This window comes from Hypanus sabinus, chromosome 12 (assembly GCF_030144855.1).
Source record: "Hypanus sabinus isolate sHypSab1 chromosome 12, sHypSab1.hap1, whole genome shotgun sequence".
Lineage (NCBI taxonomy): Eukaryota > Metazoa > Chordata > Chondrichthyes > Myliobatiformes > Dasyatidae > Hypanus > Hypanus sabinus.
Window position 1 is genome coordinate 4,565,828 of NC_082717.1, and position 124,868 is coordinate 4,690,695.

The window sequence follows — 124,868 nt, forward strand, 5'->3', positions numbered from 1 at the left end:
GGCCATAACACTTCAAGAAGCTAAAAATACTCATGGTATCTCTATAAATGGGACTATATATCAGATTTCCCTTGTTACGGATTCAGCAACAATAAGTATATAAGTGAAGCAGGTGTTTTTATAACAAACAAAACATTTATTAAACACTGAAAAACAAACCCCCAAAAGTAAACAAACAACTAACATAATCAGAAATTAGCTGCTGTGCAGCAGCTTAAACAGTTCTTAAAGGAATAAAGTGAGAACAGCCTTAAAGTAATGTTGCAAAAACAGTTCTTCAAAGTAGAACTGCAAAAGTTCAAAATGCTTACAGTCCATTAAAGGAGAGACTTTTTAGAATACTTAAATTCTCTTTCACGTCGTGTTGTTGTGGTTCCCAATCGAACTATACCTTTCTCTGGAGAACTTACGAAAATGAAAATGAAACGGCTTAAAGGCACTGACCTTTCCTTGACAAAACTGTACCCAAACCCTTTCTGCTATATTTTACAGGGATTAACATAATGACAGCCAACAAATTCCTTCTGAATGGGGATCAAACAGGGTCGAACCTGTTTCACTGTCGAAATCGACTTCCCTCGATCTTTTAGCTCCCAAACTCCGATCCTCACTCTCCACTGATTTTTAACTGGCAGTATTATAAAGAAACTGCCGGCAATGACCTTTTCAACTTTAGGCATTAAATAAAATTCCATTGTACAACCAAACTGTGTCATAATATTGGACCACGCAGTGGCATGGAGTCAAAATGGCAAATCCAGCCACGAACTGCTCCTCCTCACAGGGAGGGGTCCTCCTTTTATACCCAGTTAAAAAAAACTGTCACATGACCTCTACTGGCAGGAAAATGACATCACTCCACCATCTCAAGACCACTCCCTTAAGTCTAGTATAGCTTCAACACCACTGTCACGTGACAAGTACAAAATACCCACGGGTACGTAACACACTTTATGCAGATGATCTTTTGTTTTATATTTCAAACCCTGAAGAATCTATTCCTAATCTTCTGGAAATATGAAATGATTTTGGAAAATTTTCAGGATATAAACTTAACTTAAATAAAAGTGAATTGTTTCCAATAAATGCTCCTGTTTTCATATATAACAATATTCCATTTATAATTGATAATTCTTTTGAATATTTAGCTATTATAATTACTAAAAAATATACAGATTTTTATAAGGCTAATGTAGTTCCTTGAATGGACTTTATGAAACAATTATTTCTAGATGGAACACACTTACACCTTCTTTAACTGGTAGTATCCATGCCGTGAAAATTATGATTTTACCTTGATTTTTATATATTTTACAAAATATACTTATCTTTTTAACAAAAAAATGTTTGATCAAATTGACTATTATTTTGTCCTTTATTCGGAACAATAACAGACCAAGAATCAATAAGTATCATTTACAAAAATCTAAAAAAGATGGTGGACTCGCACTTCCCAATTTAAGTTTGTATTATTGGGTTGTAATATTCAACAATTATGTTTTTGGCTATATTGTCTCAACAAGAGCCAAAAACCAGCTTGGATTGATTTGGAATTAAAAGCTATTAAACAATTTCATTTAAACTCATTATTAGAAGCTCCATTACCTTTACAACTCTCTAAAATTCCAAATTTAATTCTCTACCCTGTTATTAAACATTCCTTATGGATTTGGTTTCAGTTTCACAAAATTTTAAACAATTTAAATTGTCTAGCTCTCTATATCGAATTTTTGTATTTAAACCTTCAAAAACGGATCCTATTTCTCTACTATGGAGAAATAAGGGCATCTGTTTTTTTGCAGATTTATTTTGTAATGGTCGATTGATGACTTTTGAAGAGTTAATTAGCAAATATTCTGTCTCTCAGACACACTTTTTGCAATATTTTCAGGTTAGAATTTTTTTTACAGAAATACTTATCTAAGTTTCCATTTATGCAAGAATCTGATCAGTTGGATACTATTTTGAATATGAATCCTTTAGTAAGAGGTTCTATTGGTATAACTTATAATTTACTTTTACTACAAAAAAATAACCTCTCACTAAAGATTAAACAAGGTTGGGAGAGAGAACTTAATATGACCTTTGTTAACGAAGATTGGTTGCGAGTTCTGAAAATGGTCAATTCTTCTTTGATACGTGCCAATCTCTTTTGCTTTTATGCTGTCATTGTGATTCCCTTGTCAGCAATGGTTGTCTTGTCCTCCCATTTTCATCTTTGGAATGTATCTTTCCTGCACCTTCTACTCAACTTTAACCAAATCCTCTCAGATGCCTCTGTAATCCCCTTTACTCCACTGTAATACTGATAGATCTGACTGTAACACACTGTAAGGTTTCACTACTAAGACCTCCTATGTAATGTTCCACTGTTAAGGTCATGGTTTCTCTGTAGCAGCAACGTCTGTGTTATTAGTAGAGATAACGGGACTTTGGAATTCAGTGGCTATCCAATGGGAGAAATGTGGCTGTGTCTTGTGATTCTGGAAGCAGTTGAGTTCATGGGATTTGCCACAGGGAGAGAGAGAGAGAGATGAGGAGAGAAGACACTAATGGAGAAATTTGGTAGGCCACCGGACAGGGTGGACTCGGAGCAGGGGTCCGAATGTTGGCGATGCTCAGAGGAGTTTGATGGTAGAAGAAGAACTGTTGAACTGCGTGAGCTCCAACTTTGTGTGCACAGACTGTTTCTGAAATTATGAAATCCTATCATTTCGCAATTCCCCCTCCCCCCACTACTTTCAAATCTCTTACTATCTTTCCTTTCGGTTAGTCCTGACGAAGGGTCTCAGCCCGAAACGTCGACGGTGCTTCTCCCTATAGATGCCGCCTGGCCTGCTGTGTTCCACCAGCCTTTTGTTAATCATATGTTGTGTACTGATTTGTCATGGGACAGATAGTGCAGCATCTATCCAAATGAAATTTCTTAAGTTTGGCCAGTCAGGGAGTTATCACCATCTCTATTAAGCCTTCTCACGTCTACTCCTGGGCTGGGCGAGGCACATGGACAGACAGACAGACAGACATACTTTATTGATTCCTCGGGAAAATGGATTTTGTTACAGCCACACCACCCAAGAATAGTGAAGAAATATAGCAATATAAAACCATAAATAATTAAATAATAAGTTAGTCATTACAAGTGGAAATAAGTCCAGCAACAGCCTATTGGCTCAAGGTGTCTGACACTCCAAGGGAAGAGTTGTGAAGTTTGATGGCCACAGGTAGGAATGACTTCCTATGATGCTCAGTGTTACATCTCGGTGGAATGAGTCTCTGGCTGAATGTACTCCTGTGCCTAACCAGTACATTATGGAGTGGATGGGAGTTATTGTCCAAGGTGGCATGCAACTTGGACAGCATCCTCTTTTCAGACACCACTGTCAGAGAGTCTACTTCCACCCCCACAACATCACTGGCCTTACGAATTAGTTTGTTGATTCTGTTGGTGTCTGCTACCCTCAGCCTGCTGCCCCAGCACACAACAGCAAACACGATAGCACTGGCCACCACAGATTCGTAGAACATCCTCAGCATCGTCTGGCGGATGTTAAAGGACCTCAGTCTCCTCAGGAAATAGAGACGGCTCTGACCCTTCTTGCAGACAGCCTCAGTGTTCTTTGACCAGTCCAGTTTATTGTCCATTCGTATCCCCAGGTATTTGTAATCCTCCACTATGTCCACACTGACCCCTTGGATGGAAACAGGGGTCACCGGTGCCTTAGCCCTCCTCAGGTCCACCACCAGCTCCTTGGTCTTTTTCACATTAAGCTGCAGGTGATTCAGCTCGCACCATGTGACAAAGTTTCCCACCTGACAGGACATGACAGGAACACTGAGCCTTAGTCAATGAAGGACAGGAACATGGAACACTGAGTCAGGACCCCTCCTTGGGTACAGGACGTAGGGCCGGGACTCATTACACAGAACACAGAGCTGAGACCCCTCCTTGGGTACAGGATGTAGGGCCGGGACTCATTACACAGAATGCTGAACACGATGAGACAGTACCCAATGCTAGGTAGCGGCGAATGGCTGGACCAACCTAGCAAAGGCATGGACACGGAGAGCAATTCCCAATGCCAGCTAGCGGCAAATGGCTGGACCTACCTATCAAAGGCATGGACATGGAGAGGAAGTTACCAACACTAGGTAGAGGCAAAATGGCTGGATCTACCTAGCAAAGGCATGGACACAAACAGACAGTTCCAAATAGGACGAGGCTCCAGACACAGGCGAGGCGAGGCAAGGCTCCAGACAAGGGAAAACAAGGTGAGGCGACGCAAGGCTCCAGGAGGAAGGTGAAGGGAAGGGATACAGACAGGACAGGATCAATCCTGCAGCCAGAGGCTGAATCCTGAAGCTATCTATGAAGCCAGTCCAAACAAGAATCAGCTGCCTCAACAGAAACTGGGGAAACCCAGAAAACCTGGATTAAGGAACATGGACCAGACCATGAACCAGAATGCGGAGTTCATGAGCCGGACCATGACAGTATCCCCGCTCTATGGGAGCCTCCTGGCAACCCAAAGTGCTTCCCAAGACTATGGGTGACACAGGTGATTGGGGGTCATTCAACAGGAGAGAGGATAGCGAGTGGTAAATGACAGTGTCTGTGTTGCTGGGTCCAAGTCTGGTTGGATTGTTCTGTCATATGGAGGGGCATTGGGAGTGGACCCAAATGCACGATGCAGACACTGAACTACCAGGAACAGGACTAGATGTGAGAAGGAAGCAAGGAAATTGGGGAAGAAAGGATGCTGGACACGACACAGGTCCTGGACGAGACAAGGATTCCAGGCCTCGGCTTGGACTTGACAAGGATAGCGGAACCAGGGCATGGAACTGGGAACTAGGAGCGTGGACTTGGACTCCGAGCCAGAGACTGGACAAGGACCCAGAACCTGGGACTAGACTCGGGCTCGGACTCCAGAACCCAGCGAGGACAAGTCATGGCTACAGGACGAGAGACTCCTGGATGGGACAAGGGAAGCCCAGCACAGGATGAGGGAATCCCAGCACTGGGCTGGGCAAAGTACTGCTGGGCTGGGCAAGGCACATGGACCAGGCGAGAACACAGCTCATTGAGGCCAAAAAGTTCTGTTTTAACTTCATCAGTCCACAGAACTTGTTTCCAAAATGCATCAGGCTTGTTTAGATGTTCTTTGCTAACTTCTAACCCTGAATTTTGTGGTGAGGATGCAGGAAGGGTTTTCTTCTGATGACTCTTCCATGAAGGTCATATTTATGCATTAAAATCTCCAACAACAACAACTCTGTTATTATTACACCTTTCCAGAATCTGTTTCTTTTTTTCTGTTCCTCAATGTCTCTGTTTCTATTTGGTGGTCTAGGTTATTGACTCCTTCCTATTAAGCATAGAAAATCTACAGCATAATACAGGCCCTTCGGCCCGCAATGCTGTGTCAAACATGTACTTAAGAAATTACCTACGGTTACCCACTGCTCTCTACCCTTCTGTGTCATTAGTACAGTGCAAAGACATAAAATTACTATGAGTTACAAAATAAGTCGTGCAGAAAGACTGAGTCTACAACCGTTTTCTACTTAAAGCAATCCTGTGCATTGGCCCCTCCATACCAGTCGGTGATGCAACCAGTTAGAATGCTCTTCGTGGTACATTCTCAGAAATTTGCGAGAGTCTGGTGACATGGTAAATTTCCCCGAGCTCCTTATGAAGTTAAGCCACAGGTGGTGTGGCAGGGGAATTGACTGTCCTTGTTCAGCAGTCACTTGCTTACTTCCCAGGATGTAAGTCACCCACGCCTGTATTCTCTTGGCATTTAGAAGAATGAGGAAGAGTGTATCTAATCTGGCCAGAGGATGTTAACTTGAGCTGCAAGTGCAAGAACAAGGGGTCACATTCTCAGGCTGAGACTGAGATGGGAAATCTGCTCACTCAGAATATGGTGAACATGTGGGAATGTGGGGGAGGTGCTGAGCAAATGCTGGAATGTGGGTGGTGGGTCATTGCTGAGGGAGAGGTTGATGGTGAGTGGGTGGTGTTGAGTATGTGCTGCATTGAGGGAAAGTCAGTGGTTAGGAGTCTTATTCTACAGAAGGACCTGCAGCTTCGGGAGGTCAGTACTGAGTGCATGATGATGTGTGTGACTGCTGGTGCTGGCACACTCAACGATTCAGAAACAGCTTCTTCCCCTCTGCCATCTGATTTCTGAATGGACATTGAACCACTGAACACTACCTCACTACTTTTTTCTTTCTATTTTTGCACTACTTATTTCATAAGAACATAGAAAACCAACAGCACGATAAAGGCCTTTTGGCCCACAAAGTTGTGCCGAACATGTCCCTACCTTAGAAATTAGTAGGCTTTCCTATAGCCACTTTACTAAGCTCCAAGTACCTTTCTAAAACCCTCTTAAAAGACCCTACCATATCCGCCTCCACCACCATTGCTGGCAGCCCATTCCACACACTCACCACTCTCTGAGTGAAAAGCTTACCCTGACATCTCCTCTGTACGTGCTCCTCAGCACCTTAAACCTGTGTCCTCTTGTGGCAACCATTTCAGCCCTGGGAAATAGCCTCTGACTATCCACACAATCAATGCCTCTTATCATCTTAGTCAGGGCACTGAGTTCATAGGTCAGTAAGTTATGCAGAGACTGACAAGGTTCTGCAGAACTTTCAAGCCACACACACGATGCTGGAGGAACTCAGCAGGGAAGCAGCATCAGGGGGTGGAAGTGAACGGTCTGACTATCCACACGATCAATGTTATGCAGAGACTCACAAGATCCACACACACGATGCTGGAGGAACTCAGCAGGGAAGCAGCATCTGGGGATGGAAGTGAACGGTCGGTGTTTCAAACTGAGACTCTTCATCAGGACTGGAGAAGAAGAGGACAGAAGCCGGAACAAACGGGAAAGGGGAGAGGGGAGAAAAGGAGCTGGCAGCTGGGGGTAGGGGAGAAGGAGAACGATGTGAAAATCTGGGAGGTGATTGGTGGAAGAGACAAAGAGCTGAACGAGATGAAATGTGATGGGAGATATTAAATGGAGGGAGGTGGGAAATAAGAGAGAGACTTGCCCATTAACAATAGTGGTGTTTAACAGAATCATAGAGAAGACATACAGGTGTGCAGAGATTGGGGGGGAGGGGAGAGGGCCATTGTGCAGCCAGAAGGGATTTGATTAGTGAGGTGTCTGATTACTACTGGTTTAAATCAGCATGTCATGGGTCGACCCTGTTCTCTGGATCGGTGACTACACTGGATGCAGATCGGTGAGTATATTTCACAATGGGAAAAGATACGAGATACCCTGAAAGTAATTATTCTTGCTGAGTACCAGCTGTGGGATGGGTGATAGGTTGTTCAGTGATTGAATTTTGCAGGAGAGGAAAATGGCCACTGGCGCAGAAGGGGAGTTGAGACCTGGCTGAGGGGACGTAAGGAAATTATTACACCAGAGGGTGATGAATCTGTGGAATTCATTGCCACAGACAGCTGCGGAGGTCAGGTTACTGGGGTGGGTATATTTAAAGCACAGCTTTATAGATCCATGATCAATCAGGACGTCAAAGGACACAGGGAGAAGCCAAGACAATGGGGCTGAGAGGGATAATAAGTCACCAGGATGGACTGGTGGAACAGACCTGATGGGCCAAATGGCCTTCTTCTGCCCCAATGTCTTATAGTCTTAGGATCTTATGGTACAGATCATTCATGGGCCTGGTGAATGGGGGGTAGGATTGGAGAGGCCCAGTGGTCTGCACTACTTATGCTGTCATGTTTCACATCAAGGTCATGAACTAACAGAGGTAAGCAGACACTGCTGAGACTGCGTTATTTTGCAAAGAAAAACTTTATTTTTCAGTTTACCAATTGCTCAATTAATACATTGATGGCAGGTCCTATCATTTACACCCAGCTAGCTTTTTTACTCAGCTCCATCACTGTTGCTGAGGGTTGACCTCCTGGCTATCCTTGATGATCAAGTTCCGATCAAGGAGGATGGTCTCTATGATTCCAGGAACTCGGTGCATTATCAAGGTTTTATCCCTGCCCACTGCACTTCCAATGCCTGGTCTGTTTGAACATCTTGCCGAAAATAGTTCTCATATTATTTGTCATAGTCAATTATTTTGTTTGGGGATCGTCACTTCTTTTGTTGTATTCTTCCGCCGCCGCCGTCTTCCTCGTGGTTTTCCCCAGCGGAAATGTTCCATCCTTTTGGCCCTTTTCAGACTGGGGTTAGCTGCTTTGCAGCCATCAACACATACCTGTGGACAAATTAAAACAAAGATCACTTTCAACTGGATTGCAGACAAGTGCAAGGTGTTGCAGTTCAGTAGGAACAACCAGGGAAGGTCTTATAGAGAGAAGAGAAGGGTGCTGCGGAGTGTAGTAGAACAGGGAATACAGGTACATATTTCATTGAAAGTAGTGTCAGATGTAGATAGGGTTGGAAAGAAAGCTTTCAGCACGTTGGCCTTCATAAATCAATATACCGAGTACAGGAAATGGAATGTTATGTTCAACTTGTATAATCTTGTATAATGAACTCCTAATCTGGAGTTTTGTAAGCAATTTTGGTTACCTACGTGCCTACAGGAAAGATGTAAGCAAGGTTGAAAGAGTACAGAGAAAATTTACAAGGATGTTGTCACGCCTGGTGGACCTGAGATAATAAGGAAAGATTAAATGGGTTAGGACAGCATTCTTCAGGATGTAGAAGATTGAAAGAAGATTTGATAGGAATTTGCTACACTATGAGTGTTATAAATTGCGTATATACAAGTAGGCTTTTTGTACTGAGGTTGGGTGGTGCTACAACCAGAGGGCATCGGTTAAGCTTGAAAAGGTGAGACATTTAAGAAGAATATGAGGTGAAATGTCTTCGCTCAGAGGGTTGTAAGAGTTTGGAAAGAAGCCACCAGCACAAGTGATGCATGCAAGCTCAATGTCAACCATTTGCAAAGTTTGGTTTGGTGCATGGATGGAAGGGGTATGGAGGCCTATGGTCCCAGTGCAAGTAGGCAAATGGTTTTGGAATGGATTAGATGGGCTAAAGAGCCTGCTTCTGTGCTGTACTTATCTATGACTCGATGAATCTCACACAGAATAGAGTATAAAAGCTACAGAGGCAATACTGTGCAGGTAAGAGATAAAATGCATGGCCATTGTACTTATCTATGACTCGATGAATCTCACACAGAATAGAGTATAAAAGCTACAGAGGCAATACTGTGCAGGTAAGAGATAAAATGCATGGCCATTGCGAAGTAGTTTGCAAGGTTAAGTGTTCATCGGATCATACAAGAGATCTGTTCAAGAATCTGAAAGCAATGGGTTAGAAGCTGTCCTTGAGTCTGCTGGGATGTGCTTTCAGGATTTTGTATCTTCTGTCCAGAGTGGGTAGGATCTTTGATGATGTTGTTTGCTTTACTGAGGCAGTGAGAAGTGTAGACAGAGACCATGGAGGGGAGGCTCAATATTCTCAGTGACTTGGCTTCCTCAGCCACCTGTGGCAAGTAATTCCACAGATTCACCACACTCTTGCTAAAGAAATTTCTCCTCATTCCTGTTCTAAATAGATGTCCCTCTATTCTGAGACTGTGCCTCTGGGCCAAGACCACCCCCCCATTATAGGAAATATCCTCTCCACATCCACTCTATCAAGGCCTTTAGGCCTCAGGAGGGATAAAACAGACTGGGGCAAGTGCAGTACTGATTCAGCGACTCTTCTTATGGTTTGGTAAGATGCATCTTCTTCTGGTGTCACAGTATGGACTAGATGGGCTGAATGGTCTGTTTCTGTGCGGTAGTGTTCTTTGGCTGTCTGCTTGTCACCTTTCTGGGGCTGTACTGCAAGCTCCCAATTACCAACAGAAACTAGAGCAGGGAGATTGCAAGAAGTATTGGCTTGTGATGGTGGAGCTTTTAACTTTCCTAACTGAGACTGGGATTGCCATAGTGCTCAAGGCTTAGTTTGGGTAGACTCTATTCAACAATGTTTCCTCAGCCAATATATCGTGGCCTTTTACTGGACAGAAGGTAAGTTTGACCTTCTCCTTGGAAATAGGTCAGGACAAGTGGGTGAGGATCAGGCTGATGATCACTGACATTTGTTGTTTTGCTGCAACCATACAGTACAATACACATAAAAATAGACTGTAAGTTACAATAGCAGATACAAAATAAATCAATAATGTCAAGAAGAGCCATTTAGTGAGGTAGTGTTCACGGGATCTTGGACCATTCAGAAATTTGATGGCAGAGATGAAGAAGCTCTTCCTAAACTGTTGGGAGTGTGTGTTTTTTATTTATTTGAAGAAACAACACAGAATGGTCCTTCTGGCTACTTGACCACACCACCCAGAAACCGCAACAATCCCAATTTAACCCTATCCTACTGACGGTACAACTATTACACTGACCAACTAACCTACCACTACGTCTTTGGACTGTGGGAGGAAATAAGAGGACCTTGAGAGAACCCAGCATTTCAGGGGGAAGATGTACAGAGACTCAGCTCCCTGCATTCCTACTTCCTTTCATAGGCCCTTTCAGCTCATGAAACACAGCAATCTGCTTCCCACCTATTTAACCCCAGTTGAATAATAGTACAATTTATAATAATCAACTAACATTCTAACCAGTACCTCTTTGGAATGTATGATGAAACCAGAGCACCTGGAGGAGACCATAACTGTCAGTGGAAGAACCTACAAACTCCTTATGGAATGGTACAGTAATTGAACTCCGAGCTCCAGAACACCCCAAAATGAAATAACTTCATGCTACTATTCTGCCTTGAATTGGGATGATGCACTTGGGCTTTGTGGAAAAAGAGGTAACCTTAACAAATGGAATCCTTGCGAGGTTCATTAGGTGGACTCTTTTTTTCTTTTACATAGCAGTCTGCTCCCCAATAAACTTTCACACCCTGACTAATGAAGAACTAATCAACTTCCACCTCAAATAACTACAACAACTTGGCTTTCTCAGCTGCCTGTGACAATGAATTCCACAGATTCACCACTCTCTGGCAAAACAAATTCCTTCTAATCTTGTAATACTGTATGGAACTGTTCCTGTCCGAGTACCTGTCCAAATGTCCTTGTATTTGAACTAATACCTCATTAAACCCTTCCTGTCCAAATGTCCTTGTGTTTGATGTAATATCTCACTGAAACCATTCCTGTCCATGCACCTGTCCTAATGTCCTTGTGTTTGACCTAATATCTCACTAAACTAATGTTGAAATACAATGTTGGAAAGTATATAGTCATGCACTTTGGTGGAAGAAATACACAGTCAGACTGTTATATAGATGGGTGGAGCATTCAAAATGCAGAGGTGTAAAGGGACTTGTGAGTCCTTGTGCAAGATACCTGAAATGTTAACCTCCAGGTTGAGTCAGTTGTGAAGAAGGCAAATGCAATATTGACATTCATTTCTAGAGGTATAGAACAAAAGAGCATGGACATGATTTTGAGGCTCTATAAGGCACTTGTGAGACCACACTTGGAGTATTGTGTGCAGTTTTGGGCTCCTTATTTTAGAAAGGATATAATGACATTGGAGAGGGTTCAGAGAAGATTCATGGTTATGATTCCAGTAATGAAAGGGTTCCCGTATGAGGAACATCTGGCAGCTTTTGAGCTGTATTTCCTGGAGTTCAGGAGAATGATGGGGGATCTAATGGAAAATTCTGAACATCCAAAGGCCTGAACAGATTAGATAAAGCAGTTATTTCACATGGTAGGTGACTCCAAGAGAAGAGAGCATGACCTCAAGATTGAAAGACTTCCTTTTAGAACTGAGATGCGGAGAAGTTACTTCATTCAGAAAGTGGTAAATCTGTAGAATATGTTGCCTTGAGCGGCTGTGGAGGCCAGGTCATTGGATATAGTTAAGGCAGAGATAGAGAGGTTCTTGATTAGCCAGGGCTTCAAAGGGTACGGGGTGTGGGGAGTGGGGATGACTGGAAGAATTAGATCAGCCCGATTGAATGGCAGAGAGGCCTCAATGGGCAGAATGCCCTACGTCTGCTCATATATCCTATGGTCTTATGGTGTAAACAGTTCCCATCCATGTAGCTGTCCAAATGTCCTTCTGTTTGACCTAATACCTCGCTAAATGGTTCCCATCAAATGTCAGAGTGTTGGAACTAGTATCATATTCTTACTCATAAGGTGTGAAAGAGAGATGAGAGTGGATATTGGACCACTGGAAAACAATGCTGGAGAGGTAGTAATGGAGAACAATGTAATAGAGGATGAACTGAATAAATATTTTGCATCAGTCTTCACGGTGTAAGACACTAACAGTATGGTAGAAATTCCAGAAATTGGGAGCATGGAATGTGTGAAGTTACTAAAACTATAGAGAAGGTTCTTGGTAAACTGAAAGGAACTAATAGATGGATAGTATAGCAAGTAGTCACACCAAGGCCTCGGGAGACAGATAAGTGGGTAACAGTCAGGAGAGGGAAGGGCAAGACTCAGATACTTGAGAGTAACTCTGTGGCTGTCCAGCCTGAACAATAATTAATTCTGTTTCAGTAATGTTGGTGGTGGGGGGTGGGGTGGCCTACCTGCGGGAAGCAACATTGGCCATGCCTCTCCACAGAGTTTGGCCCTGTGGCTCAGAAGGGTAGGGAAAGGAAGAGGATGGCAGCAGTGATAGGGGACTCCATAGTTAGGGAGTGAGACAGGCGATTCTGTGGAAACAAGAAAGAAACTAGGATGGTAGTTTGCCTCCCCGGTGCCAGGATCCGGTATGTTTCAGATTGCATCTACGATATCCTGCAGTGGGAAGGAGAACAGACAGTGGTTGTGATATATATTGGTACCAATGACATAGGTAGGAAAAGGGAGGAGATCCTGAAAACAGACTACAGGGAGTTAGGAATGAAGTTGAGAAGCAGGATCACAAAGGTAGTAATCTCAGGATTACTGCCTGTTCCACATGACAGTGAGTATAGGAGTAGAATAAAGTGGAGGATAAATGCATGGCTGAGGGATTGGAGCAGGGGGCAGGGATTGAGATTTCTGAATCATTGGGACCTCTTTTAGGGCAGGCGTGAACTGTAAAAAAAGGACGGGTTGCACTTCCATCCCAGGGGGACCAATATTGTGATGGAGAAGTTTGCAAAAGCTGTTGGAGAGGGTTTAAACTGGAATTGCTGGGGGGGGGGGGTGGGTGGGAACCGAATAGAAGAAATGGAGGAAGAGGCGGTTGGCTCACAAATAGAGAAAACTTGTAGAAAGTGCAAGAGGGAAGATAGGCAAATGATGGAGAAGGGACGTATTCAGTCCGATGGTTTGAGATATGTCGATTTCACTGCAAGGAGTATTATGAACAAAGCGGATGAGCTTAGAGCATGGATTAGTAATTGGAGCTATGATGTTGTGGCCATTACAGAGACTTGGATGGTGCAGGGGCAGGAATGGCTACTTCAAGTGCCAGGCTTTATATGTTTCAGGAAGGATAGGGAGGGAGGAAAAAGAGGTGGGGGCATGGCACTGTTGATCCGAGATAGTGTCACGGCTACACCAAAGATATAAGTCATTGAGGGGTTGTCTACTGAGTCTCTGTTGCTGGAGATTGGGAACAGGAAGAGTCAATAACTCTACTGGGTGTTTTTCATAGACCACCCAATAGTAACAGGGACATCGAGGAGCAGATAGGGAGACAGATTCTGGAAAGGTGTAATAACAGGGTTGGCATGATGGGAGATTTTAATTTCCCAAATATTGATTGGTATCTCCCCAGAGCAAGTTGTTTAGATGGTGTGCAGTTTCATAGGTATGTTCAGAAAGTTTTCTTGACACAATATCTAGATAAGCCTACAAGAGGAGAGGCTGTACTTGATTTGGTATTGGGAAATGAATTGGGTCAGGTGTCAGAGCTCTCAGTGGGAGAACATTTTAGAGATAGTGATCACATTCTATCTCCTTTACCATAGCATTGGAGAGGGGTAGGACCAGACAAGTTAGGAGAGTTTTTAAGTGGAGTAAGGGGAAATATGAGGCTACCAGGCAGAAACTTGGAACATAAATTGGAAACAGATGTTCTCAGGGAAATATACAGCAGAAATGTTGCAAACGTTCAGGGGACATTTGCATGGAGTTCTACATAGGTACTTTCCAATGAGACAGGATGGTAGAGTACAGGAACCGTGGTGTACAAAGGCTATTGTAAATCTAGTCAATAAGAAAAGACAAGCTTATAAAAGGTTCAAAAACTGGGTTATGATAGAGATTTTGAAGATTATAAGGCTAGCAAGAAGGAGATTAAGAGTGAGGTTATGAGATCCAGAAGCAGTCATGAGAAGGCCTTGGCAGACAGGATTAAGGAAAACCTCAAGGCATTCTACAAGTATGTGAATAGCAAGAGGAAAAGACATGAGAGAATAGGACCAATCAAGTGTGACAGTGGAAAAGTGTGTCTGGAACCAGAGGAGACAGCAGAGGTACTTAATGAGTACTTCGCTTCAGTATTCACTACGGAAAAGGAAATTGGTGATTGTTGGGATGATTTACAGTGGACTGAAAAACTTGAGATTATAGATATTAAGAAAAAGGATGTGCTGGAGCTTTTGGAAAGCATCAAGTTGGACAAGTCACTGGGACAGGATGAGATGTACCCCAGGCTACTGTGGGAGATGAGGGAGAAGATTGCTGAGCCTCTGGTGATGATCTTTGCATCATCAATGGGAACGGGAGAATTTCCAGAGGATTGGAGGGTTGCGGATATTGTTCCCTTATTTAAGAAATAGAGTAGGGAGAGCCCTGGAAATTATAGACCAGTGAGTCTTACTTCAGTGATTGATAAGTTGATGGAGAAGATCCTGAGAGGCAGGATTTATGAAAATTTGGAGAGGCATAATATGATTAGGAATAGTCAGCATGGCTTTTTCAAAGGCAAGTTGTGCCTTATGAGTCTGACTGAAATTTTTAAGGATGTGACTAAACACATTGATGAGGGTAGAGCAGTAAAGGTAGTGTATATAGATTTCAGCAAGGCATTTGATAAGGTACCCCATGCAAGGCTTATTGAGAAAGTAAGGAGGCATGGGATCCAAAAGGATATTGCTTTGTGGATACAGCACTGGCTTGCCCACAGCAGCCAAAGAGTGGATGCAGACAGGTCATATTCTACATGGAGGTCTGTGACCAGTGGTGTGCCTCAGAGATCTGTTCTAGGACCCCTACTCTTTGTGATTTTAACAAATGACCTGGACGAGGAAGTGAAGGGATGGGTTAGAAAGTTTGCTGATGACACAAAGGTTGGGGGTCTCATCGATTGTGCGGAGGGCTGTCAGAGGTTACAGTGGGACAATGATATGATGCAAAACTGGGCTGAGAAGTGGCAGAAGGATTTCAACCCAGATGTGTGAGGTGGTTCATTTTGGTAGGTCAAAGATGATGGCAGAATATAGCATTAATGATAAGACTCTTGGCAGTGTGGAGGATCAGAGGGATCTTGTGGTCTGACTCCATAGGACACTCAAAACTGCTATGGAGTTTTGTGGTTAAGAAGGCATACAGTGCATTGGCCTTCATCAAACATGCGATTGAGTTTAAAAGCCGAGAGGTAATGTCATAGCTATATAGGACCCTGGTCAGACCCCACTTGGGGTACTGTGCTCAATTCTGGTCGCCTCACTACAGGAAGGATGTGGAAACCATAGAAGGAGTGCTGAGGAGATTTTCAAGGATGTTGCCTGGATTGGGAAGCATGTCTTATGAGAATAGGTTGAGTTAACTCGGCCTTTTTTCCTTGTGCGGCGGAGGATGAGAGGTGACCTGACAGTGGTGTACAAGATGATGAGAGACATTGATCATGTGGAAAGTCAGAGTCTTTTTCACCGAGCTGAAATGGCTAGTATGAGAGGGAACAGCTTTAAGGTGCTTGTAAGTAGGTACAGAGGAGATGTCAGGGGTAAGTTTTTTTATGCAGAGGGTGGTGTGTGCATTAAATAGGCTGTCAGCAAGAGACTCCTGGATTGGTACATGGAGCTTAGAAAAATAGAGGGCTCTGGGTAACCGTAGATAATTTCTACAGTAAAAAGAAGTTTGGCACGCCTTTGTGGGCTGTAGGCTTTCTAAGTTTCTATGTCTGAAGATGGATAAGTCACCTGGACCAGAAGGTGTACAACTTAAGGTTCTGAAAGAGTTGGTGGAAGAGATTGTGGAGGCATGTGTAATGATCTTTCAACAATCGCTAGTTTCTAGAATGGTCCTGGAAGATTGGAAAATTCCAAATTGTTACACCATTCTTCAAAATGGTAGAGGCAGAAGAAAGATAACTACAGGCCCAGTTAGTCTGATCTCAGTGGTTGCAAAGATGATGGAGTCAATTGTTAAGGATGCGTTCTCAGCATACTTGGAGGCACATGATAAATTAGGCCATTGTCGACATGGTTTCCTCTAGGGAAAAACATTGCCTGACAAATTTGTTGGAATTCTTTGAAGAACAAACAAGGCAAAGGAGAACTGGTTGATGATGTGTCCTTGGATTTTCAGACGGCATTTGACCAGGTGACAAACATGAGGCTGATTTTCAAGTTATGAGCCTGTTATATTACAGGGAAGATTCTTGCATGGATATAGCAGTGGCTGATTGGCAGCAAGCAAAGTGTGGGACTAAAGGGAGCAAACACGAGGAAATCTGCAGATGCTGGAAATTCAAGCAACACACACAAAATGCTGCTGGAACGCAGAAGGTCAGGCAGCATCTATAAGAAGAAGTACAGTCAACATTTCAGGCTGAGACCAATTGCTTGGATGTGTCAGTTGCACAAAAAAATCTGTGGAGAAACTCAGCAGGCCAGGCAGAATCTATGTCCCTGCTTCTGAAACTGGTTAAAGTGGGTTGTACGGTAGTTCAGCGCTTTACGTGATGGAGATCACCAATTACGCTTCAATTCCCACCTCTGCCGGGAAGGAGCTTCAACGTTCTGCACGTGGCCGTGTGGGTGTTCCGGTCTCCTCCCACATTCCAAAAATGCACAGATTAGGGTTAATTTGTTGTGGGCATGCTATGGTGCTAGACAGGCTTAGACAGAGTGGACATAGAGAGGATGTCTCTTAGAACAGAGATGAGGAGGAATTTCTTTAGACAGAAGGTGGTGAATTCATTGCTATAGTAGCTATGGAGTCCAGGTCATTGGGTATATATAAAGTGGAACTTGAAAGCTTCTGGATTAGTCAGGGTTAGTTAGAGCAGGCAGAAGAATGGGGCTGGTGGGGCTAATAAAAGGCCGCACCGGGAGCACCGGACACCGTATATCACACCAGCTGACTCACAGGTGAAGTGTCGCCTCCAGGTGAGGTGACCCGACACAGACTGGGAGACCGTTGTGCTGAACACCTACACTCTGTCCGCCAGAGAAAGTTGGACCTCCCAGTGGCCACACACTTTCATTCCATGTCCCATTCCCATTCTGATATGTCTATCCATGGCCTCCTGTACCGTCAAGATGTAGCCACTCTCAGGTTGGAGGAACAACAACTTATATTCTGTCTAGGTAGCCTCCAAGCTGATGGCATGAACATTGATTTTTCTAATTTCCATTAATCCCCCTCTCCTTCTTACTGCATCCCTTATCTATCTATCTGTTTGTTTGTTTATTTATTTATTTATTTCCCATCCCTCCCCCTTTTCCCCTTTTCTCTCTCTGTCCCTCTCACAATCACATCTTGCCTGCTCTCCATCTCTCTCTGGTGCTCTCCTCCCCTATCTTTCTCCCTAGGACTCCCATCCCATAATCCATTCCCTTCACCAGCTGTGTATCCCTTTTGTCAATCAACTTTCCAGTTCTTAGCTTCACCCCTCCCCCTCTTGTCTTCTCCTATCATTTTGGATCTTCCCCGCCCCATCCCACTTTCAAATCTCTTACTATCTTTTCTTTCGGTTTGTCCTGATGAAGGGTTTTGGCCCTAAACGTCGACTGTACTTCTTCCTATAGATGCTGCCTGGCCTGCTGCATTCCACAAACATTTTGGGAATAAGGGGACCGCAACAGATTTGGAGAATGGGCAGAGAAATGGCAGATGGAATACAATGTCGGGAAGTGTTCGGGCTTGCACTTTGGTCGAAGTAATGGAAGGGTTCTGACCGAGGGTGTCAGCCCGAAAGATCGACAGCGCTTCTCCCTATAGATGCTGCCTGGCCTGCTGCGTTCAACCAGCATTTTGTGTGTGTTCCTTGAATTTCCAGCATCTGCAGATTTTCTCATGTCTGCTAATAAAAGTGTTGACTGTTTTCTAAATGGAGAGGAAATGAAAAAAACTGAGGTGCAAGGGGACTTGAAAGTCGATGTGCAGGGATCCCCAGAGGTCAATTTGCAGGTTGAGTTTGTGGTGAGGAAGGAAAATGCAATGTTTTCATTCATTTCAAGAGCACTAGAATATAAAAGCAAGGATGTAATGTTGAGATTTTAGAAAGCCTCACTTGGAGTATTGTGAGCAGTTTTCCACCCCTTATCTCAGAAAGAATAGGCTGAGACTGGAGAGGGTTCAAAGGAAGTTTGTGAAAGTGATTCCAGGTTTGAATGTCTTATTATATGAAGATGTTTGATGGCTCTGGGCATGTATTCATAACAATTCAGAAGAATGAGCGGTGATCTCATTGAAACCTATCGAATGATGAATGGCCTTGATATACTGGCTGTAGAGAGGATGTTTCCTTTGGTGAGAGAGCCTTACACAGCCTCAGATTAGAGAGGCATGATGCTGGAACAGAGGTGAGGAAGAACCTCTAACCAGAGAGTGGTTAATATGTGGAATTCTTTGCCATAGGCAGCTGTGGAGACCAAGTCTTTATGTATATTTAAAGCAGAGGTTGATAGATTCTTGACTGGTCGGGGCATGAATGGATATGGAGAGATGGCTGGAGATGGGGCTTAGAGGAAAATTGGTTCAGCCATGTTGAAATTGGTGGAGCAGAGTCAATGAGCCAAATGGCCTATTTCTGCTCCTTTGTTTGTGGTCATGTGGTCTTAGCTGTTTCTGTTTCAACTATCCTTCTGTTTGATCTAATATTGTACTCAGTGATTCCTGCCTATATATTTGTCCAGATGTCTTTGTGGTTGACCTAATATCCCAATAATTCATTCCTGCCATATACCTGTTAAACGATCCTTCTGTTTCATCCAATATTGTACTCAGTGATTCCTGCCAATATATCTGTCCAAGTGTCTTTGTGCTTGACCTCATCTCTAGCTAAACCACTGAAATGTTAAGAGAGTCATGGAACACTTTAACATGCTGGTCAATTGGGAAAATCAGAATGGCAATGTATCTCAAGAGAGTGAGTTTGTTGAATCCCCCAAGGTGGCTTTTTAAGGTGGTTTGTCATTGAGCATACTGCATTGCGTGTTATGTAATGAAATGGAAGCAATTAGGGAGGTAGAGATCACAATATGATTGAGTTCAACTTGAAATTTGATAGGGAGAAATTAAAGTCTGATGTAGCAGTATTTCAGTGGAGTAAAGGAAATTACACTGGTATGAGAGAGGACTTGGCCAAAATAAATTGGAAGGAGCTGCTGGCAGGGATGACAGCAGAGCAGCAATGGCCTGAGTTTCTGGGGAAAGTAAGGAAGGTGCAGGATAGATGTATTCCAAAGACAAATAAATATTCTGACAAAATAGTACAACGGTGTCTGACAAGGGACGTTAAACCTAATGTAGAACTGAAAAAGAAGGCATACCATAAACCAAAAATTAGTGGGATGACAGAGGATTTAGAAGCTTTTAAAAACATACAGAAAGCAACTAAGAGACTCATTAGAAGGGACAAGATGAAATATGAAAGCAAGCCAGTGAATACTATCCAGGTGGAAAGAAAAAGCTTTGGAGAATGTGCAAGAAAGTGGCCACCAAAATATAATGTTGGAAAATGCATGGTCATGGACTTTGGTAGTAGGAATAAATGTGCAGACTATTTTCTAAACGGGGAGAAATCCAAACATCTGAGACGCAAAGGGTCTTGGGAGTCCTTGTACAGAGCAACATGAAGGTTAACTTGCAGGTTGAGTTGGTGGTGAGGAAGGCAAATGCCATGTTAGAATTCATTTCAAGAGGTCTAGAATACAAGAACAGGGATGGGATGCTGAGTCTACAAGTCCAATAAGGCATTTGTGAGGCCTCACCTTGAGTATTGTGAACAGTTTTGGGTTCCTCAACTAAGAAAAGTTGTGCTGACATTGGATAGGATTCAGAGGAGGATCACAAGGATGATTCTGGGAATGAAAGGGTTACCATATGAGGAATGTTTGATGACTCTGGGTCTGCACTCGCTGGAATTTAGAAGGATGAGGGCAGGATCTCATTGAAACCTTTCAAATGTTGAAAGGCCAAAACCTGAGTAGATATGGAAAGGATATTTCCTCTGATGAGAGAGTCCAGCACAAGAGGGAACAGACTCAGAATAGAGGGGTGTCATTTAAAATAGAGATAGGGAGCAATTTCTTTAGTCAGAGGGTGGTAAATTTGTGGAATCTGCTACCACAGGCAGCTGTGGAGGCCAGGTTGTTGGGTGTATTTAAGGTGGAGATTGATTGGTTCTTGTTTGGCCATGGAATCAAAGGTTACAGAGAGAAGGCTGGGGAATAGAGTTGAGGAGCGATAAAGAAACGGGTCAGCCATGATTGAATGGTGGAGCAGACTCGATGGGTCAAATGTCCTAATTCTATTCCTATGTCTCAATGTCTTATTGTCTAAACCATTCCTGTTCATGTACCTGTCCAAATGTCCTTGTATTTTACCTAATATCTTACTAAACTGTTCCTGTTTGTGTACCTGTCCAATTATCATTGTTTGATGTAATGTCCCACTAAACCATTCCTGCCATGTACCTGTACAAATGTCAGTGCGTTTGACCGAATATTCTACTAAACCATTCTCATCCATATACCTGTCCACATGTTCCTTAAACCTACTGTTTTCCAACACTACGTATGAGGGAGAAAAACCCTTGCCTTCAATGTCCTCTTTAAAATCCTATCCTTCCCATCTTCATCCTATGTCCTCAAGTTATAGACTCATACCTTCCCCATCCTGGGGAAAAGACTGACTGGGTCCAGAGGAGACAGACGAGAATGATTTTGGGAATAAAATGGTTACTATGTGAGGAGTGTTTGATAGCATGTGAATCTAGGCCTGCTGGATTTCAGAAGAATGAGGGGCGGGAGGGGGGTCTCTTTGAAACCTTTCAAATATTGAACAGTCTAGATAGGGTGGATGTGAAGAGAAAGTTTCTAATATTGGCAGAGTCCAGGTCCAGAGGGCACAGTCTCAGAATACAAGGACATCTTTTCAGAACAGAGATAAGGGAGAATTTCTTTCGCTGGAGGGTACTGAATCTGTGGAAATTGTTCCATCAGGCAGCTGTGGAGGCAAAGTCATGGTATAGAAAGTGGAGGCTGATAGTTTCTTGATTAGTCAGGACATCAAAGGGAGAAGGAGGGAAAATGTAGTTGAGAGCAACAACAAATCAGACATGATGGAATGGCAGAGCAGGCTCGATGGGGTGAATGGCCTAATCCTGCTCCTCTATCTTATGGACTTCCTATGCCTTTGGTAACATTATAAATCTCTATAAGGTTATCCCTCAGCCACCTTTGCTCAAGGCAACATGGTTTCTTCTGCACACACCCTAGCGAAATCCCAAGCTTCCAACACACAGGTCTGGTCTTACCAATGTCCTGTACATCTGTAAAATTATGTCCCAACCTTTGTATTGAGTGCCCAGTTCAATGAGGGTAATCCTGAGAGTAAATACCAACAACACAAGAGATTCTGAGAAGCTGGGATCGAGAGCAAAACTCACAAAATGATGGAGCATCACAGCAGCTAGGCAGCATCAATGGGAATGAATAATCAGTCGATGTTTCAGGCTGCGACACTTCATGGGGACGTGAAAGGAACAGGAAAGAAATCAAACTAAGTAGGAGAACAAGCCAGAGGCTGATGGGGTGATGGGGTGATGGGGAGGGTGGGTGAAGTGGGAAGCTGGGAGGTGATAAGTGGGAAAGGTGAAGGCTGAAGAAGACATCTGATATGAGAGGAGAGTGGACCGTGGAGGAAAGTGAAGAATGGGGGAAGATCCATAGGTGAGGGGTGCACTAAAATGAAGACAATTGAAAATGAAAAGTTCAGGAGAGGATAAAAGACCTAGGGAAGGTGTGGGTCTGCAGGAACTCAGTCAGTCAGGCAACATCTATGAGAGGGAATAAAGAGTCAATGTTTGGGACCAGGGGCACACCGTGTTCTTTGCATGCAATCGTGGCCAACAGAGGCTCTGGCTTCACTGCAACATACCGTCATCTCCTCAAATACGGACAGATCGTAGCAGTTTTTTTCCATTATGCAATTCAGTATATCACTGGACGCAGCCCACAGAGTAAACAGAACAGGCAAGAGACCTCTCCATATCGACAGCCACATCATAAGCAGAAGACAGGATCAGCAGTGTCTACGAGGTTAAAAGAGAAAGCATTCGTCATTAACTCCTCCGTTCCAGTGCCCTGTGACACAGACTGTATTCCCATTGACATTAAACCAGCACCCTTACACCATCCTTCAGTGACCCCTCTCTCCCAGCACTCTGTGTCTCTGACGGTATTCCGATTGATGATAATCCAGCACCCTCACAACGTCCATCAGTAACTTCTCTGCCCCAGTGTACTGTGTCACTGATTGACATTAACTGAGCTCCCTCACACTATCTGTCAGTGACTCCTGCTAACTAGCACCCTGTGTCACTTACTGTATCCCCACTGATGTTAATCCAGCTCTCTCACTGAACCCCACTTCCAGTGCCATATCACCAAATCTCAACTTGATTAGCCTATCCTCATAAGTCATGCTCTGTAATCCAGGCAGCACCATTGTAAATCTCCTCTGCACACCCTCTAAAGCTTCCAAATCCTTCCTACAATGAGACAACTAAAGCTGAACACAATACCCCAAGTGTGACCTCACCAGGGTTTCATAGAGCTGCAACACTGCCTTGAGTTTCTTGAACTCAATCTACTGGCCAACACACCATATGCTTCTTTAACAACTCTTTTGATTCAGGCAGCTAATTTATAGAAGTGGACAACAAGATCCCTCTGTTCATCCACCCTCCCAAAAATCCAGCCGTTAACCCTCCACCATCCAAAGTCAAACACTTCCTATTTTTCTGGGTTCAACTCCATCTGTCATTGTGCAGCCCAGCTCTGCATCCTATCAAAGTTGTGTTGTAACTTACGCCAAACATCTACTCTATCCACAACACACCAACCTTCATGTCATCTGTAAATGTTTGAACACAGTTTGCAACTTTTTCAGCCCCATCATTTATAAATATCAGAAAGAGCAGGAATCCCAGAACAGATCCCTGTGGAACACGACCAGTCACCGACCTCCTGGCGAACACCACAAAAATATATGCAAGTTGGCGTTTCGATTCATATCGCCATTGTATGGCAGCTCAGAAAAGTGCTCACAATTCACAGTGAGAACATGAACTGATGGGACCCCAAAAGCAAGTCCACAGGCTGTGAAGTCAGTCCAGTACTGTGTGGTGGTGTACAGCACCAAACTGCCGCAGCTCACAATACTATTAGATATTCTACTGGATAATCTCCTTGTGAACTACCATCACTATAAATCACAGTTTGTACTTTACCTTTAAGAAACCTACTTTTGAACAGTCTAAACGAACTAGCAATTCTGCAACCTTCGCTCTCAGGAATAGAGATACGGCACCTTGGAGTAGACAACAGGAGACAGGAGAGAGAACGCGCTGGGGCTGGCTTTAAACCCTCGGGATCCTGGACTGGTTTCAAAGTTCGAAGTAAAATTTATTAACAAAGTAAGTAAATCATACACAACCTTGATCATTTTCTTGTAGGCCCCCACAGGAAAACAAATACAGTGGCAAGCATTTGGTCCATATTGACAGACAAGGAAACTCATCAAACTCAACAACAGTTTTATTGTGATGCCCTCATCCTTCTGAATTCCAGCGAGTGCAGACACAGAGTTATCAAACATTCCTGGTATGATAAGCCTTTCATTCCTGGAATCATCCTTGTGAATCTTCTCTGGACGCTCTCCAATGCCAGCATGTCTTTCCTAAGATGAGGGGCCCAAACTTGTTCACAATACTCAAGGTGAGGCCTCACCAATGCCTTATAAAGTCTCAGCATCACTCCCTTGCTCTTGTATTCTAGAGCGCTTGAAATGAATGCTAACATGGCATTTGCCTTCCTTAACTCCAACTCAATTTGCAAGCTAAACTTCAGGGTGTTTGGAACAAGGGCTTCCTGCAGCTCAGATTCCTGGATTTTCTCCCCTTTCAAAAGATAGCCTGCACATTTATTTCTACTATCAAAGTGTATGACCATACATTTTCCAACATTGTATTTCCATTGCTACTTTCTTGCCCATTCTCCTAATCTGGCTAAGTCCTTCTGCATTCCACCCGTTTCCACAACACTACCTGCTCCTCCACCATATATATTAGTAGAGATAGACCATGAAATTATAGACCAGTGAGTCTTACCTCAGTGATTGGTAAGTTGATAGAGAAGATCCTGAGAGGCAGGATTTATGAAAATTTGGAGAGGTATAATTCGATTAGGAAGAGCCAGCACGGCTTTGTCAAGGGCAGGTCGTGCCCTACGAGCCTGATTGAATTTTTTGAGGATGTAACTAAACATACTAATGAAGGAAAAGCAGTAGATGTAGTGTATATGGATTTCAGCAAGACATTAGTTAAGGTACTCCATGCAAGGCTTATTGAGAAAGTAAGTAGGCATGGGATCTAAGGGGATATTGCTCTGTGGATGGAGAACTGGCTTTCCCACAGAAGGCAACGAGTGGTTGTAGACTGGTCATATACTACACGAAAGTCAGTCACCACGGGAGTGCCTCAGGGATCTGTTCTGGGACCATTACTCTTTGTGATTTCTATAAATTACCTGGATGAGGAGGTGGAGGGATGGATTAGTAAGCTTGCTGATGACACTAAGGTTGGAGGTGTTGTGGATGGTGTGGAGGGCTGTCAGAGATAAACGTGGGACATTGATAGAATGCAAAACTGGGCTGAGAAGTGGCAGATGGAGTTCAACCCAGATAACTGTGAAGTGCTTCATTAGGTCAAATATGATGGCAGAATATAGTAATAATGGTAAGACTCTTGGCAGTGCTGAGGATCAGTGAGATCTTGGTGTCTGAGTCCATAGGCTGCTCAAAGCAGCTGTACAGTTTGTCTCAGTGGTTAAGAAGGCGTATGGTGCATTGGCCTTCATCAATCATGGATATGAATTTAGGAACTGAGAGGTAATGTTGCAGATATATAGGACCCCGGTCAGGCTCCACTTGGAGTACAGTATTGTTTTGGTCGTCACACTACAGGAAGGATGTGGAAGCCATAGAAAGGGTGCTGCTGAGATTTACAAGGATGTTGCCTGGATTGGGGAGTATGCCTTATAAGAATATATTGACTGAACTCAAGCCTTTTCTCCTTGGAGTGGAGGATGAAGGTGACCTGATAGAGGTGTATAAGGTGTTGAGAGGCATTGATCATGTGGATATTCAAAGGCTTTCTCCCAGGGCTGAACTGGAAACAATTGGACACAGGTTTAAGGTGCTGGGGAGTAGGTACAGAGGAGATTTCAGGGGTAAGTTTTTTTACTCAGAGTTGTGAGTGCATAGAATGGTCTGCTGGCAAAGGTGGTGGAGGCAGATATGATAGAATCGTTTAAGAGGCTCTTGGATAGGTACATGGAGATTAGAAAAACTAGAGGGCTATAGGTAAGCCTGGTAATTTCTAGGGTAGGGTCATGTGGGCCGAAGGGCCTGTATTGTGCTATAGGTTTTCTATATTAATTTCCCATTTGCTCCTAATTCTCTTTGATGAAAGGACACCTGGTTTCCATCAGGACTGGCAGCATAAGAACTCCGGCATTACAACCACTAGTTGCCAGATCATTGGTTTTGCCTGTGTGTTAATTAATGTTTTCCGACTGCTTAGGACTGTGTGTTCTAAGTTCTGCTCCAGTAGCAAGAATTACCTGTGAAACTCAGGCTTTTCATGTCAAGATCAGTTCTCCAAGTTTTACTCCAGTTCCAAGGTTTACCTGTGAAACCCAGCCTCACTGCATCAAGGTATGTCTTCTAAAGTTTTACTTCAGCACCGAGGGTTGCCTAAGTAACTCCGTCTCTCTGTGCTGAGAAGAGTTTTGTCTGCTGTTTCCCTTTCAACACACCGTGTCAAGATAAATTCTGCCTGTCTCCTGCCTTCCTGCTCTCCCACCTGTTAGCCATTCAAGTCTGCATCCCAACTATATATCTGTGCCTGTGTCCTGCACTTGGGCTCGCCTCGTTCAGTGCAACATAACAATCTGGCCACCATGGACACAGTGAAAATGAATATGCTGCAACAAGCCATTGCCAGCCAGGGTTCCCTACTGGGTCTGCATGACCAACTCCTCCGGGTGTCCATGGAGACCTTTGTTCCCTGTCTGCTGACGTAACAAAGACCAGGTGGACAATGTATCCATTCATTTTATTCCATCCACTCCTGGAGCCCTGTCTAACCAGCCCAGACAGCCTGTAGTGGAAACCTCCTACATGTCAGCAACACCCCTGCACATAAAACCTCATGTACCTGAACCAGAACACTACGCTGGGCACTTGGGGAAGTGCCGGGCCTTCCTTCAGGGCTCCTTGGTGTTTCAAACAGCAGTCGTCCACATACTGCACGGATAAATCAAAGAATGCTTACATCATGGGGTTGTTGCGGGTAAGTGCCTTAGCGTGGGCCACCGCTGTTTGGGGCAATCAACTGGATATTGGCTCTTCTTTTGCCACCTTTATCACAGAAATCATGAAGATCTTGGACCACCCTGTCCATGGTAAAGATGGTGCCAAGCATCTACTCACTCTCCGCCAGGGCTCGCGCAGTGTTGCAGAATATTCCATGGAGTTCCGGATGTTAGCGGTCAACTCGGGGTGGGACGATGAGTCACTCCAGGTGGTTTTTCGGAATGGTATCAGCAACATGGCGAAAGATGAGTTGGTGGCCAGAGATGACACCGATAGCCTGGATTCCTTTATCTCCCTTGTCACCACGTTGGACAATCGTCTCCGAGAACACCATAGTGAAAGAATGGGTCATTCACCACCTGTGGCCACCCCACGGCACACATTACTGCTTCCCACCAGAACAAAGCTCTCTCCACCTGCTCCTGCTGCCCCTAGAGTAGCTCCCAGCTCAGCCATTTCCACCGCTCTGGGAGAGGGACCCAAGCAGCTGGGATGGAACCTGGAACCGCCTTTCCCCCACAGAACGACTCCGGAGATTGAGAGCGGGTGAGAGTCTGTACTGCAGACGAGCTGGGCACTTCTGTGCTACTTGTCCCCTTCGGCCAAAAAGGGAAAGCCCACCAGTAGAAAGGTGGACCCTGGTGAGCCAGACAACATACCCTTCCCTTCCCCGAACCTGGATGTAGCTGCAAGCTACTTTACATTACAATCAACAGTCCCTGCATCTGTCAGCACTAGTTGACTCCGGCGCTGAGGGAAACTTTTGGATGAAAACATAGCTTCTCTGGCCGGAATTCCTTGTGAGCCAGTGAGTACCCCTCTGGAAGCCTGGGCACTGTATGGTAGACTACTGGCCAAACTCACACACTGCACACCACCCCGTCTCTCTTTCTTTCCAGGAATCATCGAGAACAGGTATGATTCAATTTAATTTCCTCTCCTCAAGCTCCTATTGGTCTTGGTTACCCCTGGTTAAACCACCATAACCCCCACATTGACTGGTCCACCGGGAAGATAGTCAGCTGGAGTTCGTTCTGTCACTCCACCTGTCTACAATCGGCCCTTTCCCCAGTAGAAGTCACCGTGACCTTTCTGCTGCTGAAACCCCCAACTTACCCAAGGTTCCAGCAGAATATCACAATCTGGGAGAAGTGTTTAGCAAACAACGGGCTCTTTCCCTGCCTCCACACCACCCTTGTGATTGCGCAATTGACCTTCTCCCTGGAGCCCCTCCACCCACCAGTCATCTGTATACCCTGTCCCAGCCAGAAAGAGACGCAGTGGAGGCTTACCTAAATGACACTCTGGCGGCTGGCATTATCCGACCCTCATCTTCCCCTGTAGGTGCAGGTTTCTTCTTTGTGGGGAAGAAAGACAGCTCACTGAGCCCTTGCATTGACTACCGTGGCCTGAAGAGCATCACCATAAAGAATAAGTATCCACTGCCCCTTATCAACTCTGCTTTCGAGCCCCTTCACAGAGCCACCATTTTCTCTCAGTTGGGCCTATGAAGTGCCTACCACCTGGTCAGGATAAGGGAGGGAGACAAGTGGGAAACAGCTTTCAACACCCCTCTTGGTCCGTTCGGTTTCACCAATTCCCCTGCCATCTTCCAAGCCTTGGTAAACGATGTCCTTAGGGACATTAGTAATTGTTTTGCTTTTGTTTATTTGGATGACATCTTAATCTTCTCCCGAAGTCTTCAGGAACACACCCACCATGTCCATCAGATGCTGCAGAGGCTTTGGGAGAACAAACTATTCGTGAAGGCTGAGAAGTGGGAGATTCATGTTCCTTCTGTCAGTTTCTTGGGGTACATCATTGAGATCGGGCAAGTGAGGGCGGATCCCGAAAAGATCCAGGCCATGATGGAGTGGCCAAAACCCACAACACTCAGCAGCTCCAGCAATTTCTGGTGTTCGCAGACTTCTATCATCACTTCATTGGGGATTACAGCTGGGAGGCAACGCCCCTTACTCGACTCACCTCTCCTCTTCACTGGACCCCCGAAGTGGACTCAGCCTTCTCGGAGCTGAAGAGGTGTTTCACCTCTGCTCCAATCCTGGTCCAACCTGACCCCTCCCACCAATTCATTGTGAAAGTCAATGCTTCCAACTCTGGGGTGGGAGTGGTCCTCTCCCAACACTCCAGCCCAGACCAAAAGCTCCATCCCTGCGCTTTCTTTTCTTGGCATCTATCCCCCGCCAAATGAAACTATGTACAACGTAGGGAACCAGGAGCTACTAGCCCTCAAACTCGCTTTGGAGGAGTGGAGGCACTGTCTGGAGGGAGCGGAACATCCATTCATTGTCTGGACAGACCATAAGAACCTCGCATACATCCAAACCGCCAAACACCTGAATTCCTGGCAAGCCCATTGGGCATTATTTTTTGGCCATTTCAGATTCACACCACCTATCGTCCAGGGTCCAAGAACAGGAAGCCCGATGCTCTCTGTCGTCAATATGACTTCGAGGAGGGCCTTCCCAACCTCAAGAACATCCTTCCACCATCCAGTGTGGTGGCTTCCCTCACCAGGGAGATCGAGTCCATAGTCAAAGAAGCCCAACAAACTCAACCTGATTCAGCCAATGGATGCCCCCCCCCCCCCAATCGCCTCTTCGTGCCTGACTCTGTTCAGTCTCAGGTTCTCCAATGGGGGCATAATTCTCGTTTCACCTGCCATCCCAGGATCAATTGAACTCTGTCCCTTCTGAAGAGACATTTCTGGTGGCCCTCCATGGACGCCGACACCTGTTCCTTCATCTCTGCCTCTTCTGTACATTCCCACGGAAAAGCTTCCCACCGACCACCTGCTGGGCTGCTTCGTCCCCTACCTGTCCTGAATTGCCCGTGGTCTCACATTGCGCTGGATTTCATTACTGGACTACCCACTTCACGAGAACACTGCTGTACTCACTGTGGTGGACCGCTTCTCCAAAGCTGTGCAGTTTGTAGCCCTTCCTAAATTCCCTGCGGCCTGTGAGACAGCCGACCTCTTTGTTCATCAAGTCTTCTGCATCCATGGAATTCCCTCTGATATTATTTCTAACCGGGGCCCTCCAATTCATCTCTCAGTTCTGGAGGTCTTTTTGTCAGGCCCTTGCAGCCTCAGTAAACCTGTCTTCCAGCTTCCATCAGCAGACTAACAGTCAAAGGGAACAAACAAACCAGGATTTGGAAGCAGCACTGCACTGCATAACTGCCAACAACCCGTCATCCTGGAGCAGCCATCTTGTTTGGGTCGAGTACGCCCACAGCACCCTGGTCAGCACCGCCACCAGAATATCTCCCTCAGAATGCTCCCTCTGTTACCAATCCCCTCTCTTTCCTGCACATGAAGATGACGTTGCTGCGCCTTCAGTTCTGGCCCATCTCCGCCGGTGCTGCAGAATCTGGAAAGATGCATGAACAGCCCTGCTCCGCTCAGCTGACTGCAACCGGAGGATTGCCGATCGCCATCAAACACCTGCACCCAATTATCGGCCTGGGCAGAAGGTTTGGCTCTTGTTAAAAGACATCCCCCTTAAGAATGAACCCAAGAAACTCACCCCTCGCTACGTGGGAACATTTGAGATTGAGAGTATCATCAAGCCCTCGGTGGTCAGACTCAAACTGACCAGATTCATGCACAGTCGTCCCACGTTCCATGTCTCCCAATTGAAACCTGTGTCTGTCAGCCCTTTGTGCCCTCCTGCTGAACTCCCTCCACCCACCCAGATCATTGACAACAACCCAGAGTACACCATCTGGCGAATACTGGATGTGCACCGCCGAGGCAGAGGCCTCCAGTACCTGGTCGAGTGGGAGGGATACGGCCTGGAGGAATGCTCCTGGATTCCAGCTCCTTCATCCTGGACCCTTCCCTCATCCATAATTTCCATCAAGACAATCCGGACAAGCCTGGTGGTTCACCTGGAGGCTCCTGTGGGGGGGGGGGGGGGGGGGGGTGGGTGGGTGCGGTTCAGTCACAGTCCCGATCGTTAATTCCCTATTTTCTCCTAATTTCCTTTGATTGTGCCATGGTTCCGACCGTTAATTTCCCATTTCCTCAGAATTGTATTTGCTGATGACACACCTGGTTTCCAGCAAGACCTACTTCATACAAACCCCGGCATTACAACCACTAGTTGCCAGTTCGTCAGTTTTGCCTGTGTGGTAATTACTGATTCCTGGCTGCTTAGGAGTGTGTGTTCTAAGTTTTGATCTAGTACTGAGAATTACCTGTGAAACTCAGTCTTTTCATTTCAAGTTCAGTTTTCTAAATTTTATTCCATTTCTGAGGTTTACCTGTGAAACCCAGCTTCTCTTCTAAAGTTGTATTTCAGCACCAAAGGTTGCCTGAGAAACTCCATCTCTCCATGCCTGCCGTTTCACTTCCAACGCTCCGTGTCAAGATAAATTCTGCCTGTCTCCTGCCTTCCTGCTCTCCCGCCTGTTTGCTGTTCTTGTCTGCATCCTAACTATATCTCCGTGCCTGTGTCCTGCACTTGGGTTTGCCTCGTTCAGTGGAACAGCCAGTTGTCGTACATTCGACAACGCCTCCAACCTCATTTGAAGTTTTCTCTTCGCCCTTGATATATCTCTGCAAATCATACCTGGTTTTCTGGTACAGGCCAGGGTCACCAGACTTAAATGCAACAGATCTAGTCTTCAGCAGATGATATTCCTCCGGGTTCATCCATAGCTTTTGATTTGGGAATGTACAGTAACACATTCTGCCAGGCAAACACTCATCCACACCAGTTTTAATGAAATCGCTAACAACTGCAGCATACTCAAAATGCTGGTGGACGCAGCAGGCCAGGCAGCACCTATAGGAAGAAGTTCAGTCGACATTTCGGGCCGACACCCCTTGTCAGGACTAAATGAAAGATTGTAAGAGATTTGAAAGTGGGGGCAGGGAGAGATCCAAAATGATAGAAGACAGGAGGGGGAGTGATGAAGCTAAGAGCTGGAAAGTTGATTGGAAAAGGGATACAGAGCTGGAGAAGAGCTGGGTGATGACAGTCATGGATATACAGAAAGTAAAGGAGGGGGCTTAGAACACAGTCCTGATGGGCACCTGAAGACTAGAATATAAAAGCCAGGACGTAATGTTGAGACTTTATAAAGCACTCTCTTGGAGTATGCGAGTAGTTTTGTGCCACTTATGAGTAAATCTGTGCCGAAACTGGAGGGGGTTCAAGGGAGTTTCATGAAAAAGATTACAGAATTGAACTGCTTGTTATATGAAGACTGATGGCTCTGGGTCAGTATTCACTGGAATTCAGAAGAATGAGATGTGACTATTGAATGGTGAAAGGTCTTGCTGGAGTCGATCGGGAGACAATGTTTCCTCTAATGTGAGACTCTAAGACCAGAGGACACAGCATCAGAACAGAAGGGCATCCTTTTAGAATGGAGATGGAGAGGAATTTCTTCAGCCAGAGAGTGTTGAATCTGTAGAATTTGTTGCCACAAGCAGTCGGGCAGGCCAAGTTTGGATGTATATCTAAGGCAGAGATTAATGGATTCTTGATTGGACAGGGCACCAAGTGATAAGGGGGTCAGGGAAGTGGGGAGGAAGGCAGGAGTTAGGGGCTGAGAGGAAAAATAGATCAGACGTGATGAAATGGCAGAGCAGACTCGATGGGCCAAATGCTATATATATCAGATATCTGCCCCTATATCTGCTGGTTTTATGGAAAAAAACGAGTAGTTGAAACAAACAACCCTTGAAGGACAGAGAAACTAAAGATGACACCAAGCATAAAACAGCTTCATTTATAGCCAGAGATAAGAAAAAATCCATTTAAATCTAGAGATAATAATAAACTAATCTGAAAATACTTATTCCATAGTACAGTAAAAATTAATCACTGAGAGAACTGTTCTTCACTTCAAGCCGAGCATATCTTTCAGAATCATACTGTGAATAGCCTCGAGAGGCATATTAAACTGTTATGCATATAAAGGCTACTCCAAAGTGCAAGCAGTTAATTAATTGTTAAACTGTAAAGAACTGGACAGTTAAACAGCCAGATCGAACATATATTTTCAGTCAGTATCATGGGGTTTTGGAAATCTACCTGGAATGATCCCAGAATCTGAAACCGTCTCGGTGAATCTGTAACTCAATAAGTACATGATGTCCTGTAACTCAGGGTAATCGACCAAAGTGGGATTAGTGTAAAGCCTCCTTCTGCATCACAATAGACAGAAAGGCGTCAATCTGTGCTGTAAATGCCAATGATGGTGCCCATTTACTCTTCTCACATGGCCCATTTGTAAAACAGAATTCAGTATGGACAAAAATGTCAAAAGCAGCAAACTTCATTTATATAGCATCTTGAACACATCCTAACATACTTGACAAGAGACATCAGCTCAGCTCATGTCAGGTCAGATTAGTTTATTGTCATTCACACCAGGGTGCAATGAAATTCCTTGTATCCATGAAGATAACAGAATGAACCAGAATCAGTATCAGGTTTAAAATCACTGGCGTATAGCATGAAACTTTTTGTTTGCAGCAGTTCTATTGGTCTATAAATCTACAAAATTATAACTAAAATCTATTATTATCCAAAGAATGTTATAAATATATAAAAAATGAAATTAAATAGTGCAAAATGAGGAAAAATCAGTAAGGTAGCCTTCACGGTTTCATTGTCTGTTCAGAAATCTGAAGGTGAAGAAGCTGTTCCTGAAGCATTGAGAGCGCAATTTTTGGCTCCTATACTTTCTTAATGGCAGCAATGAGAAATTGGCATGTTGATTACAGCAATAGGCAGATGCAACAGGAGCGTTCCCATGCAGGTCTGACAAAGAGCTTGAAAAAGCAACAAGCTTTTCGATGGGAGTCTTTGTTAGTGTACTGCACAGATGCAACAGGAATGTTGCAACAGAATGCAACAATTGCAGAAAGAGGCGGACAGGGAAGAGGTAAAAGAAGCTGAGAGAGAAGCTGTTTTTTTTTAACTGATTGCAGCAAAGAGGCTAGACTGCGCAGCCGCATGACGTAGCGTGCCAAAGGTTTAAAAAGAAAGACCACCATATACAGTGGCCATCATCAGAATGGGATGGCTTTGGCTCAATCAGGCTTCGGCGAGAACAGACAGAAGCAAGGTATGAATGGGGCACAACTGCGCAAGCGCGTGAGGCAGCGGGAGAATTTAAATAGCAAGCAGAGGCTGAGTACGAGCTTCACTCCAGGTGAGGTAAGGCCGGGTAAGTTCCTTTAGTTCATCTAATTAGCTTCGTAGTAGGTAATGGAGGCAGCAGTTAGGACAGTTGAGTGCTCCGTTTGCAGTATGTGGGAAGTCAGGGCGAGCACAACTGTACCTGATGACTACGCCTGCAAAAGGTGCATCCAACTGCAGCTCCTGACAAACTGAGTTAGGGAACTGGAGTTGGACCTGGATGAACTTTGGATCATTCGGGATGCAGAGGCAGAAATAAACAGGAGTTTCAGGGAGATAGTCACCCCTAGGAGTTAGGAGACAGGTAGTTGTGTGACTGTCAGGAGGGGGAAGGGGAACAGACAGGAAGAGCAGAGCACACCTGTGGTCGTTCCCATCAACAATCAGTATACAGTTTTGGATACTGTTGATGGGGACGACCTACCAGGGACAAGTTGCAGTAGTTGCATCTCTGGCACCGAGACTGGACCCTCAGCTCAGAAGGGGAGGAGGGAAAAGAGGAGAGCAGTAGTGATAGGGGATTTGATAGTTAGGGGGACAGATAGGATGTTCTGTGGAAGAGATTGAGAATCCCAGATGGTCTGTTGCCTCCCTGGTGCCAGGGTCCGTGATATCTCGGATCGAGTTCTCAGTATTCTCAAGAGGGAGGGTGAGCAGCCGGATGTCGTGGTCCACGTAGGGACCAATGATGTGGGTAGGAAGAGTCAGGAGGTCCTAAAAGGTGAGTTTAGGGAGCTAGGTGCCAAGTTAAAGGACAGCACCTCCAGGATAGCAATCTCAGGATTGCTACCAGTGTCATGTGCAGGAGGGTTTAGAAATAGGAGGATAGTGCAGATCAACACGTGGCTGAAGACATGGTGCAGGGGAGAGGGCTTCAGATTTATAGATAATTGGGCAGTTTTCCAGGGAAGATGGGACCTATTCCAGTGGGACGGTTTACATCTGATCTGGAGAGGGACAAATATTCTTGCAGGTAGGTCTGCTGGAGAGGCTCCAGTGAATTTAAAATACTTTTGTAGATATGAGGGGGGAGGGGAACCAGAATGTAGAAACAGATGTATGGGAGAAGGAAGAAAAAGAAGACAGTAAAGTTCTTTGTACTGTTAGAGGTAAACAGAAAGGAAGAGGTGGAGAATTTCTTAAATGCATTTATTTTAATGCTAGGAGCATTGTAAGAAAGGTGGATGAGCTTGGAGCATGGATTGATACCTGGAAATATGATGTTGTAGCTATTAGTGCAACATGGTTGCAGGAGGGGTGTGATTGGCAACCAACTATTCCTAGATTTTGTTGCTTCAGGTTTGATAGATTCAGAGGGGCAAGAGGAGGAGGTTTTGCGTTGCATGTCAGAGAAAATATTACAGCGGTGCGCTGGCAGGATAGATTAGAAGGCTCATCTAGGGAGGATAATTGGGTGGAATTGAGGAATGGGAAAGGTGTAGGAACACTTATGGTGGTGTACTATAGACCACCTAATGGGGAGAGAGAATTGGAGGAGCAAATTTGCAGAGATAGCAGATATTTGTAGTAAGCACAGGGTTGTGATTGTGGGAGATTTTATTTTTCCACACATAGACTGGGAAGCCCATACTGTAAAAGGGATGGATGGTTTGGAGTTTGTAAAATATGTGCAGGAAAGTTTTTTGCAGCAATACATAGAGGTACCAACTAGAGAAGGTGCAGTGTTGGATCTTCTGCTAGGGAATGAAATAGGTCAGGTGATGGAGGTATGTGTTGGGGAGCACTTCAGGTCCAGTGATCACAATGTCATTAGTTTCAATATAATTATGGAGAAGGATAGGACTGGACCCAGGGTTGATATTTTTGATTGGAGAAAGGCTAACTTTGATGAGATGCAAAAGGATTTAGAAGAGTGGATTGGGGCAATTTGCTTTATGGGAAGGATGTAATAGAGAAGTGGAGGTCATTTAAAGATGAAATTTTGAGGGTGCGGAATCCTTATCTTCCTGTTAGGTTGGAAGGAAAGGTTAAAAGTTTGAGTGAGCCATGGTTTTCAAGAGATATTGGAAACTTGGTTAGGAAAAAGAGAGATATCTACAATAAATATAGGCAGCATGGAGTAAATGTGGTGCTCGAGGAATATAAAGAATGTAAGAAGAATATTAAGAAAGAAATTAGAAAAGCTAAAAGATACAAGGTTGCATTGGCAAATAAGGTGAAAATAAATCCAAAGGGTTTCTACAGTTATATTAATAGCAAAAGGATAGTTTGGGATAAAATTGGTCCCTTACAGAATCAGAGTGGACAGCTATGAGTGGGGGAGATTTTGAACAATTTCTTTTCCTGGGTATTCACTAAGGAGAAGGATATTGAATTGAGTAAGGTAAGGGAAACAAGTAGGGAAGTTATGGAAACTATGATGATTAAAGAAGAGGCAGTACTGGCGCTTTTAAGTAATATAAGAGTGGATAAATCTCCGGATCCTGACAGGATATTTGCTAGGACCTTGAGGGAGGTTAGTGTAGAAATAGCAGGGGCTCTGTCAGAAATATTTCAAATGTCATTAGAAACGGGGATTGGTGTACTGCTCATTCTCACTAAATTGGATTAGTAAGTATGCAGATGATACTAAGTTAGGTGGTTTTGTGGATAATGAAGTAGGTTTTCAAAGTTTGCAGAGAGATTTAGGCCAGTTAGAAGAGTGGGCTGAGTGATGGCAGATGGAGTTTAATGCTGATAAGTGTGAGGTGCTACATTTTGGTAGGAATAATCCAAATAGGACATACATGGTAAATGGTAGGGCATTGAGGAATGCAGTAGAACAGTGTGATCTATGAATAATGGTGTATAGTTCCCTGAAGTTGGAATCTCATGTGAATAGGGTGGTGAAGAAAGCTTTTGGTATGTTGGCCTTTATAAATCAGAGCATTGAGTATAGGAGTTGGGATGTAATGTTAAAATTGTACAAGGCATTGGTAAGGCTGACTTTGGGGTATTGTGTACAGTTCTGGTCACCAAATTATAGGAAAGATGTCAACAAAATAGAGAGAGTACAGAGAAGATTTACTAGAATGTCACCTGGGTTTCAGCACCTAAGTTACAGGGAAAGATTGAACAAGTTAGGTTTTTATTCTTTGGTGCGTAGAAGGTTGAGGGGAGACTTGATCGAGGTATTTAAAATTATGAGGGGGTAGATAGAGTTGACGTGGATAGGCTTTTTCCATTGAGAGTAGGGGAGATTCAAACAAGAGGACGTGAGTTGAGACTTAGGGGCAAAAGCTTAAGGGTAACATGAGGGGGAATTTCTTAACTCAGAGAGTGGTAGCTATGTGGAATGAGCTTCCAGTAGAAGTGGTAGAGGCAGGTTCGGTATTGTCATTTAAAGCAAAATTGGGTAGGTATATGGATAGGAAAGGAATGGAGGGTTATGGGCTCAGTGCGGGTCAGTGGGATTAGGTGAGAGTAAGTGTGTGGCACGGACTAGAAGGGCCGAGATGGCCTGTTTCCATGCTGTAATTGTTATATAGGAGTGGTAAAGAGGTTATATAGGAGTGGTAAACTCCCACTGAATATTCCCCTGCAGATGAGATAAGATGTCCCAAACCCAGGCACCAGGCAGACAACACAACTTTTGGGATGCTCTATCCTCATGAAAGAGAGCTTAATCTATTCCCTTGACTATACTACCCCTAATATTCACTACATTTCTCTTCTCTCCCCTGCTTGAATGTCTCCCTGAAATACGGTGCTACAGTTAGGTTGCTCATCCTTCCTACAGCCCCCATTCTCATCCACACTGGGATCAAACATCTTGGACATTGCCTCTGCCTGTTCTCAGAACCCTTGTTGAGCCAAAGCCTTACTACTCTGCCTCAAGTCACTCTGATGATGACTGCTTGTCTAGTTAGTACCACTTTTTTATAGAGACTGGGTTTTCTCATCGAAAATCTTTACCACTCCTGTTACATCTGTGCAATACACTAACAAATGACTCCCATCAAAAAGCTTGTTGCTTTTTCAAGCTCTTTGTCAGACCTGCATGGGAATGCTCCTGTTGCATCTGCCTATTACTGTAATCAACATGCCCATTTCTCATTGCTGCCATTAAGAAAGTATAGGAGCCAAAAATTGCACACTCAGTGTTTCAGGAACAGCTTCTTCACCTTCACCAGCTGAGCTGATGTCTCTTCTGAAATACATTAGGATGTGTTCAAGATGCTACATAAATGAAGTTTGCTGCTTTTGACATTTTTGTCGATCCTGAATACCGTTTTACAGATGGACCATGTGAGCAGAGTAAATCGTCACCATCATTGACATTTACAGCACAGATTGACGCCATTCTGTCTAGAAGGAGGCTTTACACTAATCCCACTTTGGTCTGTAGCCCTGAGTTACAGGACATCATGTACTCATTGAGTTACAGATTCACTGAGACTGTTTCAGATTCTGGGATCATTTCAGGTAGATTTCCAAAACCCCATGACACTGACTGAAAATATATGTTTGATCTAGTTGTTTAACTGTCCAGTTCTTTACAGTTTAACAATTAGTTATCTGCTTGCACTTTAGAGTAGCCTTTATATGCATAACAGTTTAATATGCCTCTGGAGGCTATTCAAAGTATGATTCTACTGCGCCTATGGTCTTGTTTATTATTTATTGCAATGCCTGCACTGCTTTGTGCACTTTCTGCAGTGCTGGGTAAGTCTGTAGTCTAGTTTAGTTTTATTTCTGTGTTGTTTTTCCGTAGTTCAGTGTAGTTTTTGTACTGTTTCATGTAGCACCATGGTCCTGAAAAACACTGTCTCGTTTTTACTGTGTACTGTACCAGCAGTTATGTTCGAAATGACAATAAAAGTGACTTGACTTGAGACTTGTTCTGCTTGAAGAACAGTTTTCTGAGTGATTAATTTTTACTGTAGTATTGAATAAGTATTTTCTGGTGGAAACCAGAGTGAAGGGACTCAGGATTGGACAGATGGTAAAAAAAGCAAAAATTGCATGCTGTCAGACTGTCAGTACAGGCAGCTGGATGTTAAGAAAAATTTGCAGGCAGCAGTGCATCAGGGATGCAGAATCAGAAAGGATGGCAAATACAGTACTCAAAGTCTTATATCTCAATGCACAGGGTATAAAGAAATAAGGTGGATGATCTTGTTGCACTATTACAAAGGGTCAGGGTTGATGTTGTTGCCATCACAGAATCCTGGCTGAAAGGTGGTTGTAGTTGGACCTGAGAGTTCAAGGTTACATGTTATATCAGAGGGATAGGAAGGTAGGCAGAGAGGATGGCGTGGCTCCACTGGTAAGGAATGGCATCAAATCAGCAGAAAGTTGTGACGTAGAATTGAAAGATGTTGAAATCTTGAGAGTTGAGAAAAGAAACCGCAGGGGTAAAAGGCACCTTAAGGCAGTTATATACTGTCCTCCTAACAGTAGCTGGGATGTGAATCACAATGGAAAATAGAAAAGGCCCATCAAAAGGACAATGATATGATAGTCGTGGGAGAGTTCAACATGAAGGTTGACTGGGAAAATCAGGCTGGTAATGGATCTCAAGAGAGTGAGTTTGTTAAATGCCTATGAGATGGCTTTTTAAAGCAGTTTGTCATTATGCCTTCTGGAGGATCATATCCCTGCTCTTGTATTCTAGAATATCGGAGACCAAAGAATTGCAAATTTCCTGAAAAGATACTCATCATTCAGCCAGCACCATCATGGGTAGAAGCCACCAGCCCCCTCTGCATCCAGGACCCCTTCAAATAGAAATGTCTCAAATAAGCAGCATCTTTCATGAAATGTAGGTCATGCCCTCTTCTCACTGCTACCAACAAGGAGGAGGTAGAGGAGACATTTATAGTAATGTGGTTCTCTAAGGAACTATTTGTCTGGCCTGATGAACACGTACATTAAAACAGGCTTGATGGCATTCTTGATGCTACCGTAGGCAGTTCTGCCCAGCAGCTCCCAGAGACAGCCTTCTGCCAATGCTGCTGGACTCTGCTTCTCCTTCTCAGTTGCCTGTAGTGGCGATAGAGATCGACTGGAAAAACATAGTTAGCAGAATCAGTACAGCTGAAGTTTGAAACGCAAGTACTGAAATGTTAAACTTTCCATTGGACAGGATGATGAGGCCAAGGACCAGATGAGTAACTCACCTTCAGAGCGAGGGAGGATGTAAAAGAGGAAGCTTTGTTGTGACATTCATGTAAGTCATACAACAGGAGCAGATTATGCCATTTGTCTTATTGAGTCTGTTCCACCATTCCATCGTGGCTGTTTTATTATCCCTCTCAATCTCATTCTGCTGACTTCTTCCCATAACCTTCAATGGCCTGTCTAACCAAGAACCTATCAACCTCCACTTTAAATATACTCAATAACTTGGCCTCCACAGCTGTCTCACAGATACATCATGCTCTGGCAAAATAAATTCTTCCTCATCTCTGTTCTTAATGGAGTTCCCTCAATTCTGTGTCTGTGTGTCATAAAGGGACAGGGCTGGACCCAATTGCAGGACGCAGGCACTGAAGTACTAGGGACAGGACGGGAACAACTAAACGAGAGACAAGACATGGAGACCGTGGTGAGCGTGAGGGTCATGACGTTCAAGGTGATGCTGGGGTTCCGAGAGAGTCTTAAAGTTCAGGTGAGGAGGCTCCCGGAGTTCATGGCGAGGCAGGATCTTGGCTAGGCAAGAGGATGGGTCTTTGGGACAAGGAATGCTGGGAGGGGAGCCCCTGGGCAGGCTGCATAACTCCTGGGCAGGGTCACCTCCCAGGCAGGAACACAGGGGCTTGGGCAAGACACGGAGCACCTGGACCGGTTGCGGGGCACAACCCGTTGGGAGCAAGGGGTAGGAAAGGGTCAGAGTCCTCAGGGTGGGCCACAATAACTCCTGGTCAGGGCCACCTCCCAGGCAGGAACATGGGGGCTTGGGCAAGATGCAGAGCACCTGGGCAGGTTGCATGGCACAAACCATCAGGAGCAAGGGGTAGGAAAGGGTCAGAGTCCTCAGGGCGGGCCACAATAATTCCCCAGGGTTACCTCGCAGGCAGGAACATGGGGGCCTGGGCAAGGCACAGAGCACCTGGGAGCAAGGGGTAGGAAGTTCAGAGTCCCCCACCAGGCAACGGCAGTCCAGTGTGCTTACCCAACAAAGGCAAGAATCGGAAGGGAGTTCAGTCCAGGGTGACTATGAGACTGACTCACAGAACTTGTTGATTAACAGAGGGTACTCAAAGCCAGGACAAACACAACAAGCAGAACAAAACCAGACAAACAGGTCAGAATAAACAGAACAACCCCCCAACTAAACTCAGTCCCAGTGTCTCTTATTTTCACCTTCCAGCCGATAGGCATCAGGTGTGCCTCCTTAAGACAAGATGATCTTATTTGGGCTTAAGGCTGAAAGGAGGGGCAGTTACAAGACCCGGAGTCTGGAGTCCGTGGACCGGATCAAGACCCGGAATGCGGGCTCCGGACCAGACCATAACACTGTGCCCTCTGGTCATAGACTCTCCTACTGTAGGAAACATCCTCACTACATCCATGCTGTCTGGGCCTTTCAATATTTGATAGGTTTCAATGAGATTCTCCCTCATTCTTCTAAATTCCAGCAAATATAGGCCCATAATCAGAAAATAGTCCTCAGACATTTACCCTTTCATTCCTGGAATCATTGACATAAATCTCCTCTACATCCTCTCCAATGCCAGTACAATTTTTCAAAACTGAGGGGCCCAAACTGCTCCCAATATTCCACATGAGGCATCATCAGTGCCTTACAAAGCATTGTTTTCACACCCTTCCTTTTATCTTCTAGTCCTTGCTAAATGAATGCTGACATTGCATTTACCTTCCAACTCTTGTGTTAGTAAGAGAAGCTAACACTGGAATTGAAAGATGCATCCATCATCCACCTGTATAAGTGAGAGGGAAAGCTGGATAACTATCGGGGAATATCCTTGTTGGCCATCATAGTCAAGACGTTTGCCACGCTTCTCAAATCAGACATTGACAGGAGACTGCTATCAGAGAGCCAGTATGGAACTAGAAAGAGTGTGGGACTATCAGTGTGGTGTTTGCTGCAAGAGGAATGTCAGGAGCAAAATGCTGACCTGTTCTCCAGCTATGTCAACCTGACGAAGGCTTTCGACACTGTTTGCAGAGAGGGTCTGTGGAAGACAATGGTAAAGTATGGTTTCCCATGGAAGTTCATCACTATGGCGTCACAGTTCCATGATGGCAATCAAGCTAGAGTTCAGGGTAATGGTGAGACATCTGAGCCTTTCACGGTCTCAGACAGGGTTAAGCAGAGCTATGTCTTGATGTCAAAGATATTGTCTGGTGTTCTCTGTCATGTTGACTGATCCATTCAGAGATGGTGATGCACACATCAGCATCAGAATCTGTACTAAGCAAAGACTAAGGTTATGACAGATATCATCAGGAGGGAGATCAGTGGAGAAGGTCGAGTGGAGAATGGCATCACATAGAGAACAATCCCTATTGAAAGCCAAGATTGTGAGGGGTTTTAGCAGAAAGATGCATTCAGGTTGGATCCCGCCGTAAATAGTAGAAGTTATTGGGAATGATGAACTGGATACTGAGGTTTGTGAAACACAGAAACATAGAAAACTGACAGAAACAATACAGGCCTTTCAGCCCACAAAGCTGTGCCGAACGTCCTTATCTTAGAACTACCTAGGCTTACCCATAGCCCTCTATTTTTCTAAGCTCCATGTACCTATCCAGGTGTCTGTTAAAAGACCCTATCGCTTTCACCTCCACTACCGCTGCTGGCAACCTATTCCATGCACTCACCACTCTCTTCGTAAAAAAACTTGCCCCTGACATCTCCTCTGCACCTACTTCCAAGCACCTTAAAACTATGTCCTCTCATGTTAGCCATTTCAGCTGTGAGGAAAAAGCCTCTGACTATCCACACGATCAATGCTTCTAACTATCTTGTACACCTCTATCAGATCACCTGTTATCCTCTGTTGCTTCAAGGAGAAAAGGCTGAGTTCACTCAACCTATACTCATAAGGCATGCTCTCCAATCCAGGAAACATCCTTGCAAATCTTCTCTGCACCCTTTCTATGGTTTCCACGGCCTTCCAGTAGTGAGGCGACCAGAATTGAGCACAGTACTCCAAGTGGGGCCTGACCATGGTCCTATACAGCTGCTACATTACCTCTCAGCTCTTCAACCCAATCTCAAGATTGATGAAGGCCAATGCACCGTTTGCCTTCTTAACCACAGTGTCAACCTGTGTAACAGCTTTGAGTGTCCTATGGACTCGGACCCCAAGATCATTATGATCCTCCACACTGCGAAGAGTCTTACCATTAATGCAATATTCTGCCATCATATTTGACCTACCAAAATGAATCACCACAGTTATCTGGATTGAACTCCATCTGCCACTTCTCAGCCCAGTTTTGCATCCTATCAATGTCCCACTGGAACCTCTAGCCCTCCACACTATCCACAATATTTATCTCCACCTCATTCTATTCTGATACTCACTGTCACATGGCACAGGCAGTAATCCTCAGATGACTACCTTTGTGGTCCTGCTTCTCAACTATCTTCCTAACTCCCTGTAGTCTGCTTTCATATCTCCTCCTTGTTCCTGCCTATGTCACTGGTACCAATATGTACCACGACCTCTGGCTGTTCTACTTACCACTTCAAGTTATCGTAGACACGATTAGAATCATCCCAGACCCTGGCACCTGGAAGGCAAACTACCAACTGCATTTCTTTCCTGCATCCACAGAATCGCCTGTCTGACCTCCTAACTATACAGTCCCCTATCACTGCTGCTATCCACTTCCTTTCCCTATCCTTCTGAGCCACAGGGCCAGACCCTGTGCCAGATGCGCGACCACTGTGGCTTCCTCCAGGTCGGCTGTTCCCCGCAACAGTACTCAAACAGGTGTACTTATTGTTAAGAGGGACAGCCATTGGAGAACTCTCTAGCATCTGCCTCTTGCCCTCCTCTCTCCTGACTGTTACCTACTTATCCTTCTCCCGAGGCCCTGGAGAAACTATCTGCCTATATCTCCTATCACCTCCTCACTCTCTCTGACCAGACAAAGGTCATCGAGCTGCATCTCCAGTTCCCTAAACCATCCCTAAGCAGCTGCAGCTTGACACATCTGGTGCAGGTGCAGCCATCCAGGAGGCTGGGAGTCTCCTGGACTTCCCACATCTGACACCAAGCACAGAAAACCAGCCTCACACATATACTTCCTGTCTGTAATCTAGACAGATAGCCTATCTTGACTCAACCCTTTATCGCTGAAGCCCCACTGAGCCAAGCCTTCCAACTGTCTCCCTCTACTCAGACGCTCGCCATCTAAATCTGTTTTCTTTTTAAGTTCTTCTCACTGACTGACCTTCATGCGCTTGCACAGTCATGCCACATTCAAACAGCTGAAGAAATAACCACAGCAGCACACACAAAATGCTGGTGGAATGCAGCAAGCCAGGCAGCATCTATAGGAAGAAGCACTGTCGACATTTCAGGCCAAGACTCTTCGTCAGGAAGAAATAACTATCACCTTTTGAATTTTCTCACTTTTAAACGCTTCTCGCTGTCCTCACTGGCTGAACTCCACGCGCTTGTGCAGTTGTGCCCCGTTCAAACCACTGTGAAGTAGTAGGTAAGGACATGAAGAACCCTATCCCTGACATGGCAGTAGGAGACTGGGGTGAGTGTAGATATGCAGGAAATGGAGGAGATGCAGGTGAGGGCAGCATCGATGACAGAGGAAGATAAACCCTGTTCTTTAAAAAGGAGTAAATCTCAGATGATCTACAATGAGAAATCTCATCTTGAACAGATCCAATGGAGTCAGAAGAACTGAGAACAGAATCGTATTTTTACAAGTGAGAGGGTGGGTGGAAGCAAAGTCAAGATAGCTGTGAGAGTCAGTAGGTTTATAAAAGATATCAGCAGATGGTCTGTCTCCAGAGATAGAGACAGACAAATGAAGAATGGGTACTCCACATACATCTTCACTAGAATTATATAAAGCTGCAACATAAATTCCTGACCCTTGAACTCAGATCCTTGACTAATAAAGGCAAGCATGTCATATGCCTTCCATTCCAAGTCAATAGCTTCCTGAAATTGGGTGCACAGGTTGTGGCAAAGAAAGTACTGTCCAGAATTATCCTGGTTTCCTTCTTGAACAAAGAAACTACATTAGCAACTTGCCAGTTCTCCAGGGCCTCACCTGTGGTAGCAGAGAACAGAAAGATCTTAGTTAATGTCCCAAAGATCTCATCTCGCGACTCCCTCAATAACCTTTCTATATCACATCATGTCCTTCAAGAGACTTTTTTGTTATCTCTGAATGTCCCATAGAGATCTCGCTTCCCTCCCTGGTTTTTCCTTGGTAAATACTCAAGTAACTTACTCATTTAAGACATCTACAAACTTCTCCGACTCCATGGACGTGTTCCCTCTATCTTTGAGTGGTCTTATCTGTTCTTTAGTTGATGCATGTATAAAATGCCTTGGGATTCTCTTTAAAATCCTTGGGATCTCATCTGGTCACTCAACACCAGCTCCATAGCAAAGAAAACCCAGCAGCATCTCTACTTTCTGTGAAGGCTGAGGAGAGTCCATCTCTCACTCCCCATCCTCATCAGATTCTATAGTGGTTGTATTGAGAGCATCCTGAGCAGCTGCATCACTGCCTGGTTCAGAAATTGCACCATCTCGGATCACAAGACCCTGCAGCGGATAGTGAGGTCAGCTGAGAAGATCATCGGGGTCTCTCTTCCCGCCATCATGGACATTTACACTACATGTTGCATCCGCAAAGCACACAGCATTATGAAGGACCCCATGCACCGTTCATACAAACTCTCCTCCCTCCTGCCATCTGGGGAAAGGCACCGAAGCATTCAGGCTCTCACAACCAGACTATGTAACAGTTTCTTCCCCCGAGCTATCAGACTCCTCAATACACAGCACCTGGTCTGACACCTTGTCCTATTTTCCTGTTTATTATTTATTGTAATGCCTGCACTCTTTTGTGCACTTTATGCAGTCCTGGGTCTGTAGTATAGTGTAGTTGTGTGTATTTTTTTTCTGTGTTTTGTTTTATGTAGTTCAGTCAGGTTTTTGTAATGTGTCATGTAACACCATGGTCCTGAAAAACATTGTCTCATTTTTACTATGTACCGCACCAGCAGTTATGGTTGAAATGACAATAAAAGCGACTTAACTTGAAACCTGCTTGCCAATTACTTTTCCTGGCCGCTCCTGGCTCTGCAAGTTTCCATCTTCAATTCTTTTCACACTTCTTTTGGGCTCTGGTTTACATTTTCTAAACCTTAGGAATGCATTCTTTTTCTCAGCTAAATTCACCACCTCTCTCATCATGCAAGGAATCATGACCTTGTCAACCTTGTCCTTCCTTATGACTGGAACATAGCTGTCCTGTACTCAGTGCAATTGGTCTTTAAACCCTCCACATGACAGATACTGACTTGCTCAAAACAGCTGTTCCTGCTTAATACCATCATAATTTGCCCTCCTCCAAGTTCCACAATCATAAACCTTAAGGAATCGTGATCAGTGGTCCCTGAGAACAGATGTGCAGGAAATGGAGGAGATGCTGGTGAGGGCATGCAGGTGGTCTCCCTTTGAAAAGGTCAGTCATATGGCCAACACATTACCCAATACCATGTCCATTAAGGCCCCTCCTCTATCATTTACCATCAATACCTTTCGGGATCCTAGTCAAGGTGCAGTAATCTAACGTGCTCTAGTGATCCCTGGGTCTTTCAATTTCTTTCAATGATCCTTCCTTCTTATTTTTAATTCACAACTTAAAAGTCCCATTTCCTAACTGTCTTTCAGAGATTCTACATCTCTTCTTTCTGACTACCCCCTGAAGAAATCCCTGTTCAGTCTGAGGGGAGAAGTCAGGAGTTGATGTGAGGTGTTATTTTAACCTGCTTGTTTCACAATCGGTCTCTCTGTCCTCTGAGACTCAGTGCTCCAATGATTTAAGCAGCTATTTCACTCTCCCAGTCTCTTGCTCAAATAACTGTGTCACAATGCTGTTGTTAGGTCGATCTGCATGTCCAGGTCACAATGCCTTTCCACTCTCTTGTTAGTCTCATGTGTGTTCTTAAAGTCAAAGTGGAGTTTATTGTCACATGCACAAGCCCATGTGTGCTCAGGTGAAATGAAAACTTAATTTTAACAGCAATGATAATACTGCACAATGTAATTTGGGGCAATTGGCAGTATTTTTTTTGGGGGGGAGGATGCAGTTGAAGTCTTTCTTTGAATGATTTCCATGGTTTTCTTTGCTTCATGGCTATCTGGAGAAAATAAACCTCAGGATTGTACACTGCGAGCATACTTTCAGAGTAAAATGAACTTCTAAACCTTTGATCATATCACCAACATTCAGAAGAAAAACAGCAAATATGCAATTTTTACAGGAAAAAACTCAATTAGAAATAAACACAAAGTATTGTTTGTGTTTAGCAATCAAAGATTATTGCTCAACTGTTATGGTTAGTGTTATTGCTAAAATGTTGTGGTTAAAGGTTCAACAACTGAAAGGCTTAGAGGAAATAACTATTTATAAACACGGTTGTGTGAGACTTTAACCTTCTGTACTCCTGCCTTACTGTATTTCTCTATTCCTGGTCGCTGTGAGAAGGTGGCATGGCACTGAAAGTGAGGATCTTTGATGGTGGATACTAGCTCTTGAGACACTACTGATGATGGATTGAGATAGGCCTGTGACATAAGTGACAAAAACTGCACAAATACTCCAAATTAGGCTTCAACAATGTCCCATAATTCTTCAACATTTCATCTGATCTCCTGCACTCAGTACTTTGATTCATGAAGGTCAATGTGCCAAAAACTTTCTTTACAAAACTATCTTCCTATGCCACAACTTTTAATGAATTGTGGACCTATATTCCATGATCCCTTTGTTCTTCTGCACTCCTCAGTGCCCTACTGTTCACTGTGTAAGACCTACTCTGGATGGTCCTACCAAAGTGCATCACCTCACATTTGTCTGCATTAATCTGCTCTTTTACCAGCCTGTCCAGCTCTAGTGGTCTTCTTCACTGTCCATATAACCCCAATCTAGGGGTCATCTACAAATTTGCTGATCCAGTTAACCACATTATCATCGAGATCATTGATGGAGATGAATAACATCAAAGGGCCCAGCACTGATCCTTCCGGATCACCTCTAGTCACAGGCATCCAGCTAGAAAGGCAACCATCTATTACCACAAAGCCAATGTCTGATTCTATTTAATACCTCATCTTGAAGGCCAAGCGACTGAACATGCTTAATAAACATCCCATGCAAGACCTTGTCAAATGGCTTGTAGAAATCATCCGCTTCCTTGCCTTAATCAGCTTTCCTGGTAACTTCCTCGAAAAACTCATTAAGATTGGTTAGACATTACCTTGCATTCTCAAAACCATACTGACCATCCCAAATCAGCCCCAGTCTATCCAAATACTCATATATCCCATCCCTTAGAATAAACTTATTTTGCAGGGGACTGGGAACCGGTGCACCAAGTCAGTAAGGGAAGGATTGGACTGGAAAGAAGGAAGTAGGAAGGATTGAATGCAAAATTGAAGTAACAGGTATGATGGGTCAGTTAGTTTGAAGTGTGTATATTTTACTGCTCAGAGTATTATGGGTAAGGATGATGAATTTCAAGCATGGATTGGTACATGGAACTGTGACCATTATTGAAATTTTTTTAAGAGAGGAAGAAATTGGTGATTTTGCACTAGATTTTCAAAGTTTTAGAAGAGATTGATGAGGAGGTAAAAGAGTTGGAGGAGGTGTTGCACTACTAATCAGGAACCAGACAAGTTGGGGTCAGACACTGAATACATTTGGGTAGAACTCAGGAATAGGAAGGGTGCAATCACACTGAAGGAATTGTACACCAGACCCCCTAATAGCCACCATGGCATTGTGTGACCAAAATGTGTAAAATTAAAAAGGTTATCATGGGGCTTTCAACTTTCCTAATATAAACTGGGACCTTCTGGGCAAGGGGTTTAGATGGGGCAGAATTTGATAACTGCATCCAGGAAAGTTTCTAAATCAATGTGTGGGTGGCCCAATGAGAGGAGGGGCTGTACCAGACCTGGTGTTGGGTAATTAGCCTGGCTACGTGAATGAACTTTCAGTGAGTGAGCAGTTTGGGAACAGTAACCACAACTCCTTATCTTTCAGGATAGTGATTGATAAGAATAGGTATGGTCCTTGTGGAACAGTTTTAAAGTGGAGTAGGGCAAATAATGAGTGCACGAGGCAGGAACTAAGAAGAGTTCATTTGGACAACCTGTTCTCTGGCCAGTCAACATCAGACATGTGGAGGGTGCTTAAAGCTCAATTGCACTGAGTACAGGAAAGGTTAGAAGGATAGCAATTGGAAGATAAGGAGAGTCTTGGATGTCCACAGAAATGATGAATTTAGTGAAGAAAAAGTATGTAAAGCTTTGGAAGTTAGGATCCAACGAAGCACATGAGGAGTATATATAAGTCAGAAAAGAATTAAAGAAGGGAATTAGGAAAGCCAGGAGGGGCCATGAGAAGTCCTTGGGAAGTAGGATTAAGGTGAATCCTAAGGCATTCTATACATACATCAAGAGCAAGAGGTTAACTGGGGAGATGGCAGGACCACTTGAGGATAAAGGAGGTAACATTTGTTTGGATGCAGAGAACTTGAGTGAGATACTTTGCTTCAGTATTTACAATGGACACGGATATGGAGGACCAGGAGATGAGTGCTGACTGTATAAATTCTTTAGTGCATTTAAGGAGATGGAAGAGTTGGGCATCCTGATGAGTATTAAAGTGGGTAAATCCCCTGGGCCTGATGGGATTTACTCTAGGTTGGTCAAGGAGGCAGGAGACGAGATTGTTGGACCATTGACCAGTATTGTTCTGTCTTCTCTTGCCACGGGTGAGGTTCCAGAGGACTGGCGATTGGCCAGTGTTGTACTTCTATTCAAGAAGGGGACAAGGGAAAATCCTGGGATCTATAGACCAGTGAGTCTCATGTCAGTTGTAGGAAAACTGCTGGAATTTAGGGAGAGCCAGCATGGCTTTGTGTATGGCAGGTTGTACCTTACCAACTTGACAAGAATCTCTTTGACAAAGTGATGAGAGAGATTGATGAGGGGAGGGCAGTGGATGCAGTCTTCATGGATTTTAGTAAGGCATTTGACAAAGTCCCTCAGGGAAATTAATCTGAAAGATTCAGATGCATTGGGGTCTGCAGCAAATTGGCTGTTTGGTTTCAGAACTGGCTTGTGCATGAAAGACAGAGGGTAGTGGTTCAAGGGACATTTTCCCAATTTGGAGGTCTGTAATCAGTGGTGTTCCACATGGGTCTGTGCTGGGATCTCTGCTGTTTCTGATGTATACAAACGACCTGGATGAAAATGTAGATGGGTGGGTTAGCAAATTTGTGGATAATACGAAGATTGGGGTGGGAGTTGTGGATAGTGTCAAAGACTAGCAAAGAATACAACACAATATAGATCAGTTGTAAATATAGGCAGAATAATGGCAAATGGAGTTTAACCCAGAGATATGTGTGGTGTTGCTACTTGGTAGGGCAAATGCAAGGAGACAGGAGTATCTGTTTCCCAGGGTTGAAATGTCTAATACAATGGGGTATACATTGAAGGTGAGAGGAGGTAGGTTCAATAGGGATGTGAGAAGTCTCTGACTTGGAGTGGTGGATGCTTGGAATGTGCTGCCCGATATTGTGGTAGAGGTAAATACATTAGAGGTTTTTACAAGACGTTTGGGTAGGCATATGGATGTAAGGAAGATGGGAGGATGTGGACATTGCGTAGGCAGAATGGATTAATGTTTGGGTCTTTTTGATTTGGTTCAGCACAACATTGTGGGCCAAATGGCCTGTTTCAGTGTTGTACTGTTCTATGTTCTACCTTTCCCACTACTAACCTGACGTTCACCAGCCTGTTTTTTTTTTCTTAGAACCTTTCTTAAACAGAACAACATTGTGTTACCTGATCGAGGTGGTGGAGAAACCCAAATGCAGAACAAAGTTGGGAGGCATTCTTGACGTAGCGAGCATGGAATCAGTGTCCAGGAGTGATGCTAGACTTAGAAGTGGCAGTCCTAAGAACCATGAAACAATGTTACTCACATTGGAGTCAACCAATGAACTGGCAGCTCCTTGTTGTGATGATGGAAAGCAGGTGTGTGTAGTTAGTGGAATCTGGGAATGATTGGAAACTAAACAAGGGGATTGAGGCCCAATTCCAAAGGTAAATAGTCAGAAGGGACCATGATAGTACCCCTCCCTCAACAGGAGCCTCCTGGCAATTCTCCAGGCCTGTCTGGATGGTCCCGATGAAAATCATGGATGAGGGAGTGGGGGATCCAAGAATGCTCTTCTGAATCACGCCCTTCCCAGTCTACCAGGAATTGAAAACCGCTGCCCCTACGGCGCACATCCCGTAGTCTTCGGACGGTGAATGCCAGATGGTTGTCGATGATATGGGTAGGTGGGGGAATCTCAGTTGGGGGAACACAAGGGGCTGACAGAAACTGGCTTTAACTGGGTAACATGAAAAGTTGGGTGGATGCGCATAGATCTTGGCAGTTTTAGGCAGACCAGTGCATGATTGATAATACTTTCGATCTTGAATGGTCCCAGGAAGCAAGGGGCAAGTTTCCTATGCTTGTTCTTGAGTGGGGTGTCCTTGGATGCAAGCCACACCATCTGCCCCAGTTCGTACTCAGGTGCTGGAGTCCAGTGCCAGTCTGCCATCTTCTTATTGCATTTTGCTGATCTGAGTAGGGCCATGTGTGTCTCCTCCCAAACCTTCAGGCACCAATCGATGTGGTCCTGAACCGAAGGTACTACAATCTCCTCTTCTTGTGCAGGAACAGCAGGAGTTGGTAGCCCAGGGAACACTCGAATGGAGACCTTCCAATGGCAGGGCTCACCAGAGAGTTGTGGGAATTCTTAACCCACGGGAGGTGGTCGCTCCAGGTCGATGGGTTGTTCGCTGTTACACAACGTAGCTTCGACTCCAGGTCTTGGTTGACCCGTTCCATCTGCCCGTTCATCTGGTGGTGGAAACCTGTTGACAGGCTGACCGATGCACCTAAGGCTTGACAGAAGGCCTTCCAAACAGGAGACAAACTGGGGATCATGATCGGAGACAATGTCTGTGGGGATTCCGTGGAGAGAGAAGACCTGGCGGACGAGAAGATCTGCAGTTTCTTGAGAGGAAGGGAGTTTAGGGAGGGCTACGAAGTGCACTGCCATGGAGAACCGGTCTACAACTGTGAGTACAGTGGTGTTCCCATGTGAAGATGGTAGACCGGTGACAAAGTCCAAGTGATGCACCACCAGGGACAGGCAGTAACCCTGCAGGTGGTCAATGACAGGCTTTTCCCTGGGCACAGATGGACCATGCCAAGACATAAGAGCAGGTATCTGCCTCCACAGATGGCCACCTAAAGTGTCTTTTCAGGAGCGCAAAGGTCCGATCACTCCTGGGGTGGCCGGTGAACCAAGACATGTGCCCACATTGGAGAACCTCAGGCCTGATGGAAACGAACACATACAGGTGATCACTGGGTCCATTGCCAGGGTCGGGGTCATCCCGTTGGGCTTCTTTTACTTTGGACTCGATCTCCCAAGTGAGGGTGGTGATCATGCAGGATGGTGGGAGGATAGTCCCTGGGCTGGAAGTGTCTTCTTTGGAGTTGTATTGGTGGGAGTGCATTTCTGGATTCCCATTCTTGGACCCCAGATGGTATGTGAGGATAACTTGAATCACCCAAAAAAATAACGGCCAACGGGCCTGGTGGGAGTTCAGAAGATTGGTAGTCTGAATATACCCCAGTTTTATGATCAGTCCATACCACAAATGGTTATTCTGCCCCCTCCAGCCAGTGCCTCCATTCTTCCAATGCTAGTTTGACCACCAGGAGTTCCCGATTCCCCACGTCATAATTCCGCTTGGCGGGGGCAGTCAGTGAGAATAGAAGGCACGGGGTGAAGCTTTTCATCCTAACTTGATCGTTGGGACAGGTCTGCTCCTATCCCAGAGTCAGAGGCATCCACCTCGACAATGAATTGACGGGCTGGGTCCAGATGGACCAGGATAGGAGCTGTGGTGAAACGCCTCTTCAGGTCGGTGAACGCCGAGTCAGCTTTGGAATCCCAACAGAAGGGGGTAGTAGGCGAGGTAAGCCGGGTAAAGGGGGCCACAACTCGGCTGTAACCATCTCGGCCCTTCTAGTCTGTGCCAAACGCTTCCTCTCACCTAGTCCCACTGACCTGCACTCAGCCCATAACCCTCCATGGCTGTCCTGTCCATATACCTATCCAATTTTACTTTAAATGATAATACTCAACCTGCCTCTACCACTTCTACTGGAAGTTCGTTCCACACAGCTACCACTCTGAGTAAAAAAATTCCCCCTCGTGTTACCCTTAAACTTTTGCCTCCTAACTCTCAACTCATGTCCTCTTGTTTGAATCTCCCCTACTCTCAATGGAAAAAGCCTATCCACGTCAACTCTATCTATCCCCCTCATAATTCTAAATACCTTTATCAAGTCCCCCCTCAACCTTCTATGCTCCAAAGAATAAAGACCTAACTTGTTCAATCTTTCCCTGTAATTTAGGTGCTGAAACCCAGGTAACATTCTAGTAAATCTTCTCTGTACTCTCTCAATTTTGTTGACATTTTTCCTATAAATTAGTGATCAGAACTGTATACAATACTCCACATTCGGCCTTATCAATGCCTTGTACAATTTTAACATTACATCCCAACTCCTATACTCAATGCTCTGATTTATAAAGGCCAACATACCAAAAGCTTTCTTCACCACCCTATCCACATGAGATTCCACCTTCAGGGAACAATGGACCATTATTCCTGGATCACTCTGTTCTACTGCATTCTTCATTTACCATGTATAAATGACTGTAGTCTCTGAAAAATCGGCGGTAGAAGTTTGAAAACCCCAGGAATAGCTGAAGCTGTTTGTGGAACGTGGGCCTAGGCCATTATTCCACTGCCCGGAACTTCTCCGGGTCTGTTCTCACCTGCCCACTCTCGATGATATAACCCAGGAAGCTGACCGAAGCAACATGGAACTCACATTTCTCTGCCTTCACAACTAATTGGTTTTTCCCACAGTCTCTGGAGAACTTGATGGACATGGTGAACGTGTTCTTGGGGGGTGCTAAAAAATATCAGGATATCATCGAAGTAAATGAATATGAACTGATTAATAAAGTCCCTCAGTACGTCATTAATAAGGGCTTAAAAAACAGTGGGAGCATTGGTGAGGCCAAATGGCATTGCCAAATTATTCGAAATGGCCCATAGGTGTATGAAAGGCCGTCTTCCACTCGTACCCCCTCCCTCACCCTAACTAGATGGTAGGCATTCTGAAGGTCCAACTTTGAGAAAATGGTGGCTCCATGCATTGGTTCAAAAGCCAAACTAATGAGGGGTAAAGGGTACTTATTCTTAACTGTTATACTGTTTAGGTCTCCGTAATCAATACAAGGACGAAGCAACCCATTGTTCCTTTCTACAAAGGAGAAACTGGCACCTACCGGGGAAGATGAATGTCTGATAATGCCCGCTGTGAGGGACTTGCTGACGTACTTCTTCATGGCCACTCTCTCCGGTCGGGATAGGTTAAAAAGGCGACTGGTGGGTCGCAAGGACTGGGGAGAAGTTGATGGCACTGGCGGTGTGGAGGCAGGGAAAGGGCCAGTTGTCTACTGAATACCGGGCCCGGGTCATGGTATTCGGTGGGGAATTGGGACAAATCAAGTGGTTCCGGGGCAGGCAGAGTCACGGTAGCTTCCCTGGGAGATGGGGCTGACCGCAGACAGTGGCGTGGCAAGACTGGCTCCATTTGGCTATCCTTCCAGTAGACCAGTAGATGTGTGGATTGTGTTGGGTCACCCATGGATACCCTAGAACTACCAGGGATGGAGGTAAATGAATGAGATTGAATTGTTTCTCCTCCCGATGGCTGCCAGATAGGATCAAGGTCAGGGGCGACGTACAGTGGGTCACCCGAGCCAGTAGTTTTCTGTCCAGGGCCCGGGCCTACATGGGGGTAGTTAGCGGCTCACAAGGTATTGCAGCCTGGGAGGCTACGTCTTCATCCAGCAGATTGCCCTCGGCACCGGAATCCACCAGAGTGGATAGGGACCAAAACTGTCATTGATAATTTACGGTAGCCGGGATCTGCATCCAAGTTTGGGGGGCTGAAGGGAGTATTGTCCGGCTCACCAGGTGCCCTCCTTTTGGCCACTGAGGGCAGGTATCCGGGAAATGTCCTGGCTGGCCACAATAGAAACAATCCCCAGCTCTCCACCTCCGAAGTCGTTCAGCCGAGGAGAGGCGGTTCCGTCCCAGCTGCATTGGTTCCTCCCCCAGGGTGGTGGGGACGGTCAGAGCAGGAGCTACACTTGGAGCGGCTGGGAAAGTGAGGCTGGCTGGGACTGATAAAGTGGACCGTGGGCTTCCCTGAGGAAGAGGGCAACTGGTTCTTTCTATCAGCCACTCTTGAAGTCGACTATCTAATCTAGTGGCTAGCGAGCTCAGAGTCCAGACAGTCTGTGTTGTCCCTCACTGCCAGTTCATACTTTATCTTGTTCAAAGGACCTGTCGAAATACCTCCTGCAGGGCCTCATCATTCCACCCCAAGTCTGCGGCTAAGGTTTGGAACTCAATGGAATATCCCGCTACGCTTCGTGAACCCGGACAAAGAGTCAGCAAGTGTTTGGCGGCATCCTTATCGCGAATGGGTTGTTCAAAGACCTTCCTCATTTCAGCAACAAAGGAGGGGAAGAAAGAACAAACCTCGGGTCCGTTATCCCATATCGTGGTTGCCCAAGCCAAGGCATCCCCTCGTAAGAGCCCCATGATGTATGCAATCTTGGATTTATCTGAAGTGTAGGTATGTGCCTGTAGCTCAAAGACTAGAGAGCATTTTAACAGGAAGGCCCGGGATCTCCCTAGGTCCCCAGTGTAGGGTTCAGACTCGGGGACGTATGGCTCTTGAGGGGACTGTGTTGCTGATCCCGGGGCGACGCCATCCCAAGCGGTGCGGTTTGGGTAGTCGGGATTCTTGGAGGGGACAGAGAAAGGGAAGCCAAAACTCGATCCGCCTGCTCACTGACCTTCCATACACTCGTGGACAGCGTCCGAAGGTTTTCCATGACGTCCCTAAGTAGTTGGTCTTGGGCACCCAGTAGGTAGCCCTGACTGGCGAGGGCCTGTTTTATGGGATCTGTGTCTGCTGGGTTCATTATGGCTCATTCGTTCTGTTACACGAGCAAGGCGGTGGACAAATCCAAGTGTAGAACACAGGTGCGGAGGCAGAATGGGGAGGCGTTCTTGACGTAGTGAGCGTGGAATCAGTATCCAGGAGTGATGCTATACTAAAACTGGCAGTCCTAGGAGCCATTAAACAAGGTTAGTCACACCGGAGTCAACCAACAAACTGGCAGCTCCTTGTTGTGATCACAAGGTTTTTAAACTGTATTTGCTGGTGGAAAGCAGGTGTGTGTAGTTAGTGAAAACTGGGAATGATTGGAAACTAAACAACGGGATTGTGGCTCAATTCCTGAGGTAAATAGCCGGGGGGGGGGGGGGGGAGGGATTGCCAGAAGGGACCATGACACATTGGCTATCCTCCAATCCTCCGGAACCTCACAGGTTACTATGCATGATTTAAGTATGTCTTCTAGGGCCCCTACAATTTCTGCAATTGCCTCTCGCAGGGTCCGAGGGAACACTTTGTCAGAATCGGGGAATTTGTCCACTCTACATTGCCCTAAGACAGCAAGCAGATCCTCCCCTGTAATCTGTATCTGGTCCATGATCTCGATGCTGCCCTATACAGATTACAGAGGGAGTGTTTATGCTCCTGTTCTCTGTGACTGTACTTGAATATTCTGTGATTGCACTTGGTTACAATGAGTAGCTCTCAGCCGTCCCTCATTCTGTTGACGAGACATGGAATGGTCACATTTTGCAGGAGAGTGCTGCATCTTCTGAAGTCCATGTCTGGTCCGCTGGACTGACAAAATCTTGTGCTCAGTCAAGCTAAAGAGAAGAAATGAAGATTCATCAACAAAATTGAGTGGTATGTCCAAGTTCTATAACAGATATTGGATTCAGACTTCAATTATTTACATTGGAGATACATGACTGCAGATGCTGGAATGTCGAGCAACAAATGATCTGGGAGGAACTCAATGGGTCGAGCAGCCTCAGTGGTGGGGAGATAGAATTGTTCTTGTTCACAATTGTTGCTTCCCCACCAGTTGTTAGAAGATTGAGGAGATAATGAAGAACTGACATGTTGGTGGCACTGAAGTCCGACAGAGGCCACAATGGGTAGGGAAGGCTGATTAATCCGTAGAAAGACATCAATCCAGTGTCCACTTAAACCAGCTTTTATATTTAAACCCCCAATTCATGTAAATCCTTAAATGTAATTCCAAAAAGACAGATTAGCTTTGTTTGTCACACATAAAGTATGGAGAAGTACAGTGAAATACATTATTTGTGTCAACAATCCACACAGTGAGAGGATGTTCTGGGGCAGCTCACAGGTAGCACCAAGTTTCCGGCACCAACATAGTGTGTCCACCACTCACTGGACCTTCAGTCTTTGGAACATGGGAGGAAAGCAGAGCCCCTGGAGGAAGCCTTACACGGTCACAGGGAGAATGTAAAAACTCCTCACAGACAGTGGCTGGAAATCCCATGTTCCCGGATCAATGGACCATCTCTCTGGATACCAGTCCAGTAACAACCACAATGTTACTGCAGCTGAAAGTGGTGCAAAAAACAGTTGAATGAATCTTACAAACACCTAAGGACAGAGATGAGGGTAATTACTGTGGAGGGAGATTCTCCAGGAGATTGGGGGATGAAAGACCAAATAACTACATTCTCCACCGGACAGGATGAGTGTGCTGTGGACAGTAGCAGTCTGGTCCATGACACTGAGTACGGTGATGTCCTGACATCAGTGTAAATGGCCTCTGACTGTTCTCCACTCAACAGAGCTTCTGGATTTTGTTTGAGAGGAACTGCAGGCTGTATATTACAAGAATTGACTGTGAGGAAGCAGGAGACTGGTTCATGAATGTGTGCAGGCATTCTGCACTGGGAGAGCAGAAACGAGTTGGTGAGGCATTAAATGCAGAGATGTGGTCAAGCAAGAGGAAAGCAAATGAGAACATGGTGATTCCACATGTTGGTTTGTGGTAAAATTGGGAAACACAAAGGCAAGACATCTTTGCAGATATACAATAAGGAACATAGTGATGGCCTTATGTGTGAGTTATGGACTCACAGTAAAGCACAGTGTTACAGAACTGGCCTTTCAGCCCATCTTCCCCATCACCATGCAGTTATCTGGTGTCACACTCCCACAATCTCCTGGAGTATGTCCCTCCACAGTGATTATCCTCATCTCTGTCCTCAGGTGTTAGTTGCCAATCTACACCAATCATATTTCCATGCATTGGGTCAATATTCACTGCCTTTCCTATCCAAGCACCTGTCCAAATGTTGTAATTGTACCTGCGCCACCCACCACCTGTGGTAACTTGTTCAAGTCCAAGTTCATTGTCATCGGTCCGTACATCTGTACAATGAAACAACGTCCACCGGACCATGGTGCATCCATAAGGCATATATCACACACTGCACATAAACCAAATTATTACCAACAATACATGAACAAAATATCATTCAATATGCATGCGGAGCACAGCACAGGTGAACAATAAACAGCTCACTGTCCTGGTGACGAGACCTCAGTGGTAAAAGGGTATCCATTAGTCTCACAGCCTGAGGGAAGAAGCTGTTACCCAGACTGACAGTCCCAGTCCTGAAGCTCCTGTACCTCCGTCCTGACAGTAGAGAGACAAAGAGATTGTGGGATGGGTGGTGGGGATCCTCAACGATGCTTCAGTCCCTTCGTCTGCAACACTCCCGGTAAATATCACAAATGGGGGAGATGGAAACCTCGATGATCCTCATCACTCTGCGTGGGAAGCCTCAGATCATCTTTAAATCTCCCCATTCTAGGGAAAATAGTACATGCAGTAGACATTTAGGATGGCAAATGACATAAGACTATAAGCAGCTATTTGGCCCATCCTGTCTGCTCCACTATTTCCTCATGGCTGATCTAGTTTCTCTCTTGGACTCAATCTTCTCCCCTTTCCCTGTATCCCTTCATGCACTGACTAATCAAAAATTATCAACCTCTGCTTTAAATATACCCAATGATTTGGCCTCCAGTCACCTGTGGCAACTAATTCCACAAATACACCACTCTCAAACTCAAAATATGGGCATGTTGGCCTTTATTGAAAGCAATCTGAATATGAGATACCTTCCCACAATACACAGCCATGGTGAGAGCAGACCTGTGCGGTCCTAACCTAACAAAGGAGATAGTTGCTATGGAGATAGTGCAGTGAAGTTTCACAGAACTGGTTCCCCAATGGCAGCTCTGTGAGGGGAGGAGGAGTTGAACATTCTGATTAAAATGATTCACTATATTTGTCACGTGTAAATCTTCGAATGCGGGAGGAAAGCCACACAGTCACAGGGAGAACATACAAGCTCCTCACAGGTAACAATAGGAATTGAACTCCAATCTTCTAGCTGGCACTGTAAAGCATTGCGCTAACGGCTATGCTATCACGCTTCCTCTGGGCTTGTCATGGAGCTTCCGTTGCTTGGGTTCGACCATGGACATTATGTACTAACTGTCTATGCTGTTAGTGTACTGCCAGTGATACACAAGCCAGTATGCAAGCCGGGACAGTTTAATACCGAAAGCAAGCTGCTGCCTGTGCTGCAGGATTCCCCTCTCCTTGCAGCTGATGAATCCAAAGGAATGACAGAGACTGATACAGTTTGGCACCACTGGTGATGTACACTAATACCAAAGTAAATTAATATAAACCATCTGTTGCCTGGCTGTCTCTAGAACCTTCCCCCATTCCACCATCCTGATTAGCTGACACAGCATTCCTATGTTGAAGATTATAGCCCCTTATTTTTAGCTGAAATCAAAACATTCTCTCGCCACACTGCTTTTACAAAAAGCAGTAAAAGTCTTAAATAGGGGGTTACATTCTTCTCCACTTAAAATAATTATGTCCCCATGACTTTAAAACTTATCAAGACATTATTAATAACAATCAAATGAATTTCATGATTTCAGGGCACCCCAACCCATTTGTAAATGGTAGTAACATATTTCACTATGGGGACAGATGCAATACCCTGTTTCCCTAGGGGATCATATGCCAGCCTATCTGGGAGCTTCCTGACACTCTGAGACCTTCTTATCTAATCTTCAACCTCAGGCACTTCCTGAAACCCTTCCTGTCTACTTGGGGATGCCTTCCCCATCTCACACTCGTGCCTTCTGGCAACTCAGGTCCCTCTGTTACCTGACTGAGCTCAGTTTTATCCCCAGTTACATTGGAGCCCAGCTTCCCTTCACCTTCTCGCATCATGTCTGCCTGTCCACTGCTAGCCACCACCCTCTCCCCACTACATCTGAGTTAGGCTTGGGAGACCCAGGAACCTCTTCAGCAATTCTTGGATTCCTGGGGAGTTTGCACAGAGTAACATATACCACACTCCCACTTCCTCATCCTCTGAGTCCATACAGCATTCAGTGTTTGGGCCCCTTTCAGGTCTTTCCACTGACTGCCTTACTGTTCTCCTTCTGCACAGAGTTCTCCTACTAGGTGTAGGCTCCATGTCAGGCTCTGGGTCAAAACATACTGCCTGCCCTAGGGTTAAAAGGTGATTACAATGGAGAATTTTGATAGGGCCATTCCCATCCCCTGGCTTCACCCAGAAAACTGGTACATTTGGCATTTAGCTCTCCACTACATACAGTGTAGGTATCCAGTTGTCAGTCAATTTATGCTTCACTGGTAGCCCCAAATTTCTTATTAAAGAAATTTCTGTCTCCTGACATCAGTTGAGAGAGCCTAACCTTTTGATCATATTTCCTCTTGATTCCTTGATTTTGCTTGGCAGCAAGACTGCTGCAAGCTCATAAACCTTGTGCAGTTGTTTCCTCACGTCAGACACATGCTTGAGATTCGTCTTCTGGGGCAAGTCTTCACCGCCAGCTCCAAAATAGACATCTACAACCAATCTCGCTTTGCGCCCAGCCATCAAATAGTGTGGTGAGTATCCGGTAGTTTCATTCTGTGTACAGTCATAGCACTGCACCAAATGCCCAATATGATGACCCCTGCTTAAAATGTACAAAATCTCCACAGTTGTAACAGAAAAACACTGGTCACTTCCTTGTTCAAGAGACCCGTCATCAGCAGCCCTCTGCTTAGCATGTCCTACTTGTCACGCTTGGTGGCAACACGAGCAGACATCAACTGAGATTCTCCGGCTTGCAGGTCTTTCACTGCATCTTGCAAAACCCCCATTTGTGTGGCTTCAGCAACAGAGGCTACAACTGAGGATACTGCTCAGCTGCTGGCGGTCTCCCACTTCTCCATTGTGTTTTCCTCCTCTGATCAGCACAACAAACGAGGGATGGGGATGCGTCTTGTGAGTCATTCGAATGCTTAAAGCAATCACTTTGCATGCCAGTGGAATGGATTCTTTTCTGCACAAGTAATGCAGCTATCTCTCCAGCCTGTAAAAGTAGGCCAACAGTTCCTCTACTTTCTCCAGGAATATGTGCTTGAACTTCATCATAAGCTTTGCTGGGATGTCCTTGTGCCAAAAACTTTTTCTAACACTTGCACGTAGACCACGGGCGATACCAATGGGTTTTCTGACCTCTGGGATCTCACCACCTTGGCAACTGGTCTTTTAAACTCTACCAATTGCTGTCTTTTCATATTATCTGAGCACTGCCACTCACCCAGTAGCTGAGATGTCTGGTCCGCCCAAGTCTCATATTCTTCATCCAATAAAGGAATGGAGTGGTCTTGACCGCAGAGAACATTCTGAGCCTGTGATACCTTTGATTCTCTGTAGGTATGCTTTGGCATTTATCAGCCAGAAATGTAACTACTGCAGCCAGCTCAGAATTTCCATCAAGCACTGAAGGACCCATGAGATTTTTACAGCAGACAACTCCTTTCCCTCACTTCGCAGAAACGAGAGTATCTTGTCTTTAAAGTCTACATTCCCCCCTTCACTAAAAATATGGACTGCCCTGGCCCCATCTCTCCAGGTTCAATGCTAGTCTGCACTAACACAACATCCTAACCAGGTGATTGGTCAAAATGCTGTTCAAACAGCTTAACTTTCCCCAATACTTTTACAGAACTCAGCACTTTGAGCCGTAGTTCGTTGAGGCTTCGAATATTCAATCTCGAAGCCCAGAAACACCCGTGTTTCGAGGGAGATGTGCAATCCTCTCCCAACACAGTTGGGAATTCCTGGTTGGAGCTGGTTGTGGAAAGTGAAAGTTGATCAGTTACCATCTGATCAAGTGACGGAATGGAATGGAGGGGCCAAGTGGTCTGTTCCCCACATCCATTTTGTACAGGCTGCTCATATCCCCGGGTATGAGTTCAACATCAGGATAACAGTGTTGTGATACTGACAGAGACCCCCACCCACAGGGTACTTCAGTCCTCAGCACCCTGCATCCAGCACAACCCAACATGTTGACCTGTCCATCATCCCTGGCCACAGATCTATGCTCAGGGCCAGCAGAGGTGACTCAACCCTGAGACCCCAAATCCCCAATGGTCAGAGAGTCCAGAAAACCACTCAGGCAGTGTCTGCCACTGAGTTTAACTCTCCCATTCTTCACCAGCTCACCTCACACAACTTGTTTTTGTCACAGCCGTTAATAAACCACCGTCTACCAGCTGAACCACGTCTGAATGGTCTGCATGACCTCGGCTGTGGGGAGGAAGCCAGGATGGATTTCTGCACAGACACACTCATCAGACGTGGAAAAGTTTAAGGCCCAGACATTCTATTCATTTGACGCGTGAGACAAGAACTTCACCAGAGACAACATTTGGGATGTTTCTATCAGGGGAAACCGACCGCAGTGGGAGGTCAAGAACGAGGGGTTGAATGTGATCAGAGCCCAGTTGTTGGAACATAGAACAGTACGTCACTGGAGTGGCCATTCAGCCCACAAAGCTGTGCTGATCTTGGTGACAATTTGTACTAAATGTCCTCCTCCTGTGCATCATCCATATCCCTCCGTTCCCTTCAATGTCATTTCAAACATTGGACACAGAACAATACTGCACTGGAACAGACCCTTCTGACTTTATGTGTCAAAATAAATAAAATTCACAATCAAATGCCCAGTGTAACTAATCATTTCTGCCCAACAATGTCCATATCCCTCCACTCCCTTCCATGTCATTTTGAACACCAGACACAAAACAATACTGTGCTAGGCAGGCCCATCAGTCCACCTTCCAAACTAATGAAGCTAGTAATCAAGCACATAATTATTCTCATCCCTTCTACTCACACAATGTCCATTTACTACACACCAGTTGGCCTTTGTAAGAGCCTCTTTTATTATCCTTCTGAACTCCATTCTCCTTTCTTCTTGTAACTTTTGCTGGCCTTTCTAATCAAGAGTCAGTCTACCTTCACTATAAATATAGCCAATGACTTGGCCCCCACTTCAGTCCATGGCAAAAAAATCCACAACTTCACCACCCTCGCCCTAAAGAAATTCCTCCTAATATCTATTGTGAAAGGCCATCTCTCTATTCTGAGGCTGTTCCCTCTGGTCCCAGGCTCCTGCTCTCCCAGGAACATCCTCCCCACATGCACTGTACCACATTCATTCACTCATTATGTGCTGTGACATATGACATGGGTGATCATGGCCTTTCCAAGACCATGATTGTTCCTGTCAATTTTTTCGCACAGAAGTGGTTTACTATTACTGTCTTCTGGGCAGTGTCTTTACGACGGGTGACCCCAGCCATTATCCATACTCTTCATAGATTGTATACCTGGCATCAGTAGTTACATAACCAGGACATGTGACATACACCAGCTACTCATACGACCATCCACCACCTTCTTCCAAGGCTTCACGTGACCCTGGTCAGGGGTGGTTAAGCAGGTGCTACACCTTGCCCAAGGGTGACCTGCAGACTAGTGGACGCCTCTTGTACCTCTCCCTTCGTAGAGATGAATGTCCACCTTGTCACCCACCACTTTATTTCAGACTCTCAATATTTGATAGATTTCAGTGAGATCCCTCTCATTCTTCTAAACTCCAGTGAACACAGGCCCAAAGCCATCAAACGCTCCTCATTCCTTAACCCTTTCATTACCAGGATCGTTTTTTTTTAAACTCTTAGAGACTCTCCAAGGCCAGCACATCCTTTCTTAAATAAGGAGACCGAAACGGATCACCATATTCCAAGTGCAGTCTGACTTATGCTTCAAAGCCTCAAACCCATAATTTCTTCCTTCTTACAATAGTTGTGACTTCTCTGTTGATGTCAGCTTACAATAAACAGAAAATTTGTTCTGAAGGAAACTGCAGACTCAATGTGATTTCTTTCTACGTACACCTCCCCCTCTCCTCCCTTGAGTAAACATGATTTTACACACCTTCTCAGACCATCAATTACCTCAGTCACCTTTATCACCATCTTCTCCTTCCCGTAACCAGCATAACCCCATTTTACATGCCTCCTCGGTCCACCGATTACTTCAAACTCCTTTACACACCACCTCCTCCCCTCCCGTAATCAGCATAGCCTTATTTTGCAAGCACTCCCTCTCCAATCCACCAATCACCTCAGACTCCTCTCTTCACTTCCTCTCTTTGGCTGTCTCACTTCTCCATTTTCAGACCTCGTGCACGGGTTTGATCTGAAATGTCAACACTGCCTTTCCTCCCACGGGTGCTGCTCAACCTGATGAGTTCCTCCAGCAGTTTGCTTGTTGCTGTGGATTCCAGCATTGGCCGTCTATTGTGTTCCTACCCTTGCTAGGGTTTGTATGGATCCTTAAATCTATTGAGAGTTACTTTTCAACACTAGATGGGTTACACTAAAGTCACAGCATCTCTTTCTCTTACACTAAGATGTAAAGCCTCTGCTTTACATCTGCCCTATTGGCTGTTGCTGAGTTTCAAGGCTATACAGGGTTACAGACAGGAATCTTAGTAGTGTGGAGGAACAGAGAGATTATTGGGTTTTTAACCATAGATCCTACAAAGTTTCCAAAAAAAAACTGATAGGGTTGCAAAGAAAGCATTTGATGTGTTGGCCTTCATAAGTTGGGAAACCGACTTCAAAATCTGTAAGGTAATGTTGCACCTCTGTAAAACCCTGGTTCGACCACACTTGGAACATTGTGTTCAGTCTTCAATGCCTCATTTTAGTAAGGATTTTGAAGCTTTAGAGAGGGTGTAGAATTGATTTAAGTCTTACATCCATCCCACAACATGAGGGAGTAAAAACTCTTTGCGTTATGACTCCATCACAATGTAGAGACATGTGAATTTATAAGTTTAATGGCTCCTAGAAAGAAGCTGTCCCATAGCCAGTTGGTCCTGGCTTTGATGCTGCGGTACTGTTTATCAGACAGAAGCAACTAAAACAGCTTTTGGGTGGAGTGATTGATGTCCCTGATGATCTTCCAGGCCTTCTTTCTGCACCTGCTGCTATAAATGTCCTCAACAGAGGGAAGTTCACATCCACAGATGTGCTGGGCTGTCCGTACCACTGTCTGCAGTGCCTAGCGATCAAGGTTGGTGCAGATCCTGTACCAGGCGGTGATACAGTCAATCAGGATGCTCTCAATGGTGTCCCTGTAGAAGGATTTGGGGGCTCATGCCAAACTTCTTCAGTCACCTGACTGTTGTGCATTTTTTGCCGAACATCCGGTGTGTAGTGTCCAAATGAGATCTTCGGTGATGTGTATACTGAGAAACTTGAAACTACTCACCCCCTCAACTGCAGACACATTGCTGTTGATTGGGCCGAGCTTGTCTCCATTCCTCCACAATCAGTTCTTTTTTGTTTTCTGGATGTTGAGGGGGAGGTAATAATATTGGCACAACTGTGTCAGGGTGTTAACCTCTCCTCTGTAGACTGTCTCGTCACTGTTGGAAATAAGGTCAATCACAGTGGTGTCATCTGCGAATTTGATCAGCATATTGGAGCCGTGTGTGGCAGCAGAGTTGTGGGTATAAAGGGAGTAGAGGAGAGGACTTAGGACACAACCCTAGGCGACACCTGTGTTGAGGGTCAGGTGGGCAGAGGTGACGAAGCCCACTCTTACCAACGGTCAGCCATCCAATAGGAAGTCAAGGATACAGCTGCAACACATGGGGTGCAGGCCAAGTCTCTGAGCTTCCTGTCAAGTCTGGAGGGAATTATGGCTGAACTGTAGTCCAGGAACAGCATTCTAATATATCCATCCATCTTTTCCAGGTGAGTAAGGATGGTATGCATCTTGAATAGTGGAGTGACATTTGCTATTTTTCAGTCTTCCAGAATCATTCCAGAATCTGGCGGTTCTTGAAAGATCATTACCAATGCTTCCACAGATCTCCTCAGCCACCTCTGGCCCAGGTGACTTGTTTAAATTCAGACCTTCCCAAGAACCTTCTCTCTAGTAATAAGAGCATAAGACCAGAAGAACATAAGATATAGGAGCAGAAGTAGACCATTCAGCCCATCAAATCTGCCCAACCATTTAATCATGGGCTGATCCAATTCTTCCAGTCATTCCCCACTCCCCTGCCTTCACCCCTTACCCTTTGATGCCCTGGCTAATCAAGAAGCTATCTATATCTGCCTTAAATACACCCAATGACTTGGCCACCACACCCACTCGTGGCAACAAATTCCATAGATTTACCACCCTCTGACTAAAGTTATTTCTCTGCACTTCTGTTCTAAATGGACGTCCTTCAAACCTGAAGTCATGTCCTCTTATCCTAGACTCCCCTATCATGGGAAATAACTTTGCCGTATCCAATCTGTTCAGGCCTTTTAACATTCAGAATGTTTCTATGAGGTCTCCCGACATTCTCCCGAACTCCAAGGAATACAGCCTCTTAAAGCATTTGCTTATAATTGAAATGTGTCTAATCATTCAGGCCTGCTACCTTGGTTTTCTTAGGTTAGGGGCAATGATGGACAATTTAAAACTGGAGAGCACACACACTGGGAGGAGAGATTAGCAATGTCCATAAACACACCAGCCAGCTGTTCTGTACATACTTTTGAGGACACGCCCTGGGATGCCGTCCGGCCCTGTTGCCTCGTGGCTGTTGACATGTTGGAATGTTTTACATACCACAGCCTTGGAAGTAACTTACAAGCAGGTTTCCTCGACAGCTCTTCTCGGGGGTTCAGACCTATCAACCTTGAATCCAGCATAAAAAATACTTAACTCATGCAGGAGCGAGGCATCAATGTTGGCTGTACTGCTGCGTCTCTTGAAGGCTGCAATAGTATGCAGTCCTTGCCATGTGCTGCGTGTGTCATTGTCACAGAGTTGTGTCTGGATTTTGTCCCTGTAAAGAGCATGTCTTATGTTGAGTGAGCTACGGTATTTTCTTTGAAGTGAAGGAGGATGAGAAATGGCTTAATAGAGGTGTTCAAGATGGCAAGTGTCGTAGATCGAGTGGATAGCCCGAGACTTTTCCAGGGTGGGAATGGCTAATATAAACAAGCTGAATCTAAGTCAATCAGTGAAAGCATAGGGGCTTCGTCAGAGGTCGGTTATTTTACATGAAGTGGTGGGTGTGTGGAATGCTCTGCCATGGGTGTTGGTAAAGGCAGATACATTAGGTACATTTAAGAAGCTTTTAAATAGGACCATGAATGATTGGAAAAGGAGAAAAGGGTTGAATTAATCTTAGAATAGGTTAGCAGGTTGGCACAACATCAAGGACATGTACTGTGCTGTACAAACATATTGTGTTTGTTATACAAATGCATTTCTATGCTCTACGAATCTACGGAAAATAGCGCCTATGGCAAGCACTGAAATTGCACCCGTCCAAACATCTGACATGCATCTTTTAGATAACTTACCATAATATCAGCTCAAAAATCCATGTCAAGTTTGTTAATCTTTTAATTAACAAATTATGGCACTATGTGAAAATTATAAATGCATCTTCCTTGCTTTCACTGATGCAAATTGGTCTATGATGTGATCAACGTCAGTTTTTTCAGTTACTTCCCGTTCTACACTCAGCAGAGCAAGATCACAGACTGCCTTGACCCATGGAGGCTCTCAAATATGAAAGTATTAGTTTAACTTGCTGAATGATCTCTCACAGCTGGCAATGGAAACTGCGATGGTTAGCATTATCTGAATAGCAATGCAAAGATTGGGGAAGACACGCTCATCTCCATTCTGAAGAATAAATTCAGGAAGCTCTTTAGGTCTTGATATTTTCATGTTGACCCACCTTGATAGCAACATTCTGCAATCCAAAATTTCTTCATATAGCTGCTGTCCATCAACATCAGAGCTGCACAATTTGCCCAAATTTTGGCACTCCTTTAGGTCGTTACTGTCGGCACCATAACACAGTCCCTTGACATCGAGAAGGAACCCAAACTTGATGTCAGTGGCGTGCAAATGATCGAACATTTCATCCATTTCTCTGTAAAGACAGTCGAGTGTTCCCTTCATGACTTTTTCCATTTCCTCCTTAGCTGTTAACTCAAGGTCTCCCGAGTTCTCATCAGCCATTCATTTCTTTCATCTCTGACATCTTTCAACTTCAATATTCCATTCTTGACAGGGATCAACTCCTTCTTCGAGGGACTCCAGCGGTGTATCTAAGGTATGGCAAGTATGGCACACACCCTGGGCGTCTCAGTGCAGTTTCCATTAAGGTCAGACAAGCCATCCTCGGAAAGTGAAAAAAGAATTTTCTTCAGATGTATGATCTGTCTTTGTTTATCATGGGTAAGAAGCAATAGGATGGCCTTATTTCAGAGCATTGTGTAAGAAGACCACAAAAAGTTTCTTCACGAAGAAGGAGGAAAGCGCTGAAGGAAGGTGGATCAAGTACAAATGCGTCACAAGCCGAGGAGGAAGTCAAGTCAGATAAATCCGAGTATGATGAGATTAAGAGTGAGGCTGCCACAGAGAACGTGGACATGACAGGAGGGGAAGATGATGGTGATGGTGATGGTGATGTTGAATTTATTGATGAGATTGAACCTGACGACACTGAACCTAATGAACTGGATGGTGTCAAAGAGCCTTGAACTGTCATACCAGAGTGATTGAACAGCATGACTTTGGACTTCTGAAGTTCAACAAGGATACTGGAAAAGCAATTCTGCCTGACGTGTTGAGAACAGAAATAATAAAGTTGGGTTGCAAGTATTTCCAGAACAGTGAGGGGCCTTTCCTACCAACAAATAACATCATTCAATGAACAAAACTTGGTTCAAGAGTAAATTGGGAAATAGTCGTGGTGAGGAAGTGACTCGCTCGTGGCTGGTCTATTCCCTTTCTAAGAAGTCTGCATTTTGTATCTGTTGTCTTCTCTATTCTCAGTAAAACCATCAATACTCATTGGAGCAGGAAAGTGGATTCAACCAGTGAAAAGCACCTGAAAGGATTAGTGTTCGTGAAAATGCCAAGAATCACCGGGAATGCTTCACACAGTGGAAAGAAATGGAAAGAAATTTAGCTGAAAACAGATGAGTTATTGATGCAGTGTTTCAGTCACAGATTGAGAAGGAAAAGCAGAAGTAGCATGATAACTTGACAAGAATCCTTCACTGCATAAAATCCCTTGCGACTCAGAACTTGGCTTTGCGAGGACACAGGGAGTCACTTCAGCTAGACGATGACTCTAATGTGGGAAACTTCTTTGGCTTATTGAAACTACTGGCCACCTTTGACCCTCTCATAAAAGAATACTTCATTCACTTGGAAAGTCATCCTGGATCTACGTCTTATCTTTCACCGGTGGTGGGGGGGGGTCCAGAACAAATTCATCTACATGATGGCATCCATTGTTCACCAGAGTTTACTGAGAAGCATTCTTTACGCCATGTACTGATTAGCAGCTGATTTGCAATCAAGATTTGAATAGCTCGGACTCAGCAGGAAACAGCTGATTGGGCAATCAAGGTCAGGTGACCTTGCAGCTTGCAAAGCTCAAGCAAATAAATAGAGGGAGAGCTCTAGCAGAGCAGCCTGTCAGGAAGTGGCCTGGTTGAGGGAAGTGCCTGGTGTGAAAAGTGCTAGTCTTTGGCTTGAGAGTCTTCGGCGAGGAGACTACGCCAGGCACAATTGGAGAGGGTGAAGACATGACTGCTAAGCTGATTCAGTGTGCTACGTGCATGATGTGGGAGGTCAGGGACACTGATGGTGCCCCCGGCTGCTACAGCTGTGGAAAGTGTGTCCAGATTCAGCTTCTGAAGGAGCATGTTGCAGCACTGAAGAAAGAACTGGATGACCTCAGGTTTATCCGCGAAAACAAGGGTTTTCTGGACAGGACCTACAGTGAGGTCATTACACCGAGGATACCGGAATAGAGAAAGGGGATGACGATGAGGAAGGAAAGGATGCTTGAAGTACAGGAGACCCCAGGGGATGTAGCTCTTGTAAACAGGTTCACCGTCTTGGAAGTTGTCAGGACAGAAGATACTGCCAGTCTGAGAGGTGGACAGGTCTGCGAGCCGAAAATTGGTGCAGAAGCAGAGCCGAGGAGTCAGACATCAGGAAGAGCCATGGTAGTAGGGGACTCCATAGTAAGAGGTACGGAAAGGGGTTTCTGTGACAACAGGTGAGATTTAAGGATGGTGTGTTGCCTCCCTGGTGCAAGGATCCAGGACATCATGGACCGATTGCAGGGAATCCTCAAGGGTGAAGGTGAACAGCCGGAAGTGGTAGTGCATATCGGCACAAGTGACATCGGGAAGAAGAGGAAAGACATTCTGCAGTGGGACTTCAAAGAACTCGGAAGAAGGCTGAAAAGCAGGACTTCCAGGATGGTTATCTCTGGTTTACTTCCATTTCCTCATGCTGGAGAGGGCAGGAACAGGGAGATAATGGATCTGAATGTGTGGCTGAGGAACTGGTGCAGGAAGCAAGGATTTACATTCTTGGAGCACTGGGATCTGTTTTGGGGAAGGGATGAATTGTACAAAAGGGACGGGTTGCACCTTAATAGACGGGGGACCAGCATTCTGGCAGACAGATTTGCCACTGCAACACGGATGAGTTTAAACTAAGTAGTGGGGGGAGGGGATGAAATGGACATGTAAGGATGGAGTTAAAGGGAAAGTGAAAATAAGAAAAGTTAAAAAGGAAAGCAGAATCAATGGAGTAGAAAGCTCAAGAAGAGATCATACAGTATGGCCAAGTGAAATAGGAATTGATATGAAAGGAGAGGGGAGTAACAAACTAGACGTATTCTATATGAATGCACAAAGTATAAGGAATAAAGTAGATGAGCTTGAGACTCAGTTGGAAATTGGCAAGCACAATGCTGTGGGAATAACAGAGACATGGCTTCAAGCGGACAGGGCCTGGGAAATGAATATTCAGGGATATACATCTTATAGAAAGGACAGACTGACCGGAAGAGGGGGTGGGGTGGCTCTGTCGGTGAGGAATGATATTCAGTCCCTTGCAAGGGGGAACATAGAATCAGGGGATGTAGCGTCTGTATGGATAGAACTAAGAAATTCTAAGGGTAGAAAGACCCGAATGGGAGTTATCTACAGGCCCCCAAACAGCAGTCTGGATGTAGGGTGTAAGTTGAATGAAGAGTTAAAATTGGCATGTCGCTAAGGTAATGATACAGTTGTCATGGGGGATTTCAACATGCAGGTAGACTGGGAGAATCAGAATGGTACTGGACCCCAAGAAAGGGAGTTTGTGGAGTGCCTCCGAGATGGATTCTTAGAACAGCTGGTACTAGAGCCTACCAGGGAGAAGGCAATAGTGTTGCGCAATGAACAGGATTTGATCAGGGACCTTGAGGTAAAGAAACCATTAGGAGGTAGTGACCATAATATGATATGTTTTAACCTACAATTTGAGAAGGAGAAGGGAAAATCGGATGTGTCAGTATTATAGTTAAATAAAGGGAACTATGGAGCTAAGAGGGAGGAGCTGGCCAAAGTTCAATGGAACAATACCCGAGCAGGGAAGACAATGGACCAACAATGGCAGGTATTTCTGGGAATAATGCAGAAGGTGCAGGATCGGTTCATTCCAAAGAGGAAGAGAGATCCTAAGGGAAGTAAGGGGCGGCCCTGGCTGATGAGGGAAGTAAAGGGCAGTATAAAAATAAAAGAGAAAAAGTATAACATAGTAAAGATGAGCGGGAAACCAGAGGACTGGGAAGCTTTTAAAGAGCAACAGAAGATAACAAAAAAGGCAATACGCCAAGAAAAAATGAGGTACGAAGGTAAACTAGCCAAGAATATAAAGGAGGATAGTAAAAGCTTCTTTAGGTATGTGAATAGCAAAAAAATTATTAAGACCAAAATTGGGCCATTGAAGACAGAAATGGGTGAATTTATTATGGGGAACAAAGAAATGGCAGACGAGTTGAACAGGTACTTTGGATCTGTCTTCACTAGGAAAGACACAAACAATCTCCCAGATGTAATAGTGGCCAAAGGAACTAGGGTAAAGGATGAACTGAAGGGAATTTATATTAGGCAAGAAACGGTGTTGGATAGACTGTTGAGTCTCAAGGCTGATAAATCCCCGGGACCTGATGGTCTGCATCCCAGGGTACTTAAGGAAGTGGCTCTAGAAATCATGGATGCATTGGTAATCATTTTCCAATGTTCTATAGATTCAGGAACAGTTCCTGCTGACTGGAGGGTGGCTAATGTTGTCCCACTTTTCAAGAAAGGAGGGAGAGAGAAAACAGGGAATTATAGACCGGTTAGCGTGATGTCAGTGGTGGGAAAAATGCTGGAGTCAATTACAAAAGAGGAAATTACGACACATTTGGATAGCAGTAGAAGGATCAGTCCGAGTCAGCATGGATTTATGAAGGGAAAATCATGCTTGACTAATCTTCTGGAGTTTTTTGAGGATGTAACTATGAAAATGGACAAGGGAGAGCCAGTGGATGTAGTGTACCTGGACTTACAGAAAGCTTTTGATAAAGTCCCACATAGGAGATTAGTGGGCAAAAATAGGGCACATGGTATTGGGGGCAAAGTACTGACATAGTTTGAAAATTGGCTGGCTGACAGGAAACAAAGTAGCGATTAACGGGTCCCTTTCGGAATGGCAGGCTGTAACCAGTGGGGTATCGCAAAGTTCGGTGCTGGGACCGCAGCTGTTTACAATATACATTAATGGCTTAGATAAAGGGATTAAAAGTAACATTAGCAAATTTGCTGATGACACAAAGCTGGGTGGCAGTGTGATATGTCAGGAGGATGTTATGAGAATGCAGGGTGACTTGGACAGGTTGGGTGAGTGGGCAAATGTATGGCAGACGCCGTTTAATATGGATAAATGTGAGGTTATCCACTTTGGTGGCAAGAACAGGAAGGCAGATTACTATCTAAATGGAGTCAAGTTAGGAAAAGGGGAAGTACAACGAGATCTAGGTGTTCTTGTACATCAGTCAATGAAAGCAAGCATGCAGGTACAGCAGGCAGTGAAGAAAGCTAATGGCATGCTGGCCTTTATAACAAGAGGAATTGAGTATAGGAGTAAGGAGGTCCTTCTGCAGCTGTACAGGGCCCTGGTGAGACCCCACCTGGAGTATTGTGTGCAGCTTTGGTCTCCAAATTTGAGGAAGGACATTCTTGCTATTGAGGGAGTGCAGCGTAGGTTCACGAGGTTAATTCCCGGAATGGTGGGACTGTCATATGTTGAAAGATTGGAGAGACTGGGCTTGTATACACTGGGATTTAGAAGGATGAGAGGGGATCTGATTGAAACATATAAGATTACTAAGGGATTGGACAAGCTGGAGGCAGGAAGCATGTTCCCGCTGATGGGTGAGTCCAGAACTAGAGGTCACAGTTTAAGAATAAGGGGTAGGCCATTTAGAACAGAGATGCGGAAACACTTTTTCACCCAGAGAGTGGTGGATATGTGGAATGCTCTGCCCCAGAAGGCAGTGGAGGCCAAGTCTCTGGATGCATTCAAGAGAGAGTTAGATAGAGCTCTTATAGATAGTGGGGTCAAGGTATATGGGGAGAGGGCAGGAACAGGGTACTAATTGTGTATGATCAGCCATGATCACACTGAATGGTGGTGCTGGCTAGAAGGGCCGAATGGCCTACTCCTGCACCTACTGTCTATTGTCTACTGTGGTCTCATGTTCTACTCCGTGAGCAGGTGTCAGAAGTAGTGAGGTACGTGGAAGTTGATTTTGAGAGGAAAACAGTCCATGTTAGAGAGTCCTTCCTTGGTTTTATCCAGATAAGCCAGAAGGTTGCTGAGAGCTTGGTTGAAGACATCTTGAAACAGCTAGAGAAGGACGAAATGGAGCTTCAAGATTGTCGGTCACAGTGCTATGACAACACTGCTGTGATGGTTGGACACAGAAGTGGTGTTCATCAAAGAATAAGTGAGAAAAATAATCTGGCAGTGCTTGTGAATTGCGACAATCACTCAGTCAACTTGGTGGGTGTACATTCAGCCAAGCAGAATACAATGATGGTCACGTTTTTTTTGGAATCATCAAAGCTCTGTACGTGTTTTTCTCTCGTTCAACGCAGTGCTGGGAAAAACTCAAAAGCCTGTGGTTTTTAAGTCGGAGTCCAAAACCAGGTGGAGTGCAAGGACAGAAGCAGTGAAGCCTGTCAACAAGTACCTCGAGAAGATTCTTCAAGTTCTCCAGGACATGATAGACAATGAAAATAAGATAAGTGAAACAAGGAGTGACACAAGGCAGCTGTACAACTGCATGTTGAGTTACATAGAACATAGAATAGTACAGCACAGTACAGGCCCTGTGAATTTTTGATTTTGCTAGGATTTTGGAACAAAGTACTCACTCGCATTGACTGTATTCAAAAGAGGCTGGAGGATCCTAATATGAACTTCCACGATGCTGCCCTGGATTTGAAAGCCCTCCAAGATCATGTTAATAATGTAAGTGTTGGTCAGTGAGTCCATATTTGTGGAGTCATTGTCGTTTTCAGGAAGTAATGACAATTCCACTCAGAGTGAGAAACCACTTGTAGCAGCCGTTAACCTCACTCCTGTAACTGCTGAGCCGCAGCTGTGGAATGTCTGAGTCAGTTAGAAACCAGTCGTGCTTACTGTCATGTGGACAAACACACTGAGATATAAGGGAGGAGCGGTCCAGCAAGATCGGATACGCAAGATGGCGCCCGGTGAAATTGCAAGTTTTTACTCTTGAGATAATGTGTTGATCTTCATCTCAAATTTTTAATAACATGTCACGATCCCAGTCCAGTATTGCTCAATACTCGATCGTTTACCATTTTTAAAGTTTTCCTTGGCTTCGGGAAAACATACTTCGTGTTTCTTATTGTTACTTCTGGAAAGTTTTAATGCCTTCAAAAAAGTCCAGGAACAAAGAAAGAAAGTGAAAATTGGCTGAAAAAAAACAAAGTGCAGTCCTTCCCTGAAGATATGGAGTTTGGAGTGCCTTTGGAAAAGTCTAGTGCTGCTGCTTCGGAATGGGAGGACAGTTATTCCCAGCTTGAAAATCCGGGGGTCGACCCCAGCCTGGAGCCTTTGCCCGAGTCAGACCTCGACACTCCGGTGAAGCCAGCTGTTCAAAGCAGAGGTCACTTTACAAACTATAGCGCAGTTAATTAATGACAGACCCAACAGTCTGGCGTTGAGAATTGGCAACAATAAAAATAGTATTGATGACATCAAGAAATCCCTCGACTTTATTTTTGAAGAGGTGAATACCCTAAAGTTCGATGTTGTGCAGATTAAAGGGACTTGAAAAGAGAATTTAGACTTTAGAGTTGAGGCTGAATGAGGCCTAGCGTTATCAGAGAAGGCGGAATCTAGGAATCTACAACATTCCAGAGCAAACGGATGAAAATATTAAAAATAAAGAAACTCAAATATGCCAAGCAGTAGCTCCGGAGGCTAAGGCGGAGATTCTACTATATGTGGATGCTGTACATCGTCTCGGTCGGCTAAGAGGGGATAAGAAGCCTCGGGTGACCATTATTCGATTTTCAAACAGAAGCACAAGGGATCTGGTATGGAAACAAGCCAGAAAAAATGAATACTTGCCTTCACAGAGCCTGAGGATCGCCGAGGACCTGACTGCAGCTGATAAGTTGGCTCGACAGAAGCTGTGGCCGCTGGTAGAGGCTGCTAGAAAAGATGGGAAGCATGCTTTCTTTGCTGGGACCCGAGCTTTCATTGATGGGAAATAGATTTGATCAGAATGGTAACATGTTAGCTTGGCAACTGGCCTACTACCTCTACTAATATTCAAGTCTGGCCTTTGTTTATATAGGAATGGGATAGTTTTTTTCATAAAACATAGAAAATAGGTGCAGGAGTAGGCCATTAGGCCCTTCAAGCCTGCACCACCTTTCAGTATGGTCATGGCTGATCATCCCTGTACCTGCTTTCTCTCCATACCCCCTGATCCCTTTAGCCACAAGGGCCATATCTAACTTAACTGTTATTATTAGAGAAGAAGAATTCTTTTTGTGTATAGTGTCTCATAAGGCTGTCTTTTTCACTTTTTTCTCTTAATGCCAGGGAACTTAGCCACACTGTTAAACATAAGGCTTTATTCTTGTTCTTAAAGCAACATAAACATGTGGACTTCTTTTTAATCCAAGAGTCACACTCTGTGACTGAAGACATTAAACTATGGAAATCCCAGTGGGGGAACAACATTTGGTTTTCACATGGTTCTGAACATTCTGCAGGTGTTCTTATTCTGATGTTTAACTTTAAAGGAGATGTTTTGCACTCTGAGGCAGATACAAATTGACATTTTTTGGTTCTTATTGTACAATATTGTGGTAAAATGTTTCTTATTGCTAGTATTTATGGTTATATATTAAAAATGATAATGATAGATTACTTGAGATTTTGGAAAACCATTTTGATTATTGGCTCTCTAAATTTCCTGATGTATTTATTGTTATGGGAGCAGACTTTAATATGGTATTAGAAGAAAATATTGATCAACTGCCACCAAGACACCACTCTACCTATAATAACTTATTTTCACTACAGATGTCCAGTCCCTATATACCTCCATCCCCCACCAGGAAGGTCTCAAAGCTCTCTGCTTCTTTTTGGATTCCAGACCTAACCAATTCCCCTCTACCACCACTCTCCTCTGTCTAGCGGAATTAGTTCTTACTCTCAATAATTTCTCCTTTGACTCCTCCCACTTCCTCCAAACCAAAGGTGTAGCCATGGGCACCCTCATGGGTCCCAGTTATGCCTGCCTTTTTGTTGGCTTTGTGGAACAGTCCATGTTCCAAACCTATACGGGTATCCATCCCCCTCTTTTCCTTCACTACATCGATGACTGCACTGGCGCTGCCTCCTGCACGCATGCTGAGCTCGTTGACTTCATTAACTTTGCCTCCAACTTTCACCCTGCCCTCAAATTTACCTGATCCATTTCCGTCACTTCCCTCCCCTTTCTTGATCTTTCTGTCTCCATCTCTGGAGACAGCTTATCTACTGATATCTACTATAAGCCTACAGACTCTCACAGCTACCTGGACTATTCCTCTTCCCACCCTGTCTCTCGCAAAAATGCTATCCCCTTCTCACAATTCCTCCGTCTCTGCCACATCTTACGCAGAGAGGTTAGAGAGACTGGGCTTGTACACGCTGGAATTGAGGAGATTGAGAGGGGATCTGATTGCAACATATAAGATTATTAAGGGATTGGACAAGATAGAGGCAGGAAATATGTTCCAGATGCTGGAAGAGTCCAGTACCAGAAGGCATGGATTGAGAATAAGGAGTAGGTCATTTAGGACAGAGTTAAGGAAAAACTTCTTCTCCCAGAGAGTTGTGGGGGTCTCGGAAGGCAGTGGAGGGCAATTCTCTGGATGCTTTCAAGAAGGAGTTACATAGGTATCTTATGGATAGGGGAATCAAGGGATATGGGGACAAGGCAGGAACCGGGTATTGATAGTAGATGATCAGCCATGATCTCAGAATGGCAGTGCAGGCTCGAAGGGCCGAATGGTCTACTTCTGCACCTATTGTCTATTATCTATTATCTGCTCTCAAGATGAGACTTTTCATTCCGGGATGAAGGAGATGTTTTCCTTTTTTAAACAAAGGGGCTTCCCTTCTTCCACCATCAACTCTGCTCTCAAACGCATCTCTCCCATTTCATCAGCCCTCACCCCATCCGCCTGACACCCCACTTGGGATAGGGTTCCCCTTGTCCTGACCTACCAGCCTCCAGGTCCAACATATAATTCTCCGTAACTTCCGCCACCTCCAACGGGATCCCACTACCAAGCACATCTTTCCCTCCACCCCCCTTTCTGCTTTCCACAGGGATCGCTCTCTACATGATTCCCTTGTCCACTCGTCCCCCACATCCCTTCCCACTGATATCCGTCCTGGCACATCCTTGTAAATGGAACAAGTGCTACACCTGCCCTTACACCTCCTCCCTCACCACCATTCAGGGCCTCAGACAGTCCTTCTAGGTGAGGCAACACTTCACCTGTGAGTCGGCTGGTGTGGTATACTGTGTCCGGTACTCCTGGTGTGGCCTTTTATATATTGGTGAGACCCAACGCAGACTGGGAGACCATTTCGCTGAACACCTACGCTCTGTCTGCCAGAGAAAATAGGATCTCCCGGTGGCCACACATTTTAATTTCACGTCCCATTCCCATTCTGATCTGTCTTATCTATGGCCTCCTCTACTGTCAAGGTGAAGCCACACTCAGGTTGGAGGAACAACACCTTGTATACCGGCTGGGTAGCCTCCAAACTGATAGCATGAACATTGACTTCTCTAACTTCCATTAATGCCCCTCCTCCCCTTCTTACCCCATCTCTGACATATTTAGTTTTGTTTTTTTTTCCTCTCTCTGCCCATCACTCTGCCTGTTCTCCATCTCCCTCTTGTGCTCCCCTCCCCCTTTCTTTCTCCCAAGGCCTCCCATCCCATGATCCTTTCCCTTCTCCAGCTCTATCACTTTTGCCAATCACCCTTCCAGCTCTCAGCTTCACCCTACCCCCTCCGGTCTGCTCCTGTCATTTTGCATTTCCCCTTCCCCCTCCTACTTTCAAATCTCTTAGAATCTTTCCTTTCAGTCAGTCCTGACGAAGGGTCTCAGCCCAAAACGTCGACAGCGCTTCTCCCTAAACATGCTGCCTGTCCTGCTGTGTTCCACCAGCATTTTCTGTGTGTGGTTCCTATAATAACTTTACCAGCTTTATTCAGAAGTTTAATATCATAGATATTTGGAGAGAGCGCTTTCCTGGAATTAGAAATTATACTTGGACTAATAAATCTATTACATGCATGTCTAGACTAGATTACTCGTTACTATCCGTTACCTTAAGAAATAATAATGTCACTTTTAATTTTTTCTCTCACCTTTAACAGATCATAAAGCTATCCATATACAAATTGCATTATCTTCAGCTGAATCCAATTTTAAATCTTATTGGAAATTAAATAATTCCATTTTTGAGTATGAAGTTGTCTCTTGCATATTAAAAAGCTGGCAACCTACTTTTTACATAAAGCAATGGCAGAGAATAATGTCTGTACAAATTGGGAACTTTTTAAATTTGAATCTGCCAAATTCTTCAGAAAATACAGTAGTGATTTACTAAAGAAAAGAAAATTGCAAGAACAATCATTGATCTCAAAGATTGTAAATTTACGTGAATTGTTTGCAGATGACCTTTCAAGGAAAGATAAAGAGAAGCTGGCTTTGTTAAAGGATAACTTAAACCATATTTATCTTATAAAGGCAGAAGGTGCATATGTGAGATCTAGAAAACAATAGTTGGAAGAGGGTGAACAGAGTACAGCTTATTTCTTTTGTTTAAGAAAGCAGCGTGCCCAATTTATTTCCATTCATCAGCTTAATATTGATGGTGTGATTACAGAGGACTCCAAAAAAAAAGCAAAATATTGTTCTGCTTTTTATAGTAAACTGTAAAGCTCAAAATATTGTGTTGCATCAACACTATATTTCATGAATGAGATTAATATTTTTAGGAACCTGTTCAATGATCAGAAAGACCTGTGTGATGCTTTTATTACCTTGGGAGAGGTTAAGGCTGCCATTTCAAATTTTAAAAAAATATTAAGTCACTGGGTGTGGACAGTCTGACTGCAGAATTTTATAAGATGTTTTCTGACACCCTAGCACACCCTTTTTACTAAAATTGTTTTTAGAATGTATTGATAAAGAATTTCTTCCCACTTCTTTAACACAGGGCCTTATTACTTTAATTCCTAAACCAAGAAAAGATAAATTATTTATCAATAATTGGTGTCCAATTTCCCTTCTCAATAGTGATTATAAAATTCTGGCCCAAATCCTTGCTAACAGAATGAAAGTAGTTTTACCATTTATTATTGACGAAATATAGTTAGGGTCGTCATATCTCTAATAATGTCAGATTAGTTTTAGGTCTTATTGATTATTCTCATCTTGTTCTGTGACGAGATCTAAAGGATTCTTCTAAGTGGACCGTTCCTATAAAAAGAGAGAGGGGGGAAGCAAACAGCGTGTGTGTTATTTCAGCAACAGGGAGAGAAAGTCTGTGAGTTGCCTTGGAAACTGAAAGGCGGAGCTATATGATGCACAGCTCGTGTTCAGCGCTTGTGGAGTATATACAAGGTCAGTTGGCTTTGTAATCAGACATGCCAGACACCAAGGAAGACACCGGTTGAGCTTTATGTGCCCACGACAAAGGTGGGGTTTTTGCTCACAGTGTGAACAAAGGGGTGACAGGTGGAACGCTATCAGTGTGATTAAACCTGGCCTGGGTTGATAATGGTACCACGTGAAAACGGCATCCTCTTTTTGTGGTCACAGTCGGTGACTGTAAGTTTCGGGAGCAGGAGGATGACGTGGAAGATCGACGGCATCAGCACTGGGAAGACAGAACAACTCCCTCTGTCTCTCTCCAACTCTACTCAAACCAAATTCCAGAACTGAACTGATAACTTACCATACCACCGTAAGACTGCATCACCTAATCACCTGAGCTGGGAGAAGCTTGAGAACTTTATTTACTCACTTATATATGCATATATTTTGCTAACCTATTTACCTTATCTTATTGTATATTACTTTATCACATAGTTATTAATAAAATTGAGTTTATAATGGAAGACTCAGACTCCGGGTGTATCCATTTCTGTTGGTCCTTTTTAACCCATTACGGGGTATGTAACAGTTCAAAATGATAGTTTTATACTGTTTTTTAGGTTTCTACAAAGCTTTTAATACTATTGAGCATCAGTTTATCTTCTCTGCTCTTGGTAAATTTGGATTTGGTCCATTATTTTGTAAGGCTGTTAAGGCTTTGTATACAAACGCTAATAGTTCTATAAAGTTGAAGTTGGGGACTTCACTGAGGTTTGATGTGAATGGGGGGGGGAGTGAGACAAGGTTGTCCTATCTCACCTTATTTATTCCTTTCATCTGCCCAGCTGCTCACCTATTCCATCAAGTCTAGTCCTCTAAAAGGCATTTCCTGTGCAAATTCCAATTTTCTGATTAATCAGGTTGCAGATGATATGACTCTTTACTTAAATGATGTTTTGGAAATCTCATTGGCTTTTAACTGTATTTCTGCTTTTTCCAAAGCCTCAGGACTCTCGTTAAATATTCACAAATGTGAATTGTTTCCCCTTAAAGGTTCCAATCAATCTATAATAATATTCCAGTAAAAGACAAAATTACATATTTGGGGATAACTATTGTTAAAAACGAATACTTAAGGTGTGTTGAGAATTTTCAACTTCTTATAGACAAAACCAAAAAAAAGATTAAACCAGTGGCTTCACAGCGACTTATCTTTGAAAGGCCGCATTTTGCTTTGTAAAACAGAAGGTCTTTCCAGGATTATATATATACCTCTCCCCTTATACGTTGATAAATTAATAGACAATATGTTGTTTAACTTTTTATGGAAAAACAAAGTTCATTATATTAAAAAAAATCTGCTGTCATGAAGTTATGATGGGGGGGGGTCTAAATTTTCTTGATTTTGACAATCTTAATACTTTTAAAATTCATTGGATCAAACAATTTTAATGTAATCCTACTTCTATATGGAATTGTATCTCTTTTTTTGTCTTTTCCCAGGTTGGTGGATTGAAATTTTTTCTTTTATGTAATTACAAAATAGACAAGTTCCTCTTTGTTTATCTCAGTTTCATAAACAGATCTTGGTCTTTAATTTACAAACACAATTTTTCTCCACATGGTTACTTTATCTGGAATAACCACAACATAACTTATAAGAATAAATCTTTGTTTTATAAAGATTGGTTTGATAATAATATTTTGTTAAACAGTTATCTAATTCAAGCAGTACTTTATTGAGTTATACTGAGTTTTTATCCACCTTTGAATTTCCTGTGACTCCAAAAGAATTTGCTGTTGTTATGGATGCAATTCCCTGTGGTGTAATTATGTTGTTTAGAAATATATCATATTTGGTAGTTGAATTACCCAATTTGCATCCATCCAGTACAGCTATACGAAAGATTTGTTTTCCTCCATCTTATATTTTAAAAAAAGAGTAGAGGTATTAAAAGGTGACACGAGTGAATCTGCAGATGTTGGAAATATATAAAAACACAAAATGCTGGTAGAACTCAGCAAGCCAGATAACATCTATGGGAGGAGGTAGTGACAACGTTTCGGGCCGAAACCCTTCATCAGGAAGTATTAAAAGTTTGTTTCTTAAAGACGTTATTTCTATTCCTACGGATGTTAATTTTTGGAATAGTCGTTTGAGGAATCTGAGGTGGAGGAGTATTTAGGGCTTGTTTAATAAATGTTTATTGAGGAATAAAATTAAATAAATTTCAATTAAATTTATACATAGATATTATCCAAACGATGTTTATTTGACAATGTATAATTCGGATATTGAAACTAACTGTTCTTTTTGTGGTTTATATCCAGAGGATTTATTTCATCTGTTTTGGGATTGTGAATATGTTAAAACATTTTGGGTTGATGTTTGTTTTATTTGGTTTTACTAATAATACCAAATCTCATGGGGATCATTTCTTTATTATTAATCTTTTGTTAATTTACAGCAAATTTTATATCCATAAATGCAAATACAGCAATAAGAAACCTTCGTTTATATTTTATGTCAGACTTCAAACTACACGTTAATACTTTGAAAACTTCCCATAACCAGAAAGATGTAAAGACTGTACAAATTTGTCAACGTTTCGGGTTATCTCTGTAAATGTTTGTTTTGTGACTCCTTTTAGATATAGTTCCTTCTGTCCAACAGTATTTAAGAGTGGATTTTCGTGTTTATTTGTATATTAAAAGTTAAGTTATATATTTGTTGCTGCTTATGTGTGATTCCCTGGCTTTGTTAGCATATGTTTAGAGTTTCTGTTTTTGTTTGTGTTTAGTAAAAATAATTTTTAAAAAACACTGAGATACAAGGCCAATGAAAAACCTGTTTGCTGTGGTATCACGGGAACATTAGGACACAAAATGCACGATTATAGAATTGCAGAACAAACTACAAACGAGACAGAAGTGAAAAAGGAAAGACATAATCGGGGCAACGTGCAAGAGTTGGTCCGTAGTGTTGGGTTGCCGAGGGAGGGTGATGGTTGTGCAGGACCTGATCGTGACTCATCCTGATTTCAGGGTTAGGTTACCTCCCTTCGTTGGTAGCTGTGAGACGAGGGCATGTTCCGAATCGGGTAGATGCCGTCCTCCTCAGGCAACATTTGCTGTAGCTGCCGTCGGTGGTGGGGAGAGCTGTGTTCTCTCCGCGACTCTCCTGACCCGGACCGAATATCCGGGTGTGAGGTTTCCGTGATCAAGGCTCGCTGGGGCATCGACGGCGGACCGGTATTAGCGATGGGCGCATTTCCGGTGAGCAGTTTCCATGGTGGCGGGCGAGTGACCTGTGTCTTTGTGGTGAGAAGAGCGAGCGGGTTAAGGAAAGGGTTAAGCTGACGAGCGCGACGGAGAGTGGAGGGGAGTTGAGGAGAGGAAAGTTAAATATGTGAGACGAGAAGTCTGGGGAGGCTTTTCCAGGGCGGACCCTTCTCCTTCCCCCTTCTGCTGCTGAGGAAGCTCATGGGTGATGCTTCTCTGCTGGGATGTCAGATCATGGCGATTCCCCACCTTGTCCCAAGCACTGTGGCAGAAATTTACACTTCCTTTAACCTTTAAGGTACACTGTCCTGTTGTCTAGTCACGACAGTGGGAGTTCATACCGGTTGTTCATCCTGTGGGTGGGGCTGGGTCTCCGTGCAGTCCTGGGGTTGCACCAATTCCTGCAATGCTCAGTGGGAGTCCTGGTGCTCGGGATGTCTTGGATCGGTAACTGGGTATGGTATCCTCTGCCTACACTGTCAGGCCCTCTTCCTGTTGGTGGAAAGACTAGGCGCACAGGAATCTGACCCAGTGGAGCAAAGTCGAGTTGATTGTCTTGTGCTCACGTCGATGTATGCGCAGGTGGAATAGAAAACCTACCAGCAGCAGTGTCACAGGCATAGCATCAGAGACACAATATTCACATGAAACATGAACATAAATTATACACAGTATTACAAGAAACGGTACAGTGAGAACACATAAACAGATTTTGCAGATGCTGGAAACGCACAAAATGGTGTGCGTCGATAGCATTTTTTTAACCCAAGATTAGAAAGTAAAATAAGGCATGCCACAATCGCGTAGTGGTTATCACGACGTTATTACAGTTTGGGGTGTCCATAATCACGGTGCTCAATTCCAGCGCCATTCTGTAAGGAATCTCTACATCCTCCCCATGGAATGTGTGGATTTTCCACAGGTGCTGCAGTTCCCTCCCGCAATCCAAAGAGGAGATGGGTAGGTTAATTGGTTTTTTGTAAGTTGTCCCATGATTAGGTTAGGGTTTGTCAGGGTTTGCTGGGGCAGCTCAAAGTGCAGGAAGGGCCTGCTACGTTCAGTATCACTAAACATAAAATAAAATAAAACACTAAGATAAAATAAAAATGCTTTGGTGCTTGGGGGGGGGGGTGCGGGGAGTCTTTGGCTGACCATTCTGTTTATACTTGTTGTAATCTTATACGCTTCTATCTTGTTGCCTCTCATCCTTCAAAGTTTAAAGCAGAAGGCCCTGTTTCTGTGCTGTAGTGCTCACTAAAGATTGGCTTTATTTGTCACAGGTATATCAAAACACTGGAACATACTGCTTTAGAAAAGTTATAAGTAGAAAAAGGCAGTGTTGGATCGTGGAGGCGTAACTGAGCTCTGACCAGCAACCAATCAGCAAGAACAAGTTAATGGAAGGCAGCGGCAAGCATAGCAGCCATCGTCTGAGAAGACAGTTAGAGTGGTGATCTTGAGGCTTTAGCTCTTCGAGGCTTCATTCAGAGAAAGCAAAAAAAAAGAAAAGTTTGAGGTAAAGTTTTTCTCCCCCTTTCCTTTTTCGTATCTGCTCACTTAGGACTGTTGAGATGCCAGGCAGCGTAGTTGAATGTTCCTCTTGCAGGATGTGGGAAGGCAGGGAGACCACCCGTGGCCCTGATAACTTTAACTACAAGAATTGCATCTAGCTGAGCTTCTAACCATCTGTGTTGAGGAGTTGGAGCTGGAACTGGATGAACTTGAGATCATTCAGGAGGTTGAGAGATGGAACATATAGAGAGGTAGTTGCATCCAAGGATTGTTACCCAAGGCCAGAACTAGGAAGATTTTACAAATTAACACATGGCTGAGGAGTTAGTGTACGAGGGAGGGAATAAGATTTTTGGATCATTGGGCTCTCCTCCAGGAAAGGTGACATCTGTACAGAAGGAATGGGTTGCAGCAAAATGGGAGGGGGAGAAATATCCCAGTGGGAAGATTTGTTATTGCTGAAAAGTGGGGTTTAAACTACAGCTTCAGAGGGATGGGAATCATGCCAGAACAGTCAGTGGAGAGGTTGTGGAAGCAGATGTTGGGAAGAAAAAATCAGAAATCAAATGTTTCAGGGTGATGTGGCTAGTGTCCTGAGCTGTGTGCATTTTAATGCAAGAAATATTGTATGAAAGTCCGATGAACTCAGGTCACGGATCAACACCTGGAATTATGCCATTGTAGCCATTGTGAGATTTGGTTGCAGGAAGGGCAGGACTGGCAGCACACTATTCCAGGGTTCTGTTGTTTGAAACGTGACAGAGCAGGAAGGACTAAAGGAGGAGGGCTGGAGGGCTGGCGTTACTGGTCTAGGATACTGCCATGGCTGTGCTCTGTCAGGACAGACTGGAGAATTCGACTAATGAGGCATTATGGGTGGAACTAAGGAGTAAGAAAGGTATGACCATGTTAATGGGGCTGGATTACAGACCACCCAACAGTCCTCGGAATTTTGAGGAACAAATTTGCAGAGAGATCATGGACAGTTGCAACAAACATAAGGTCATTATAGTAGGTGATTTTAACTTTTCACATATTGACCGGGAATCCCGCAATGTGAAAGTACCAGATGGGATAGAGTTTGTCCAATGTGTTCAGGACGTTTTTATTTACCAGTACATAGAAGTCCCAACCAGAGGGTGTGCCATACTGGATCTGGTATTAGGGAATAAGACAGAACTTTGTGTAAGGGAACACTTTGTATCCAGTGATCACAATGCCAGTAATTTCAAAGTAAGTATGCGAAACCGTAGGTCTTGTCTGCGGGTTGAAATTCTAAGTCGGAGAAAGGTGAATTTTGATGGCATCAGGTATGATCTGCCAAGTGTTGATTGGGAACAGCTGTTTTTTGCAAAGATCTGAGTTCAGAAGTTCAAAGTACATTTATCTGTGTGGTTTACCTGCATATTTCTGAAGTCCACAATGATCTCTTTTGCCTTGTCCACACTGAGACTTGGGCTGTTGTTCTCTCACCATTTGACAAGCCTTTCTACCTTCTGTCTCTATGCTGACTCATCCTCATCACTGTTGTCAATGAACTCAACCACTGTTGTCCCATCAGTAAACTCGATGTGTGGATTGAACGGGATCTGGCAGTGCAGTCATGAGTGTGAACAGCGAAGGGCTGAGTGCATGTCCTGGGGGCGGGGGGGGGAAGCGGGAAGGGGGTCACCAGTGCTCAGCATGATGGAGCTTGCGAAGTTGCTGCCAACTCAAACTGAATGGAGTCCCAGATCCAGTTACAGAGATGGGTATTAAGTCCCAACAAGGACAATCAGCCTCTGAGGGGTAATTGTTAAAAGTCAGGCTGAAGTCAAGCAACATGCTGGCGTATGAGGGATGGTTTTCCAGGAGGGACTGTTTTTATGTTAACTGTGTGACTGTATCTGAAACTTTTTGACAGGTGACGATGCAGACAGCGGGCCGGCACTCTAAGACATTATTGCAGGTCACACTGGCCGTAATCAAACCTGATGCTGTGGCACACCCACTCATTCTACAGGTAACCCTAAATATCACCTCGTGGCAAAAATACTCAATTAACAGTGACCACTGTATCCTGTGGACAAATAAATTTGAAAGAAAAGCAATTGCTGCAGCAAGGAACAGGGATATTTTTGTCCCTTCAAGCCCATATTGGCTCTCTGCTGTCAGACTCTTCATCAGTCACATTGCCTGCAGCCCTCCGTTTTTCTCTTTTATGTATCCCTCAGTCAACCATAGAATCATCGAGCACTGCAGTGCAAAAACCAGCTCCTTTGGCCCATCTAGTCTGTGTCAACCTATTATACTGCTTCATCTCTCTATAGCCCTCCATACCATTCCCATCCGTGTACCCATCCAAACTTCTCTTAACTATTGAATTCAAATTCACACCCACTATCAGCTCGTTCCACACTCTAAGTAAACAATTCCCCCTCATGTTCCCTCTAAACCTCTAGTTCTAGTCTCATCCAACCTCAGTGGAAAAGGCCAGCTTGCAATGATCCACCCTCATAATTTTGTATACCTCTATCAAATCTCACCTCATTCTCCTATGCACCAGCGAATAATATTCTAACCTATTCAACCTTTCCCTGCAACTCAGACCCTTACATCCCGAAATATTCTTGTAAACTTTGTTTGCACACTTCCAATTTTATTGATAAAAATGTACCTTTCTTAGACTCCCTTAAATGTCTCTAATGCAACTGCTTCTATCACCACACTGGGCAGCACATAACCTGGTCTAACCAGTCTGTCCCTATAACTAAAGTCCTCCAATTCAGGCAGCATTTTTGTGTGAGGGTCTGTGAATCAGTTTTTCCTGTTACTTGAGGAAAGGGGGAGTTTATGAGTGTGAGGGCAGCTTGTTATTCTCGGTGTCGGATGTGAGAGGTCCTGGAGTCTCCTAGCCTCCCGGATGTCCAGATCTGCCAGGTGCATCGAGCTGCAGCTCCTAAGGGACCATGTTCGGAAACTGGAGCTGCAGCTCGATGACCTTCGTCTGGTCAGGGAGAGTGAGGAGTTGATAGAGAGGAGTTACAGGCAGGTGGTAACACTAGGGCTACGGGTGGCAGACAAGTGGGTCAGGGTTAGGAGAGGGAAGGGGAAGAGTCAGGTACTAGAAAGTACCCCAGCGGCTGTACCCCTTGACAATAAGTACTCCTGTTTGAGTACTGTTGGGGGGGGGGGGGGGCAGCCTACCTGGGGGAAGTGACAGTGGCCGTACTTCCAGCACAGAGTCCGGCCCTGTAGCTCAGAAGGGTAGGGAAAGGAAGAGGAAGGCAGTACTAATAGGGGACTCGATAGTTAGGGGGTCAGATAGGTGATTCTGTGGATGCAGTCAGGAGACCTGGATGGTAGTTTGCCTCCCTGGTGCCAGGGTCCGGGATGTTTCTGATCGCATCCAAGATATCCTGAAGTAGGAGGGTGAGAAGCCAGAGGTCATGGAACATGTAGGTACCAATGACATAGGTAGGAAAGGGGAAGAGATCCTGAAAGGAGAATATAGGGAGTTAGGAAGGGAGTTGAGAAGAAGGACCGCAAGGTAGTAATCTTGGGATTACTGCCTGTGCCACACGACAGTGAGAGTAGGAATGGAATGAGGTGGAGGATAAATGCATGGCTGAGGGATTGGAGCAGGGGGCAAGGTTTCAAGTTTCTGGATCGTTGGGACATCTTTTGGGGCAGTTGGTTCCTAGGGGAACCAATATCTGGCGGGGAGATTTGTTAAGGCTACTGGGGAGGCTTTAAACTAGAATGGTTGAGGGGTGGGAATCAAATTGAAGAGACTAGGAGAAAGGAGGTTAGTTTACAAATAGAGAAAGCTTGTAGACAGTGTGTGAGGGAGGATAGGCAGGTGTTAGAGAAGGGAGCGCTCAGACCGAAGATGTAAGGGAGAAAGAAGAAAAAAAAGATGGTAAAGTTGTTTGCACAGTTAGGGATAAACCGAGTAGGAGCTGGAGAATTTCTTAAATGCATTTATTTTAATGCTAGGAGCATTGTAAGAAAGGTGGATGAGCTTAGAGCATGGATTAATACCTGGAAATATGTTGTTGTAGCTATTAGAGAAACATGGTTGCAGGAGGGGTGTGATTGGCAACTAAATATCCCTGGATTTCATTGCTTCAGGTGTGATAGAATCGGAGGGGCAAGAGGGGGAGGTGTTGTATTGCTTGTCAGAGAAAATATTACAGCAGTGCTTTGGCAGGATAGATTAGAGGGCTCATCTAGGGAGGCTATTTGTGTGGAATTGAGGAATGGGAAAGGTGTACTAACACATAGGGGTGTATTATAGACCACCTAATGGGGAGCGAGGATTGGAGGAGCAAATTTGTAAGGAGATAGCAGATATTTGTAGTATGCACAAGGTTGTGATTGTGGGAGATTTTAATTTTCCACACATAGACTGGGAAGCCCATTTTGTAAAAGAGCTGGATGGTTTGGAGTTTGCAAAATGTGTGCAGGATAGCTTTTGCAGCAATAAATAGAGGAACCAACTAGAGAAAGGGCAGTGTTGGATTTCCTGTTAGGGAATGAGATAAGTCAGGTGACAGAGGTATGTGTTGGGGAGCACTTCGGGTCCAGTGATCACAATGCCATTAGTTTTAAAGTAATTATGGAGAAGGATAGGTCTGGACCCAGGGTTGAGATTATTGATTGGAGAAAGGCTAACTTTGAGGAGATGCAAAAGGATTTAGAAAGAGTTGATTGGGACAATTTGTTTTATCGGAAGGATGTAATAGAGAAATGGAGGTCATTTAAAGATGAAATTTTGAGGGTACAGAATCTTTATGTTCCGGTTAGGTTGAAAGGAAAGGTTAAAAGTTTGAGAGAGCCCTGGTTTTCCAGGGTTATTGGGAAGTTGGTTTGGAAAAAGAGAGAGATCTACAATAAATATAGGCAGCATGGAGTAAATGAAGTGCACGAGGAATATAAAGAATGTAAAAAGAATCTTAAGAAAGAAATTAGAAAAGCTAAAAGAAAATATGAGGTTACTTTGGCAAGTAAGGTGAAAATAAATCCAAAGGGTTTCCACTGTTATATTAATAGCAAAAGGATAGTGAGGGATAAGATTGGTCCCTTAGAGAATCAGAGTGGACAGCTATGTGTGGAGCCAAAAGAGATGGGGGAGATTTTGAACAATTTCTTTTCTTTGGTGTTCACTAAGGAGAAGGATATTGAATTGTGTAAGGTAAGGGAAACCAGTAGGGTAGTTATGGAAACTATGATGATTAAAGAAGAGGAATTTTAAAGAATATAAAAGTAGATAAGTCTCCAGGTCCTGACAGGATATTCTCTAGGACCTTGAGGGAAGTTAGTGTAGAAATAGCAGGGGCTCTGACAGAAATATTTCAAATGTCATCAGAAACGGGGATGGTGCTGGAGGATTGGCATATTGCTCATGTGGTCCCATTGTTTAGAAAGGGTTCTAAGAGTAAACCTAGCAATTATCAGCCTGTAAGTTTTATGTCAGTGGTGGGTAAATTAATGGAAAGTATTCTTAGAGATGGTAAATATAATTATCTGGATAGACAGGGTCTGATTAGGAACAGTCAACATGGATTTGTGCGTGGAAGGTCATGTTTGACAAATCTTATTGAATTTTTTGAAGAGGTTAGTAGGAAAGTTGACAAGGGTAAAACAGTGAATGTTGTCTTTCTGGACTTCCATAAGGCCTTTGACAGGGTTCCACACGGAAGGTTAATCAGGAAGGTTCAATCATTAGGTATTAATATTGAAGCAGCAAAATGGATTCAACAGTGACTGGATGGGAGATGCCAGAGAGTAGTGGTGGATAACTGTCAGGTTGGAGGCCGGTGACTAGTGGTGTGCCTCAGGGATCTGTACTGGGTCCAATGTTGTTTGTCATTTACATTAGTGATCTGGATGATGGGGTGGTAAATTGGATTAGTAAGTATGCAGATGATACTAAGATCGGTGGCGTTGTGGATAATGAAGTAGGTTTTCAAAGCTTGTAGAGAGATTTAGGCCAGTTAGAAGAGTGGGCTGAAAGAAAGTAGTTGGAGTTTAATGCTGATAAGTGTGAGGTGCTACATTTTGGTAAGACTACTCAAAATAAGAATAGAGTTATATTGTGATGCTAACAGCATTAATGAAGGAAAGAAAGTCAGCATTTTTCTTAGTGTAATGGGCGCAAAAACATTTGCCTGCTACGGAGCTTGTTAACCCCTGAAAAGCCAGCTGACAAAACTGTCAAGCAAGTAGACACTCTCCAACAGTATTTAAACACCAAACCCGCTGGTCATTGCTGAAACATTTAAATTCCATAAACGAAATCAGAGCAAAAATGAAAGCATTTCTGAATATTGTGCTGAATTACCCATATTATCAGAACTTTGTCTATTTGGAGCTGGTCTGTCAGACGCACTGAGGGACAGATCAGTGCGTGGCACTTACTGTGAAACCACACAGAAGAAGCTCCTGTGTGTATAAAACATTAAACATCTCAATATCATTAGAAATAGCTGCACAAGATGCTTCAGAGATGCAACAAAAATCTCTGGAATATGCCACAAATAAAATGTCAGTGAGCAGAAATGAAGGAAAGAAATGTTACCATGGTGGGAACATGCTGAGCAGAGATGAAGGAAAGAAATGTTACTGTTGTGGGAACATGTCACATGACCCTGGGACTGTTGATTTTAAGACCAGGAATGCAGGAACTGTGGCAAACAGGGCCACGCTGGCAGAGTATGCAAAGCTTGTAAACATCAGGAAAAGGGCAAAATACAGAGAAACAGAACCCCCAGGAAGAAAAATACAACAAGGTACATAAAATGAAAGAAGGCAGTTCTGATGAAAAACACAGAGGAAAGTGAATTGTCTTGTCTGCAACTTCACAGCGTGAAAGAGACAGATGATCGAAGGATAATAAGGATCTCCACAAGTGGCAGGTGTGAGACTGAAAATGGAGTTGGATACAGGCTCAGCTTTAACAGTGATCTCTGTACAGGACTATAAACAACTGTTTTCTCATATACCTTTGAAATGAACTAATCTACTGCTAAAGACTTATACAGGAGAGAAAGTGCACCCCAAAGGTAAAATTAAAGTGACAGTGACCTACAGGGACAAAACACGGGAGGAGTGTATCATATAGCCTACTGTATAATATGGGACTATTTTATGTCGTAGTAACATGTTATTCAGCATGCGCTATTGGTCACGATCTGTGCATATGTGTTCAGTTAAGAGTTTCATAAATAAAAGCCCCTGTTAACTTAGCTCCAGTGTCTAGCATTTTTATGTGTAAACAGACACATACACAACAATAACCCTGAGTGGTATGTCCATGGGCTCAAAAAGTTCAATGTACACTGAATTCAAGAGTGAGATTCACAGCCACAAAACAAAGAAACCCGATAGAACCCGTTACAAACAAGAACTGGCAAACACCCAGTGTGCAGAGAAAGCAAACAAATTGTGCAAACAATGAAAGTGAGCAAATAACATTCAAAACTGAAGTTCACAAAAGTGAATCCACGGGCATGAAACTGGTCACCGCTGCAGCCGATCCAGGAACCTGTTAGTTGCAACCACACCCTCAGTTCAGCTCAGGAGGAAATCCAAGGAGCAGCAAGATGAACACTGGCCCATCCCACTCCACCAACCCTGACACCCTCATCGTTTCAATCTGACCTGGCACTTAAATCTGCTGAATTTCAGGCCATTCCTCACCCTGCCACTTTTATTCGCTCTGTGTCCCAGGCCCCATCACCTTGATTCAGCCCTTACCTGACCTTTCCAATGGGCCTGTTTGCTGCGATTTTGCCCATCCCCACTTTTCCAGTCTGGCCCCATTGCTTCAATTCATCCTCTACCCGACCTTGCCAATGGGGCCTACTGCCTTGATTCAGTCCCTATCTGACCTTTCCAATGGGCCCCACTGCTTCAATTCAGCCCATACTTGATCTTTCCAATGGGCCCACTGCCTCGACCCTTATTACTGCAATGGTTATGTCTCCATCGTGTTGAACACTGATTGTCATTCACAGGCTGTCCATCAGAAGATTCTGGACAACGGCTTCATCATTGTGATGCACAAATACTTAAAATGGAGTCAGGAAGAGTCCCAAAGGTTTTATGCAGAACATTCAGGTATGGGTCCATCTTACTGGTGTGAACAAAACAGCCTGTAACTTTATAGAATCATAGAGCAGTAGAGCAGAGAAACAGATCCTTTGGCCCATTTAGCCCATGCCTAACTACTCTTTTCCCTCGTCCCATCAAGCTGATGAGGGTAATTAGTTTAATATTGCCACATGTATGCAGACAATTTTGCATTCCATCCTGACAGATTGTTCCATACACAAGGTAGTATAAAGATAAACAGAATGCCAAATATAATGTTACAGTTACAGAGAAAGTGCAATTAGATAATAAAGTGCAAGATCATAACCAGGCAGATTGTAAAATCAACAGTCCATCTTCATGTGGAAGGTGACTGTTCAATAGTCATATAACTGAGATGGAAACTGCCCTTGAGGCCAATGGTACATACATAGAAGCATAGAAAACCTAGAGCACAATTCAGGCCCTTTGGCCCACAGAGTGGGGCTGAACATGTCCTTAACTTAGAAATTACCTAAGGTTACCCATAGCCCTCTATTTTTCTAAGCTCCATGTACCTATCCAGGAGTCTCTTGAAAGATCCTATTGTATCCACCTCCACCACCATGGCCAGCAGCCCATTCCACAACTCACCAATCTCTGTGTTAAAAAAAATTACCCCTGACATCTCCTCTGTACCAACTTCCAAGCACCTTAAAAATGTGTCCTCTCATGTTAGACATTTCAGCCCTGGGAAAAAGCCTCTAACTATCCACACGATCAATGCCTCTCATCATCATATACACCTCTATCAGGTTACCTCTCATCCTCTGTCGCTCTAAGGAGAAAAGGCCGAGTTCACTCAACCCATTCTCATAAGACATGCTCCCCAATTCAGACAAAATCCTTGTAAATCTTCTCTGTACCCTTTCTATGATTTCCACGTCCTTCCTGGAGTGAGGTGACCAGAACTGAGCACAGCACTCCCAAGTGGGATCTAACCAGGGTCCTACATATCTGTAACATTACCTTTCGGCTCTTAAACTCAGTCCCATGATTGATGAAGTCCAATGCACTGTATGCCTTCTTAAGCACACAGTCAACCTGCGCAGCAGCTTTGAATATCCTTTGGACTCAAACCCCAAGATCCCTCTGATTCTCCACATTGCCAAGAGTCTTACCAGTAATACTATATTCTTTCTTTCTTTTTCAATCTTTTTATTGAGTTTCATATAAATATTAAAAAAAACATAACATAATAATGAATAGGTTATGAATACAATAGACTTGAGATTACATTAATAATAAGATAATAATATCCTATTGAACATCAACAAAAAAAAGTACATTAATCAATCAAGTCTATATAATTATATATGAAAAAAAAACAAAATAATCGTCAAAAGAAAAAGAAAAAAAAAATTGAAAATATATAAAAGAGAATATATATGAAAACTAAACTAACATGGGCAATAATAACAGTTTATAAGTATATGATAGTGTCAAAGAACTCCGGAACTCCATACCTGAACAAGAATAAGCAGAGAGAAGGTCTGGAAAAGGCCAAATAAATTCATATGAAAATGTCGAATGAACGGTCCCCAAGTTTCTTCAAATTTAATTGATGAGTCAAAAATAGTGCTTCTAATTTTTTCCAAACTCAGATCAGAAATAGTTTGAAAAAGCCACTGAGACGTGGTAGGAGGATTTACTTCTTTCCAATTTTGTAATATAGACCTTTTAGCCATTAATGTTACAAAAGCAATCATTCGTCTGATTGAAGGAGAAAACTGATTACCATCCTCATTTGGTATACCAAAAATTGCAGTAATAAAATGAGGTTGTAAATCGATATTCCAAATTGAGGAAATGGTAACAAATATGTCCTTCCAATAGTTATGTAAAGTGGGACATGACCAAAACATGTGGGTCAATGAAGCCACTTCTGAATGACATCTGTCACATTGAGGGTTAATATGAGAATAGAATCGAGCAAGCAAAGTAAATAGATTTATTCATCATGCCAATATTAGTTGTGTATATCATAATAGGTTAAAAAGACACATAACCCATAATTCAGGAAGAAGGAAAATAGATTCAGGAGCAACCGGAGAACATGACACCTCAACAATATTAATAATTTAAAGTCGGCCCATAAACTAAAAGCAAAAAAATAAAAAGCAAAAGCGTGAAAAAAGATCCCTATCCCCTCCCCCCACCCTTCGAAAGAAAGCCAAGCGGCAGGCGCATAATCTAACACTAACCTTACCCCCATTTCAAGATGGCAGCTCCATAAAAAGATTAAAAAAAAACTATGTAACACCCAGATTTAAATATAGGGTTGCAAAAAGAAAATATATATCAATCTGAATGAAAAAACTAATATAATAAAACAAACAATCATTAATAAAAAAGTATAAACATTAAAATTTAAAAGTGTAATATACCTTTAAAAAAAAATTCCATATTCAAATACAAGAAAGATGACGTTTCAAAAGCAAAGACTTATGGGAAGAAGAAAAGACATTTTGAAAAAGCCATATTACAAAATATAACTGTAAATTCAGCAATCTATTAAAAAAGTTTAATAAAAAAAAGTTATCAAAATAGGATTAAAAAAAAGATTTAATAGACAGTACAATATATATAAAAAAAGACCAAAAAATTCAAAACATTCGTCCCATTTCTAAGTACAGGCAAACAAATAAATGCTTATAGAAAGCAAAGTCTTATGGGAAGAAGAAATGACATCTTGAAAAAAAAGTAAATCATTATTACAAAATATAAATGTGTATATCCGAAACAGAAAAAAGAATAAAAAAAAGATACTATAAAAATTAAAAGAGCATCTATAGAACAATGATGATAGTAAAAAAAAAAGAACCAGACCCGTAGATCAGGATAAGAAGTTATAACCCAGCTTCATAGGTTAATTAAAATGAGATGGCATCCTCTCTCCGAAAAATCTTCAACATAACACATAGTTCAAGTTGCACTAGAAGATCTATATTCTTCAACAAATTTCTTCGCTTCTTCCGGAGTGTTGAAAAATTGCTGACTGTTGTCGTTCGGCGTAATTCTAAGCTTCGCTGGATACATTAAAGCTTGTTTAAGTCCAATCGAGTGAATCTCTGCCATCACTGGTTTAAAAGCGATTCTCGCTCTCATTACATCGTATGAATAATCTTCAACAATTCGAAATGTGTTGGTGTTGTAAGAAATCATACCTTTTTTACGAGCTAATCGAATTAAAAGCTCTTTCTCCCGAGGATAATGAAGGTGAACAATCACTGCTCGTGGTTTACCAAACATAGCCGAAAATCTCGCAACTCTGTGAGCGCGGTCGATAACAGGTTTAGTTTGCAAACCTTCAACACTGAAAGTTTCCCACAGTAATTTATAGAAAAATTCAGTGAAATCACCGGACTCAACTTTTTCGGGAAACCCGATAATACGCAAATTCTGTCTGCGAGATCGATTTTCGAGATCAGTAATTTTAAACTTATACTGATCCATAGTTTTAGCATTCGACTCTACCTTTTTCTCCAGCGCTTCAATTGTACGTACTTTTTCACAAATTGATTTTTCAAGAGTCGCAATCTTATCTTCATGCCGCTGAATATCTGATGCCTGCGATTGAAGCTTAGTTTCAAGCGATCTATCAGCTTCTTCAAGTTCAGATATTTTCCTGGTAAGCTTATTTTCCAAACTTGTCAGTCTACTTCCCAATTTACCATCTAATCTGCCTTCCAGACCCGCAAGTTTAGCATCCAGTTTAACGTCCAAAAGACTAGAAATTGCGTCGATGGATAAAGGATCCTTAGACGATTTCTTGCTTGTAGCCATTTTAAGTTTGACAAGATTAGATCAAATATTGTTTTAGAAAGAAAAAAAAGTTAATCAAAAGTATCAACCCATATGATTAAATTCGAAAAGATTTGATTAAAGGGTGATTATAGTTGAAAAAATGAAGAGCGCCTAAAAGACAGATGTTTACGTCACCATCTTGAAACTCCACCCCAATACTATATTCTGCCATCATATTTGACCTACCTATCTGGGTTGAACTCCATCTGCCACTTCTCAGCCCAGTTTTGCATCCTATCGATGTCCTGCTGTAACCACAGACTGCCATCTACACTATCCACAACACCCCCCAACCTTTGTGTCATCAGCAAACTTACTAACCCATCCCCCCACTTCATCATCCAGGTCATTTATAAAAATCACGAAGAGTAAGGGTCCCAAAACAGACTGCTGAGACACACCACTAGTAACCGACCTCCATGGAGATTATGAACACTACAACCACTCTTTGCCTTCTGTGGGCAAGCCAGTTCTGGATCCACAAATCAATGTCCTCTTGGATCCCATCCCCCTCCTTATTTCCTAAATAAGCCTTGAATGGGGTACTGTATCAAATGCCTTGCTGCAATCCATAGATACTACATCTATACCTTCATCAATGCGTTTAGTCACATCCTCAAAAGATTCAATCAGGATCGTAAGGCACGACCTGTCTTTGACAAAGCCATGCTGAGTATTCCTAATCATTTTATGCCTTTCTAAATGTTCATAAATCCTGCCTCTCAGGATCTTCTCCATCAATTCGCCAACCACTGAAGTAAGACTCACTGGTGGATACAGCGGTAAGCAAAAATTTGGGCACGCCTAGTCAAAATTTCTGTTACTGTGAATAGCTGAGCGATTAAAAGATGACCTGATTTCCAAAAGGCATAAAGTTAGAGATGACACATTTCTTTAATATTTTAAGCAAGATTAGATTTTTTTATTTCTATCTTTTACAGTTTCAAAATAACAAAAAAGGAAAAAGGCCTGAAGCAAAAATTTGGGCACTCTGCATGATCAGTACTTAGTAACACCCCCTTTGGCAGGATTCACAGCTTGTAAACGTTCTCTTTAGCTCGCTAAGAGTCTTTCAATTCTGTGTTTGGGGGATTTTTGCCCATTCTTCCTTCCTAGTTCTGTGAGATTCTTGGGTCTTCTCGCATGCACTGCTCTTTTGAGGTCTATACACATATTTTCGATGATGCTTAGGTCGAGGGACTGTGAGGGTCATAGCAAAACCTTCAGTTTGCGCCTCTTGAGGTAGTCCATTGTGGATTTTGAGGTGTGTTTAGGATCATTATCCTGTTGTAGAAGCCAGCCTCTTTTCATCTTCAGCTTTTTTTATAAACAGTGTGATGTTTGCTTCCAGAATTTGCTGGTATTTAATTGAATTCATTCTTCCCTCCACCAGTGAAATGTTCCCTTTGCCACCCCCGTGCTTAACAGTTGGAGAGGTGTTCTTTTCATGAAATTCTGCACCCTTTTTTCTGCAAACATACCTTTGCTCATTGTGGCCAAAAAGTTCTGTTTTAACTTCATCAGTCCACAGGACTTGTTTTCAAAATGCATCAGGCTTGTTTAGATAAAAACACAAAATACTGGCAGAACTCAGGAGGCCAGACAGCATTTTGTGTTTTTATTTATGTCCAGCATCTGCAGGTTCACTCGTGTAGGCTTGATTAGATGTTCTTTGCTAACTTCTGACCCTGAATTTTGTGGTGAGGATGCAGGAAATGTTTTCTTCTGATGACTCTTCCATGAAGGTCATATTTATTCAGGTGTCGCTGCACAGTAGAACAGTGCACCCCCACTCCAGAGTCTGCTAAATCTTCCTGAACGTCTTTTGCAGTTAAGCGGGGGTTTTTATCTGCCTTTCTAGCAATCCTACAAGCAGTTCTCTCGGAAAGTTTTCTTGGTCTTCCAGACCTCAACTTGACCTCCACCGTTCCTGTTAACTGCCATTTCTTAATTACATTATGAACTGAGGAAACAACTACTGAAAATGCTTTGCTATCTTATAGCCTTCTCCTGCTTTGTGGGCATCATTTATTTTAATTTTCAGAGTACTAGGCAGCTGCTTAGAGGAGCCCATGGCTGCTGATTGTCAGGACAAGGTTTGAGGAGTCAGGGTATTTATAAAGCCTTGAAATTTGCATCACCTGGCATTTCCTAATGATGACTTTGAACAGGTCATAGCCCTGACAAGCTAATTAAGGTCTGAGACCTTGGTAAAAGTTATCTGAGAGCTCAAGTCTCTTGGGGTGTCCAAACTTTTGCACAGTGCTCCTTTTCTTTTTTCATTCTAAAATTGTACAAAACAAAAATAATATACTAATCTTGCTTAAAATGTTGAATGTTTCATCTTTAACTTTATGACTTTTGGAGATCAGTTCATCTACTCACTTAACTATTCACAGTAACAGAGATTTTGACCGGGGGTGCCCAAACTTTTGCATGCCACTGTAATTTCCTGGGCTAGCTCTACTCCCTTTCTTAAATAAGGGAACAACATCTGCAACCCTCCAATCCTCCGGAACCCCTCCCGTCCTCATTGATGATGCAAAGATCATCTCCAGAGGCTCAGCAATCTCCCACACCTCCCACAGTAGCCTGGAGTACATCTCATCCCATTTTGGTGACTTATCCAACTTGTAGCTTTCCAAAAACTCCAGCACATCATCTTGCTTAATATCTACATGCACAAGCGTTTCAGTCCGCTGCAAGTTATCCCTACAATCGCCAAGATCCTGTTCCGTAGTGAATACTAAAGCAAAGTATTCATTAAGTACTTCTGCTATCTCCTCTGGTTCCATACGTACTTTTCCACTGTCATACTTGATAGGTCCTATTCTCTCACGTCTTAACCTCTTGCTTTTCACATACTTGCAGAATGCCTTTGGGTTTTTCTTAATTCTGGCCACCGTGGCCTTTTCTTGGGCTCTTCTGGTTCTCCTAATTTCAATATTAGCTCCTTCCTGCTCTAATCTTCTAGATCTCTTTCATTACCTAGGTTTTTGAACTTTTCATAAGCTTTTCTTTTCTTCTTCATAAGCTCTTCTCTTTTCTTCTTGACTAGATTTAAAACAGCCTTTCTACACTAGGGTTCCTGTACCCTACCATCCTTTCCCTGTCTCATTGGGACATACCAATGCAGATCTCCATGAACATTTCAGATTCAGTTTATTGTCATCTATAAGCTATAAATACAATGCAGTTAAAAAATGAGACAACGTTCTCCGGAATGATATCACGAAAAAGCACAAAACAGACCGCACAAGAAAAAACACACAATGTTTGGTAATCCCCAATCCAGAGTCCGGAGAGGCTGCTGCATATATCATGCTACCATCTTAGCATGTTCCCCAGAAAGGAACTACAAACCCATCAGACAAACCTAAAGCTACAAGACATACACAAAACCATATTGTTACATATAGTTATAGGTAACATATAGTTTCAACAGTGCAGATAATACTAGAATTGATAAAAGACTAACTGACAAAGATCACATAGTTATAACACATAGTTTCAACAGTGTAAAGCAATACCATAATCTGATAAAGAGCATATTTCTTCCATATGTTTCCCTGAGAACATCTGTTTCCGATTTATGCTTCCAAGTTCCTGCCTGATAGCCTCATATTTCCCCTTACTCCTATTTCCTATTCCTATTGTCTGTTTCTATCCCTCTCCAATACTATGGAGATAGGAGATAGAATTGTGATCACGGTCTCCAGAATACTCTCCCACTGAGAGACCTGACACCTGACCAGGTTAATTTCTCAATACCAGATCAAGATACAATATACAAAATACAAGATAAGCCATGGTCCTGAAAAACGTTGTCTCATTTTTACTATGCACTGTACCAGCAGTTATGGTCGAAATGACAATAAAAGTTGACTTGACGACTTGAAGTTCAACCTCTCCTCTTTTAGGCTTATCGACATATTGTGTCAAAAAACCTTCCTGAACACATCTATCAAACTCCATCCCATCTAAACCCCTCGCTCCAGAGAGATACCAATCGATATTTGGGGAATTAAAATCTGCCACAACAACAACCCTGTTATTATTACACCTTTCCAGAATCGGTCTCTTTTTTTCTGCTCCTCAATGTCCCTGTTTCTATTGGGTGGTCTATAAAAAATACCCAGTCGGGTTATTGATTCCTTCCTGTTACTAACTTCCACCCACAGAGACTCCATATACAAACCCTCCATGACGTCCACCCTTTCTCCAGCTGTGACACTATCTCTGATCAACAGTGTCCCCCCCCACCTCTTTTGCCTCCCTCCCTGCCCCTTCTGAAACATCTTCCTGCCCCTGAGTCATCCAAGTTTCTGTAATGGCCACACTCCCAAGAACTGATCCACACTCTAAACTCATCCTCTTTGTTCATAATACTCCTTGCATTAAAATAGACACATCTCAAACCATCGGTCTGAGCTCATCCCTTCTCTATCGCCTGCCTATCCTCCCTCTCGCACTGTCTCCAAGCTTTCTCTATGTGTAACGCAACCTCCCTTTCCTCTGTCACTTCAGTTCGGTTCCCAACCCACAGCAATTCTAGTTTGAACTCTCCCCAATAGCCTTTGCAAACTTCTCCGTCAGGATATTGGTCCTCTGGGGATTCAAGTGCAACCCATCCTTTTAGTACAGGTCACACCTGCCCCAAAAGAGTTCCCAATGATCTAGAAATCTGAATCCCTGCCCCCGCTCCAATCCCTCAGCCACGCATTTATCCTCCACCTCAGTGTATTCCTATGCTCACTGTCATGCAGCACAGGCAGTAATCTTGAGATTACTACCATTGTATTGGCTGTTTTCCTAATGCAGCACGAAGTGTAGACAAAGTCAGTGGAGGACAAGCTGGTTTTCATGATACACTGGGCTGTGGCCACAATGAGAGGCATTGTTTGTGAGAAGGTAGCTTTAAAGTTAAATCCTGTTTTGTACAAAGGAGGAGCTTGTTGACTGATAATTTGCCCTTTGATGAATAAAGGAAGTCTTTAAATAAATATTTCAAAATTTGGAATAAATCTGTATTCCATTGAGAAAGATGATTCTCCTCCTCAGAGGAGGAATGTATTCAACTAAAATACTTAATGTACTGTACTTACAGAGGTAATTCTGATGATTAGGAGAATCAACATCAATTCCATAAAGGATCATGAACATGAGATCTGCAGATGCTGGAAATCTAGAGCAACATCATACAAAATGCTGGTGGAACTCAGCTGGTCAGACAGCATCTTTGGAAACAAATAAACAGTCGATGTTTCGGGCCAATAGCCTTCTTCAGGACTGAGAAGGACGGGGGAAAACACCAGAATTAAAAGATGGGACAGGTGGAAGGAAGCTAACTGAAAGATGATAGGTAAAGCCAGGTAGGTTCGAGAGGTCAAGGGCTGGAGAAGAAGGACTCTGATAGGAGAGGACAGTGGAGCATAGGAGAAAGGAAAGTGGGGGGATCCTAGGGAAGGAGATATCAGTTGAGTAAAGGTAAAAGGCCAGAGTGAGGAATAGAAAAAGAGGGCATGGGAAGGAGAAATCAATATTCATATCATCAGGTTGGAAGCTACCCAGACAGAATATAAGGTGTTGTTTTTCCACCCTGAGGGTGGCCTCATCTTGGCAGAAGATGGACCGACATGTCAGAATGGGAATGGAAATTTAAATTAAAATGTTTGGGCACTGTGAATTTACACTTGTTGCCCCCAATTTATGATGGGTCCCACTGATGTAGAGATGGCTGCAGCGGGAGCACTGGCCACAATCGATGACCCCAGTAGACTTGCAGGTGAAGTGTTACCTCACAGGGAAGGATTGTTTGGAGCCCTGAATGGTGGTGTATAGGCATGTGTAGCCCTTGGGCCACATGCAGGGATATCACCTTCCAGCTAGACTCCTTCCCATCCCATCACCTTTTTATTCTGGCATTTTCCCCTTTCCTTCCCAGTCCTGAAGTAGGGTTTTGGCCTGAAACGTTGATTGTTTATTTCTCTCCATAGATGCTGCCTGAACTCCTGAGTTCCTCCAGAATTTTGTGTTGTTCTGGATTTCCAGCATCTGCAGAATCTCTTGTGTTAATCAATTTCCATAGATGCTGCCTGACCTACTGAATTGCTCCAGGATTTTGTGTGTTGTATAAGTATCAAGAAAAGGGGATGATGCGGATTATGAAAGTATTCTACCTACAATTACAAAGCCATCAGCGACTGTATTTCATCAGAGGTTTGAGGAGACTTGGTTATGTCACCGAAGACTCTCACAAATTTTCTACAGATGTACCATGGAGAGCATTCTAATTGTTTGCTTCGCTGTCTGGTTTGAAGGGGCAACCACACATGATCAGAAAACACTGCAGAAAGTTGTAAACTCAATCAGCTCCATCATTGGCACTAACCTCACCACCATCAAAGACATATTCAAAAGGTGATGCCCCAAAAATGCGGCATCCATCATTGAGGACCCACATCTCCCAGGAAATACCTTCTTTTAATTTTTCCATCAAGGAGAAGGTACAGGAGCCTGTAGGCACACATTTAACATTTTTGAAACCTCTTCTTCCTGTCCATCATCATATTTCTGAATAGACAATAAACCCATGCGCACAACCTCATTATTTTTCTTTCTCTTTTTGCACTACTTATTTCAATTGCTTGTTATAATTTATAGTTTTTAAAATAATGTTTTGCAATGTACTGCTGCAGCAAAACAACAAATTTCATGATATATGCCATGATGTTAAAGCTGATTCTAATTCTAAATTCACAAGCTGTGTTAAAGAAAATTGCACTAACTGCAATACATATTTCTAAAGAGAGGGGGCAGCAAAGGTTAATGATTGCACTGAGTCAATGAGAGTCAGGTTTATTATTGTTACCTATGTGTATGATGCTAAATTCAGTATTTTACATAGAAGCTTAGAAAACCTACAGCACAATACAGGCCCTTTGGCCCACAATGCTGTGCCAAACATGTATTTAAGAAATTACCTACGGTTACCCATAGCTCTCTACCCTTCTGTGTCATTAGTACAGTGCAAAGACATAAAATTACTATGAGTTACAAAATAAGTAGTGCAGAAAGACTGAGTCTACAACCATTTTCTACTTAAAGCAATCCTGTGCATTGGCCTCTCCATACCAGTCGGTGATGCAACCAGTTAGAATGCTCTTCGTGGTACATTCTCAGAAATTTGCGAGAGTCTGGTGACATGGTAAATTTCCCCGAGCTCCTTATGAAGTTAAGCCACAGGTGGTGTGGCAGGGGAATTGACTGTCCTTGTTCAGCAGTCACTTGCTTACTTCCCAGGATGTAAGTCACCCACGCCTGTATTCTCTTGGCATTTAGAAGAATGAGGAAGAGTGTATCTAATCTGGCCAGAGGATGTTAACTTGAGCTGCAAGTGCAAGAACAAGGGGTCACATTCTCAGGCTGAGACTGAGATGGGAAATCTGCTCACTCAGAATATGGTGAACATGTGGGAATGTGGGGGAGGTGCTGAGCAAATGCTGGAATGTGGGTGGTGGGTCATTGCTGAGGGAGAGGTTGATGGTGAGTGGGTGGTGTTGAGTATGTGCTGCATTGAGGGAAAGCCAGTGGTTAGGAGTCTTATTCTACAGAAGGACCTGCAGCTTCGGGAGGTCAGTACTGAGTGCATGATGATGTGTGTGACTGCTGGTGCTGGCACACTCAACGATTCAGAAACAGCTTCTTCCCCTCTGCCATCTGATTTCTGAATGGATATTGAACCACTGAACGCTACCTCACTACTTTTTTTCTTTCTATTTTTGCACTACTTATTTCATAAGAACATAGTAAACCTACAGTACGATAAAGGCCCTTCGGCCCACAAAGTTGTGCCGAACATGTTCCTACCTTAGAAATTACTAGGCTTTCCTCTAGTCCTCTATTTTACTAAGCTCCATGTACCTATCTAAAAGCCTCTTAAAAGACCCTATCGTATCGGCCTCCACCACCGTTGCCGGCAGCCCATTCCACGCACTTGCCACTCTCCGAGTAAAAAAACTTACCCCTGACATCTCCTCTGTACCTGCTTGCCAGTACCTTAATCCTGGGTCCTCTTGTGACAGCCATTTCAGCCCTGGGAAAAAGCCTCTGACTATCCACACAATCAATGCCTCTCATCATCTTGTACACCTCTATCAGGTCACCTCTCATCCTCCTTTGCTCCAAGGAGAAAAGGCCGAGTTCACTCAACCTATCCTCATAAGGCATGCTCCCCAATCCAGGCAACATCCTTTTAAATCTCATCTCCAACCTCTCTGTGGCTTCCACATCCTTCCTGGAGTGAGGCGACCAGAACTGAGCACAGTACTCCAAGTGGGGTCTGACCAGGGTTCTATATAGCTACAATATTACCTCTTGGCTCCTAAATTCAATTCCACGATTAATGAAGGCCAATATAGCATACACCTTCTTAACCATAGAGACAATCTGTGCAGCTGCTTTGCATGTCCTATGGACTTGGACCCCAAGATCACTCTGATCCTCCACACTGCCACAAGTCTTACCATTAAAACGATACTCTGCCGTCATATTTGACCTACAAAAATGAACCACTTGAACCACTCCACACTTACCCTACTGAAATGGAACACTTCACACTTATGTTATTTCATGTAACTATTTTATATGAATATAGTGATTCACATTTTTGTCTATTATTATGTATTGCAGTGTACTGCTGCCATAAACCTAACAAATTACACGACATAGGACAGTGATATTAAACCTGATTCTGATTTGTTGGACTGCCAACATTGTTCGATGCTGATCTATCTGACCTGACCAGCAGAGCCAGGTCAGGGCTGTGCCATCACGAGTGGTGTAGGCACAACTCTGTGAGAGTCCTGCACTCCCAGTGACACAGTACCAAGGACACCCCGAGGCTGTTCTCCAAAACTAGTCCTCTCACATCTATTTTTAGACTGTTATACCACTATTTAAATATAATTTATCCTTTATAAATGTCATTGAAAATCAAAACATGACTGCAGGAGCTGGAAGCCTGAAATAGAATGTGTTCTCCACCCTCAGCAGGTTGTGGAAGGCTAATGTCTCAGGTTGAAAGTTCCTCTCTTTGTAGGTACAGCTTATCCTGCTGAATATATCCTGCAATTATTTCACTTTTCCAGTATTTGCTGATTTCGGAGATTCTCTCAAATCTTGGCCAATTATTGCTCCCTCACTGAAATAAAGCAGAGCTTGTTCTGTAAATTGGGTGAATATTCCCACATGTACTGAGGTACAGAGCAGAACTTCGCTTTAGAGTCATAGGGTCAAGAACAGAATGAGAACAGTCTCTTTGGTCCATCTAGTCTGTGCAGAGCAATTTAAACTGCCTCATCTCATCAACCTGCTCCCATACCATAGCTCTTCATACCTCTGCCATCCATGCACCTTCCCAAACTTGCATTCACCATTTGCATTGGCAGCTCATCCCACACTCAAGAGTGAAGACATTAGCCTGTGAGTGAAGAAGTTCCCCTTCATGTTCCCCTTTAATGTGAGCATTCATTTCAAGAGGCCTAGAATACAAGAGCAAGAATGAGATGCTGAAGCTTTATAAGGCACTGTGATGTCTCGCCTTGAGTATTGTGTACAGTTTTGAGTAGCTCATCTAAGAAGAGGTGCGCTGGCATTGGAGAGAGAAGGTTCACAGGAATGATTCCGGGAATGAAAGGGTTATCATATGAGGAACTTTTGATAGCTCTGCATCAGTACTTGCTGGAATTCAGAACGATGAGGGTAGATCTCATTGATACCTTTCGAATGTTGAAAGGCCTGTACAGATTAGATGTGGAAAGGATGTTTCCCATGGTGGGAGGGTCTAATACAAGAGAGCACTGCCTCAGGATGGAGAGTCATCCATTTAAAACAGAAATGGAAAGAAATTTCTTTAGCAGGAGGGTGGTGAATTTGTTGAATTTGTAACTGCAGGCAGCAGAGCAGACCAGGTCATTGAGTGCATTTAAGGCAAAGCTTGATAGGTTCTTGATTGGACACAGCATCAAAGGTTAAGGGGAGAAGGCCAGAGAGTGAGGCTCAGGGAAGGAAAAAGAAATCAGCCATGATTGAATGGGCAGAGCAGACTCAATGGACCAAATAACCATATAACCATATAACAATCACAGCATGGAAACAGGCCATCTTGGCCCTCCTAGTCCGTGCCGAACCCTTAATCTCACCTAGTCCCACCTACCCGCACTCAGCCCATAACCCTCCACTCCTTTCCTGTCCATATACCTATCCAATTTTACCTTAAATGACACAACTGAACTGGCCTCTACTACTTCTACAGGAAGCTCATTCCACACAGCTATCACTCTTTGAGTAAAGAAATACCCCCTCGTGTTTCCCTTAAACTTCTGCCCCCTAACTCTCAAATCATGTCCTCTAGTTTGAATCTCCCCTACTCTCAATGGAAACAGCCTGTTCACGTCAACTCTATCTATCCCTCTCAAAATTTTAAATACCTCGATCAAATCCCCCCTCAACCTTCTACGCTCCAATGAATAGAGACCTAAATGGCCTAATTCTGCTCCTATTTCATATGGTAAACATTTCACCTTTCACCCTTAACCCATGACCTCTCGTTGGAGTTCCACACAACCTCAAAAAAAACCTGCTTGCATTTATCCTATCTCAACTCCTCATAATTTTGTTTACCTCTATCATATCTCCCCTCAACCTTCTGTGTTCTAGGGAATAAAGTCCTAACCTAGTCAATCATTCCTTATAAGTCAGGTCCTCCAGTCCCGGCATCATTCTTGTAAATTTTCTTTTCTTTCAATCTTATTTACATCATTTCTGTAGGTATGTGACCAAGACTACACATAATACCCCAAATTAGGCTTCACCAATGTCTTCTGCAACTTCAACGTACCATCCCCATCTCCTGTACTCAATACTTAGATTTGTGAAGGCCAGTGTGCTAAAAGTGCAGTCTATATGGATCATTTGTTACATCAGAGCCCTAAAGTGTACATGGGAAAACAATAACAGAATGCAGAATGAAAGGGTGACAGCTGCAGAGAAAGTGCGGCAAGGGCCATGGTGGTGTGGATTGTGAGTTCATTCAGCTATAAATCGAGTGGACAGCCAGAAGAAATTTTTCCCAGGGCAGAAATGGCTAATACCAGGAGTTATAATTTTGAAGTGCTTGGAGGAATGTACAGCCGGTGGATGTCAGAGGTAAGTGTTTTTTTTTACAGAGAACGTACACAGTGTGCGTGGAATGCACTACCAGAGGTAGTGGTAGAGGCAGGTACATTAGGGACATTGAAGAGACTCTTGGGTAGGCAGATGGATGATACAAAAAATGGAGGGCTATGTAGGAGGGAAGGGTTAGGTGGATCTTTGAGTAGGTTAAAAGGTCAGCACAGCATTGTGCGCCAAATGGCCTGTACTGTGTTGTGATGTTCTATGTCAAGAATCTATCTTTCCTGTACAAGAGGTTCTCAAGATCACAAGACAAAGGAGCAGAAGTAGGCCATTTGGCCCATTGAGTCTGCTCTGCCACTCCACAATGAGCTAAAATATTCTCCCATCTAGTTCCAATTTCCAGCTTTTTCCCCATATCCCTTGATACCCCGACTAATTAGATACCTATCAATCTCCTCCTTAAACACCCTCAATGATTGGGCCTCCACAGCTGTATATGGCAATGAATTCTATAAGTCCACAACCCACTGGCTAAAAAAATTTCTCCTCATCTCTGTTTTAAATGGGCACCATCTAATACTAAGACCATGACCTCTTGTCCTGGACTCACCCACCAAGGGAAACGGCCTTTCCACATCTAATCTGTCCAACCCTTTCAACATTTGAAATGTTTCTATGAGATCCCCTTTCATTCCTCTATACTCTAATGAATACAATCCAAGAGCTGACAAACGCTCCTCATATGTTAGTCCCTGCATTCCAGGAATCTTCCTAGTGAATCTTCTCTGAACTCTCTCCAACATCAGCACATCCTTTACAAGATAGGGGACCCAAAACTGCACACAGTATTCCAAATGGGATCTCACCAGTGCCCCATAGAGCCTCATCAACACCTCCTTACTCTTATACACTTTTCCTCTTGAAATGAATGCCAACGTAGCATTTGCTTTCCTTACTGCCAATCCAACCTGGTGGTTAACCTTTAGGATATCCTGCACTAGGACCCCCAAGTCCCTTTGCACTTCCGATTTTTGAATTTTCTCCCCATCTAAATAATAATCTGCCCAATTGTTTCTTCCTCCAAAATGTACAACCGTGCATTTCTCAACGTTGTATCTCATCTGCCATTTCTTTGCCCACTCTCCTAAACTGACCAAGTCTCTCTACAACCTTTCTGTTTCCTCCACACTTCCTGCTTCTCTACCTATCTTGGTGTCATCCACAAACTTAGCCACAAAACCATTTAATCCATAATCTAAATCGTCGATATACAGTGTAAAATGAAGAGGTCCCAACACCGGTTGGTTCAGGAATTTTATAGCAGCTGGTTTGCACTGCCTAGCTGTTGTTCTTAACAACAGCACAAATTCCTGCAAGTTGCAAGATGAATGACTTGGTTGTCAGATACCGCCAGATGACAGTGAGACGGTACCAAGGACATCCTCTCGTGAAGGTGCTGTCTTTGAGTAAATGTTGTTCTGCTAAACTTGCAGTTCATTAGCCAAGGCATTGGGTGTATTTAAAGTGGATGTGGATAGGTTCTTGTTTAGTCAGGTTGTCAAAGGTTACGGGGAGAAGCAGGAGAATGGGCTTGAGAGGGATAATAAATCAGCTGTAGTGGAATGGCGAAGCGGATGCGGTTGGCCGAGTGGCCTAATTCTGTTCTTATTTCTTATGATCTTACTTGGACTTGGTCCCTGATCACTGATGTAAAAATGTTTTTATGGTTTGTTGTTTTCAGACAGATTCTTCTATCAGCGAGTGGTGGAATTCATGGCCAGGTGGGTTTATTTTTATTCCAGGTGAGACACCCCTCCTTTCTCTAGGCATGGACAGAAGTTGCCATTAACCCCGCTCTCTCACCTCTGTTCTGCTTGGCAGTGGACCCATGCGAGCGTACATCCTGGCCCAGCATGACGCAGTGACCCGCTGGCGGCAGCTGATGGGGCCCACCCGGGTATTCCGAGCCCGCTTCTCTGCACCATACTCCATCCGTGGCCACTTGGGGCTGACAGACACCAGAAACACCACACACGGCTCAGGTGAGGTACCCCGTCGTGGGATTCCTTTGAACACAGCCTCGCCGGGTATAACAGACAACCATTGACAGGACTGAGCCACTCTCAAATTCATTCAAATTTAAATTCATTGACAAACCAGGTAGTACTTGCACGGTGAGCGGTAGCGTACTGACAAGTGTGGTAGAACAGGGTGATCTGGGAATGCAGATACATCTTTAATTCCTTGGAAGTGGTATTATAGGTTGGTAGGATAGTAAAGAAACCTTTAGGTACCGTACAATGGCCTTCATTAATCAATGTATTGAGTATAGGAGTTGCGATATCACATTGACATTGTCTGAGACATTAGTGAGCCCGAAATTATAGTATTGTGTGCAGTTCTGGTCATTTACCTACAGAAAAGATGTCAATAAGATTGAAAAAGTGCAGAGAAAATCTTCAAAGATGTTGTCAGGTCTTGACCTGAGTTACAGGAAAGGTTCAGTATGTTTGGACTTTATTCCTGGAGTGTAGGAGAATGAGAGGAGCTTTAATTGAGGTTTACAAAATTATAAGGGGTGTAGTTACAAAAAAATACAAGCAGGCTTCTACCCCTTGACTTAGCTGAAACTAGAATTTGAGTGTGACTGGTGAAATTTTCAAGGGGGACATGAGGGGGATCTTCTTCACTCAGGGTTGTGAGAGTGCGGAACAAGTTGCCAGTGAAGTGATGGGTGCAGGTTTGATTGCAGTGTTTAAGGGAAGTTTGGATGAGTGCATGGATGGGAGGGGATAAAGAAAGTCATGGTTGAGGTGCCGGTCAATTGGTCTGGGCAGAATAATGGTTCAACACAATAGATGGGCTGAAAGGCCTGTTTCTGTGTTGTAGTGCTCTGTCATTCTAAGGGAAGACAACTTCTCTTGTTTATTTCAGGCCGCAGATGACCGAGGTCACGTGGCTTTGGCATGTTCTATGCGGCACTCTTCTTGGAGCAGGGAGCCCCATGTGCCCACCTCACCCGGGCAGTTCACTGACATTGAGATTCTCATCTCTTTGCTCCAGACTCTCCTGAATCGGCTGCGAGAGAGATCACCTTCTTCTTTCCAGAGTTCGATCAGCGGCGTTGGTGGAGCACCGAGGAGCAGCTCTATCGGCAAGGACACTACTACTACCACCCACTGCAACAGCAGCACCTCCTCCAGAACCCCCAGACTCCGCTGGCCGAGGGGCAGATGCACTGACAAGAGGGGAGTGCAGGAGGGTCAGGGGGACTGATGTGGGTGGGGTCAAGGGGGGTGGGAGCAGTCACCCAAGGCTAGGGTCAGAGTTGAGTGGCCGTGACCCCGGCTGAAGTCAAAAGTGAGAGTCACTGACCTTGACTGGATCAGAGTACGGAGTCTGCGTACTGCCTGCTGTGTTTGTCTCTGGTCTGCGTACAATACTGTGTCCAGCCCCTAATGCCAGCACCTTGACCTGTGCAGTGCAGGGTCAGCAGAAATGTTTTTTTCAAGATACAGTGCACAATAGGCCTCTGTGGCCCTTTGACAGGTGACTCCCAGCAACCCCGATTTAACTTGAACCTACGAACAGTACATCATTGGACTGTGGGAAGCCCGGAGGAAACACGTGCTCATGAGAAGAACGTACAAACTTGCTAGCAGAGGACACAGTGATTGAACTCTGAGTCTCGATACCCCAAACTGTAATAGCATTGTGCAAACCGGTACACTACCGTGGTGCCCAGATACCTGCCATGTGAACACCCTTAGGTCAGTTAATCCCCCACCCCAATGTGAACACCCATTGGTGCAGCCAGAAGCCCCTGAGTATCCCTGCTCCCTCCTGAGGACTGGACACTCTGCGAGACCGACCTACTCACTGTGATTTTTTTCATAATGACTTCTGATGTCAAATAAATTTTTGTCTTTTTTCACTAAATCTGATTTCTCATCTCCATGTTAATCCACACACTTGCCCCATGGTTAAGTTACCAGTTTGAAAGACCAGTTTTGCTTTGTGGGAGGCTGAAGACACTTTACCCAGTCTAGCTGTGTCGCTCTGTCTCCCTGTCTGAGACAGTATTCCATAATCCATCCCATTCCCATTCCATCCTTCTCAACCCTCAGAACTGTGTTCCTCCCACAAACAAGAAAATCTGCAGATGCTGGAAATCCAAGCAACACCCACAAAATGCTGGAGGAACTCAGCACAGCAGACAGCATCGATGGAAAGAAGTACAGTTGATGTTTCGGGATGAGACTCTTCAGCTGCTCTTCCATTGTTTCTGCAGGGATCAGCTGAAGTTTGTACCAACTAAAGGAGGCTATTCAGCCCATTGTGCTATTCTAGCTCCATTCTGCAATAATCCAAAATTAATCCCACTGCTGCTATTTGGTATTGCTGGTTGTTGTGGGTCCCCAAACTAATGCTGAGACTAGCGAAAGTGGGGTGCTCAGTTTTAACACCTCTTTCACTTTCAAATAAACCGGAAATAGACCTATGAAAGTTTGGTCAAGAGGACAAACAGGATGGAAATGTGGAAAGGATCAGTAGCAACACATCAATTGCACTTTGTGTGACCACCTGTCCTACAGAACAGTACAGGCCTTTTGGCCCAAACTGTTGTGCTGACCTTTTCACCTACTCTAGCATCAATCTAACCCTTCCCTTCCACAAAACCCCCCACTGTTCTGCCACCCATGTGCCTATCTAAAAGTCTCTCAGTGTCCCTCCCTAATGTATCTGCTCTATCACAACCCCTGTCAGTGGATTCCACGTACCCAACAATCTCTCCGTAGAAAACCTACCTCTGACATCCCCTCTATACTTTTCTTCACTTTAAAATTATACATCCCCATATTAGCTGTTTGCTCCCTGGGGAAAAATGTCTTTGACTATCCACTAGGTCTTTGCTTGTACATTTCTATGAAGTCACCTCTCCATCTCCTCCTTTCCAAGAGTAAAGCCCTAACTTGCTTAGCATATCTACATGACTTGTAAACCTCTTGCTTGAAACTTGAACTCAAAATGTAATTGTGTTTAAAACTCTTAACTCTTACCTCACTGTTGGAGGAATGCAGCACCTATGGACAGGTTTGGCTTTACAATCTCGGATTTCAAGACATGAAGCAATTGGCAGAAAAAGCTCTAAAGAAAGACCTGCATTTAAATAGCACCTTTCACATGGTTTCAAAGGCGATGAGTACTTGTCAAATTCACTTACTAACTTTATGTAGCAAATACAGCAAACCATTTGCTCACAGGAAGCTCCCAACAACAACAACTCTCTAATAGTGACTGGATTTCTGGCTTTGGAGATGTTGACTAACATAGAACCTGGAACACTACAGACTCTTCGGCCAGCGATGTTGTGCTGATCTTTTAAGCTATTCCTAAAATCAATCTAACCCTCCACTCCTACATAGCCCTCTATATATTTTTTAATCCAAATGCCCATTTAAGTCTCTTAGGTAACAGACCATAAGACATAGAAGCAGAATTAGGCCATCTGGCCCATCGAGTCTGCTCTGCCACTCAATCATGGCTAATCGTTTTTTTCTGTCTTCTCCTCAATCCCAGTTCCTGACCTCTCCATAATCTTTGATGCCATGCCCAATCAAGAGCCTAGCAACCTCTGCCTTAAATAGACCCAACAACCTGGCCTCCACAGCTGCATTTAGCAACAAAGTCCACAAATTCACCACCCTTTGGCTAAAGAAATATCTCTGCATCTCTGTTTTGAAAGGGTGCCCCTCTACCCTGAGCCTGTGCCCTCTTGTCCCAGACTCTCCCACCATGGGAAACATCCTTTCCACATCTACTCTGTCTAGGCCACTCAACATCCAAAAGGTTTCAATGAGATCCCCCCTCATCGTTCTGAATTCAGGCGAGTACAGACCCAGTGCCATCAAACATTCCTCATATGATAAAACATTTAATTCCTGGACTCATTCTTGTGAACTTCCTCTGGATCCTCTCTAATGCCAGCACATCTTTTTTAAGATGAAGGACCCAAAACTCTTCACAATACTCAAGGTTAGGCCTCACCAGTGCCTTGTAAAGCCTCAGCATCACATCCTTGCTGTTGTATTCTAGATCTCTTCAAATGAATGTTGACATGGCATTTGCATTCCTCACCATCAACTCATCCTGAAAGTTGACATAGAAACATTTAAAACCTACAGCACAATACAGGCCTTTAGGCCCATAATACTGTGCTCAATGTGACTTAGTTTCACCTCTACACATATCAGGTCCATACACCTCTATCAGGTCACCTCCCATCCTCCATCGCTCCAAGGAGAAAAGGCCAAGTTCACTCAACCTATTCTCTTAAGGCAAGCTTCCCAATCCAGGAAAAATCCTTGTAAATCTCCTCTGCACCCATCCTGTAATGAGGTGACTAGAACTGAGCACAGTACTCCAAGTGGGGTCTGACCAGGGTAACATTACCTCTTGGCTCTTGAGCTCAATCCCATGGTTGATGAAGGCCAATGCACCATATGCCATTTTAACCACAGTCAACCTGCACAGCAGTTTTGAATGTCCTCTGGACCCAGACCCCAAGATCCCTCTGATCCTCCACACTGTCAAGAGTCTTACTATTATATTTTGCCATCATATCGGACCTACCAAAATGAACCAGCTTACACTTATCAGTTCTGAACTCCATCTGCCACTTCTTAGCCCAGTTTCGCATCCTATCGATGTCCTGCTGTAACCTCTAACAGCCCTCCACACTATCCACAACACCCCCAACCTTTGTGTCATCAGCAAATTTATTAACCTATCCCTCCACTTCCTCATCCAGGTTATTTATAAAAATCAAGAGAAGGGGTCTCAAAACCCTTCAGGGTGTTCTGCACAAGGACTCTTAAGTCCCTCTGCATCTCAGATTCTTGTATTTTCTCCCCATTTTGTAAATAGTCTGCATATTTATTTCTACTACCAAAGTGCATGACCATGTTTTATCCAGCATTGTATTTCATTTGGCACTTTCTTGTCCATATTCCTAATCTAAGTCCTTCTGCATCCTGTCTGTTTCTGCAACACTACCTGCTCCTCCACCAACCTTCATATCATCTGCAAACTAGGCAGCAAAGCCATCTATGCCATCATCTAAAACATTTATGTACAGCATAAAAAGAAGTGGTCCCAACACTGACCCCTGCAGAACACCACTGGTTAGTGGAAGCCAACAAGAAATTCACACTATTCCCACTTACTGCCTCCTACCAATCAGCAAATGCTCTAACCATGTTAGTAACTTTGCTGCAGTACCATGGGCTCTTAACTTGCCTCATGCTGTGGCACCTTGTCAAAGGCCTTCTGAAAGACCAAATATACAGCATCCACTGCATCCCCTTTATCTATCCTACTTGTAATCTCTTCAATGAATTTCAACAGGTTCCTCAAGCAGGATTTTCCCTGAAGGAAACTATTGCTGACTTTGTACTATCTTGTCCTGTGTCACCAAGTACTCCATCACCTGATCCTTAACAATTGACTCTAGCACCTTCCAAATCACTGAGGCCAGGCTAACTGGTCTATAATTTCCTTTCTGCTGCTTTCCTCCTTTCTTAAAGAGTGGAGTGACATTTGCAATTTTCCAGTCCTCTGGCACCATGCCAGAGTCCAATGATTTTTGAAAGATCATTTCTAATGCTACAGCAAACTCTAACACTGCCTCTTTCAGAATCCTAAAGTGCAGTTTTTTCTAGTTTGGGTGACTTCTTTCAACTTTTTGAGCACCTTCTCTCATAACAGAGACTGAACCCACCAGAACATCTGGCATACTACCTGTGTCTTCCATAGTGAAGACTGATGCAAAATACTCATTTAGTTCAACAGCCATCTCCTTGTCCCCCATTATTATTTCTCCTGCCTCATTTTCTTATATCCACTCTCATTTCTCTTTCATTTGTAACATACTTGAAAAACTGTTACTATCCACTTTGATATTATTTGCCAGCTTGCTTTCATATTTCATATTTTCCCTTCTAGTGATTTTTTGTTTAGTTGCTCTCTGTAGCTTTTTTAAAAATTTACCAATCTTCCCACTAAATTTTGCTTTGTTGTATGCCCCTTCTTTTGCTTTTACAATAGCTATGACTTCCCTTGTCAGCCACACTTGTATTATTTTACCATTTGAGTATTTCTTCATTTTTGGAATACACATGTCCTGCACATTCCTCATTTTTCCCAGAAATGCACGTCATTGCTGCTCTGCTGACATCCCTGCCAGCAGGTCATTCCAATTTACTTTGGTCAACTCCTCTCTCATACCACTGTAATTTCCCTTACTACACTGAAACACAGCTACATCAGACTTTACTTTTTCCCTAACAAATTTTAATTTGAACACAATTATATTGTGATCACCGGTTTCTAAGAGTTCTTTTACCATAAACTCCCTAATTGCCTCCGGTTCATTACATAACACCCAATCCAGTGTAGCTGATTCCCTGGTAGGCACAATAACAAGCTGCTCTAAAAAGCTGTCTCTTGGGCATTCAACAAACTCACTCTCTTGAGATCCATTTCCAACATGAGTTTCCCAATTGTATGTTAAAATTTCCCATGACTACCACAACATTGCCTTTTTGACTCGCCTTTACTATTTCATTCTGTAATCTGTTCTCCACCTCTCAGCCACTGGCCTGTATATAACTGCCATCCTTTTATCCTTGCAGTTTCTTAACTCAGCCCACAAGGATTCAACATCTTCTGATCCTACGTCACATCTTTCTACTGATTTGTTGCCATTCTTTATCAGTAGAGCCCCACCCCCCCTTCCTACCTTCCTGTCCCTCCAATATAATGTGTCATCTTGGACATATTCAGCTCCCAATTACAACCATCCTTCAGCCACGATTCAGTGATGGCCACAACATCATACCTGGCAATCTGTAATATTGCAACAAGATCATCCACCTTATTTGTTATACTACGTGAATTTAGGTACACACGTATTTGCTATCCTTTCTGATTCTGCATCCCTAATGATTTGATACTCAGTATGTTGGCTGCAACTAAGTCCCACCACCTGACTGCATGCTATCTTTACTTTTCCTTGTCCATCCTTTCCTGAGTCCCTTCACTCTGGTTCCCAACCCTCTGTCAAGTTAGTTTAAACCCTGTCCAGCAGCTCTAACAAACCTGCCCATGAAATTATTAGTCCCCCTTGGGTTCAGGTGCAATCCGTCACTTTTGAACAGGTCATACCTCCCCAGAAGAGATCTCAATGATCCAAGAACCTGAAGCCCTACCCCCTCTACCAATTTCTCAGACATACATTTATCTGCCAAATCATCCTGTTTCTACCCTCACTGGTGCATGGCACTGGGTAGCAATCCAGAAGTTACTACCCAGGTGGACCTGCTTAGCCTTCTACCTAGCTCTCTAAATTCGCTTTTCAGGACCTCATTGCTTTTCCTTCCTATGTCTTTGGAACCAATACGTACCAAGATACTGGCTGCTCCCCATCCCTCTCCAAAATGTTGTGAATGTGACCTGAGATATCTCTGACCCTGGCACCTGGGAGGCAACTTGCCATCTGGGTGTCCCATTCACTTGCACAGAATCTCCTGTCTGTTCCCCTCATTATCAAGTGCCAGAATCGCCTCATTACAATCTTTAATGTACCTGCCTCTACCACCTGGCAGTGTGTTCCAGGTACCCACCACTCTGTAAAAAAAATCTATCTCTGCCATCCCCTTGTACTTCTCTCTAATCACCTTGAAAGAGACCTACAAACAGTAGTAAGGATGTGGCCTACAGATTACAACTGGAGATGGAATATGCATGACAAAAGGTCAGTGTTAAACTAGTCATGGGTACCTCATTATGTAGTAAGATTGGGAAATTCAAGTTGGTGCTGGATTACAGGAGGAGGAATTTCTTAGAATGCCTATGAGTTGGCTTTTTTGAGCAGCTCGTGATTGAGCCCATTGGAGGATCCCCTATTCTGGATTGGGTGTTGTACAATGAACCAGAATTGATTAGAGTGCTTAAGGTAAAAGAACCCTTATGAGAAAGAAGGCAGCATCTATCAAAAAGAGTACAGTCAACATTTTGGACCAAAACCCTTCAGCAGGACTTTTCCATTAATGCTGCCTGGCCTGCTGAGTTCCTCCAGCATTTTGTGTGTTGCTCGGATTTCCAGCAACTGCGGGTTTTATCTTGTTTATAATATGATCAAATTCACCCTGAAATTTGAGGAGAGGTTGAGGTCAGATGTTATAGTATTATAATGGAGTAAAGGGAATTGCAGAGGCATGAGAGAGGAGTTGGTCAGAATTGATTGGAAAAGAACATTGGCAGGGATGATGGCAGAGCAGCAATGGGTGGAATTTCTGGAAGCAATTCAGAAGGCACAGGATATATACATCCCAAAGAGGGAGAAGTAATCAAAAGGAAAGATGACACAGCCATGGCTAACAAGAAAAAATCAATGCCAAAATAAAAGTCAAAGAGAGGGCACATAATAGAGCAAAAAATAGTGGGAAGTTAGTGGATTGGAAAGCTTTTAAAAACCAACAGAAGGCAACTAAAAAACTCATTAAGAAGGAAAAAATGGAATACAGAAGTATGCTAGCCAATAATATTTAGTATAGTTTCTTCAGATGCATAAAGTGTAAAAGAGGCAAGAATGGATATCAGACTATTGGAAAATGATATTGGAGAGGTAGTAATGGGGGCAAGGAAATGGCAGATGAACTAAATGTATTTTGCATCAGTCTTCACTGTGGAACACTCTATCAGTATGGCGGAAGTTCCAGGTGTCAAGGAGCATGGTGTCCAGGTGCATGAAGTTACCATAACTAGAGAAACTGAAAGGTCTGAAGGTTGATAAGTCACCTGGACCACATGGTGTACACCCCAAAGTTCTGAAAAAGATGGCTGAATGTATCGTTCAGTAATGAACTTTCAAGAATCACTGGATTCTGGAATGGTTCCAGAAAATAGCAAATGTCGCTCCACTCTTTCGAGAAAGGAGAGAGGCAGAAGAAAGGAAATTATAGACCAGTTTGTCTGCCCTTGGTGGTGAAAAGATGTTGGAATTAATTATGAAGGATGAGGTCTCAGGTTGCTTGGAGGCACATAATAAAATAGGCATGGATTCCTCAAGGGGAAATCTTGCTGAAGAAATCTGTCGGAATTCTTTGATGAAACAACAAGGGAGAATCAGTTGATGTTGTGTACTTGGATTTTCAGACAACCTTTGACAAGGTGCCACACATGAGACAGCCTAACATGCTGCGAGTAATCTTTATTACGAGAAAGATTCTAGCTTGGATATAACAGTGGCTGATTGGCAGGAGGCAAAGACTAGGAATAAAGGGAGCCTTTTCTGACTGGCTGCCTGTGATTAGTGGTGCTCATGAGACTCTGTTGGAACCGATTCTTTTTAAATTTATGTTAATAATTTGGATGTTGGAATTGATGGCTTTCTTGCAAAATTTGCAGATGACATGAAGGTAGGTGGAGGCGCAGATAGTTTTCAGGAAGGCTACACAGCACAGAAAAATTAGGAGAATGGGCAAAGAAATAGCTGTTGGAATACAGTGTAAGGAAGAGTCTGGTTATGTACTTTGGTCGACAAAATGAAATGGTTGACTTTTTTGGAAATGGAGAGAAAATACAAAAAAAAACTGAGATGCAAAGGGGCTTGTGCAGGATTCCCTAAAGGTTAATATACAGATTGAGTCTGTGGTGAGGAAAGCAAATGGGAAGTTAGCATTCATTCAAGAGGACTAGAATATAAAGGTAAGGATGTAATGCTGTAACTTTATAAAGAGGCCTTACTTAGAGTATTGTGAGAAGTTTTGGGACCTTTATCTTGGAAAGGCTGTACTGAAACTGTAAAGTATTCGAAGGAGCTTCATGAAAATGAGTCCAGGATCGAATGACATGTCTTATGAAGATTATTTGATGGCTCTGGGTTTGTTTTCACTGGAATTCAGAAGAATGAGTGGTGACCTCATTGAAACCTATTGAATGGTGAAAGGCCTTGATAGAGTGGATCTGAAGAGGATGTCTCCTATGGGGGGAGAGTCTGAGACCAAAGAACACAGCCTCAAAATGAAGGGGCACCCTTTCAGAACTGAGATAAGGAGGAAATTCTTTAGGCAGAGAGTGAAGAATCTGGAATTCTTTGCCACAGGCAGGTGCTGAGGCCAAGTTTTTAAGTATATTTAAGGCAGAGATTGATAAATTCTTGATTGGTCAGGGCATGAAAGGATACAGGGAGAATGGAGGAGATTGAGGCTGAAAGGAAAATTGGATAAGCAATGATGAAATGGAGCAGACTCAATGAGCCAAATGACCTAATTCTGCTCCTATATCTTATGATCTTATAAACGCAATTCCCCAACTGATGAAGGCCAACACATTATACAGCTTAACTACCTTATCATCTTGCACATCAACTTTGAATCTATGAGTACATGGCCAAAGCCAGGATATAAGAATCAGTACTGAGAGAGTGCTGGATTTGAAAGTATTTTGTTGTCTTGTTGATCCTACTAGAGTCTCTGCAGTATTTTATTTAGAGACCCTTTCGGCCCAATGATCCCACACCACCCAATTACACCCATATGACCTGTTAACCTACGAATACATAAAGGCCTTGATAGAGGGGATGTGGAGAGGATGCTTCCTATGTTGGTGGAGTCTAAGACAGGAGGACATAGCCTCAGAATAAAGGGGAGTCCTTTGACAACAGAGATGAGGAATTTCTTTAGCCAGGGAGTAGTGAATAAGTGAAATATTTGCCACAGGCAGCTGTGGAGGCCATGTCATTGGGTATAGTTAAGGCAGAGGTTGATAGATTCTTGATAGGTCAGGGCACGAAAGGATATGGGAAGAAGGCAGGAGATTGGGGCTGAGAGGGAAAATGGATCACTGTTTCATAGATTTATACTATTAACTCCTTGTTCTTATATTCTATGTATGAGCTGACAGTCCTACTGCATGGAAACAGGTCCATTGGCCAATATGTGTAGGGAGAATATCAGAGGTAAATTTTGTAAAGAGTGATAAGTGCATGGAGCACACTGCGAGTGGTGATGGTAGAGGCAGGTACATTAGGGCATTTAAGAAATTCTTAGTTCGGCACATGGATGACAGAAACATGGAGAGCTGTGTGGCCAGGAAGAGTTAGATTAATCTGAGAGTAGGCTAAAGGTTCAGCATTACATTATGGGCTGGAGGGCCTGTACTGTGCTGTTGTATTAGTCTCTTCAAATGGAAGTAGTTGCATGTTGCATTGGTAATGTTATTCACACTATACTGTGAGGTAAACTGTGTCTGCACCCTATTGAGAGGAATATTGCAAAGATGAGGTTAAATTTCTTTAGCCAGAGAGTGGTGAATCAATGGAATTCATTGCCACAGACAGCTGTAGAGGCCAAGTCATTGGGTATATTTAAAGTGGTAGTTGATAGATTATAAATTAACTAGGGCATCAAAGGTTATGGAGAGAAGGCAGGAGAATGGGATTGAGAGGGAAAATAAATCAGTCAAGGTGGAAGAGTGGAGCAGACTCTGGGCTGAATGGCCGAATTCTGCTCTTATGTTTTATGGTCTTAAGGATGAGTTATTGGCACACACAAATCAGTTAGCTTCAGGGAGCAGACTGTGGCCAGAGGAGCCAGCTGCCTGTGTCTGACAAACAGCTGCTGCCAAGGATTGGACTGGGACCACAGACAGAGTGCCTTCTCCCTGTGTGCCCATTTCTGCTGTCACTGAGTGTACTACTGGTCTGTATAGCACTAATACACACAGGCATCTTCTGAAGGAACAGGAGGACGATGTTTGGATCGTTCCACATTCACCTCAATCTCCGATTATCAATATTTCAGCTTCAACTAACTGCTTCATGTCCCTCAATCAACGAACCCAACAGAACTTGAGTCAAGAGCTGTGAAATAATGTTTCATTTAGAGATACAGCACAGTAACAGTCCCTTCCAGCTGAATGAGACTGCACTGCCCAATTACACCCATTTGACAATGAACCCACTGGCTTGTATATCTTTGGAGTGCGAGAAGAGACCTGAGCATCTGGAGGAAAATTATGCAGTCACAAGGAGAAGGTACAAACTCCTCACAGACAATAGCAGAATTCTGGTTAGACCACACTTGAAGCATTATGTTCAGTTCCGGTCACTTCTTTAGGGATGGATGTAGTTGCTTTAGGGAGGATGCAGAGGAGATTTACTGGGACGCTGCCGGAATTAGACAGCATGTCTAATGAGGATAGGTTGTGTGAACTGCGGCTTTTCTCTTTGGAGTGAAGGAGAATGAGAGGTGACCTGATGGCAGTGTACAAAAGGATGCTGCCTGGATCAGAGGATGTGAGCTGTACAGAGAAATTGAACAAATTTAGATTGTGTTCTCTCAAACATCAGAGGCTGAAGAGAGATCTGATACAAGTTTGTAAAATTGCAAGAGGCAATTGTATCCACTCCCACCTCTTTCCCTGACAGTATTCCAGTTAACAAAGGGAATTTTCTTCCCTGAGTGGAAATGTAATAGATAGCAAAGGGAATCTTTTTCCCAGGGTGAAAATCCCAAATTTAGATGGTGTTAATTTTAGGTGAGGGGTTAAAGTTTAAACGGTAGTGTAGTAGTTAGCATAAATCTAGGAAGCATAAAAATAGGAAGCTGGGCACGTGAGTACTCAGAGAAAGTACATGCAGATTTGCAGTTTTAAAGTGGCTTCATGATTGCATGGACACTGGGCTGACTGGTCTGTGCATGGCCGGTGATGTGGCATCAGGTCATTCCAACCAGTGGTGTCGTGACATCGGCACTAGACTTCAAAGTGGATGGTACTGTGTTTGAATCTGGCCGGGTCCCAACCTGGGCATTCCATAAAATGTCACAAAGACCTTGTGAGTACACAACAACAATCTGACAGCACTCAACAACAACAACATTAGCAGTTAGTTTAACAGTATTACAGCGCAAGGTGTAAGATTGGGGTTCAATGCCCCCCATTGTTTGTATGTCCCCTATGACTGAGTGGGTTTCCTCCAGGTTCCTCTCATATCCCAAAGATGTACAGATTAGGGTTAGTAAGGAGTGGGCATGTTATACTGGCACCATAAGTGGGGTGACACTTGTGGGCTGCTCCCAGCATTTCTTCAGACAGTGTTGGTTATTGATGCAAATGATGCATTTCACTGTGGGTTTCAATGTACCCATGACAAATAAAGGTAATTTTTTAATGCCTTTCTAAGAACATAGTAATTAAATGGACCAGATAGTGCTGGCACAGGCTTAATGGGCTGAGATGGCCTCAGTTCTAGTAATCTGAGTATGCAAGAATCCAGTGAGACATGACAATCAGTAAGTTGACACTTGGGCCAGAGAGGAAAAGTGGAGGCAGGGAGAGGCACATGGGTGGAGTTGATGATGGAGGGAATGAGTGATTCATTTCAGGAAGCTGGGATTTCATTCTCATTTTGATGAAGATTTAGATCGTTGAGTGGAGAGGAGTTTGCAGATGAGATCATAACCAAAGATCAAGATAAATTTATTATCTAAGTATATATATGTCACCATGTACAACCCTGAGATTCATTTGTTTGTGGGCATACTCAATAAATCCAAGAACCATAATAGAATCAATATAAGACCACACCAAATGGGCGTACAACCAGTGTGCAGAAAACACAAACTGCAAATACAGAAAGAAAGAAAGCAGCGTAATAATAAATCAAGAGGCTAAGGAAGAAATGGAGAACATGAGATGAGAGGTCCTTGAAAATGAGTCCATTGATTGTGGAAACATTGCAGTGTTGAGGCAAGTGAAGTTGAGAGACATTATCTGCACTGGTTCAAGAGTCTGATGACAAAGGATGATAACTGTTTCCAAACTTGGCAGTGGGGGCCCTGAGGCTCCTGTACATTCACTGGTGCATTGGACACAGTGAGCAGCACTGAGTGGTAATCAGCCTGAAACATGAGCTTGATTTCTGTCTTCACAGATGCTGACTGACCAGCTGAGTATCTCTAATATTTTTGGTTTTAAACTGATACTTGCAGAGATTGACTATTTTTTTTAGATATACATTGAAACATCAAAACATACAGTGAAGTGTGTTTGAGTTAATGAGCAACACA

At 43.7% G+C, this 124,868-nt stretch overlaps 1 protein-coding gene and 1 long non-coding RNA gene across 8 annotated transcripts; one reads left to right on the forward strand and one right to left on the reverse strand.

The window, feature by feature from the left end:
- Positions 1-7,842: 7,842 nt before the first annotated feature.
- On the reverse strand, positions 7,843-84,036 carry LOC132402576 (uncharacterized). 5 transcript variants are annotated; one of them, XR_009514959.1, is made up of 4 exons: positions 83,898-84,036; positions 64,705-66,697; positions 22,327-22,480; positions 7,843-8,268 (listed from the first exon to the last, which is right to left on the reverse strand). It is a non-coding gene; the product is annotated as an uncharacterized LOC132402576 (long non-coding RNA). The 5 variants fall into 5 exon arrangements; XR_009514960.1 differs by having other exon boundaries at positions 64,685-66,697; XR_009514961.1 differs by lacking the exons at positions 64,705-66,697; positions 83,898-84,036 and adding exons at positions 30,622-30,751; positions 39,883-42,960.
- nme6 (NME/NM23 nucleoside diphosphate kinase 6) lies at positions 83,947-112,674 on the forward strand. Of its 3 annotated transcripts, none has more exons than XM_059985461.1 (7): positions 84,091-84,162; positions 85,404-85,639; positions 87,539-87,637; positions 93,636-93,738; positions 110,477-110,516; positions 110,617-110,777; positions 111,799-112,674. In XM_059985461.1, exons 3-7 carry the CDS (start codon positions 87,545-87,547, stop codon positions 111,975-111,977), a joined length of 576 nt encoding a protein of 191 aa, XP_059841444.1. In that variant the 5' UTR covers positions 84,091-84,162; positions 85,404-85,639; positions 87,539-87,544; the 3' UTR covers positions 111,978-112,674. The 3 variants fall into 3 exon arrangements, with proteins under 3 accessions (XP_059841443.1, XP_059841444.1, XP_059841445.1); XM_059985462.1 differs by having other exon boundaries at positions 84,095-84,117; XM_059985460.1 differs by lacking the exon at positions 85,404-85,639 and having other exon boundaries at positions 83,947-84,162.
- The last annotated feature ends 12,194 nt before the right edge of the window (positions 112,675-124,868 follow it).

Bases quoted from the DNA above. Each gene is read 5' to 3' on its own strand.
- nme6 (XM_059985460.1), top strand. From the start codon at position 83,947: ATGCCGTCCTCCTCAGGCAACATTTGCTGTAGCTGCCGTCGGTGGTGG. The intron at 84,163-87,538 runs GTGAGAAGAGCG...ACTTTTTGACAG, and splicing joins GAGTGACCTGTGTCTTTGTG to GTGACGATGCAGACAGCGGG. The intron at 93,739-110,476 runs GTATGGGTCCAT...TGTTGTTTTCAG, and splicing joins GTTTTATGCAGAACATTCAG to ACAGATTCTTCTATCAGCGA.